We start from the raw sequence: 144179 nt of genomic DNA, 5'->3' as shown, positions 1-144179 counted from the left end.
CCACTGTTTTGTTTTAAAAGACACTTTGCATGATGACACAGAGCAGGATTCCTACTTATTCTCAAAAAAGAAGACAAGAGAAAATAACAGAATTCTGAGAAATATAAGCTAGTGAGGAGAGAAAAAAAATAATTCTCCAAACTGCTGATAGTCTCTAAGGAAAAGAGTACTATGATTATTAAAAATAATTTTAAAACTTTTGAAAAACACCCTCATGCTTCATTTCTCTCATGTGAAAGACTGGATGGGACCAGAAGGTCTGGTGTGGGTGGGGGATTCAAGTCTGTCTCTGCTGCTGTCTAAATATTTCTTCAGCCGAGGAAGAAACATTTCCTGTAAATCTTGTGCATAAGAGCCAGACTCTCTTGCCAACTGGGAAGATGGAAAAAACAAGGAGCAGAGTAAGGATCAGGAAGGGAAGAGGCCACTCTGACACCTGTTTCCTCCTTTAAGAGGTACTCTTCCTTCTGGAAGGAAAACATCCAGGCAAGCTCTTTCGTCTCATACATTTCTTCCAGAGAGGCACAGAAGTATTTTTTAAAATAAAGGAGTTAAAAAATATCATATTGCACAGAAGGTTTGACTAGTGTAACACAATGGCATTCAGCCTGCCCAGGTTTGTAAAGTGACATTCTATATATTTGATTTTGGTTTTAAAAATCTTATTTTTCTCTTGCATAAATACTTCCATGGTTGACATAGTTATTTCATTTGCATTCCAAAGGGGGCAGTGGTCATGCCATTAACTGAGATAGGGCCTTATAGACAGTAGTGGGTTTGCTGCTCTCTGTCTCATGGTTCATATCTGTGAAGAGGGAATTCTAAAGGATAAAATACCCTTAGTCATCACATAGGAACTAAGATGATGAGTTGATGAACAACAAGTCCTCTCATTGTCATCATTACAACTACCAGAAGAGGAAGAATGATTTTGCAACTTAGTAAAAAATATTAAGTATATATGACTTCAATACTTAGTAACTCAAAGAGAAACTAAGTACAATACAGAATTCTCACCTCTATGTGGTCAACAATCATGCTCCAATGAATAAACTAATGTATATGAAGTGATTTATGAAGTAATTTTAGAATACCTTTATACAGTATATAATTAAATATTAAATTACACAGAGTCAGTTATAAGGCCTAAGATAAATCAGTGAAGAGTAAGATCAATATAGCAGAAATGGAAAGACAAGGCAACTATGCACCAAGAACATATTATCAGGAATCAGAATACTTAGCTGTTCCATGGAATGTGTGGGCTCTGGTTTTTTTTTTTTAAATATGTACCTCATGGGTTTAAGAACTGAATAAAATGTGACAATGAAAAAAAACTTACCTTGTAAAACACTACACAATTTATGTTTTAATATTATTGATAATTAGCAACATTTTATGAAATGAGGGAGATTTACATTCTTATTGAAAGAGATATTAAGAAGAGGGAGAATAGTTATCTAGAATAAAGAAATGATATGAAAAAAACAGTGGAGGATGAAATTGAGCATTGGGTGGCAGATAGGAAAAGACCCAGGGAGGAGGGATTACAGGAAGTTGGTACAGGAAAATGAAGTGATGTATTTTATGGAAATGGAAGAATACCCACAGCACTCACAAAAGCAGTGGTGGTCTCCTCCATATTCACAGGCCCCTTCCCTGTTTTCTTGCTTTCATATTATAGGTGCCTCACCTTTAAGCCCCTGATACTTAGTCTCCATAAGTTGACAGAAAGCAACACAAAATGAAGAAATGCAGGAGATGGGGTTGTCTGACTCTTGGTTCTTTGATATAAGAGAAACAGAGGAGGGGCAGTGGGGTGAAGGAGGTTAAATCCTCACCTCATTACAGGTAGGGTGTTTCTGCATATTAGGAAGATCTCTTCTAAGCTAGAGAATATATTTTACCCCATGGTCACAAGGAAGGTGGGCTGGATAATAATGATATTAGGGGATGTAAATGGTTCAAAGCCAAAAAAAGGAATTAGAGAACATATAGGTATGGATAATAAAACAAGAAGCAGCAAGATCCAGAGAAAGATAAAAGAAAGGAGATGAGAAAATGGATCATAGAACTAATGCATGAGGTAAAAATCTAAAACATGGTCCCAGGTTTCAAAGACTCCAAGGGAATTTAAAAGAGGACAAGTTTTCTGGGGATCTGAGTAGATTATATAACATGTAGAGCTGAGTTGTGAAGTAAGAATGATAAGATCTACAATTTGTTTCACTCCTACTATGTGCAAGACTTTCCATGTCACTTTATATTCATTGAAACTGTAGATGTTTATTTATTCCTGTCATCTATACAATGTGGCTTTGCAGAAAGCTTAAAATACTTGAAAGTATTTCTCCATCCTCCATATCAAAACTTACTTCTGTAATTTGAAAGAAAATGAAAGTTGCTTTCTCCTATTACTACCTAAGACTGTAAAGTGTAATGCCACATTATTCAGAAATCATTTATCCTGGAATAGTAACTGGCTAGCTGAGGAGATCAGATGGACTGGGAGGGAAGGACAGTGAAAGGAGATGCCAGGGAATAGGCAGTTTTCCATCTGTTCAGGATCCAGAGTTCTGAAGGAAGAGGTGCAGAACTGCAGGCACTGTTCTTTATTTCCTGTTCCCTATTCTACCACTGCGCCTGGGTCAGATGCCAATGAAAAGGCATGTATGGGGTGACTGAAAAGTTAATAGCAAATATACATCTCTGAGGAAAGGATAGTATCTTACTTTGTGTGATAAATTAGAGTATTTCCCATATTTTGAAAAGTGGGGCAGTCAGATACTTTATAGTAAAAATAATTTAAAGACACACACACATACACACACACACACACACACACACACACACACACAATATCCTTGAAGACCTGGCTTTACAGGTCATTTAGTTCAGCTTCTTCCTATTATTCAGATGAGAAAACCAAGGCCATGAGATACCATGTGACATGTCTTGCATGTCATGCAACCAGTTAGGGCAGGGCTGTCAGAGATGTCTGATGACACCCCAATATTCTCTTCACTTACTGCATGATCTATCTTAGGGAAAGGATCACCACATCAAATAGCTCTACCCAATACTGGAAAAAAGTGTACTGTGGAATTAAATGGATGAGAGCTTAGGAAATACTTTTGGAGCCATGTGACAATGGCTAATGGGATAGGATGAGTCTTCTGATGTAGCAGAAGAACATAGGCAATATATACAAAACCCCAAACAATCCTTAGTTTATGTAACTTTTTTTGTAATTCTTCTATTTACATTTTGTAGTATTCAATTATATACTGTAAAAATTAAATGAAATATCATATACAAGAAACATAGCATAGCGTTGAGATCTTCCATGTTTGTGATCTTGCTCCTATTCTTTGTAATTTATGTACTCTTTACCCTAAACTTGGGAGCAACAATTCTCCTGATTTTACATGCTTTCTTGGGAAAAGAATAGGATAGGAAAGGAAAAATGAAAAAATTTGAAAACCATTGTGCATATTCTCTGTGGCAGAAGCCATTGGAGATATTCATTGTGTTCTTACAACTATCTGGCCCTTTTTAAGGTAAAATTTTTTTTTTATGGCTCCTTATTAACACCAAGAACAATATATGGCACACAGTAGGGGTTTCATAGGTACTTGTCCAATAAACTGTTTTAAGCTGGGTGGCATTATCTTCTTTGTATTGATAACAGTGAGGTTCAGAAATATTAATTATTATTATTTTTTTTGGTCAAAGTGTTAAAGTTAGGCAGAGTCCGAATGTAAATCAGAGCTATCTACCTTCACTACCAGGCTCTGTTCTCTCTACTATGTTGCCTTGGTGAAATGAGCAATGAATTAAACACAGTTCATAAAGTCTCATGGCCTAGAGGTGCAGAAGTGAAGCATCCTATAGAAATGAAAACTATGTCAATTTGATTCTCTCTAGTCCGTGATGTGATTATCCTCCCTGTCCACTGACCAAGACTTAATGAAAAATAATAAAGGTACATCTTTCAGCTTGAGAACATAAAACACTGATGCCAATACCACAACCCAAGATAATTTCTAGGAATCCAGGGAAGCACTCCAGCTTGAAGATCCTGGGTTCCTGTCCTTTCAGTAGTGTGACTGGGGTGGTTCATTTAGCAGTGTCACTCCTTGGTTTCCTTACACTTAAATGATGGGTTGAGGAAGTGAAGTGTCAGTAAGGTCACGCCATCTCTCATAATCAAAGACTATTTCTCCTTCAAACACAATTAGGTAGTTAAAATTTTCAGAATTGAGAAAAATAAGAATTTGCTTTGTTTCCGCTCCCTCATAGATTTTGTGTTTATAATTTGTCATTTATCTCTGGTTACATATCTGATGTAGAGTTTATTCAAGGACATTCTGAATCGCAAACATATCAAATATACTTTGTTCTTTTCTCAGCACATGAACAGTTAAAATTGTTTCCAGTGGTTGTCATCTATCCAATGTATATCTTCCTACAACTTTACCCCTTGTTTATTATTATAGTTATATTTTGATCAGAGAGACCTTCACAGCTTTATACTCTATTCTTCTAATTTATGATCCCAAAATGAAAGTTTGCTAAACATATATACATGACACATTTGAACTGCGGTTATTGCCAATGTGTGTGTGTGTGTGTGTGTGTGTGTGTGTGTGTGTAATTAATGTTCTAATTTCTTACTAAATATATATTTAGTAAGAAATTAGAAATTAGAACATTAATTGGTTTTCCAAGCTCAGAATCTTGGGGTTTGACCAGAGTCTGTAAGAGTAAGGCATATGATGTTAGTAAGTTAAGAGATCAAGAATAAGAAAAATGCTGTCATAATGACTAGGAACTGTCTGACCTTCATTTTGGGAGAACAGCATCTAGTACAGACTGCTGGAATGAAGACCATAAGCCTTACCTCAAGGGGGCAGACCCTACTCAGTTTGATTGAATTCTGCCATGTAGAATTATAGGTTTAGTGTATTAAAATCTTATTATGTTTTTAAGAGAAGCTAGAAATCTAAATTTTTATATGAAATGTACAGTTTTTAATGTTGGCTCAATTTCCAAAAATAAACAAATGTTGTATGGGCCAAGTAACATACATCTGTGGGTTGGATTTGGCTAGGGTATTACTAATTCAAGAGCAAGCAGAATGTATATCTATGTGCATATGTTTCTGTGTATATGATATAGTAATTAACTACAAGATGCTAAAAAAAAGAAGCATATTAACAAATTAACTATGGCCCCATGAGAATAAACACGGGTGTTGTCATGACACCCTAGATTGTTCTCTTAGACAAAGTCCACACTAGGCTGTTCTTTTGGAAACAGATTCCAGATTATTACAGATTAAAAGCTTGTAGAATTATCCTACTAGAGATAGGAAGGTGGTTAGGAAAGCTCCTGTACTTCTAGGATGAAGTGTCTTAAAATGAGGATGCAGATATGTTTGGCAATATTTTGAACAAAAAAGGTGAAGAGATCAGGGAGCCCAGGAATAGTGCTACAGACAAGGCTAAACCCACAGATCATGCCCAAGCACACTCTAACTTCCTGAGCAAGTTTCCTTAAACAGTGAACACTTCAGTGTATAAATTCAATTTTTCTACACATTTCTAATTTTAAAATAGTTTTGCAGGTGCTCTGATATAGATGGTCATATAACTATTTGGAGTCCTATTCCCTCAAGAGCAAATTGAAAGAGAAACTGCACTGCATTCCCCATTCTTTGTCAAGGTCATTTGGAAGTTCTCTGCTTTGGGAAAATGGGTTTGCCACCTTCCCTGACACACCAGCAACAGGTGTGTACAGGTGCAAAGTACATAATGATTGATGAGAGGAAACTTCCGGCAGAAGACATTGTTGAGATGCAGATATGGTAGAGAAGGTGGGGCAAACCCCTCCAGGTACCAAATATTTTAAGAGAAAGTGACTAGAAAAGTGATGTTAGCCATACACCTAGGTTATGACTGTACAATGGAATAACAGGGTCCCAGCTGCAGCTTGAATAACTTTCCATTCCTTAGTTATCTACAAAGTATTTTTAAATTCCAAATATAAAATCTAATTTAGAAAGAAAATTCTAAATGTAAGTACGAGATTTCATGAAATGCAAGTTATTTTATCTTTCTCTATTCTGAAACATATTAGAAAACATATTTGCATTTTTTCTAACCCAACATTATTTTAGGAATGAACCAAGGAGTGAAGAGAAAGGAAAACTAAAGAAATACGAATACCTTCACTACACAGTGAAAACCCAAAAGAAGCTAATGTGCCTTTACCTACAGCACTTCCTTCCCTATAATCTTGAAGTGTTATCCCCTCAGACATTCCTACTACCCGGGGAGGTATAAATGTATGGATATTTCCAAAGGTCACATGGATTGATGAGCTGAACCCCCAAATATTATTACTCTGCACCCAATTATGGAGGTTTCATATTGTGCATATAAATATGGACCTTACTTTCCCATCTTCAAAATGTGCACGTTAGGACAAAGGCATCAAACAAAAAATATGAATTCAAAATTAAGCAGCACTGTGGCTAGGCCTACATCTAAGAATTGCCATCAGTACGTGGGTAGTATATAGGCCAAAACAACTCCAGAAATGTTCTTGGGGTTCTAAGAAGTGAGGTTGTGTGTACTTATTTTTTTCTGGCAGCTTTAATGCTAAAAAATCCACACGCATTGTAGTAACTCTCTTTTCTTCTTCCTCCTTACAACACAAAATAACAGATGGGCTATCTCAACTAAAAATGTCAGCACTTTATTGACTGAGCTTCTGCTGGATTCCATAATAGCAATATGTGAATTATGATTTCTCCTTTCAGGGACCAAGGGGATATGATTATTATTCATAAAAAAACCTGGTTTGTTTATTTTTTCATTTTCCCATTTCAAATGTTATTCCATTTTTAAGATACTCATAGTTTTCTCATTCTACAATGAAGTCCCATATAAGAAATATTTTCTTTCTGACTCATAATTCAATGCTCAGACTATTAGACCATACCACCTGCTAGAGGGTGACATGCATCTCATTAGATAGCTGCCATTATTAATGATCAAGCACAGTTCAATGAGTACTGTAAAACTTTAAACATAAGCATAAAGCAAAACGCTAAAGATAAATTAGGGCTGCAATGAAACTCAGCTTCAATAAAGCATCTGGATGAAATATCTATATTCAGCTTCAGTCTAATACACTAGAAAATACTGGATTCTGAATATTAACTATGGGCAGCCTAGATAACAAGTATTCACACTTTGATGCAAGTAAATCTAAACCTAAATCTTGAAACATAACCTAAATGTCTTTAATGGAAACACTTTATTATAAATTTACAGAATTTATCTTTTTTGTGGAACACTTTATGAATTGTTTTTTATGAGCATTAGCATGGTACAAGGAATATGTTAAATGTTTTAAATTACTTGATCCAAATTGCCTTTTCGCTTTCCTATTGAGTAAAGTAACTAAAAGCATTTTTCGCAATAATTTTGTTCATAGTTTACCATTGTTTCCTCAAATGTGAGAAAGGGTCTGATTTATGCTACTATGCTTTTGCATTTTCTTATCTTATTAAATAATGCCATTTTCTGCCTTTCTCACCCAAATAGCATCTGTTTGCCAGTAACAAAGCTAGAAATACATCTTTTAATTAAATGCTTATTTTATTTTCCCTAGGGACAATGCATCATAGAACTGCTTTCTCAAGATTTACTGCTTCCTTTCCCTTTATCTCATCCCCCCAATATACATTCTGCCTGTCCTCTGAAGTAACAACCATCCCATCTGGCTGAGAAGTGATGGACGCGGCTCCTTAATCACACTGTACACTCCGTTCTTGGCACCTCCGCACCAGAAAGATATCAACAAATTGGATGGAATTCAGAGAACAGCAAGAAAAATGATTAAAGAGATGGAGGCAGTGACTTATGAAGAAAGATGAAAAGGACTAAATCTGTATAGCTTGGCAAAGCAACAACTGAGGTGGCGTATGATAACTGTCTACAAACGCTTGAAGAATGTAAACACCAAGAAAAGAGAGGGAACTTTTTAGAATGGTCTGGGAATAAGCTGAGAAAAAGGATGGAACTGAAGAAAGAGGAGAGAAAGGGAATGTTTGCTCGTTCAGTGTAGATGCTGGCTAATAACAATGAAGTATAAAGAGAATTTGCAGCTCCTGGTTTTAGGTTACCATCAGGGTTGACCTACATCAAGAAAATGGCATGTGAAAAATAAAATCTGGTAGTATGTGCACATATAATATGAATATATTTTATGTCTTTTAGTATTTTTCTGTTTACTAAGTGCTTCCATGTGAATTATATAATCAAATTGTTAAAATAATCTTATGCAGTTATTAAGATAATTGAGGCAAATAGGAAAGACACAAGAAAAACATCTCTGACCCTTTGTTCTTATAAGCATAGATACTCTAGAACTTCAGTACAACTTAGACTATACTTATCATATAGATAAAAATTCAAGGTTACATTTGAAATCTGTTTTCATTTCACCTGTTTTCCTGTTCTTCTTCTCCTGGGGTTGATAAGATATGGAGTGCTTTTAGGGCAAAATTATACCAATGACCCAAACTGAAAATGATTCTTTCTCCAGGTTTCTTGTTTCCACTGTCTCTGGGTGACTGATTCTAGCATTTTTTTACTCACTAACTCTATTAATTCAGTTCACTGATTATCCACAAATACAAGGTATCCCAATAAGATAACCTGCATTTGTAAAGATACTTACTATATATAATATAGATCAAAATCTTAAGAAATGCAGCTCAAATATGCTAGGACATGTCATTTGTGGGTTTTTTTTTCCAAGTTTCTGGCCCCTAAATTCTGTCAAACTCTTACCATACACTGTGTATCAGGATAACTACAAGGAGTTAGTTTAAAACCAGGAGTTAATACTACTGTTTCAAACTAAAACGTTGACCCCAAATTCATAGCTTTCTAACATTAACGTAATATGATGAAGAATATAGCAGGTAGCTTTTCTCAAGCTGGGTTTTTTCACTTAGTAAGACATATTTAAGATTCCTCCATGTGTTTGCATGGTTTAATAACTCAATTCTTTTCAGCATTAACATTCTATTATTTATATGTACCACAATTTATTTATCCATTCTCCAAATAAAGGACATTTTGTGGCTACCAAGGTTTGGCAATGATGAATGTATTTACCATAGACATCTGTGTGTAGGTGTTTGTGTGAATTTAAGTTTTCCATTCCTTTTGGTACCATGGAGCATAACAGAAAGTATAATAAGTATGTCTGGTTTTGTGCAAACAGCCAAATATATTTATTTGCTGCACAAAGTGGCTGTACCATTTTTGTAATACCGCAATTCTGTAATACCATGAGTGAGGATTCCTGTTGTTTCATGTTCTCACCATCATTCGTTATGTCAGTATTCTGGATTTTGGCCATTCTAATAGGTGTCTAGTAGTATCTCATTATTATTTCAGTGTGCATATCCCTGATGACATATTTTGTGAGGTGCTTTTTCATAGGTTTATTTGCCATCTTTTATCTTTTCTGATGAGGTGTCTCTTAAGGTCTTCTGCCCATTTTTAATAAGACTGCTTCTTATTATTGAATTTTAAGTGTTCTTTGTATATTTTGAATTACAATCTTTTATCAGACATATCTTTGTGAATATTTTCTCTTAGTCCATGGCTTGTGTTTTCGTTCCAAATAGCCAGATGGTTTTCAGGAAAAATTTACATTTGATTGAAATTCTTCATTTTATAGGCATTAACGAATGAATGAATTAGTATTGAATAAAGTAGCCCACAAGTATTTATACTTTATTTACATCAAGATTTTTATAGGCTTTTTTTTTCATTTAACTCAAGTTGTTTTAATCAATGTTTCTAAGTTCATGTCCTTATAATAATCCTGTTTTGAAAAAGGGCCCTACAAAAGAAAGTCAAGATGGGTCAATTTGCCATGACCCTAAAATGCCAAAGGTTTTAAATGCAGTCATTGATGATCTTACCAAGTGAAGTTAATAGAGAATTTCTATATTTACTTTTGATCAAAGCATTGATTTCTTAAATATAAACTTAAATTAGCATTTTTAATATAGAAATCACCTTTTAAAAAAAAGAAAGAAAGAGAAATGAAAGTGGCTCTGGCCTGTCCTGGCCATAGAGAGGTACTTCTTACAAAAAAAACAACAACAACAACAAAAAAAAAAATTTTAAGTTTTGTGCCAAAAAGTGATCTTTCATCCTGCTTTGTGGAGACCAAAATGCAAACCAGGATGAAGAAACCATCAGTGACTGTTTGTGGAGGTGGAGGAGGGACCATGCAGACTCACGAATCACCAAGGAAACATGAGGCCTATTTCTCTGTGAAGCTAAACTTCAAAAACCAAGCTAAGAGATACAAAGGGAAAAGTGTGACTGCTCTGACAGCAAAAACAAGCAAATATCTCCAGAGGGGATTAATCCCTCTGCTTCAAAGTAACCAAAACAAAGAAAGCTGAGCCAGCTTTGCTGGGTACCACACCTGTCCTGCAGACAAAGATGAGCTAATCAAAGAGAAAATAGTGTGTATGCGCATCACTGAGCCCGATCCATTTGCACCCTAAAGATTTAACTTCCAGCTCCAGCCCTGTCTCATGGAGGGGCAGGGTGAGAGTGAGCCTTAGAGATCACCATATCCAGGACCAGCCACCCTGCTGCCAGTGGTGCCCTTCACGCCCACCCTACCAGGCTGTTTTTCAGACTGGGTTCTAGCAAGGTGTTCCCTGTGTAACAAAACAGTTTTAACTCTTGAATAGCTTCAATTGTTGGAGAAGATTTATTTAAATTTGAGCCCAATATTTAATCTCATTTATGAAGAAAGATTTGACCTTTGAACAACAAGTTGAATTTCACTTCCACATGGGAAACCTTCAAAAAAAAGAATGGCTATCTCTATCTCTATGAAAATTCTCTTCAGTTTAATCGTCTCTTCTGGTGGGGTACAGATGTTTTTACCATCTAGTCTTTAATGGTTCTTTTAAAATATATTGGCTAATGCTAAGCACAAGATTCCATAGATAATCTAGCCAGTGCAGAGTATGTTTGGATTTTTACCTTCCTTCAACTGCAGGTTAATTTCTGTTAACTCAGTGTAAGATCACTCTGCTTTTTGTCATAAATTGTACCAACAATCAATGTTTGTTTTACTATAAATTGCAGTTAAGTTACATTTCCCCCAACCTGTCTTGTGCAATTGATATTTTAATCTAAGCGTTGGACTTCACATTCATTTCCAACAAATTTTAGCTTGTTAACTTTAGCTCACCATTGAAGCTGGCAGTCTTAGAGTTTTTACTTTGTTATTTAGAATATTAGATATCCCTCACAAAAGAGACTTTTGAAAATTTGATAAGCAGGACCTCAATTTTGTTATCCAAGTCACTGCTAAAAATACCAAACAGAACAGAGCCCAAAGCAAATATAAATGCTGCTTAAAAGAGACTTTCAGTGTATTGCATCAGCTAAATTCAGATTTGCTTAAATGCTCAATCTTCTTCTTCTTTTTTTTCTTTTATTTATGGCCTCAAGCTAGGCTTTTGTATCTGTGAGAAGGCATCAGACCTAAAAGAACATTTAATTTGAGTATCTGCTTCTCACTCTTTCTCTCTGTTTCTTTCATCCTTCTGATAAGATCACACTCAGGACTTAAGGTAATACTCAGGTTAAGACTCCAGCCTAAGTGAGACTTGCTCTGCATCCTGTGGTCTTAAGGACTACAAGATCCTGCTTCCTTGGATATGGAGAATTACATTCCCCAGTCAAAGGTCAGATGAGAGAGTTCAATGACTCACACTCTGGGGATTTAAACAACAGTTTGAGACCAGCTTCCTCAGAGGAAAATACTCTTCATCGATGGAATTGCAGGTGTGATCCATAGCTAAACAAATAATTGAATCAAATCAAATTTACAGAGTTGGTAACTTTAAGAGAAAATATAGTATTGGAATTTGAATCTGGAATGTCCCTTGAAGGCTCATGTACTAATGACTTGGTCTCCAGCTGTACTATTGGAAGATGGTGAATACTTTATGAAGTGCATCCCAATTGGAGGAAGTAAATCACTGGGGTGTGCCCTTGAAGGATTTATTTTGTCCCAAGTTCCTACATCTCTTGCTTCCTCGCCACCATGAGATGACCAGCTTTGTGCTACCACACGCTACCTGCCATGATGTTTTGTCTTGCTTTGAGAATAATGAGGCCAAGAGACCATGGACTGAAACCTCTAAAACTGTGAGCAAAAAATAAATCACTCTTTCCTTAAGTGATCTTTTTTAAGGTATTTGTCACAGCAACAATAATCTGACAAACATATATAAGTCAGAAGTTTACTCTTTCAGTCTAACTACAGAGATAGACTTTGTTGAAGGCAAAATGCTCAGCATGGTAACTAATCAGCACACTCTCCAAACATCTCCTGCCTTTATTTTCAGTTGCTTGTTACTTCAATTTACACCGATTTATCCTCCCTCACAGTTCAACCCACAACTTTCTCATTGCCTGACCTGAGGCATGGATAGCAATTTTCAGTGTAATCAGCTAGAGGATGTAATCAGTGCAATTACCAGATGGATTGGGAATACTGCATGAAGCCTAAATTAAAATCCCACTAAAATTACTGTACTGTATCTGTAAATACTCACACTAAACTAATATTTCAGGATAAGTTTTGAGTGGTAGGGTAATAATTTTAATGTAAAACTTCTGAAATAGTTCAGGTCCCATAACCTTTTCCAATTCATGGATTCAGTGTTTTATTGAGCATCTACAGCATGCCTGTATGTATGATGAAACAAAAGTAAAAGAGGGGGCTGAGATTGTGGCTCAGTGGTAGAGCACTTGCCTAGCATGTGTGAGGCACTGGGTTTGAGTCTCAGCACTGTGTATAAATAAATAAATAAAATGAAGATTCATCAACAATTTTTATATTCACCAATAATTTATATATATATATATATATATTACATTAAAAGTAAGTAAAAGAGGATGTAGCATATTTCCTCAAGGAAGACTACTACATTCAAGAAATAAGTCTTAAAGTCATTAAAAAAAATCCCCAAACAGTAAAAGACAGTGCTGTGCTAAGATTGAAAATAAAAAGAATCTGAGACTGGGAAGAGAGTGAGCTGAGTTTTATGTTTGGCTGTGTTAATAATCTGCCTTGAGTTCCATGGGTCATCAGTATAATCTCCCACAATTCCCGCACCTCTTATTTTCTCCTCATACTTGCTTCATCTCCACCATGTCTTGCGGGTGGATGTCCAAACAGGTAAGTGGTGCTGGCATGGGGGTAGGTGTCACCAGCATGACTGACTTCACTTCAGGTCATGACCTTAAACTCAGGGGACTCTGATCACTGCCAACATTCTGTTCTTTCCCTTCAGTAATTTTGCTTTCTCCCTCTCTGAATATATTTTTTTTTCATATTTTAAAATTTTCCTCTAATCTCCCATTACCATCCCTCTCCTCATTGTAAATTAATAACTGCCTCATACTTCATGAATAATATGAGCTGTTAAAGGGAATTATTTCATATTCTAAGTAATAATTTGGGGAAAAAAAAAACACATTGCCTTTGAGGCTCTCCTCATTCTGTACAAAATCTTTTCTTCCCTCAGAAAAGGAAAAAAAAAATTATCCCTATCAGTGTCGTGAGGTCCAGCCCCTAGTGCTTTCTCAGGACTTTTGGTCCCTCATTTTTCCCGTCTGATAAATTTTCCCTTTATCACTAGATCATTCACAATTTCATAAAAATATTCAAAAATGACTCATGTACAAACATACTCTATATCTCCCATCTTTGACAAAACACTCTTGGTTTTTTAGGCTTTTATATTATTATTAATTTTTTTTTGTTCTCATAACTTAAGAGCTTCACCTTTATATCACTTTTTGTCTACTTTGTCCGGTGTTCAATTGTACATTCTACCTAATTTTCACTAGGGAATTTCATGTTACATCATCTTATGCTACAGCATTCTTTGCAGTAAGTGACACTCTTTTTCTCAAACACCCTCCTCTTTCTACTTCCTTGATACTCTACACCACCTGGTTTCTCCCTCGTCCACTAGTCAATTATTAGACTCCTTTCTCCTCCACCAAATTTGTAGATGTGGAGGTATTTCACTGTTCCTGCCAAGCCTACTTTCTCTAACAATAACTTCTGTCCATTGGTCTCATCCAGGCTCATGTCGTTAAGTGATATCTCAATGCTAAATATTCTTAAATTATGTTTCAAATCTAGATTGATCCTGGAAACTCTCAACTCTCTCTATAGATATATTACTATACATGAATTTCCAGTATGAATTTATCAGTATTGATATGTTGACATTAGAATTTGTGTTTTCTCACTGCCTTCCCCCAAAGTAGAAGAGAGCTATAAAGAGAAAACAGTAAAAGATTAGTAGGTAAAATGAAACAAAGGATAATGTGCTAGGATTAAACTATGAGAAAGTTGAAGCATTTTAACTGTTGTTATGGTTAGAAAATGGGATTTGGAGTTTAACCCAAGAATATGCAAGTGGACATCATGTTATGATTTAGATATGAGGTATCCTCCAAAGCTTATATATGAGGCAAGACAGGAATGTTAAGGGGTGACAATATTAGATTATGAGAGCTAGAACCTCATCAGTGGATTAATCTATTTGATGGATTAATAATTTTAAGGACTCCTATACTAGATGATGACTATTGGCCTGTAGAGTATGATTGGAGGATATAGGCCACTGGAGATGTGCATTTAGGGTATATTTTGTCCTTGTTGGTTGGAGCTCACTCACTCATGTGCAATTGCTCTCACCCCTATCCCCACTACAGCTTTCTGGTTGTCATGAAATGACCAGTGTTTCTGTGCCATGCTCTTCAACCATGATGCTCTGCCTCACTTCATGCCCAAAGCTATGGAGTCAGTTGACCATGGACTGATCTGAAACCATGAACTCTTCCTCCTTTAAGTTATTCTTGTCAGGTCTTTTATTCACAACAATGAAAAGCAGACTAACACACATTGTAAGAGGTGAATAAATTAAATTCATCATCTATATATGAGTAATATTAATTAAAGTTGAATTTAAATTCTATGTGTCAAAAAAAAGTATTATTAAATCAGAATATTATGATAGTCAATCACATAGAACCCAAAGTCACATAGAATGGTGATAGGACTTGGGGTGGAACAGTGGAAAAGAGATTAGCTAAAAGGATGGAAACTAATAATAGTAAGAAATAGAAAAAGGCTTGATAAAATATTTTTGTTTGTATTTATGGTACAATGTTTTTGTTTGTTTTTATGATAACAGAAGAATATTGGTCTTGAATAAACAATTATGATCAGAGACAATCTAGAAACATTTGCCAAATGACAATTATTCACTTCTTTTTGAATTTTTTCTTTCTTTCTTTCTCCCTTTCTTCCTTTCTTTTTTCTTTTTGTAAATATTGTCCTTAGAATTGAATCAGACTTATTTAAGTTAATTAATGGAGGAAAGAAATTGAGGGTATATGAAAGTTAAATTGTCAAACATTGTAGAATACCCAGATAAAAATTGAGGGTGAGGATAAAATAGATTAGATGAGAGGAATTAGATCATCAGATCATCAGTTCAGAAATGAAAGCAGTGGAGAGAGCAGATGACATGAGAACTTGACCATTAGTGATGAAAGATGACAAGGATATGAGACAAAGTGTATTAAATTCACATAAAGTTTATAGATGGAACTTTAAAATCATTGTCTCTTATGATGTAAGTACAGACCTTTCCAATGGTTGTATGAGTAAAGTGTTCAGAATTTAACAATAAAAATCATGTTGTTAATCTCTTGTTTTAACTTAGTAAAAGAGTTTGAAAAATATGCACATAATCAGGTAGGTTCCATTCTCATCCTATCCTTTTTAAATATTTTTTGGGGGTGATAAGAAGATTAAGAAGTCTCTTGTATTATTGTATTTTATAAACTCATGGTAACTGTTGATAGAAAAGACACACATCGCATGTGTAACACTTGATCCACTACCTGGAATCTGGAGTATCATTTGAATTTATTTGCTAAACATGTCAATATTCTAAGACACACTTCTTCCTATCCCCCAATTTTTAAAACAGTCATGATAAAAACAATTGAGGCTTTCTGAGTGTAGCTGATTTGGAACATATAAAATACCCTTTTAACTAAAAAATTAAACATTTTAGGATTTCTTCTAGAATGTATTTTGCACTAAAAAAATGACTTCAGTTTTCCAAGTTCATAAGTGAAGTTAATTCTCTCTAGAATTGGGTGAGAGAGATGAAACATTCTTATACAAAATAAGAGATAGTTTCTGAAATTTCATGTCATTCCAGCAAGCATGACTGATTGAAATTTCTTCAAGAACTCAAAGCTATAAATTGTGAATTAAATGAGGACTATATTGAGATCAACAACATCCTCTCTTCTTTCTTCCTGATTTGTCAGTCTTTTTACCAATATCAAGTGATTCCCTACCTCCAAGATCATCAGAATATTGAGATATTTTTGGACTGGTGATTTTTTCTTTTATGATCTCTAAAGCATATATTGTATTGTCTTTTTTATCATTGTATAAATGAAATATATGATTCTAAAACATATATGAGGTCTTAGACATAGTATTGGGTAATTAGTTATAGTTGTGTTGACAAATAACAAATGTAAAATCATTCTAGCCAAATTTCAATAAGGAAAATGCAAAACAAAACAGAACAAAATGCACATTTTGGTTTTGCTTTGGAGGATGGAATTTGTTTTTCAACGAAAAACTGATATTAGTATTTTAGGAGAAAAGGCATACTACTCAGGATACAGGTTATGCTGTATGAAGAAATAAAAGCAGGTCCTTTAAAAAACAGAGAAGTGAGTTTCTCTCTTATGTGAAAGTCCAGGTTGATGATTTAGGTATGGTGATTTAATGGCATTGGGCCTGTTGCCATTTTCAACATGTAACTTCTGGGTCATGATCCATGATGTTTTTATTTTCTGCCATTATTAACACACTGTAGCCAGAAGGAAAGAAGGGGAAGAGGACACATCTTTTCCTCTTCAGAAAATAGCCCCAAACTTGAACACAACTTTCCAGTTCATATTAGTCAGAACTTACTGGAAAATATATTTTTTATCTGGGCACCCATGTGTCCAGTGCGGGGGGGATATATATATATATATATATATATATATATATATATATATATATATATATATATATATTTGCTCTAAAAAAGAACTGTGAGAAAATTACTGGGGCACCTTAAAATTATATTATTTTGTAACTGATTCAAATATAAACTTTTTATAGTTAATATGATTGATATTTGTGTTAATTTTATGTGTTGAGTTGTTTAATGTCTGTCTGTTTCACTAAACTCTGACACCCAAGAGAATGGAGCTTATATCTATTTTCTTAATAATTTTATAATTCTGTGTTAATCAGCTATTTGTAACTATGAACAAAATACCTGACAAGAACACCTTAGAGGAGGAAAAGATTATTTGTGCTCATGGTTTCAGAGGTTCAGTCCATTGTTCTGGGTCTAAGGTGAAGCAGAACCATATGGCAGAAGAGAATGCTAAATGAGTGTTACTCTGCTCATGCTGTCCAGTAAGGACAGAGAAGGAAAGGGGAAGGGGCTTCAGAGAAGATGAACCCTTCCAAGGCATTCTCACCCCAAAGTGACCTGTTACTGATAGCCATACCTCACCTGCCTACAGTTACTACACAGTTAGTGTATTAAAACTAGGATAGATTAATCAGGTTGCAGTTCTCATTATCCAATCATTTCATCTCTGAATATTCCTACATTAACACAGAAGCTTTGGGAACATGCCTCATATCCAAACCATAAAATTTCACCCTTGGCCTCTAAAATCTCATGTCCATGTCACAACGCAAAATGCATTTAGTCCATCTCTAAGAGTTCCCATTGTCTAACAGTTAAAGAATTACCCAAGTCCAAAGTAACATCTGAGACTCAAGGCATGCTAGTGGTTGTGAGCCCCTGTAGTGATCAAATTTACATATATCCAATAGAAAATGTCCAGATAAACATTCTCATTCCAAAAGTGAGGCATGTGAGCATAGAAAAAAGGGATGAGTCAAAAACAAGACTGAAACCCAGTTGGACATACCTATACCTCCACAATTCAGCATTTGGTAAACATGAGAGTAAAATGTGATCTCCAAAGGGGCAGACCTGCCTAAGCTCTTTGGAGACAAGTTATTTGCCAGAATATAAAAAAATACTGCCTCTAATTCAATTCCCAATAGGATCCTCACATCCCTTTGAAATCTCATAAGCATAGTCTTTACTATCTACATTCCTATCAGCATGCTGCTGTTCTGAGGTCCCACCAGAATTTCCCACTAAACTTCCTTACAACATTCTAAGGCTTCTCCAGGCTGTGACTCCAAATATTTCTAAATTCCTCCCACAAACTAGTTCCAAAGGCTTCAGAACCTCATGGTCAGATTAGTCACAGCAAAGATACCATTTCTTGGTACCCATTTCTGTTTTATTCAGCATTTGCATTGTTGTGAAAAAATATCTGATAATAACAACTTAGATGAGGGACATAAATTGTTTCGGTTCAGGTTTTAGAGGTCTCAGTTCATGACTGGTTGACTCCATTGCTTTGGCTCCAGGATTGGGCAGAACAATATGGCAGAAGGGTGTGGTAGAGGAATTCTGTTCTGTTTATGGTGGCCAGGAAGAAAAGAGGCAAAGGGTGGGAGTGGAATGCAAGGAAGATGAACCCTTCTAGGCCATTTTTCCATTGAGGGATGTGGAAGTTGCAATGTTTTATGAGTTCTTAAAAGCAGAAAATAAGCCAACAATTTTATGCACATAAAGCTGTTTAACAGTCAAGCCCCTTTGCTTAGAGTGAGTTATGTATGTGGGGTCATCTTATGTAATAATTTTGTCATAAGTTTTCAATAAATAAATCAAGTGTCCACTGAAAGGGTGAGGAAAACCATAGGTGAGGAAATAATAGTGTGTTTGCTTTCTTCACTTTCAGTCATAGGATAATCTGCTCTAATTTAGAAATGATTCTGAAATTCCTCTTTGGCAGAGGCTAAATATTTCCAAGTGGAATAGAGAATGAATGGAGAACTGGCTTGTCATATGCAATGGGTCATGATTAGACCAACTCCCTCCCCCCCTTTTATTAATAGGGCCACTACCTTGTTCATCAGCCATTTCAGTGCTATGGGACATAGAAAATGAAGCATTTGACCCCCCCTCCCATTACCACCTCAACACAGGGGCAGTATTTCAGCCACTATTTCTTTGACCTTGATATTTTTCTATTCTGCTTCCATGGCCATAAAGCTGAATATGCTTCTCAGTCCCTAGCATTCATTTGGTCCCTTCTCTGAGGACTCAGGTATGATGGCAGAAGCACTGAGTATTCATAGCCACAGCTGGCAGCTTGGTTTCTGGACCCATAATCACACCAATCAGCGCTTCCTACATAAAACCCTTTCAACAACCCTAGAGCCAAAGGCCCCTTATGATGCCACCAGATTTCTCTTTCAATTCAAGTCTTACAATTAGGCAGCTTTGTGTTTTTTTTTTTTTTTTCACACTTATGCATTATGATGGTTATTTAGGCTGTGCACAATAGTCTCCAAGAATATGCTTCCTTTAATCCATGCCTTCCTCCTACTCAGCAATGTTGCTAAAAAATGCAAAGGCATTCAGTGAAGGTCACAAGCAATGCTGGTCGTTAAGGCAACAGGCAACAGTTTCTTTCCCTTCAGCTCTCCACTCAAGAAGCACAATGCAGAAACCTCCATGGAGTCTCTTGGCCTACTCTGCCTTTACAGTCTGACACTCTCATCCCAATATACACACAAAATATCTTAGCAGGTCGTTCATCTAGCTGTGCCTTCATAGAAAGTGTGTGATCAAACCCACCATAACAAGACACATACTCCACCCACCTCATATGGCTGAAAAAAAGTTTCAATAAAAGGAAGTGGTCATTTCTGTTGCAACTGTGAAAATAGAAGTTTTATTATAGCATCTGACAGCTATACAATAAATGGGTAAGAACATTTTTGAAATAACTAAAAGCTGTGATCATCTTTTTTTTCCCATACAAAGCAGTTCTCAAAAGCACCAAATACCCAGTAGCCCCAATGAAAATAAAAACTCAAAATTGAGCATGAAATTATAAATCACTCACCCTTGATGGATGAACAACACCTAAAAATTTAACACAGAAAGTATGTTTCTACTCTTTGAGAGTAGGTCAGAGGTGTCAATTGAAGGAACTATATTTGTTTTACTCTCCAATTAAGAAATGAAAGGTGATTTTGTTTGTTTGTTTGCAGCAAGATAGAAATACAGGTAAGAAGTCAGTACAAAGGCTGCCAGGAATCTTTAAGGAAAAACAAAAATAAGGCATTCTTACATCAAGTAATGCAAATAATCAACATTTTGCAGAATATGAAACCACACAAATGTCCATAAAATTAACAGTAAACAATCCTACTTAAAGTGAACATTGAGTATTTGAAGATACAGTGGTTAAGAATTTTCTTTATGTCACTAAAAAAAAGTCTCATAAATGAAATTAGTACATCCAATACACAAAGACAGTTCAAGGACACATGGGACACATGGGAAGGTATTAGAATCATCTACATTGGACCAGATTAGATTGGTTTCTTGAACATAATAATGAACTGTCCTCCCACTTGCTTTTGTAATCCAGTGCCTAATTTTCATGGTTTATTGTTTCTATAATCCAGTACTGAATTTATAATCTAAATAAGATTGGTTCAGAACCCATCCTATCATTTGTGGAAAGTTTTATTGATATTATTCAAGATTCCTCTTAATCCATGGGCCTTGTATTCTGATGATCAGATCTTGCTCATTCTATGTCCTGCACTCTTGGTCTCATGCTCATCTTGCTGCCTTAACTCATCATTTATCTCAGTTCCACACTGATTTAAACATGGAACATGAACCCTTTTCCATGATACCTGAGATACCACTTTAATGAGATAGCCTAAGGTGATCGATCTAGGGAAAACAAGATGGGAGAAGATGTCAATTTCTGCATATTACAGCATATAACTTTACTCTTGCGGAAATGCTTCTTGGTGATAGTAACCACATTTAGTTTTTCATGGGGTAGTTTTGGTCCTGAGGCCACTTGTTCCTTCTGTGAGGCTGTATTCCCCAGTCCACATTAAAGAGTATGGCTTGTATCTCTCTGGGTGGCTGCTTGATTCCAGAACAGACCCCTGGTTTTCACTTGCAGTTACACCTACTGAAGATAGGAAGACTGGATAGATGTGAAAGTGGAAATCTTTCCAGTCAAGCTGCATATAAACAGTAGCAAGACAAGTTAAGTTGTCTTTCTGTATCTTTGCTCTGTCCTGTCAGAAATGTATGGCATGGAGAATTAAGAATGTCTATGAACATTTAAAGTAACTCTTGCCCTTTCTTCTGTAGTATAGATAAAAAAGGAGCAATTCTGACTATACTGGGTGCACAGTTATGAACTCAGAAATTAAATAAATTATCTTTAAAAACCCTTCTGACAGAGTTTTGATCTTCTCAAGAGTAAGTAGAGTTAATGTAAAATGTTTCTAAGAATATGGAAATCGGTTTACCCACTGAGAGTGAAATTAGCAAGAAGCAGCACAGACTAGAAGAGATTAGTCATCTGTAGAAGTTCCCAAGAGATTTTATAAAACCTGAAGCTAAGCAGATTTGGAAATACCCAAGTTTAAGTAAAATGACTTGGGCAAAACCTTTCAGAAGCAGGACTAGAAAATGAAAGCTGAAACCTCTCACTTTAAACAATCTGAAGAAGAAGGAAAATAGTTTGCATAGGTTCACAAAGTAAACTCAAGGGCAAGGAAATGTCATCAGTGTATCTTCAGCAAACCCCAGCCTAGAGGGTTTCTTGATGAGCAAACATGCACCTCTAGTTCACACATTTCTATCTATTGGTGGAATGAAGAACAGATCATACCATTCTATATTGATAGTCTTTATCACCAAGAAATCGTACCTGTATTGCATTGCTTTTGCTTCATGCTCACCAGGAAAACTTCTAATTATAATAACTGAATCCCCTTGTAGATTTGCTACAAGAGGAAAAAAAATTCAATAGCAAAGTGACATACATTTTTTGACTTAGCATAGGAATTCCTTTAATTTCACTGTGCCTTACTTTACACATCTGTAAAGTGGAACTAATAACAGTTGTGTGAAAATTGAGTAAATTAATGTAAGTTCAATATTTAGAGCAGTGCTACAAATACTCTCCAATTTTAATTACATGATAAATTTTATCACGTTGTTGTAAATTGTTATGCTGGCAAAAATTTAAGTTAGAGAGATGTGTGTTAATCCTGTGACTTCATCATTTTTTAGTATAGAGACAAAGTCAAGGATGTAGGAAGTTGGGGACTTGAGGTAATAACTTTTGCAAGATATTTCTACCTTGTAAAGCCCTAGCCAAGTGGTCTGCCATCTCCATCTTTCACCTGCTTGTCACCCACATCTCACCAAAAGAGTTTGAATTTTGGAATTTATAGGATGTCATGGTTAAAAAAAAGAGGAATCGGAGGGGTGCAATACTTTTATAGTCACACTTGTGCTCTAAACCCATGGGACATATTCTGAATTATTTTGGTTTTCAAATGAGATGGAAATTAGTGTGGGGGAGTGCATGCAGGTAGAACTTAAAGATCAGGAATCAGAAAACTTTCTCTGTACAGAAAAAGATAGTAAATATTTTCATCATTTTCTGAAACAATCTTCATCATAACTAAGCATTGCTACTGCTATAGCATAAAAGCAGCCATTGGTGAAATGTAAACAAATGAGCATGGGTATGCTTCAGTGAAATTTTGACATAAGCAGGATGTGATATGTTTGTTTTGTTGTTGTTGTTGTTGTTCATGGACTATAGTTTACTGATCTCTGTTATTGATTTAAAGATATTATGAACCAATTGCAATTAAAATTTGAATCAGAAAACCTTATATCTATATGTATACCTATCTAGCAATCTGTCAGTGAGGGAAATATGAGTAATGACTGAATATTTGTTATTAATGAATTATTGCTAATTTTCAGTGCCAATGATATTATAGATAGGTTTTTAAATATCCCAACTTTTAGAGATATGGACTGAAATAATTTCAGATGACGTGACTCAGTGACATTCAATGCCATTCAATGCCAAGCTGATTAGAGGAGAGATGGGATGGGAATACCAATGAACAAAATTAGTCATGAATTGATAATTGCTGAGTTTTTTGATGAATATATAATGTTTAGTATACTTTTCAACTTTTGCATATATTTGAAATTGTCTAAAATAAAATGCTATTTAGTGTGAAAATATATGTTGCCAAATATCTTTACATTTTCTTCTTTCCCACTCCCAACACAGACAGGCAGGTTGACAGCTCTAAGAAAAGAAGCAGAAACAAAGTTCAAATGAATGGGACATATGATATAGGATGCCCTATGTTAATCTCACAACTTTTGTCTTAAAAGACATAAAACCATGGTTTAATGAGAGATGCAATGCAATACAATTATGCTAAGTAAAAAATTCTGATCACAGACATATTAGATGGGGTATCACATCATAATTTGGAGTAAAAATATTCTATACAATACAGGAGCAATGGAATAATTTCCTCTCAGAGACTTCAAGGTAGGGGTTCAACCCATGAAATGAAAACCAACAATTGGAAACAACTCTAGCTCTTTCCTCATGCTATTCACTCATTGGGAAATGTTTTCCTTCACCTGCCAAACTTCCTCTCAACAACTTAAGTCTTGTCTAAATGTCACCTCTAGATAGACTGTATTTGCACAATGTTCTAACCACTCTTATTGTGCACACCTGTATGTATCATAATTTGTCTGTTTACTATGGCCCTACCCCCACTGTGCTTGGAACACTTTAAAGCCGTTTAAAACATTTAACATCTTTTTTTTAGTGGGTTGGGGGGCGCGTCCTGAGGGGCCTATACACGGCTTGCTATCTATCATAAAAAAAAAAATCTCGAGTGACTGCATGCTCATGAAAAGAATCATAGAGACTGCCCTCGGATCCACAGGAGCACATCTGGTCTTCAACAGGTTGCATGAGACTTTTCCCTTCTCCCTGTAGAATTATCTCCATTTAGGCCCAGCCTAAAGTTATCTCTGTTGTTATGCTTTTCCCAACCAACCTTTCTCCCTCTCTGCATTATCTTCCTGGGATCGATCTCTCTCTCTCTCTCTCTCTCTCTCTCTCTCTCTTGAATTCTAACAGCAGTTTTATGCTGCTAGATAGGAACATGTCTCTTGTCCTCACAGCTCTGATCTTTGGAGGGTGAGGACAAAGCCTACCATCTTATGTAGAATGAATTCCAAATACATTTGTTCAAGTGAATGAGTAAATGAGTTGAGCTGCTTTATCTGTGTACCTCAAACATTAAAATGATGTCAAGCATGTTTCAGAAAGTGTTTTAATCAACTTACCAAATCTATTTTTTAAGCCCTGCCTGGTCTGCAACAAGTTCCTTGAGAATCTGCCCTTTAAAATGTTTACCATCTACCTAATTGGGCAGTTAATTTCTTACTTTGTTACTATCTCAACTATAATAAAATATTATTTTATTTTTCAAAATTTCCAGGCTTCCTAATTCTCTTTTTGTGATAACTACATTCTTTTTAAAAAATTGCTTCTCTCTCTGCTTTTTCCCCTAGAGCATATCTCTGTACTTACCACCCCCTGCCTTGGATAAAGCCAGTCCACTGTGACCCAGTAAACATATTTATGTTCCAAAAATCCGATGTGCTTTTTTAATGTACTTGCCAAAAGCAGACTCACAAGGGCAAATTTATTTGGAAGAACACTTTAATTTTCCTAGTGTCAATGAAAGCTTTTTTTTTTTTTTTTTAACTTTTCTTTCCAGTGTCTCCATTCCCACGGTTTACCTTCATTTTCTCCATTAGCGCGCGCTCTCTCTCTCTCTCTCTCTCTCTCTCTCTCTCTATATATATATATATATATATATATATATATATATTATGTTTTAGGATTTATGTAACACTTATGTATCAAATTTACTTTCTTTTTCACTTTTTGTTTATCTGAAATTCAACTCTTTAGTTCCTAATATACCTTCCAGTCAATGCTTTTTACATTATTTTCTTTAAGATTAAAAAAATAAATAAATGAAGGTTAAGAAGACAAAAGGAGACGTAGAAAGTTGACAGAAGTAAATGTAGAAATCCATATTGCCAGTAAGCAACCTGATAGCCTAGATATTGAATTGCCAGTTATTATTCCTATGATCTGCTCTGTTATAGCACATGACAGTGTCAGTCGGGTTTGAGTCACATGGAACAAATGTGGGAGCTTCGAGACATTCTTGCTCATTGCACAAATGAGAGTCCTACAAAAACTTTGGCAGAAAGAAACTGGCTTCTGTGATAAATGCAGTTGAGATGCAAAATATGATTAAAACCAACAGTATAAATTCAACTAGGCATAATTTTCAACTCTAAGGAGAGGCTTCTATAATATAGAGTTTAGAATTATAAACACAGAAGTTATGCATCCGTGGTGGAGAAACAGCCCTGCCACGTAGTGACCATGAGCCAGTTATTTAAATGACTATGCTCAGTGTCTTCATCTATGGAATGGAGTAGTGACAGGTGCCACATAGGGTTACTGTGAAAATCTAGGGTTCCTATCAGTAAAACCAGAATTATACCTGCCTGAGGGCAAATGTTTTTATACAATATGTACATCTGCAGATCCACATATGTGGATCATGTGCCAACAGAGGGGATCAGGTAGCTTATTGCTGTGGTAGTTTCCCTATGAGCTGCTGAGGGGTGCTGGCTGCAATCAGTAATAATTGTTACTTGCAGGTCTTTTGATCAAATTATTTCTTCAAGGCAAGACTGTATAATTTACTGTAATTCAGTTGCATGACTTTCTTTCCCTAGCCAGCTATTGTTCTCAAATTATTCTCAGATTGGTTTAGAATAATCCGATTTGACCCTTATTTACTGTTGCCAGGAAGATTAAACTAAAGTCTTTGGCAGCCAAAAATGCAGGGCTCAGACCAGTAGTCCTGGACTAATCTTTGTCATTCACAGCCTTAGGGCAGAACTGTACCCTGCTCAAGGATCACCTTGGTAGGCACTTGGCCCAATTCCTTGAATGCTCTGTGACTAAGCTGTTAAAGGTCTTGCTCAGGAAGACAGAAGTTGACTGTGCCACTAAAGCTTCACTCCAAACAAATCCTTGGCAAGATGAGTTTATTTCTGTTTTAACCCCCTGAAGTGTACAAATGTCAAGGCTCTGAAAATCACAGCTATTAAAACATGGATTTTTAACCCTTAAAACCAGGATGGAGTCTCCAAAGAAAGCATAAAGCCATGGTACTTAAGGAAAAATGAGGGATTACAGAAGTTTTTTGTTTTTTTTTTTTTTTTTTTGTACAATATGGGGAATATAAAATGCTACAACTTTGCAGTTTGATATTTTGGGGCAAGCATTTGAAAAACATGCACACCTGTGAACTCTGAAGCATTCCATACCACACATGATGTTTGATTAATCATCAAAGTGATTACACTAAGTGGCATCCACAGTAATTTAAACAGATATATAAATGGTTTGTAATTACAGGATATTGGTCTCTATAATTCATTGCTTAGCAAAGAGGTATTTGTTGTGTAATTACTGTATCTTTGTGAGATATTTGCTCTGCACTTATGGTATAGTTTATCCTAAGCTTGCAGGGTACTGGCTATCATTGGTTCCCTCATGTCTAAACTCAAGGAGTCTTTAATAAAGGGGAAAGCCACAATTACGTTGGCAGATGATACACTCTATAACACTTAGAAAGCTGAGAATGTGGAGAGATTTATGGTAACAATATTCAAAAGCAAATACAGTTAACACTCGATTTTTCCACACCATTGAAGGGGAGCATTGTTGTGCCTAATAATGTAGCTCAAAAACTATATGCAGTATAACTCACATCATGACCCACAACAGACTCATTCTGTGGACTCCAGGAGTGAACATCTAATACAGTATGGTAGCAAGATACCATGCCCAATGTTCACTGGAAAATATATATATGCCCCCCATGTAGATAATAATGCAGAGTGCAGGGGAAAGTTAAAAGCAAAAAATAAAAGGTTTTTTAAAAAAATCTTTTTCCTATATCCTACAAATACAATGAATAGATTTAGTCATGCCTATGAAGCTGACTGCTATGTAATTGTGTCCAATTGTCCATTTCAACTAAGTGGGAAGCAAAACAGAGGTGCAGTGTGTGTGTGTATGTGTGTGTGTGTGTGTGTGTGTGTGTGTTTGAGAAAAAAAGCAGGACACAACAAAAAGAAATTCATATTAAATGCAAGGAAACTTTCAGATAAGTATTTGAGAGTTTGCGTTGCTTTAAAATGATGAAGAAAAACAATTGCTATTAAACACAAATAATTCAGTTAACAGAAAGATATATAAAGTAAATGATTCACATCTGAGGCTAAACAGAAATTTTGAGATCTCTACAGTTCCATAATAATGGCAGTTCTATAAAGAACAGAAATGGGTAGAAGAGTGTTGGACTTCAGGTAGCACAGTGAATATGGAGCAATTTGGGATTTCCTGGAACTCTCCTTGTAGGTTAGAAGGAAAAACAAGCAACTAATCCCTTCAACATGTGGAAATAAATGAGACATTCAAAACCCACACATACTCATAGTCCATGCATTGATTACATCAAGTACTTTGAGATTATTATGGCCTCAAATGAAATAATAAAAATATCTAGGTATTAGTAATAGAAGAATGCAATTAAGGGGAATAAATAATGAATAATGAATGCCCTACTTAGAATATGTTATACTACATGTATATATGCCCTAATTAGAATATGTTATACTACATGTATATATATATAATATGTCAAAATACACTCTACCATCATATTTATCTAAAGAGAACAAATAAAAAAAGACAAAAGAGAACATGACTTCATATTCCAAAAAATATATGAATAATGAATGAATGAATGCTTTACAGCAAGAAAGAGGATAAATTTCTCCTACATCGAGAAAATCAGCTTGTCAGGTTATGACCGGACATATCTGGACATATTAAAATAATGCTCTTCTGGGACTTTAGTCATATTGTTTTAGTTAGGCATATACACCAAGAATATTTTGCTCACTTCTAAATAGTTAGTATCTAGAGACTGTACGATGTACAGTTAGCTTCCATTAACTATGCATTGAATAAATAGATTGATTCATCCCCATAATTTCAATTGCCATTTTATATGATTTTCAAATTCATCTCAGTGGACTAGAACCCTTTTTTAGGATTAAAATTCATATAGTCAACTGAGCTTGAATGACTCCCAAGACATCTCTGACTCACAGATGAAGTAGATCCTTAACTCATCACCTTGTTCTACCTCATATACTCTCCCAATCTCTGTGGAAATAGTCAGGGATACATCCAGACATCAACTGAAAAATCTTGGAGTTAAGTCACAAATTCTTCCTGCTTGACCTTTATCTTCTCTAGCATCAGTGTTTTCCTTTCTGTAACTTATCTCATTACTTTATTGATTCATACTTATTCAGATGAATGTAATAGCCTTTGAATTGTTCTTCTTGTCTATATGACACACTGTCCCAAATTGAAATTTGGCCATGTCACTCTCTCCTGGAGCCACTAAGTAGAGGTCAAGACTATCAACTAATAAGGATAATAAATAGACCCTATCATAATATAGCCTTTGTACAACTCCACAGCCTAATTTTTCCATTTATTTTGAGCTCAATCTCAATGTCAACTTCTTTTCCAATTCATGGGTCACTTTATTTATTAATCTTCTTACTTACAGTCATCCTTTAACAACAACAACAACAATTACAAAAAGCTGGACATGGTGGCCCATGTCTATAATAAGCTTGGGAGGCTGAGACAGGAGGATTGTGAATTCAAAGCCAGCCTCGGCAATGGTAAGGCACTAAGCAACTCAGTAAAGCCTTTTCTCTAAATAAAATTCAAAATAGGACTGGGGATGTGGCTCAGTGTTTGAGTATCCCTGAGTTCAGTTCCTGGTACCACCCTCCTCCCCGCAAAAGAAAAGAAAAACTGTTCTTCAACTTGCAAGCTGTAACCTAGTTTTAAAACAACCCAAGTCCAACGTCTACTAGTAATTATCCTCTCCATTGACAGGGTAGACTTCACAGCCTTTTAACTTTTGCTGTTTCCTGCACAAATGCCATCAGAGCACTATGAATCCATTGTACTCATTGTTATATATTCCTACCCTGAACTATCAGACCGAGAACTCCTCGAGGACAGGGAGCATATCCAACTCATCTCTGCCACTTGAAGAGTCCTCAGAGGGGGGAATACAAACAATTAAATGAATAAGGAACTAAGAGTTTGGGCAGAAATATGGACTAGTGAGAATGTGGAAGGACCACATTTAGAATGTGTAGAAAAGAGCATATAGAGTCATTATAAATTGATGCACAAAAAAGTGACAGATTTAAATTATGTTTTTAGAACGTTTGAATCTAATGACAACATTATGATATTTTAGAGGGAGAGAAGGCAGGTCTAACAATTAAGAAGCCCATGGAAAAATCTATAAATATGATAGCCAAAAAAAAGTCTAATTATCTCAATCTACCAGTCTGAATTAGTTGTTCCCATTGTATCTCCCCCTCTCATTGCACTTTTAGTGCTTGAAAACCTGGACACTGCTCCAACTCCCCTGCCAGACTGTAATATTTTAAGCACAGGGTTATAAATTATTTGTCACCAGGATGTAATTATTTGCCACAGTGTCTGACAAATAGCAGATAGACGAAGATTTTGCATGAATGAGTTAAGCAGATAAATAACAGCTCAGATTAGGGTTATGGCATCAGGAAAGAAGAGGACAGTATAAAATTTCAATGGAAGACTTTCTGCCAAGGTGCCTCAGTTTTGCCTCTTGGTGTTCCAGGCGTGGGCTCAATGCTCATTTATTACACACTATCTCTTCATTTCATCAGGATGTCATCTTTGCTCTCCCTTTTGATTGCTAAATCTCTTCTTCAGGGCTTGGCTGGCTTTTTGGTAAATAAGCATTCAATAAATTCTGACTGAACTATATTCTAAGGTTAGGCTTTTGACAGCCACTCTTCCTGCTAATCAATCCAAAAACATGTCCTTAAAATCTATACTTTGCTCCCACTATAACCCTGTTCCTCTAAAATGCTCTCTGCTGCTCATCTCTACCCATTCACTTGTATTTTCTTTGATATCAGCACCCATCACCCAGTGTTTCTTTCATTCAAGCTGTGATACATACCCAGACTCTTCAAGTTTTTATCTGCTCAGCCTCTAAAAGTATAACTTAGTTTGAAAATTTGGGCCTTAAATATCTCATCCAAGGATTCCTACCTAAATCACTTTAGGTAGGGTTATCTTTTGTACTTGCGGCCATCTGTTATGATTTGGACACAAAGTTTCAAGTGTGGAATTATATGAGTTTTGACCATGTCAGAGTCTATGATTACTATGAATAGGCTCTAGTAAAATGAATGGCACCAAATGAAGCCTTTATGACTATGCATATATAAACATATTTGTTTTAAAGTGATGAAATATTTTAATGATACTGGAAGTTATAATTATTAGCTGGGAACTGTGGCACACACCTAATCCCAGTGACTCAGGAAGCTTAGACAGGAAATATGGAGTTCAAAGACAGCCTCAACAATTTAGTAAGTCCCTAAGCAACTTAGCAAGATCCTTGTCTCAAAACGAAATATTTTTAAAAAGAGCTGGAGGTATGACTTAGTTGTTAAGCACCCTGGGTTCAATCCTCAATACTAAAAAAGAAAAAAAAATACTATAATTAGAAAAAAAAACTGCAAGTAAAGCACAATAAAAAAATTATCTAAATAGAAAAAGAGGGAATACTTCCAAACTCATTCTATGAGGCCAATATCACCTTAATTCCAAAACCAGACAAAGACACATCAAAGAAAGAAAACTTCATACCAACATCTCTAATAAATATAGATGCAAAAATTTTCAATAAAATTCTGGCAAATTGAATACAAATCATATCAAAAAGATAGTGCACCATGATCAAGTGGGGTTTATCCCAGGGATGCAAGGTTGGTTCAACACATGGAAATCAATAAATATAATTAATCACATCAATAAACTCAAAGATAAAATCATATGACCATCTCAATAGGTCAAGAGAAAGAATTTGATAAAATACAGCATTGCTTCATGTTCAAAACACTAGAAAAACTAGGGATATCAGAAATGTACCTCAACATTGGAAAGGCTATCTATGCTAAGCCCCAGGCCAACATCATTGTAAATGGAGAAAAATTGAAAGTATTCTCTCTAAAAACTGGAACAAGACTGGGATGCCCTCTTTCACCACAGTCACAGATGAAAGAAATTAAAGGGATACAAATAGGAAAAGAAGAACTCAAATTATCACTATTTGCAGACAATATGATTCTATACATAGAAGACCCAAAACATTCCACCAGAAATCTCCTATAACTAATAAATGAATTCAGCAAAGTAGATGGATATAAAATCAACACCCATAAATCAAAGGTATTTCTGTACATCAGTGACAAATCCACTGAAAGAGAAACTAGAAAACCACCCCATATACCATAGCCTCAAAAAAAAAAAGTAAAATACTTGGGGAATAAATGTAACAAAGGAGGTGAAATATCTCTACAATGAAAACTACAGCATGCTAAAGAAAGAAATTAAAGACCTTAGAAGATGGAAAAATCTACCTTGTTCTTGGATAGACAGAATTAATATTGTCAAATGATCATACTACCAAAAGTACTATACAGATTCATGCAATCCCAACCAAAATCCCAATGACATTCCTCATAGAAATGGAAAAATGCAGTCATGAAATTCATCTGAAAAAATAAGAGACCCAAAATAGCCAAAGCAATCCTTAGCAAGAAGAGTGAAGCTGGCAATACTATTTCAGATCTTAATCTATATCATAGAGCAATAGTAATAAAAACAGCATGGCATTGGTACCAAAATAGACCTATAGACCAATGGTACAGAATAGAGGACACAGAGACTAACCCACATAACTACAGTTATCTTATATTAGACAAAGGTACCAAAAACGTACATTGGAGAAAAGATAGCCTCTACAACAAGTGGTGCTGGGAAAACTGGAAATCCACTAAATCTCTATCTCTCACCATGCACAAAACTCCACTCAAAGTAGATCAAGGACCTAGGCATTAGTCCAGAGACCTTGTGCCTAATGGAAGAAAAGTAGGCCCAAATCTCTGACATGTTGGATTAGGCCCCAACTTCCTTAATAAGACTCCTATAGCGTAAGAATTAATATCAAGAATCAATAAATGTGAAGGATTAAATTAAAAAGCTTCTTCTCACCAAAAGAAACAAACAGTGAGGTAAATAGAGAGCCTACAGAATGGGAGCAAATCTTTACCGCAAGCACATTAGATAGAGCACTAATCTCTAGGATATATAAAGCATTCAAAAACCTTAACATCAAAAAATCAAATAACCCAATCAATAAATGGGCAAAGGAATTGAACAGACACTTTTCAGAAGAGGATATATAATCAATCAACAAACATACAAAAAAAATTCAACATCTCTAACAATTAGAGAAATGCAAATCATAACTACTCTAAGATTTCATTTCACATTTCACTCCAGTCAGAATGGCAGCTATCAAGAATACAAGCAACAATTAGTGTTCCTTAGAATGTGGGGAAAAAGGCACACTCATACATTGCTGGTGGGACTGCAAATTGGTGGGACAGTAAATTTGGAAAGCAGTATAGAAATTCCTTGGAAAACTTTGAATTGAACCACCATTTGACCAGCTATCCAACTCCTTGGTTTATAGCCAAAGCACTTAAAAACAGCATACTACAGGGACACAGCCATATCAATGTTTATTATATCAGCACAATTCACAATAGCTAAATTGTGAAATCAACCCAGATGCTCTTCAGTAGATGAATGGATAGGGAAACTTTTGTATGTATACACAATGGGACATTACTCAGCATTAAAAGAGAATAAAATCATGGCATTTGCAGGTAAACGGATGGAGTTGGAGAATATAATGCTAGTGAAGTAAGCCAATCCAAAAACCCCAAAGACCTAATAATGTTTTTTTGATATGAGGATGCTGACTCATAATGATGATTGTGGTGGGGGTGCATGGGAGGAATGGAGGAACTTTAGATAGGGCAAAGGGGAGGGAGGGGAATGGAGGGAGGCAAGGGGTAGTAATGATGGTGGAATGAGTTAGACATCACTCCCTAAGTACATGTATGAAGACAGGAATGGTGTGAAAATATTCTGTGTACAATCAGTGAGTTGAAAAATTGTGCTCTATAGGTGTAATATAAATTGAACTGCATTCTGGAAAAAAAAATCTAATAACGTCAGCAAAATAAAAACGTTGGGCCAGATAATTTCTAAATTCTCTTTCCAACCTAAATGCTGAGGTTCACATTTTTATAGACAAGAAAATTGCGGCTAATTTTCCAACATAAAGAGAAAAGATGAAGTTGCTTATTGATAAATGTGTTCATACATGTGCATACCAACATAGGTTGTGCTAATAAATGTTTAAAACTAAAAATAAAATATAACAACATGCATGTCACACCACAATTGTCTTAAATTATAATTGTATTAAAATATATAAAATATTTAATTAAATGTTTTAAATCTTATATATGTGTGTATGTGTGTGTATGTATATGTGTGTGTATATATATATATATATATATATATATATATATATATATATATATATATATAATCTGAAATTCCATCATCAAGAGAGAATTATTGTTAACATTTCACAAATATCTTTCCAGATTTTTTTCACGTTCTATACAAATGAAAGCCTTACATATAATTATAAACATATATGTATACCTATTCCCAAATTATGTTATGTACTCAGGCTTTGAAATTTGTGTTTTTATTTAACAATGCATTTTGAAACTCTTTACACACACACGTGTGTGTGTGCGTGTTTGTGTGTGTATATGTGTGTAAAATAATTACTTAATGCTGCCTAGCATGGTGTTTTGTCAATATTTGTCTACCAGTGCTTAATAACAATATTTTGTTTCTGTTTCTCTCTTTCCTCCACATTTTTATCTCTCTTACATTATAGTCTATGCTATGATTCTTGTTTCTGCATATATATCTTGGTGCCCTTGTCTGATTATATGCTTTGGACAAATTTCATGAAGCATAACTTCTAATCCAATGATCCATAAGATTTTTTGATTCTAAATGCCTGACTATTTTTGTAAATTTCTTTCCCTCTGGGTTCCTCCATGACTGCAGACCAAGGCCAAGCATCTCTGTATATTTCTGTTTAGTCCCAAAGAACTGATCTGGAATAATATCTTTTAAAACTGGTATTTATAATGACTAATACTACCTATTTATTAAAGCATCTTTTAATTTTATGGACTAGTTAGAATGATTGAAAAGTATTTTCTTCAGTAATTTAGTAACAAAGGGCTAGTTTCATACGCGTAGTTTAATTAAATACATGCATTAAGATGGGGCATAGGCTGTGAATATTCATAATAACAAATTTCAGGGTGAATCTTCAAACAAACACCACTTTCAGACAATAACTTGTACTCAGTCTTGCTTGATGGTTTCTAGGGTCAAGTAGGAAGCTACAAACCAAAGGACCTGGGCATTGAGCATGAATCTTGAAGAGCACAGAATTGGGTCTTGCACATACATGCTCCCAAGGTATGTACAGTTGGAATTCACTACTGTAGCTCTCAGAGATACCTACTAGTATGGCATACAGGAGCTTGAGGCAAAGGTAGGGACAACATTTTTAATGTTTCCAAAGATTATTCTGAGTAACTAATATAAAATAAGAAGAAAAGTAAAGCACTGCTGAAATTTAAATTCTCAAGTGCACAAATGTAAGGAATTTCACATTTCTGGTGCCTACAGTGACTATAATTCAGCCCCATTGTGAATATATAATAATCTAAAGTTAAGTGCATATTTGGTAATATGAAATGTTACACATGCTCAAGGGGAGAAGAGTTATGGTTGCTGTGGGAAACAGAACTCTGAATTTTCTGAATTTTGTTTTGTGAAATCTCAGCCATCAGGTTGCATTAGCATCATTTTCTACATTTAATAATAGATTGCTCCATTGTTGCTTTCAAGGGAGAAAGGCTCCCTCCTTCTCCTAATATATTTAAAGTGATGGGATTTATTTTAAATTGAATTAACCAGAAAACACAGGTTCTTTATCAGTTATAAGTGACAAGCAATAGGCCCACATTCTGCCTCCAATTAAACAATTTAATCAAAATTGTAGTTAAAGGGTTCTTAATTTTTTAAATGTGAAATATATATTAAGTGGGCTGACAGAAGTAGCACCTATAAATTATCTCATTCAAAAGATACTTTAAGCATATTATGTTTAAAATCATTCACACAAAACCCTTTCCCCGCCGGCCATCTATAGTACCAGATTTGGCAGCAATAAGCAGCCATCGTCTGATTCTTTGTATTAGGGAAGCAGCTATGATTACAACTGCATTTCTAATCATCACCACCTTATTATTTATCCTCAACATAATTTTTCTAAGTGAAGGAAACTGACACACAAAGGTAAAGTAAACTGCTCACAGAGAGCAAAACCGATATCGAAGCCAGCCAGGTCTGCTGGACCCTAAAACCCATGTACTTTCTATTACATCCTATAGCTCCTTGCCTGCCTTGCTATATATATGGCCTCACTCAAGTATGTATATCCACTAAGGAGAAATGATAGTAATTATGATCTTCCACCACTAAGAATGGCAAATTAGCATCAGCCATTCTATGTAAGAAAGTAGAAAATTAAGGGGTCATAATAATTGGACAGTACTTAAGTTGGACCAGGGAAGAACTAGTCTTCTTTGTATCATGACAATGGATTGAAATAGCGTGGACACAGCTTGACTCACCAAGGACTTGCTGTGTCCCAGGTGCCAGTTCACATGTCAGTATTGATGCATCTGATTCTCATGGCAACACTACAATCCATTAAATATATTTACACTGACTTTGGAGATTAAAACTCTGAAGCACAGAGAGGTTATGTAAAAGCCTAAGTGTACACAGCTATGAAATGGTAGAATCGGGATGTGATCCTAGGCTGCTCAGCTTCCAAGTTGATGCTCTTTACCACTGCGGAAGGAGCTAAGGGTAATATGAAGTACAGGGAGAGGGCTGTGCATGAGCAAACATATGCCTTTTCTGTGTTTGCTCAAGCACATGTACTCCCTGCCCTCAAACACAAAAAAAATTGAACTTCCTTAAGATAACACAAGATCCTGAAAACAAACAACAACAACAACAACAACAAAATACAAGCTAATTGTGACAACCCTTTCCAACTAAAAAGGTCAGTTTTTAAAATGCTGCTTGTTAAGTCCTTCTGTTGATGGTCATTCCACAAGCTGCTCCTAAACCATTTTATACACCACTGGATTTCAGTCTGTCTGAGCACTTACCTGCTTCTCTCACGATGAACTTAACTATATGTTCTTCTACCTTGCCCTCTTAAAGACTGTGACCATTTCATCCCATCAGCTTACAACAATCTACACCATGCCTTAATTGAAAATAATTAATTGCACCTCTGCCTTCTCTTCTGCAAATTTATATGCCAATGGATTTTTGGTTTCCTCAAAGAGGTTGTGCCAATATTCTTGGATATCAGAAAAGGATAATAGTATATCAAGCAAGATAGTCTAATTCATATTATCACATTTGCATCAAGGAAGAAACTATTTTCCCCCTTTCATATACAAATTTATCAGGTCCTGCAAAGAGTAAAAAGAACAATAAGAGCTCATTTAAAAAAATCTCACTGATTCTAAAAATCCTAGGAAATGACCCCTACCCACTTCCTTCTACCTTTCCAAATTTTCCAATTCATCACTTGAATTAACCTCCTAAGCACTGAAGCCATCAGATAGCTGAGGCGCTATCTGGTCCATCAGTGGAGCCTGGCTGCTGTGAAGAGGCAATGCTGAGCAGTGAACGCAGGGCCTCAGCTGTGTGCTCTTTGATAAGCCCAGCAAGAGCCTCACGCAGGAACTGCAAAGCAATTAAAACCGCAAAAGGGTTTCTCTCTATATATTCCTCTTTCTTCTTCCTCCAAAGTTGAATAAAAATGATTTGATAAATTATTCTTTTCAAAGCTAACACTCAGAGAGGAAGAGAGAGGGGGGTTGGGGGAGAGGGAGAGGGTGGGGAAGAGAGAGAAAAGGAAAAAAGAAAAATAGAAAAATTGCTCTTGAGAATTCCTTATTAGCATGAACTCCCAGCACTCCAGCAATCACTGCACATCCACACAAAAGGAAAGGCAACAGAATAAAGAACAGAGGGAATTTTATCCCAAGATATGCAGGAAAGAGGCTTAGAGCCTGGTAGGTATACTGGAGGCCCCATTAGGACTTCTGTCTTTGAAAGGCAAACCCTCATCCCTAAGAGTTAACTAATACCTCAATGGAACAGCAGGCCTCTGCCTTCTCACTAGGGCAGGAGTGTGCTCTGAAGCCTGGCTAGGGCAATATCTTCCAGGAAATTAGAGCTGCAGGCAGCAACTCACAAACCAAACCCTGAGGAAAGGAAAGAGGGGTCTAGAGATTTAGCAGGGATTCTGAGGAGGGCTGCAGATTCCCAGACAAGATTGTAAAAAAGACCTAAATGCTGAAGAGAAGACCTGGGAGCTGTGGTGCATGCCTGAAATCCTAGCAGCTCAGGAGGCTGAGGCAGTGTGATTGAGAGTTCAAAGCCAGCCTCACAAAATTGAGGTGCTAAGCAACTCAGTGAGACCCTGTCTCTAAATAAAATACAAAATCAGGCTGGGGATATGGCTCAGTAATGGAGTGCCCCTGAGTTTAATCCCCAGTATACCCTCCCCCACACAAAAAAGAAGAAATAAATAATAACCGAAGTCATAAATCACGGCACAAATGTAGAGATTGCTCCATAAACAGGTATTGCATCAATGAATAGTGTTCTTGCTGACATTTGCATATAGGAAGTTAGATGTATGCATTCTCAGTCTGTACTGTGTGAGGATAAAATTGATATGCTTCCCATCTCCAAACTGCTGAAGATATCATAACAATCACCAGATCACCAGCCATATTTGAAGAGATGAAAATCTAAGAATTAGTTGTCTCTGGTAGAGAACACAAAGAAAAATCTTTGGATGTGACTGTTAATTCAGTGAGCAGGAAGACCATGGAATAAATAATAATCTGAATCACTTAGTCATCCAGTTCATTACCTTTCTGATATAAAAGCAAATGACAGTCATCATTTAACAATTATGACAGATGATGTTTGATATTGTACCATAAAAGAAATATTTTCCCCCAAACGTTTCTTCTTCCAAGTCCCCAACCACACTACACCTAACCAATCCCATCACTCCTCTGTACTTGAGGCAAATAAAAAAATTGAATTAATTTTGTTTTCTCTGGCCCAATTCGAACATTTGGTGAAATGGTGATAAGAAGGCATGTCTTGTGCTTCCAAGTTTGTAAATGGGGTAAAGCATGCTCTGAGAAAGGGAGAATGCAGTAAGAGAATATAAACCAAGAGCAAAAGAGAAACAAGAAATATTCATGACAAAGTGAAGCTGGGAGGGCAGATGCAGAGAGAAATGGAAATACATAATCAAAGGTTCTTTCCACTTACATTGCAATATGATTATTCTAGATTGCCAAGTTAAGGGTATAACTAATGCCTCTTGGTGTCACTTCCTCCCAGCTTCTTGCCATGTGCATTTAACCAACCATGATGCTTTAGTCCCTCCTACCACCTAAACTCTTGCACCTCCAGGGTCAATAGTACAAGGAGTCCAGTTGGTCATGGAGTAAGTGCCAAACAACTGGCTAGGCCTTAAAGTTATACATAAGGATACAATGCAGTCATTTTCTTTGGGAAACATTTAGCTTAATTGAAATGTTAGAGATATATGTAAGATTTTTTTACACACCTGGTATGGTGGAAGTGCATGGGGTGATATCTAATCCATATAAGAACAAAAGCAATAAATGAAGACAAAGAAGGATTCTTAAAGGAAATGAAGCTCTAAAAGTTGAAGAGGCAGTGGATGGAGATGTAGTTCAGTGGTACAGTGTTTGCCCAGCATGAGGCAGGTGCTGTATTCTGCCCCCAGTACTGCAAATATAAGTAAATAATGAATAAATTTGAAGATGAAAAAAGGCACCAAAGGTCTTTCACACTAGGTGAGTAGGACTAAAAGTTGACATGTAAAAATAATACAACACAGTACAAGCTACTCGCTATTGCTGGAGTATGTAGTTTCTGAAACTCCAAGATACAAGAACAGAGAGGTAAGCCAAGCCAGATCAGAAAGCACTGTCTCTGTACTTGGAGATCATCTTGACTTGCACACATGATTTCCACTTATCATCTTGCTACCTTGAGCTTAGAGAGAGGCTACATCTAGCTTTAAGAGAGGCTGGGAAATAGTTTGTAGTTAAGTCCAGGAATAACAGAAAGACAGATATGGAGAGAAAAATTGGAAGGCACCAATTTATTTTATCGTATTGACCACAGATAGCTATTGAAGGACCTGAAACAGGGGGATGTTATAGCCACATTAGAAACTCAGAAAGGGTACGCCAGTAGAAATACAGAGCATGTGTTATGTCATATAGTGGCAGTAGACACATGAGTTAGCTGAATGAGATGCCGATGGAACTCTGGTGGGCCCATCTTGCAGGATGGGGGCCTGCAGTGAAGATTTAAGTCCATTAACCAAAAATAGCAGTCATCTTTTATATGCTTTGTTGGCTAAAGTTAACCCTTGCCATCCTTGTTTCCATCATTTCTCCTTTTCCCAAACCAACTTCCCTTGGCATTACCAGTGTGGGTTCTGGGCAAAGGAACAGCTAGCACAGATCCTTAGACAAAAACAGAGAGAATGGTTGCTATCAAAAACTAAAGGTCTTACAGCCAGTTGTACTGACAAAGAGGTCAAGGATAGTGGACAGGTCATAGATGACACAGCCTCTTTCATGGCTCTGCTAAGAACTTGGGACTCCTTAGGTGATATGCAACAACTGCAGCAGGATAAAGAGGAAAGTTGCATCGTAAGCATTTTTGTTGTTGAAAGATCATGTGGATGCAGACAGGAATTGGACTGGCGGTCAGATAAGCAAAACTAGAAGCAGGGTCACAAGTTAGAAGGCTATTGCAGTAATCCAGAGATGGGCCAACGATGGCCAGTATTAAACTGCCCATGATAAAATTACTTGATAGAAGTGCACAGACTAAAAATCAGGCAGAATTACAGGTCCTGCTGGTACAATTTATATTCAAAGTGGGAAGGCAGGCAAAAGTTTAAGGAAAGAGCAGAAAGATCAGTAGAGTAGAGGGGGAGGGAGGAGAGGAAGGAAAGGGCAAGTACTGGGGAATGGATTAAAGCAAATTATAGTCTATGCTTTTATAATTATATCAAAATGAATCCTAATGTTATATATAACTAAAAAGAACTACTAGTAAAATTAAAAAAAAAAAAAACATGAAAACAAAGTTTACTGAAGATAGCAGATGTCCTACACTGACTCAGGAACCAGCAGAAAGAACATGATCAGAATACTGCACAAAGAGAATTGTCAAGGAAGGGTGAGCCAAGGGTACTATTTTAAAGACAGACTCTGAAGGGCCATCCATCAAAAGTAGCTCAGACTCTCAGTCCCACTGCTAACAGGTGATGAAACCTGATCCATAAAACATTCCAGGGTGTCATTGAATTGAGGCATTGGAGGAGTTTACTCTCTCTGAATAAGAAATCACTTCCAGGGCTTGGATTTTGACAGATAATCTCCTCCCATTTGTCTTTAAAACACACACACACACACACACACACACACACACACACACAACCTTTTAAAGTATATAGCTGCATTAATTATAGACCAAATGGAAAAGCCAAGAGACCATTAATAGCATATTTGCTGCTGTTCTGACTGATTTACTTATTTATTTCTACATTCATTTTCTGTATTCATAAAACTAATTTAGGAAGCTCTATATTGCAATTGAAAATAAAGCAAATGGAAATACAGAATTTCTTTTCCGTGATCATTGAGCTTAAAATCATAGAACTCCAAATTCAAGAATGGACCTTATATTTAACACACTGAACTCTTTAAATCATGGATGAGATTTTACACAACATGCTCTCATGGTGGATCAGTCTCTGAACAATTCCTGTCAGGATGGATTTTTTTACCACCACGTACCTTAGTGAGTTATTCATTTCATGGCCCAAATCTAGCATCTAAATTTCATCAAGTAAATAGGCTTTTTTTTTTGGTCACTTAAAATCAAAAAGAATAAGTTTAATATCTCATTATGTAGCACTTTAAGAATTTAAAGACTTTTTACCCCACCCAATTCTAATTTCTATATTAAGTAGTCAATCATTAAGAAAAAGATTAAGAAACATGATAGAATAAATTGATGAAATAGAAAATAATGATAAGGAAATAACAATAAAGGGAATATATTACTGTGAAAAGTCTAAAAAAACCAACAAAACTAGGTCAAAACTGACAGATAATAATAGAGTCAACATACATATAGGAATTCAAATTATAATAATAAAAGTATATAACCAAAGTTTATGACAATAAATTTGAAAATTAAAAAAAAAATTGATTCAAGGAGAAGTAGAAAACTTTAGTAACCCTGTAATCCATCATTAAAAACAGAATGAATGGTTAAAAATCTTCCTGTAAAGAAAAGATTTAGCTTAGGTAGTTTAACAGAAGGTTCTATCAAGCTTTCAAGAAAGAAGTCATTATAACTTTTTTAAAAGATTTTTTCTAGTGAAGAAACAGGAAACTTGCCTGATGTTGTGAGGCTAGGACACCAATAAATTAAAAGCCAAGCAAGGATTGTATTAGAAAGGAAACTATAAATTAGGCTTGACCATGACACAAAAATCCAAAAAAAGTAAAATTAAAAACTAATACAAAAATTCAGAAGTATGTGAAAAAAGATACTACATCAGAATGTAGCTGATTTTACTGGGTCTCAAAAGGTAATTATTATTAGACAACCCTGTACATTTACTTTGCTCCATTCACAGGTAAAAGTACAACGAATATGTTACTAGCTCAATGAACATAGCAACAGCATCATGGTGACACTAAACTTTCCATTACAAAAAATAATAATAATAAGTTAGAAAGGAGTAAAAAGAACGTTTTAAACTTGGCTAAAGATGTCTACCAAGGAGGAGGAGAAGGGAAAGTTGTTCTCTAGGGGCAGCTGGATATACAGAGCTGTAGCTTGTAGGAGTGCAAACCTGGAGATGAGTATTGAGTTTGGAAAATAGTGATTTTGATCACAAGAGAGTGTACTTACTTCATTATACACCTAAATAAACAGGTATTTTAACATCAATTAGAATTACTACATGTTATTCACACATTTTTATTTTTTGATGTTTCTCTTAACTGTCTGACTTTGAGAAAACAAAAGGGAAAGTCATAATTTAGGGTGACTTCTGATTGCCTCCCTACCATAGACTTCCCCTGAGAGCAGGAGTTACAAAGCCAGGATACTTGTCTTAAAGAAGAAATGGAATGTTAAGAAAGCACTGGGGGGGTAAAAATGACATCTCAGAAAACTAGTCACATTAAGGATTGGAGTTATGTACTTTAAGCAATGAGGAGTAACTAAAGCTGTTTGCATGACATTTTAATGAAAGTCCTATTATCAAAGTGGAATTTTAGGAAAATTAATTTAATGGAATAGAAGAGACCGAAACTAGGGATTAGGAATCTAGTGTGCTGCAATAGATAGATAGAAATACAAATAAATATTTTCTAACTCTTAAGTCTACCTTGCTGGAATTTTTTTCTCCAACCATTTGTACTTTTGCGACTGTGCCAGGTGACTAAAAATAAACAAAATCAATTTTTCACAATTCACTGACCCATCCTATGGAAATACAGCAAAGGTGATATATATATATATATATATATATATATATATATATATATATATTTTTTTTTTTTTTTTTTTTTTTTTTTAAGAAAGAGAGAGAGACAGAGAGAATTTTTAATTTTTTTAGTTCTCGGGGGACACAACATCTTTGTTTTTATGTGGTGCTGAGGATCAAACCCGGGCCACACGCATGCCAGGGGAGCGCACTACCATTTGAGCCACATCCCCAGCCCAGTAAAGGTGATATTAATGAGGAAGTCACAGGCATTGCTTGGAACAGGAATGGCAGAGCTGCACAGCATTAATTAGAAAGAAATTTAACAGGAATTTCTCCAAATAAAATTTAGTAATAAATGCAAGATGGCTTATCTTATTTCTGCCTTTAAAAAATTGTATTTAATTTTTTTTAATATTATATATCTAATAAGCAACTTATCTACCTCAAAGCCCAAATATTCATTTTAATCCTTTAGTTTTGAACAGTTGATCTTCTTAAAAGATATACTTAACACACTGAAATTTGAAAGAGTGTATTAGAGTATTCAGTGACTCATGAATTGAGTAACAACTACCAGACCGGAGCTACTGTGGGAGAAGGTGGAAGGGAGAGGGGCTTATATTTCATAAGGTGTTTGTGAAGCAAGCCAAAGAAAATATATCTGAATGGTTAAAGCAAAAAGACCCTAGTGGAGGTTAGTAGGTGCTTTCTGACTGATACAGTGTCTAGTTAGCCAAGGTCATTGGGAAGTTTCTGATAGGTTAAGTTTTGAGTGTTTTTTTTTTTTTTTTTTGGCGGGGGGGTGGGTCAGGGAGTGGGGTGGGATATGTACCAGGGATTGAACTCAGAGGCATTTGACCACTGCGCCACATCCCTAGTCCTATTTTTTATTTTATTTACAGACAGAATCTCAATGAGTTGCTTAGCACCTTGCTAAATTGCTGAGGCTGGCTTTAAACTTACAATCCTCCTGCCTCTGCCTCCTGAGCCACTGGGATTACAGGCATACACCACGGGGCCGACTTAAGTGTTTTATAGTTCATGTTGGCCTTCAGTTTGCTTACTGAAGAATCCAAGGTGCTAGAGCCATCTCAGCCTGATAGTGTCCAAATTAAAAAAAAAAAATTAGTAATGGTCTTAATGTGGGAAATTAAAAGGACAAAAAAGAAGACAAGGTAACTATGCAAAGGCTTACACTTGTTAATGTCTTTGAAGTTTGCATATGGCAGCCTTGAATGAATTCCCATATATACAAGAGGAAAACAGCCATCTTTCAAACTCTCCCATCTCGGATGCTGGCTGTATCACATCATCCTCCAGATCCTCTAGATCAAAAGAGCTGAAGTTCCTTAAATAGGCTTTTATGTGCACTTCCTTCAATCACTTAGCAAATCCTTAGCAAATCCTTTCAGGTCTTCTCAGGTTTCCCTTATTTGCTCATTCCCTGCCCCCCCCCCCCCCAATTACCAGAGCTTTCCCACATTTCACAATTCATATCTAGATTTCTACAACCCCTTTCTGGTTTGTTCTCTCTGGGGTCTCTCTCCATCCTACATCAGATAACAGACAGATGACCAGAATATACTGTACAAATCTGTTCAACCTACTTTTCCAAAAAACAATCTATGTTCCTTCTTGTGGACTCGGATTTAAAACCTTCCAGCAAATGATTCCTTCTTAGCTATCCTACCTCCCTTCTGCCTACTCCTCAACAGAGTCTTTTCATTTCAGAAAATGAACTCCCACTTGCTTGATGTTCTTGACTTACCAACTCAAACATATGTACCTTCCCTCTTCATAACAACTCCTTCTTTATTTTCTGCCAATAATTTTCATCTTACTTCTGAAAGACCTAAGCAATCTCATTCTGCTTGGGACCTCATTTTGCTCTGAAACTTAACCTTTGACCTACTGTAGTCCTAAAGTCAGGAAAATACTACAGAAAAGCTCTGTGGAAACCGCAGATGGTGGTCACCTAAGATAGGCCAAGATAACCACATATCTGAAATTCCAGGTGGCCCCCACCTAGGTGTGGTGACCAGTATCTAAACTAGAAGCCCTGCAGTTTGGCATGTACTCCCCTTGTGACATGACCACGATTTAAACCAATCAGTTCAAATGAATCCCCCTCTTGTAGTAACCAATCACCCCTACCCAACTTGTTCCCGCCAGTGAATATGCTAATCATGTTTTAGAGTTGTTATTTGATTTTCCCGCGGTGTGTGATGATTTGCTAGGAAATGCTATGATGTATGTGGGGGTCCCTGCCTTCTCCAAAGAATGTATAAAACTGCTGCAAATCCTGGGCTCGGGGCCTCTTAGCATCACCTGTTGCTGTGTGTGTGTGCAGAGGACCGAGCTAGGTTGCAATAAACACCTCTTTGCTGCTTACATGGATCTTGGTCTCTGGTGGTCTTCAGGGGGTCCCGAATTCGAGCATAACACTTCAAAACTTCTGTCCAAGGAAACTTAGAGTCTAACTCATTCTTCAACAAATAAACCCTCTTGCTTTACATCTCCTGTGTGACTCTGTCTCTGTGTGTAACTATATATACATACATTTGGTCTCATGTTGGATTATAATTTCTTTAGTGGCTTAATTTGGATCTCCATTTTTTTGAAATATTTTAAACAATTAACTACTGAGCTACATCCCTACACCATGTCATTATTCATTTTGAGACAGCTTTTTACTAAATTGTGTAGAGCCTTACTAAGTTGCTGAGGCTGGCTTCGAACTTGTGATCCTCCTACCTCCACCTCCTAAGCAACTGGGATTAAAGGCATGTGCCTCCATGCCTGGCAACACCAATTTTTTTTTTTTTTAATCTTGTGTTAACATTTTTATTAGGCGTTAAAAAAATAACCTAAAAGCTGAGATAGATAGTTGGTAAAATTAATGTAAGACTCATGATTGAATATAATTTCAACAAGATGAAAAATGGCAGGGATTTTAAGAGATGAAATTAATGGGAATGCATAGAAGTACTGCACTTGGGAATGAGTAGAAAAGGACCGGTGGTGTTAATGGACAGTAAGCAACCTTAGCAAGCCTAACTGGACCATAATTTTCCTTGCCTTGGAAACAAAGAGATTGGACAGGGTGGTTCCTAATACTCTTTTCAGCTCTAATCTTGTATGTGGAGATGAGAATGGGTCTGCTGTGATGTTTTGGTAGGAAAACATGGCCCTCATTAAGATTCCATACTCTAATCTCCAGGATAGTGTCTGTATTACTTTACATGGCAAAAGGGACTTTGAAAATGTAATTAACATTACTAATAAATTGACCTTAAAATAGGGAGATTATCTAGGATTATCTGGGTGGGCCAATGTAATCAAAGGCATGTTTAAAGGCAAATGAGAAATCAGGGAGATTGGATGCAAGAGGGCTTCCCTCAGCATTGCTGACTTGAAGGTGGAGAGGGAAACATGAAAAGTGTGAAATGAAAATGAACTTTTTCAGAAACAGTGATGTTGAGGCCCTGAATGAGAATCATTGTTCCTCAGATACATTGATTACACTCTTGTAAGACTTTCAACCTGAGTCTTAATTGAGAGTCAATTATGCTGTGCAGAATTTCTTACTTATGGAATTGTGAGATAATATGTTTGTATTGTCTTAAGCTACTAAGTTTGTTACAGCAGCACTGGAAAAATAATAAATTCTCTAAGAATGAGAAAATACTTTTCTTGCTTTCTATATACTATATTCTAACGAATATATAACAATCCAGAAAAATTCAGAGAGAAGTTGGACATTAAAAAAAAAAAAAGTGCAACTCATGAGATAGAACAAAGCTGTATTAATGACTTTAAGTCCACTAGGCAAAGTGATTATTAACTCTCTAAGAATGGAAGCATTTGCTAAAAACTTGTAGTGCAGCTAGGAAACTAAGGACTCTTAAGACTAAACTTTAGGAATGTCCATGGGACAAAGATGACAGAGAGAAATGTCAGGTTGTAGGAGGAAAACAGAAGAATTACTTTTTTTGGCAATTAAAGAGGAGATTTTAAAAAGAAGAGGTAGTCACACCAGATGGCTTCTATTGTTCCAATGAAGTGGGAAGCCATGCCAGTAAAAAGTGGTGCTTATTCAGACACTGAGATGAAAATTCTGCAGTGGTCTTCATTGTAAAGGTTCTGGAGCATTTATTAGAGATAAAATAGGGGTATGACTTGGGAAGAAGCCAGAATGAGTTTGAGGTGAGCCAGGAATACTGGTGGCTTTTGCATCCTTCTCCAGGATATACAGTGATTCAGAACTGGGTTAGCTGCATCTGACAGGAGATTGTGTTCCGAGCTTGTACATAGGGACAGTGCGTACAGCAAATCCATGGAGAATGTTAAACTTATAGTGACTGGGACAAAGACTAAATTTTAGAGATCTCCTATGATAATAGGTTGCATAATGAAGGCTTGGTTGAATTTAAAAGTTTTAAATCAAAGGAGGTCCTAGCAGGCAGGTCAAAAGGCTGCTGTGGCACTAAGAGAATGGAAGAGGTGACAAGCAGCCTTCCAGTCTGACTGCAGCACATTTCCACATAGATCATCACATTTGTTCTTGTCAACTTAAAAACCAAAACAATCCATGCTCACATTTCAAAAACAGAAACGGAAATTCCAAAGTTTACATGGCTTATTCAAGATCAGCAAGCAGGTCAGAAGCTTTTCTTGGGTTTGACAGCTTTGCATCTTCTTCTACATCCTGCCAGAGGTGAGTTTTCTGGAACATGCTGCAGCAGAAACCAGAACTGCTGATGACAAATCCTTTGCCCTGTCTACTTCATCATATGTTTTTAACCATCCTCTACTTCATACTCAATTTTTTTCATAATCATCTTGATAGATGCTGCTCACTTTATTTTCATGGCAAAGCTGTGGGATGATGGTTTTTGTTTGCATCCTACAAATAAGGAAACTGAGGTATAGATAATAAATTTGAGATCTAACCCAGATAACCCAGCTAGTCACAAAGAAAGTTAGCACTCCTACTAGGTTTAATTCTACCAACAGCACTTTTTCCCCAGTAAATTCCAGCGTTATGTTCTTACTCTCTTTCTCCTTGATGTTTCAGCCTTACTTCCTGTCCTGGTTCATGTGGGTGAAATCCCCACATCGATGTGTCTTGTTTCCCTGTTACACCACCAGAAACAAGATGAACAAAATGTCATCATGTGGTCTCCCACCTGAGCTACACCTTTGGGCTCTTCCTGCTTCAGAATGAGGAGTTGAGTGGCAGTGGGCACATCCTGTATTGCAAGGCTTCAAATCCTACAGGGTGGATGCAGTCCAGTGAAGGTACTTTCAAAACACTGACAGCTCATGTGAAAAAGCTGACTAGGTTAATTTGTGTGTGAGAAGGTAGAAAGCCTTGGAGAAGGCATGAAATAAAAAGAGAAGGAGATGAAATACTAGATTGCTGAAAGGAGAAGAGAGAACAAAATGGAAGAGAAGAAAATGTGGAATAAGGAATGCAGAGTAAACAAAGAAAATTCCAAGATTTTAAAAAGGAAATAGATCCTGTAAGAATAACCAATAATAATAAATACCATTCAAGCAGGCTAAAAACAACATTACCCATACCCACCCCCATTTCCCTACTTTTCTCTATTGGAGAATTTTTAGAGAAAATGCATCTTTAAAAAACAATAAGCTAAGGTTTGATTTCTCCACTTGAACTTGAGATATTTCTTTATTACCATTTTTTTTTTCACAGAATGGAATGCAACTACATAGATATCCGCCTATATAGTACCTACTTATTATTTCTCTCTTTCTTGTTTCCTGATCCAGTCTACCCTTTCCTTCAGCAATCTGATGAATTGAGAAAAGGGCAGGAGACCCAATGAAGGCTGGTATGGACCATTCATCACTGTATTAATGAGGCCAGGAGATGCCACAGCACTATCTAGGGGAATAAAGTACACAGTAATAGTCAGGACAATACTGGTCTTTTCTGGCCTTTGGGGAAAAAAAAAAAAAAAGACAAATCAGAGGTAACATCTAACATTCCACAGGATTTCAATAACTTTAATTTAGGTAGCAAGAAACTAATTTTGTACATTCCTCTTTGTATCTAGGCAGTAAAATGCTTTCGTATATGAGGAATTCTTCTGCCAAATGCTATACTTGAAAATAATTTGTGATCCTGAACCTCTCAGGGCTCCCTTCAAAAACAGGATTTCACCAGGTCTTGTGGAAGGGCACTCAATTGTGAGATGGACGCGCCCTCTACTGGATATGTGGTTTGTTGCAGCAGGCATGAGTTCTAAATGGTTTTGAGTTGCTAATTCCTTGTGACTAATATATGATTATAGCTAATGAAGTGAGTACCAAGAATAATACCTAATTAACACACACACACACACACACACACACGCACACACCACATACATGCACACACACACACACACTGCTCTTCTCCCAAATTCTATAATGCAGTAGTCTATTATTTATGTTAGCATTTATCTTATTTTCTTTGTGCTTGCTCACTGTAAATGTATGGGATTTTATTTTTGGAATTAGATCAAACTTAAATAGTTGGCTTTTCATGTCATATTGACCCAAGTTCAAATTATAGTTCGGCACTTTGTGGATTGAAAGTATAATTTTTCTTTTAGTATTTGTATCACTTTGGGTAAGTTAATTAATTTCACAGTATTTCGAATTCATGATCTTGGAAAATAAAGAAAATAAAAAGGTTTTCATAGATTTGTTGTGAGCATTAGAGTAGAAAATACTTGTAAATCCCATGTGAATCTTTCTGGTACAGAATCTAATCCAGTAATTTCTGTCTCATCTCCTGACCTCTCTTTATACTCAGGTCAATTCACTTAACTACACACATGAGACTCACATTACCTAAAAGAGAAAGAGTTTAAATTATTTTATTTTAAAAAACACTCCAAAATGAATAAATATTTTTTTTCAGTGTGTTCTCCAACCAGGCAATAGGTTAGGAGAGTAGGCTGTAAAAAATGACTAACAACACTGCCGGTTGCTTCTTTCATCCCCTCCAGGAATACATGGAGAAGAGAGTCTGCTTCCTGCCTCTGCCTTGGTTCCTGCTCTTTGGCATCCCTGATCCTCTTCGTAATTGCTCAATACATGTTTGCTGAAATAGTCTCTTGTCATTTATCTTGTTCTCTACCTCCCCATTTGTGAAGTAAAAAAATGCATGCACTTCCAATCCAAAGCAAACTACTATTAAATACATACTTATTTTTCTACTCCACACCTTTCCCCATTTTCTCTTTTCAACCATTGAACACACTTTTATGGCATTGCTTTCCTACATTTTGCTTTTCATGTTAAGAGCTCCATGTCAAAGATGCAGCAAATGTAATCCATATATTCTACTGTCAATGTTCCTACTTTTTCATTATCTTATTCCATTATCTTATGAAATACCATTTTATACCAAAGAGAGAAATAAAAATGTGAGCCTGATTCACTCAAACCTAGCAAACACTGTTCATTTTCTTAAACTGACTTGAGTAAGGAGAAGAAAACCAGAAGTTTGTAGTTTCTGAAGTATTAAAAGCATGGTATGAGAGTCTGATGGGGATTTAATTCTAGTCACTCCTTAAAGTAATAGCACAGACTGCACCTTAGAAGTATGATGTGTATTGGCATGCTGTAAAACCAAAACAGCAATGAAAACTAAACACAATAAACACAGTGAATACTCTGTTGCACACAGGAAAAACTTTTTTTTTTTTATCCTCAAAAGTCTTTACCAGATAAGATGGTTCTCCAATCTCCTTTTTCTTCTTAAAGCTTCAAACATGATGATCTAACCCAAGATTTTCCTGACCAAGGCAAAGTATGTAATAGTCATTAATTTAATAAATTTCCAAACCTTTTTATTTTTAACTTTATAGTTCATCTCACTTGAATTGCTAACTTAAATATCTTTAAAAATCTTTAGAAATCCCATCTTACATGCTGTCTTGCATATTGGACTGAAAGCTTTATGAGGACATGAACAGTATTGGCCTTGAACTTGCCTTGACTTCTGAGGCATCCCAGCACTTATTACAATGCTTAACAGAGCAGGCACACAATCCGTCTTCATTGAATTCAATTAAACTAAACTGATCTTTCCTGAAACTATTTTAAAATAGATATAACATGTTAACGATGTTAATTGCTAGATTCTGAAATAAGCCAGTAAAAGTCCACAAGGCTTCAAGGTAATTTGAATCCATAAAATATTACTAAGATTTGGTTTTAAAATGGCCATGGCAAGGGTGTTATTTTGTGGAATTCACAATGGCAATGATTTTCTGTCATTCTCTTCCTAATGTCTTTTTCTCTCCTTGCAGGTCTTTTGAGTTTTTACACTTGTTTCTTTTCCTCACACGCAATAACAAAAGAGAACAATTGAGTCAGACATTCTCTGCCACAGTTAGAGTTTCAGTGCAGACCAGCTTTATATAAGGGTCCTGATGAAGAGGAAAACGATTCAAGCCACAGTCACACTTAATTTCCATCCAAGTCTTCAGCTGGCTGTACTTCTATAGATTGACTATGTGTCTGTTCTGATGTATCTACCTAGTAACCTTGCTTGGCTGGAAACTATTACATTTTTCTAGCATCTCAGAACTGCAAAGAAGTCACAGAGTATCTTTCCTACTTCCCTTTCACTCTAACAAGGATAAGATTTATGACCAGGAGAATCAAGGAAGGGGCCAGGTGCACCAGAACTTAGTGCTCACCAGTCAGAACATGGTGGAACCCACACAGCTGTGGATCTGAAGAAACCTATTCTGAGACCAAGGAGCAAATGCCGCAGCACAGAGAACAGAAAATAAAGGCTAGCATCTCAAATTCACATTTTTTTTATTCCCATTGGTATTTTGTATTTATATTGACATGCTACTTTTCCTGTGGGTTTCTGCATCCAAACACACCTCATTCAATCTCCTTATTTCATTTCACAATATATTCTTTCCCTCTCCCCACCCCTTGAGTTGGAATAGTATCTGGGTGTGGCTGCTTGCTAGAGGAAGTATTTGTTGTAAAGTTTTCTAATATATTCTCCATCATGCAGAAGATATGCACACACATAAGAGGCACCATTGTTGGTTGGTCCATTAACTATAAAAATCTTATTAGAATCATAACCTAATATTATGGAAATGAAAAAGGAGAATGATTGAGTGGCACTGAGGAGAAAACTTTTCTCCTTTCAGAGCTATTGTTTGGCTCAGAATTGCACAATCCTTTTTAGCCCTCTGCCTATTGTGGAAATAAATGATGGCCCAGTCTGAGCACTGGAACTCACATCACTCCTGGGTTTGGTGATTTTTACCAGTCAACCACTGCATTCAAGCTTGACATGTCACAAAAACAATTAGAAATGCAAATCTGGAGCTCAGAAGAGAACTGAAATGGAAAATTGCCATGTTTTGGCTTTTGATAGTCTATAAAACCAGGGACATTGTTGAGATGACCTAATAAAACAATATATTTTGAAAAGGAAAGAGGATCCTAAGGTGATACCTGAAGAATTTCAACACTGAGAAGTTAGGAGGAGATGAGTCAGGCAAGGAAACTGAGGAACAGGAAGGAAGATGGAAATAAAATCATAGAAGATAGTGATAAAGATATTGTAAGAATAGAGTGCTGAAATATGCTTGGAGCTGAAATAAAATGAGGAATGAAAAATGTTTGCTGGATTTAGTAACATTTTGGTCATGGGCGAATTTAGCAAAAATCATGCTAATAGAATGGTGGTGGATAAAAGCTACACTAGAGAGGTACAAATAATGGAATGGAGGAAATCTTTTATAATTCATACATAAAATAATGAACAAGAACATTCATAATATTGAGTGGGAAGTGAGAGAGTTTAGGACAGCATTGGCTTTATGTGAAGGGTACACAGGAGTTAGGACAATAGTGTAAGGGCATTGCACAATCAGGGGCATGTGTTTGCTTGCATTATTTGTAGTTTGTTTGTACACTGATAGGAAGAGTATAATAAAGAGAATAAACGAAGATGTAGGAGACTATGTATATGTCTCTGTGTGTGATAATCTATGAGACTGTGTCTCCTATGAAGAGAAGGAAGTTAGGTTGAAAGAATTTTGGAGAGATGCACCAGTGGAGTAAGAGGGAAGGGGTGCTTCCTCTATAATAACTAGAAAGGAACAAAGTAAAGTAATTGTAGATGAAGACAGATTCATAAATTAGATAATAGTAAGGCAGACAGAGCTGTTCCATTTTCCAGCTTATATTTTCCTTATGGAGAAAACTGCTTGTAAATGCACTGTATTTTCTCATGAAAGCTAATGCCCAAAAGATGCTACAATGCCTGATGAATATAAATAAATAAACCTATTAGAAATGTTAATTGACTGAGATGTATATAGTTTGATTTTTTTTTTTGGTTTGGTTTTAACATTCTAAAAAGATAATAGTACTAGAAAGGAAAGTGTATTAAATGTTAAGAAGTAATTATTAGGTATAATGAAGGACAATTTTCTGAAATTCAGAATATTTATTTTTTGAGCTGAATCTTTTCCCTGAACAGTTTCACAGCTCTACATCTGGACCTCTGTTAGTGGTGTTGCCAAATGCTGTCTTACTAGGTTCTGATTACACACAGTGACCCTTGGTTTAAGAAAGATGAAAGCTACTGTGTGACCTTGTGCATGTATGTGTTCAAATGTGTGCTAATATTTCAGCAAAAACAATTTAGCGTTTGGAAAATGTAATAATAATGTAGTAATGTCTGCTCATAAGTATTTACATAGATGGACAAATATCTTGTTTTGTTAAATTTTTTAAAACTTGTGACTATTATAAATTTACAAAAAAAAAGAAAACATCATGCTATTGTTTGTAGCATAAGAAAAGTGGATGTAAAGTCAATGTTTGTTCTTATGTCTCAATATTTGAAGATATCTCCTTAAAATTTTCTGAGGACCAAGGTAATACTCAAAATATCCAATATTTTTATAAACACTACTTCATAAAGCAAGATTTGTGGTATTATTGAAAATTCAACTGTAAATATTGCCTAAGATATGACACTCTATTTAAAGCTGAACAAACAAGAACACAAAACTACCTAGATTTCATGTTTATAGGTAATTCCAATAAGGGTGGTAATAGCAATGATGCTGGAGATGCTACTGCTGGTGATAATTATAAATATATGCCCATATATACATGTATTTATAGGTATGTATTTACATAAATGTATGTTATAAACTTAGAACAAATATATTTGCATGTAGTTGATACAAATAATACAGAGATTTCACATGCACTTTACCCATCTTTCCTGCTTCATCTCAACCCAAATGCTGAATTAGCTACATGGAAGACACAGAACATTATCATCTATTTTACTTTGGATTTGAAATATCCCCCAAAGGGAGACTCATAAATGGGTTAATCCATTCATGGGTTCATAATTGAATGGACTTGTTTTAGTTACCTTTTCTTTGCTGTGAACATATTACTTGAAAGGAACAACTTGGAGGAGAAAAGTTTATATTGGGATTAGTTTCAGAGGTCTCTTCCACAGTCTACAGACTTTGTTATTCTGGGTCTTGGGTGAAGTAGAACATCATGGTAGAAGGGGGTGGCAGAGGAGCAACTTCTGTACTCACAGTGGACAGAAAGTGGGGATGGATCGGGGCTGCAGGGATGGTGGACCCTTCCAGGGCATGCCTTCTGGTGACCTCCCCTCCTCCAGCCATACCCCAGCTGTTTAGTTACCACTCAGTCCATTCAAACTAAGATGGACTGGTTAGGTTAAAGTTCTCAGGATCTGATCATTTTGCCTTGGAATATTCTTGCATTAACAAAGGAGCTTTTAGGGAGCACATCATACCCAAACCATAGAAGGACAATTGAAGGTGGTAAAACCTGTGGAAGGTGGGGCCTGATTGGAGGAGGTTGGTCACTGGGGGTATGCCCCAGAAGTATATATATTTTCCTCACCCTGTCCCCATTTTCAGGCTTCCATAAGGTGAACAGCTTTGTTCCACCACACTCTTCCACTGCAATGTTCTGCCTTACCTTGGGCCCAGAGCAACAAAGACAGCTGACAAGCACTGGAAACTCTGAAACCTTGGGCCAAAATAAATCTTTCCTCTTTTAAGTGTTTTTTCTCGGGTATTTTTGTCACAACAATGAAAATCTGACTGATACATTATCATCGCAAGAATCCCTCATGTTGTCTTTTCATAGCCACATCCACTAACCTCCAACTTTCACCACATCCTTAGCCTCTGACAACCATTAATGTATTCTTCATTTCTATAACTTTATTTCAAGATTGTTTTATAAATGAGATCACACAATATGTAAACTTTGGGAATCAGGGTTTTTTTTCATTCAACATAATTTTCCTAGATTTATGCAGGTTAATATAAGTATGTGTATATATGTATGCATAGATAGATAGATAGATAGATAGATGTATATATCTCTCCATATATATTTATCCAGGTTAATATATGTATATATTTCATTTTTATTGCTAAATTAAGTCCATGATATGTATCTATCACTCATTGAGGGACATCTTAATTGTTTCCAATTTAGAGCTATGATGAGTAAAGATGTCATAAATATTTGTATGTACATTTCTTTGTGACCATAAATTTTTATTTCTCATGATTAAGTGTCCAATATAACTGCTGATTTATATGTAGTATTTATATGTTTAGTTTTATATATTATAAAATAACTGCCATTTTTTTTTCTAAAACATTCTGATAAAAATTGCCAATGTACTAAAAGGCACTCCCTGCATCACATCCAATCCACATTATCCAAACAAATGAGACAGCAGAGAGCCGAAGTCCCTCCCTGTGCACTGGAGATTTACAGATGATCCAAACATTTTCATGATGTTGACAAAGGTCTGTTGCTGGTGCAACCAATGAAGAAAAAGGATGTTTTTCTAGTTTACAAAAACTACTCTTGAGAGAGGAAGTTTTGGCCTATGATTTAAAACACTGTTATCTGGAAAGTCTCTCCTATATACTTCCCCTGATGCACTGCAGGTCATCTTAATTGAGAAAACAGGGGAAATAAGTGAATGGTCAAAAATTTAGCTGACAAGAATGACTTTCATCAAGAATCAAACAATAATACATGCTGGGGAGGATGTGGAGATAAAGGAAGACTTTCCTACTGTTGGTGGGATTGCAAGTTAGTAAAACCAATATGGAAATCAGTATGGAGGTTTCTCAAAAGACTAGGAATGGAACCATATGACCTGGCACTCCTTATTGTATGCCCTAAATAATTTAATTCAGCATACATAGTGATACATAAGTACCTGTGTTTACAGCAGCACAATTCACAATAGCCAAACTTTGGAACCATGCTAGCTGTTCATCAATGGATGAATGGAAAAAGAAAATGTGATATATACACACAATAAAGTTTTATTTAGCCATAAAGAAAAATGAACTTATGTCATTTGCAGGGAAAAGGATAGAACTTGAGAACATTATGTTATGTGAGCTAAGCTAAACGCAGAAGGTCAAGGACTGTATATTTTCTCTCGTATGTGGAAACTACAGAGAAAAAAAATAAAAGAAAGATGTGTGGAGAAAAATCTCACAAAAATCAAAGGGAGATCAGTAGAACAGAGGAATGGAACTGGGGGAGGGAGGAGAAGATGGAAAGAGGAAATACTGGGGAATGATTCTGGACAAATTATATTGTTATATTGTGTACATATATAAATATGAACAACAAATCTCACCATTATAAACAACTATAGGGTACCAGTAAAATATATGAGGAAAAATGCTAAATGACAGATAAAATATTTCCAGGGAAGAGTTTTGGAACAGGGCTGAGACAAACTGTTAGTATTTGTATCTATAGAGAAGTAGGTTTAGAGCCTAGAAATTGTCATTTTTAGATGATGAAAATGAGATTAAATTGGGTTGTTACTCAGTGTTAGAGTGCTTGTCACTTATGCATAAGGCCTTGAGTTCAGTGCCTACCACCTCTAAATAAATAATACGCAAAAACCCATTGAAAAGTTTTTTATAACACTTCTGCCAGAAACAGTACAATTTGAATATCCACTGACAAAAGAAGGAATAAATAAGTTGTGCAGGTTCAACCAATAGAATATTATACACTGCTGGAAATAAACATACTATTGTATGAAAAGATAAAGTTCCAGAAATATAAATATAATTAATTATATTTTATAAAACTTTAAACAAATGAAACAAGGTAATTTATTGCTTCAATACTTATGATAAAATTATTTTTAAGAGCAAGTGAATAGTAATAAAAAATGTATAGTAACATTTCCCTCTACAAAGGGAAAACAGGAAAAGATAGAAAAGGAGCATATAGGTAGATGCAAACTTGAGCAATACCCAAGTCCTTGGGTTGGAAATTCACTAAGAAATTTTGCTTTGTAGCTCACACAATACATTGTGTGTGTAAACATACTTATGTATATATGTAAATGATTATTTAAACAACAATAAATTTAACTAAAAGTAAAGTCTCAGTATTCTATGTGTTATTTACCCAAAATATAAGAACAAGTTGTGTTTATAATGCTACCAGTCAAAATTCTCAATAACTGAGGATTTACTATATAGGAAGCAAGTGATAGGCATACAAGCCCTGAAAGGTAGCATCTATGCTCCACGCTGCATTTGGTACCACTAAGTTGGCATATTTCCCTTAATGTCTGTAGGATGTTATACACAACACTTAGTACTAGGAACTAACACCAAATAAATCAACATTACATTGGTTTTCTAATTAAAGGTTGGGCAATCTAGATATTCCTATAAATTCATATATTTAGTTATTATATGCAGAAACACTACATTCTATAGATTTAGGTATTGCAATGTTTGGAGACTCTACACATCTTTTACTATTTTCTAAAATATGTAAAATATGTGATACTCTAGGCCCTCAGAATTTAAAAAAGTTACAGAAATGTAGAGTATATCCCCATCATCTCAACTAAAAGTCAAGATAAACTGGAATCTGTTTTGTATTTTGCCCCATAAATTCCAGAAACTACTGATTTTACTAAGGGACACCACTGAAATGTTCATTTTTTTAGTTTCTCACCTCCACCACCTAAAGTCTATTTCTCTAAAATTTTATGAATTGCTGCTCAAATTCTTCAGGGAGACTCATGATAATTACCACTGCTTCTGCAGAGTTACAAATCTGCTACATCAATTTCAGCCAAAAGATACATGTCTCAAAAAGTCATTTCTCTTCAATGTAAAGCCCTGATGTAATTACCCAGGAAGCCCAGGTTTTCTAGGTGGGGAGTCACACACGACCGATGGTATTGCCTCAACTCCTGCAAGCTATTAGTGTCGTGGTTGTTAAAAATTTGGGGGTGTCATGCCCCTGAGGAGCTGATATATCTATCTCATCAGGAGTACTCCCACAGCCACATGTGCCAAATCCATTTCACTTTCAGGTGCTTATGCATCCTGACGCTCATTCATACTCAAAGGATCTGTGTGCCGACAGTGCTGTGGCTTGTATGACTGGTGCTCTCATTTTCTTGGATTAACATGAGTCATGAGGGTGAGGTTTAGACTGTTTCCTATCACGTGTGTGAATTAGGCATCTAATTCCATCTTCCCTCTGGTTTCTCAGTTTTATCAAGCTCTGACTTCTGCACAGTTACAGGAATGATGTTTCTAAAACAAAGACTTAAATCATTAACACACATCTACCCACTACTCCCTAACAAAAAGTTTTCAAAAGGTCTTTATCGCTATTCAGAAAAAAAACACAATTCTCTACAAAGCATCCGAGATCCCAGATGATCTAGACTCTCCTACATTTTCAGCCTCATCATTTACCATGGCATTCAGACCCTAGGCCCAGGAAATTTACCACATAGATTCCTGCATTTGCACCATCTGTAGTAACATTCTACTGATATATTCTCATGCAAAGAATTATTATTTGCTGTTTTTACCACTTGGAGTGGGATTCGTCTCCTTCAGGAAGATTTATGATCACCCCCCCACACACACACACACACACTGTAGAAAGAGTATTTGTGTGATATGAATGAATGAAAAATTTAGCTGTCAGAAACAATGTAGCTTAGAGAAAAAAAACTGCACTGCTTGCTTGTCTGGAGGTCTTTCTCATCTAGATTCTGCTACTAATTCAGTGTGAACTCTCAAGCAAGTTATTTTCTAAGTTTTCTTTTCCTGTCTGGAAACATAAAGTGGTTGTACTAGATCCTCTGAAAGGTCCCTTCAACTCTAAATTTCAACTTTTATAAAACTCTCTGCTTACTCTCTCTGCCTACCAGAATGTACATTGTTGGTGTGTTATTTGATAGGAAGAGGAAGAGAGGACAAAGCAAGGTTGAATGTACATGTAGTCAATCAGAAGGGACCCAGGAATGTCTGTTAGTCACACTGATGATGAGTTTTCTTTGTAGTTCCTTTTCCTGCTGTCAACAAAAAGAATAAAAATAAATTATCATTGGATTATTTTCTGTCATCGGTTAGAAGGAAGTAAGCAAGGGAGGGAAATGTTGCTTAGCAGCTTATGGTCCTCAATTCTTTTATAAAAATGCAATTATTCAGGTTCCTACAATGTCATTTCTGACAGCAAATGGACTAGGAAAAACATATTTCTACCATAAAGCTTGAAAATGAGAACAAGGACCTTGTCTGTCTTGCCAGCCTCAATTCCCCCATGCTAGACACGTATCTGCTCCTCAGTGAACATTTATTGAATGAAGTGCATCACCATCATTCTATTCAAATGTACAAAGCAGACAACAGTTCATGTAGGATAAGTAATGTAGAAGAATTTCATTAATTTGCTGTTCAATTTTGCAAAATAACTGTTTGCATATGGGCTGGACAGAGAGTTTGTAAAGAAGGATTTATTGAACATGCTCTGTTGCTTTTGGTAAATTTCAGAACACAAGGAAAAATTTCTGTCATTACTTTTAAAAGTATTTATGTATAAGTGATCAATATGTTAATTACATTTGATTTAAACCTGTTCACCAAAGCAATTACCCCAGATAATTGCTTTATAATGCCCTTTAAAACCTGATTCTATATAAGATTCTAGTATTTTTTAAGCCAACTATTTAGTTAAAAGTCTTGATTTGCATAAAGGACAAAATATGGTTATTTGCTTTTAAAATGCATTTTCCTAAAATACAATTTCAAACTTTTGACTAAATAATGTTTTCAGGTGAGTGGAGAGCTAATAGTGTAGGTACTTGATCTAATATAGGGACAAATGAGGTATTGTCTCTGATCTCAAGCATCATATACTCTGATTAAAAAAATGACACGCTCAAGGATAGAATGCGCCTTTTGCACAGAATGGCAAATATTACTCTTTTGTGTACAGAAGGTTAAATGAATGGAGAATGAGATTTTTGTTCTTGTCATGGAAATCAGAGAAGTTAACAAATAAGAAGTCAAATGTAAGCTTGTCTTTGAAAGATGGAGGTAGTTTCCATAATAAAAGGGAAGAAGGAGGTGTTTCTTTAAAAAAAAAGGGTGGCATGAAAAATGCAGAGAATTTGGCAGGCACAGAGTAGGGATGGAAACAAACTTGTGTTCAGTGGGGTCATAGAGTAGAAGTTTCAGAAACAGGGAACAGTGCCAGACCTTGGATTACATTGAAAGCCAGATGAAGGACACTACCTTCATTCAATTCACAGTGAATGATAGCAAGGAGAGCCCAGCAGTAGGAAACTAGGTTATCCTATCATTGCTTTACTCAACTATGACTCAGGACAGAACCCTGGCAGTGTGTTGAGTGAGTGGAAGAATGACAAAGGAAGCAAGTTAGGGAAGAGTCAGGGTAGTTTAGACATCTGTTTGGAATAGTATGCAAGAATTAAAGAGTAGTGAAAATGAACCCAAAAGTGAGAAGATGAGGCTGTCTAGAGAGAAAGATAAGTCAGAGGGAGAAATGCATTCACTGTAGAGATGATAAAACTGGCTTATTATTTTGGACACTTTCTTAGTGTTTATCTTCAAAATGCTAAATTTCAGGTAATGTGAGGCTAATAAAAATATTTAAAAAAATTCAAGGCAGAGTTTGAATCTAGACCTCAGGAATGAAGTAAGAACTGGTTACACTAAATGTCCAAAGGCTTCTGACAATATGCTTATTATCAAAACCTCAGGTCCAATCACATCATGCAAACTAAGTATTTGTCTTGCCAGAAAGGTCTCTAAGTTGAGATCTCCCCAACCTATCTTATCCACCAACACATCTGTCCTCTTGGTCACCAGAATTTTTTTTTTTTTTTTTTTTTTTTTTGGTACTAAGGATTGAGCCTAAGGGTACTTTATCACTGATATCCCCAGCTTTCCCACCCTCCCCACTACCAGATTTATTTATTTATTTTTTAACTTGAGACAAGGTGTCACTAAGTTGCTGAGGCTGGCCTCAAACTTGCAATCCTCCTGCCTCAATTTCCTGAGTCACTTGGGTTTCAGGTATGTGTTCCCACACCCAGCTTTTATTTTTTAAACCTAAATTAGCTAAAAATACATAAGCCCAAATTAATGCATCATAATTCCATAGTCTGTTAAGAGGTAAGTGCAACATTTGAAAAGTAAAATTGTGAGTGGCTTTATTATTAGCTATTGATAGATTGCTTGAAGTGAATAAGTAGGACTCAAGGTCAGGCTGCTTATATTGAAGACCAGTTATACCCAGTAAGCCCATAAAGAATATACCCATGGCTCCCTTTCAAAGCAGCCTGAGACCACAGGTACAGCTATGGCTTCTGCTGCTGTCACTGCAGTTTCTAAGTTCTCTTGGGGCAGGGCAGTGTGTGGGGGAGTGCTCTCTTCAATGGAAGGGGTTGACGGGATTGCTTGGGCCTCTTAGGCTGCAGAGAGGATCCTCACCCTCCTTATCCACTTTCAATGTAGTCACTATCCTCCATAGACTGTGAGAAATTATTCCCTTTCTTCTTGTTGGATTCATCTTTGGATTTAAGAAGTGCTAAATCAGTTTAATGCTGATTTCCTCCTAAAAAGCAGACAGGTAAATTAGAGAGACAAATGAAAAATAGTTATGAGTCATTCACTTATCCTTTCTAGAGATTTTCCTCATAGGCCTGCAATGTGCCTGTTAAGAACTTAAACCTTTGTTGACTCCATTTAGCTAGCAGTCTGGAAAATGCCAGTGATAAGTACTATTCCTCAAGGACTTTAGCATGTATTCTTCTTCTCTCACTTGATAATTCCAGAAATACCACAGAGGAGGTAATAATACCTTCAGTAATGAGTGTGCCTTGGGAAATTGCTAAACTTTAGAACTCACAAGAAAGCACATCTTTATGTCTCAAAGATTTTGTAGTCTTTTTGCTGTGCTCAAGCTCAGGGAATCTCAAACTGCAACCATTTCTCTGGCCAGATGAGGGCGAAATTGCTCTGTTTTTGCACATAAGTCCTGCCTAATGCCTTTGGAAAACAAGCACCAAGCCATCTGCAGAGAGGGGGCACACGCTGAGGGAGGAAGGGGAGAGGGGGCAGGCCACTCTAAAGCTGCAACATAGGGCAGCTCAACCAGTTCTGGGATGTATAAAAAGAAAATGACATTCCCTGCACAACAGTCCAGGGCTGTGGTGTGAAGAGTTATATTAATTTTACAGAATACAGGAGTGAATTTTTCAATGTGTCCAATGTGTATGGGTGGGTTTAATAATATTCATTTCCGTAATTTGCATTACATAACGTCCCCAAATCCCTAACAATTAAAACAAATAGAATGCTGACTTAAGCTTATCAGCCTAGTAGTACATTAATAAAATCTGAAGGGGTCAGTAGTGTAGGGATGAAATAAAGTCTAAGAAAAATGATGGTGTTTTCTGGGAGTACATATTTTTCTCACTTAGAATATATACCCTGCCCAAACATAATTCAAACCAGCAACTTTCTAGATCTCCCCAATAACTCTGTAATATGATACCTAAAATATGTACCTGCTGCGCTCTTGTGCTATAGGAGAAGCTTCGGTTACATGCAGGATGTCATTCTCATGGCTTCTCCCATGATCACCTTCAACTCCAGCCTGCACTCTGGAGCAACTTGGGCTTGATACTAATCACCACTGTTACTAAAATCTATGTATTGCTGCAGAGTAAGTCCTTCTCTTACTTTTTTTTTTTTTTTTTTCATTACTTTTTGAAATTTGATGGTCTAACTGGTCATAAAGTGGACATATACTACAAAAAAAGGAAGAAAAAAAAAAGAATCCAGCTGAACTAGGAGGATAGCTGGAGTAGTAGAGTAGTATCAAACATGCTTGAGGGCCTAGGTTTGGTCCTTGGCACTACAAAATAAAATCAAATAAAGTATACATATAAGTGAATCAGACTCTGTCTTCCAGAAATTTACATTTTTAATTTACTTTGCAGCCCTCTAGACAATTCACTTTACTAAGGTGGCAATAATTCCTAGGGCCCTCTCATACTGAGGAAAGCAACATTCTCTAGGAAGTTCCTGCAACTCTCCAAGTCCAAGAGGGAAAACGGTCCAGAACGAGACCAATTCATCAACACCAGAGATGAGACCCGAAGAAGGTTTAGAGAAAATTCAATCTATACTCTATTGTTAGACTAATCTTATTAAAGCACAGATCAATTCATTTCACAGCCTTCCCCGTGAATGTCAGAGTGAACCCTACTTTCCTTGGCTTGACATTGATGGCAGCCAGTTCTTCCTGCCTTCTTCTAGTCACCCTGTGAGCTCCAGTCAAAAGGAACCACAGAAAATCCACATTCACATTTCTCTGCTCTGATCCCAGGACAGCTTGCTTTCTCTAGAATTAACTGGTCTGAAGAGAGACCAGTTTTAAAAAGAACAGTTCACCTCCCCCACTCCACATGGCTGCTTGCATCCTTGGTGACCCAACCTAAATAAAGCTTCCGCCAGAAAGTCTTTCCCAGTGCCCAATGGGAAGTCCTATGCTTTCCCAACATGCATCCCATCTAATCTGTCTTAAGATACATAACTTTTTCTGCCTCAACATGGAGTTCTTTATGGATATATATATATATTTTCTAGTAGCCACAAACTAATTGGAAGTAGAACCTATAACTAATACTTTTTTTTTTTTTCTTTCAGTTTTAACTTTTGCAGTACTAGAGATAGAACCCAGGGCCTTGGAATTGCTGGGAAAGTGCTCTACCACTGTACTATATTCCCACCCCTTAATATATCCTTTTATCCTCTAAAATATTTTGTGTAATGTTCAGCACCCATAGGAATGTAGTAAATGTTTACTAAATGAATTAACAAATAAATGAATTAATTCATAGTTTCAGTTAGACCAAAGTTATTTCCTAGAGAAATATTTGAAAGACCTAATGATATTGCAGTTACTTCCTTTTGTACAAAATTAACTATAATCCAACCATCTAACTCAATAGAGTATTCATCTGACTGAAGAAAAATTGCTTGGTCCAATATGTAACTGCTTGTGATTCTGTGTGTGTGTGTGTGTGTGTGTGTGTGTGTGTGTGTGTGTGTATAGAGAAAGAAACTGAAATTTTCTCTTCAACTTTCAAAATAAATGTACCTTCAAGGAGATCCTCATCATTATACAAAATACATGTATGAAGATGTGAATTTGGTGTCAACATATCTTATATATAATCAGAGATATGATAAATTTTTGTATAATGGTGTTTTAAGACTTGTAATGCAAAATAAATTTAAAAAATAAAAATTAAAAAATTAAAAAAATATCTGAGTATGTATATTATTCCAATATGTAACTAAAGTTAAATAAATGACATGGCATTGATTAAAATATATTCAGGTAAGAAAGAGCCATTAAAGAAAAAAAAAAAAAGAAGTTGGGATTCTACCTGAGTTAACAAAGGTCAGAGTAGGCAAAGCATGGGTAAAATAGAATATTTATAGCACAAAAACAGATGAACAAAAGGTGGGGTGAAAATGACAAATTATTGAATGGTAGGGAAGGTGATATGTGGCAAGAATTTACTGAGGACTTACAATGTGCCGATTACGGCACTAAATATCTTTGTAAACTAGTTGTATTAGGGACAGTAGTTCTTAAAGGGTTGTCTACAGGCCAGCTTAGAAACATGTAAACCTTCAAGTCCCTCAGGATTTAATTGAATCATAGGCAGAGGAAGTCACAGACAGATGTTATGAACACTGGTGTTATCAAAAAAGTGATATTTATTTACTTCTAGCTGTTCAGAAGAAAAACTAACAGAGGTTAAATGTCTGAAAAGAATTGTCACAGGGATGTCCAAACTATGTAAAATCTTCATTAAGCCATACAGCTTCAGAGGGGGGGTAGGAATTATAATGAAACAATTCTATCTTTTGATAAACATATCTTTTTAAAATTAATTAATTAACAATTATACTGGGGATTGAAACAAGGGGTACTTAACTTCTGAACCACATCACCAGCTCATTTTTATTTTTGATTTTAAGACAGGGTCTCACCAATTTGCTGAGGTTGACCTGAAACTTGTGATCCTCCTGCCTCAGACTCCTGAGTCACTGCTATCACAGGGCATGTACCCTTGTACCCAGCAAAGCCACACTTTGTAAAAAAAAAAAAAATTTCAATAGATACCTAACTAATTTTTCCTCCCTGATTGTTCTTTCTGCTTTAGGATCTCATTTAGAAAAGAACCCTGAATTTTTCTAGAATTACTAGGTAAAATTTCTAGCCTATCATCTTTTTTTATTGTACTAATTTCTTTTTTGAGTCTTTAATACAAATTTTACTTTATAAGGCCTTGAGGAAGAATGAAACTTGACACTTAGCTCAGATGCCAGGCATCCTGGGCTGGGAAAGTTACTCCTCTAGAGAGCCACAAGAACAAGGTGTTTACTGAGTATTTTAAGTAGGAAGGAAAAGCAAGGTTTAAGATAGCAATGAGCCAAGTAAAAGTACAATAACAAGCAAGATTTTAGGCAATTAAGCAGGACACAAGAAATTTTAAAATCTAAAAGCCCAGTGTTGTAAGAACCTATTTAAATCAAAAGCAACTGCAGAAGGATGTATGGTCCCAGGCACACTGTTATGTGCCCTACCAGATAAATTAATTAGCCCTAAGCTATTTGAAGATGTCTCTTGCCCAGAGGTTTTTCTGGAAGATAAAAGAGATTTACCAGATCATGGAGGTCTGGAATTGGGGTGGAATTGTTTTTTTTTTTCTCTCAGAGCCTGCCTTTTTGGTCCTTCAGTCCAAATAACAAATTACAGTTTATCATTCATCTTTTCTATCATCTGCAAATACTCCTACTTATTAAAATTTACTAGGAATTCCCAAGCCCATTCTCGCTGTTCTTTCATGAACATTTCATGTGCCTGTCTATGTTCAGCTGAGCTGCCTTTTTATTGTTTATTATTTTTTTTGATAGTGGGGATTGAACTCAGGGACACTCGACCACTGAGCCATACCCCCAGCAGCCCTATTCTGTATTTTATTTAGACACAGGGTCTCATTATGTTGCTTAGCACCTCACTTTTGCCGAGGTTGGCTTAGAACTTGTGATCCTTCTGCCTCAGCCTCTCAAGCCACTTGGATTACAGGCATGTACCACAGTGCCAGGCTGAGCTGCTTCCTTTGACCAACTCTCACCCTGAACATAAGTGAACTTTTTGTGATCTAATTAGTGCCATGTTTTCAGAGCTGTGGTTTCTATTGGTTATTTCCCTGTCCCACAGCACAGGGAAATAGTACTGTCTAGTGTTTCTACGCACAAGAAAACTGTCCTGTGCCTTGCAGAGATCATATCTGCATAACATAAGCTTCACTGAGGCTTGACTTATAGTGCTGGTGGTGGGAGTTAAGAGTTAATGAATCAGCAATCTATATTCAATAACGTGTCTTTAAAGAGAAACACACAGAAAACAAAGGTAGGTATCATCAGTTAATAAAAATGTTGTGACCTGAGGCTTCTAGGAACCTAACTTTCTATTTGCCCTTAGAGCAATGGCTCAGTATTTATTATGGCAATGTATGTGTTGACTTTATGGAACATCAGCATTAAGGGGTGGTGTTCTGCAGTTATGACTGGGATGGTTATGAAACCTCAAATTATCAGATTATGACTTCAAATATACATCTTTGTATCTAGCTAACATGCTAAAGGCACAATCAAATATTAGTAAAGAGGAAACTTTGGGGCTAACTCACTTGTCCTGAAAGTACAATTGACCTGAAGAATCTACCACTTCAAGGCCAGTCAGAACCATTGGTATCACAGTGATTAAAAGAGCCACACCTTTAAATGTGTGGCATGCACCAAAGAGTATGTAATGGGATGACTTTTGTTCAAGAAATAGAGGGAAAGTAAGCACTGTCCCAACAGGAGTAACTACAATAGCCAGAGACAAACTCAGTCTGGTTTTGCATCAGACATTCAGAAAGTCCCTCTGTGTTTTGTTCTGATCAGCATTTGAGTGAACTTCAGCATTGCAAGCAAGAAGCAGAAGGAAGCAGTCCCAAACCCTGGAGCTGATGCTCTACCTCCATAAGTCCAGATCTCTCAGGCAGACCAAAGGGAGTAGCCTGAAAAGCTCCAGGGCCACAAAGCAAAGAAAGACAAACAAGATATAATAAAACTAACTCGTGTCTGTGATGCATGTCAATCATCCATCCACCTGTCTTACTTTCTTGCTTCTATGCACAGATATTTCAAATAAGTTGCAATGTAAAAATCCAAATTATTTACCAGCATTACTTCTGTCTTCATACTTTCTAGACTTTCTAAAAATCTGAAAAACTGGAAATTGCTGATATGGGTCTCTGTATGTAGATAATGTATGTGTATGCATATATCAGTCTCTCTCTCTCTCTCTCTCTCTCTCTCTCTCATATACACATATCACATCATCTTTGCAATCAGAACTACAGACCATCATGATGACATTAAGAATCTGGCTGTGTTAATGCTGTGATTTAGAGTGTGTTTGTGAAATACCGTTGCCTTTTATGCTTTACTCATGCAAAGAAACTTGTAGAATAAGTCAAACCATAAAATCAGAGGGATCCCTCACCTTAGGATATTAAGGATGGTGGTGAGAGGGGGAGATAGAGTTACTGAGGTTCTGCCTCCTATTTCTCCATTCTTCATTAAGGTTGCTGAGACAAAACAGTTTTATAGCTCATTCCATATTTTGACAATCCAGTGTCAGGGGGTTAGAGGAGTGACAGGGTAAGTATACAGGGCTTTGGGAATTTATTTAGTTGGATAGGTCATTTTGTGTCGGGCTGAAACCCTCAGAATGAAAATAGACTTTTGAAAATGATTCAAGAGTGTGATTTGCACTGAAAATGTGTCTTACTGAATTGCTGAACTCCACTGTCTACACCACTCACAACTGAGGTACCACTGGAATTTTACAGGCAGGAACTTCACCTACCAGGAGGTGGTAAAATGAGAGGAGGGATTCCTTTTAAGAAGCTGTGAGGGTGCTGGGGATGTGGCTCAAGCGGTAGCGCCCTCGCCTGGCATGCGTGCGGCCCGGGTTCAATCCTCAGCACCACATACAAACAAAACTAAAAAACAAATATTAAAAAAAAATTCTCTCTCTCTCTCTCCACTCTCTCTTTAAAAAAAAAAAAAATAGAAGAAGAAGAAGCTGTGGGTCACTGTGCACATCCATGGCTAAGGACGCAGCTGTTGCTCTCTAAGATGCAGAAAGTGAGCCAGATAAAATGACAGGATACTGAAGCTTAGAGACTAATTTGACCCACAGGAGGTAGAAGTACCACCCTCAAGGGGGAAAAAAAATGGGTAGCCAGAAAACCACGCCCCACAATGGCCCAGGGAGTGAGGCCTTTGAGGTGTCCCAGATAAAGAGAAGAATCAGCTCATTAAAGGGAGGTTGGAGAGAGACAGAGCCCTGCTAGGACTGCTGAGGAAGCCCTTAGGCCCCTGGAGAGGAAGCCCCTGCTGCCTCTTGGGACCACCCTGACTCATTAAGAGGGAAGTGTTGCAGCAGAGGACTTGGTCACTGAGGTCTGCTTCAGAACTTAGGCCAGTGTTGTCAAAGCAATAGCAAAAGATCAGGAATTGGGAGAGGAGTGGGGAAAAGTGGCCTGTGACAGATTTTTTTTTTTTTTTTTTTAAATCTTGGAAGCTTCTGACAATGATAAAAGAACAAAGAAAGTGACAGAAGTGGTGGTATTTCCTTCACTCCACCAAATGCCTCCCATTTTTTTAGGATATTATCCCTACACAGAGGGGATTTCATTTGAGGCCACATGCTGATATTCACAAAATCACAAGGGTTCTCAATTTATAGGAAAGGTGGTGCAACAGAAAAGGTCTAAGAAGTTAATATCTGAGAATAATTTTTAAATTACATTTCACTTTCAAAGCATTTCTGATGCTATACCAGGAATTTCCAAGCCCATATGATTTAAGTCTGAGTCGACATAGAAAGCTTGTTATTGCACATATGGACATAGGTGGTTTGCTGTAAGCTTTATGTGGCACTTAAAATAAATGTTATTCCTTAAAGGAGTTTAGTGTCTAATTAATGATACCTACATGATAGATTTATCTATAAAGAATAAATGCCAAATCTTTATAAATACATATGTGTGTGTGTATATATATAAATGTAATATATGCATACATATTAGATTGATGAAGTTTATCATGATATGTGTTTTGACTCATGAACAATATATAATGAAATAATAAATATTGTCTCTTATTTCTTGGGATGGAATTGATTTCATGGACCCTGTATAATTTACAGAGTATTTTAAAATAAAAGCAGATAAAGTAAAAAGCAAAGATCTTGTAGGTCTAAGATAGTCAGAAAGAGAGAAAGGAAGTGTGAGGGATTGTGAATGTCCAAGGGCATGCCACAAAAGACAAGTGGACCTATGAGATGAAAATTGAATGGCAAAGGAATCTCAGTTGAGGTTTTGAAATTGAGGACAAGAAAATTGTTCTTAATATATTAGAGGCTAGGAACTAAGGGCTACTTTTAGAGTATAGGACTCTATTATCAAAGTGGTGAATAAAAAGGAAATTTAGACTATAATGTTCTAAATAAGACAAGCTTCTGATTTTTAGATGCAATACAGGGTATAAACAAGGTATTGACATAGTGCTATAGAACTTTGGTCTCAACTGCGTAGGAGATTCATTTTAAAGAGTAAGAAGACATTGGGCCCCAGATGAGTTAGTGGCTAGCATAGGTCACAGAGTTAGCCAAAGGCAGAGGCAAGACTAGAACCCAAATCTGTTCATTAATAGAACTGGCTTTCTTCTTCACAAAAGTCTAGAGTACTTCAAAGTCACAAACTCTTTCTATTGAACAAGCTCACACAGGATACCAAGACACAGAACAGGGAACAACTTGCCTTGGTTGAGGGGGTGAGGTGAATTGAGGGCTGAGGGGTATCTGGTGCCATGAAGCCTCCCAACGCTACAGCTGGTCTCAGGGACCCACAGGGGGTTCCATGGGTCTATAACTCAATTGAAGATTCCTTAAATATCAGACTTTACCAGACTTTTTCTTTGTATCCTATCCAAACAAAGAATAAGTCAGTGTTCCTTAAGTAACAACAGCTTTTAAAAAGCATTTATTCAATTTTCAATGACTTACCTCTAGTCAGTCATTTGTATGAGACCTTGGGCCAGGTGAGCTAATAGGTAGTCTTGCCATCAGGAATGTCACAGTGACATGTGGCCAGAGGTCAGCAGCTAGAGACCCAAGAAAGGCATTTTTGTGACATAAGGGAAGGAGAGGCTTTCTGAAGAAGGTGATGCTTAGACAAGGATTTGAAGCACAAAAGGACAAATTAACTGATCAAAGAGAGATGGGCCTATTCCAGAGAGTCAGGACAACAAGTGCAAAGATACAGGGGTAAGAACAACCCAGTGCACATGAGAGCACAGGAGTGCCTGTAATGACCTGGAACACAATGGGTGAGCTTGGAAACTTTCCAGAGAAATTTGATTAATGACATGCAGTTGAATAATTAAGCTTGTGAGTGTCTTGACCCAGTTTCCTCCCCACAAAGGGAGGCATAACAACACCCATCTCCCAACTGTTCTGGGAAACCACTGTCAGATTCCCCTTTTTTATAACCTCCCTTTGGTAATGGGATGTGCTAATTAAAACTATAAGGTAATGTTTAAAATTCATCAGATTGGCTTAAATCAGGAGAATATTGCTGCTGTTTATATGAATTGTACAATCTCTGTGGAACCCAGCAATATTTTTCTGATTTGTAAATCCATTAAAACACGCTGAGGAATTTCTCTTAGGAATTTATCCCGTAGGTACTTTCAGATATGGGATCAGTGACAGGGTCTCAGCCTATTGCATTGGAAATATTTTTATACTGCTGAATGGTATTTTAGATTGAAGCCAAAAAGGTCCTAGAACACCATTTGATTGATTTTTGTTTCTTGGAGTTCTCAATCTCACAAATCACTCTGATGCTGTAGAATGCAAATCATTCCTAGCACCTAAAACAAGGAAATAGCAAGGATTCATGGGACAATCCAGATGAAAAATGACTAGCATGGGCGTGTACCACCTAAAAGACATTGTTAGTTATTAGATATCAGACAAAGCTATGAGGAGCCTCTTAGTGGTTTTAAGCTGAAAGTGATTTGAGAAGATTTTAGAAAGTGTTTTAAAATAATCACCTGGGCAACAGTAGGACAAGTTGGAGAGAAGCTTTGCAGGTGGTAACAAAATTAGTTAGAAAGCCCTTAAAATTGTCTATATAAGAAACTAAAGGCCTGAACTAAAACACTGGGGACTCAAACTGTAATAGATCGGAAGATGCTAAAGAAAGAAATTCTTCAACATGTTGATCATAATGAATGGAAGAGATGATATATATGAAATGGATTTATGCATTTATAGAATATATGTATAAAATATATTTTATATATTATATATCTATGAAATATATATAGCCTATAAAATCTGTTGACTATTCTACCATTAGGGAAAAATATGGGTAATACTGAATACAATTGAATCAAGTCAATGTGTAGACATCTTAGAACACTTTTGCCTGGATAGAATTTTTAGTTAGACCTCTCTGTAGACTTTCCCGTGGCTGTGAAATACACATGTGCTTACACACAAACACCCCACATACATGCATAACACTCACATACTCACTCAGAACACATTGCTTCCTTAGAGCTAACAAGGCCCCAGTGTCGAAGCACCCGCCAGTGTCAGCACCCTGTCCAGAAAGCACCATCTCTCCTCTCTCCTTAGCAGTGTCAGGGAGTGCTCTCCTTCCAAGCAGCAATGTATTTGTGAAGTTGATGCAGTGGTTTGGGAGGGTGTATCCTGTTAATATCAGCCTGAATTCATGTTCAATGCTTTTTGAGTCTACTCTACTCCCTGTATATCTTCAGTGACAGGTATCGGCTATATCCATTCATAGTGAGAATAATTCTATAACATTTAAAATGACATGAAACATGACTTTCAACACAGTGATCCAAAGTACTCATCCCCCAAATCATTCCAGATAATCAGGAAATTGTATTGATGATTTTGTCAAGAAAAGAGACTGATTTATATTTATTTCCATTCCCAATCAGTATCTTAACACTAGTTTCAGAAAATGTAGCTTGATTGCTTTCTATCTCTGAAATTTCCATATGCCTCTTCAAGCAATTTTTCCGGTCCTTAACTGGCTCCAAATACAGTGTGTATGACAAGAAGGCGAGGCTGGTCTCCCACCCAGCCTGCCCTAGGGACATTTAAATAAGCTTTTAACCCATAAACATTTGCATGCAAAATGAAAAACCTCTGTGAGCTAAGTCATGTCAGGAAAAGTATGGCTCATAGAAAAGTAGAAGCTGCTACCAGACAAGACCCCAAGAAGGCAATCACCCTGGGGTGTTTCAGGAATACTTGCTGGTTGACTGACTGCTGGCCAGTTTCCAGTGCTGAGGGCTGCTGTCATTTCTGTGCTCATAAATAAGAGGAGAAAACAAACTATCCAAAGCCCTGAGCAACATAGCTGGCCTCCTGGGCATATGGAACAGCCATACAGCTCTGCAATCTGATTAGAGGAAGGCTACTCAAAAGACCACTGCACCCTCACAACATGCCCAGCAGCATGTCCTGGAGACAGCTCACTAGTAGAAACTTATATTCGTTAGTCCAAGGATCTGTGCTCAAAGAGTCTTCTGTCATAATGCAGAAGTCTTGCCTAGTCACATTGTAGGCTACAAAAATACTCCTTCATTCATGTATATATATATATATATATATATATATATATATATATATATTGCTTTCTAACATGATCACTACTTAGCTAGAATAAGACACTGAAAGCACAAACCTCATATTGGAGCTGGGTAAAAGATGAAGTTTGGATTTTAGGCTGTGGCCCAGAAAAAGCAAACTGGTTTGCAATCTCAGAAGTAGCCAGGAGCACAATGCCCTAAGAGTTGCCAGGTGCTTCATGATTTTGCTTGGGTACTACAGTTCTGTAAAGTACACATATAACAAACATACTCATGTTAGGTAGCATACTAATGTTTATATTACATAGAAGACTTTATCCCTTTGGTTATTTTTCCTAGCGCAATAGGGTAGCATTTTTATTTTCTAGATTAAGGTGCTATGGTACAAGAAATTAAGTACTTTGTTTTTATTTTTTTTATGTTTCAGTTATCTGTCATATAATTAAGAAATGATTTATAAAGAAAAAGTCACAGGGCTAATCAACATCTGTAGTCCTCTCTTCCAAATCTATTCTTATTACTTAATATGCAAGTGTTTTGTATGTGTGTGTATATGTGTGTGTGTGTTTCTGAAAAAAAAAAAAAAAAAAAAAAAACCTCAAGGGAAAGTGCTCTAGTTTGAATCTGGATTGTCCTTCAAATGCTGAAGAGTGGAGGGCTTGGTCCACAGCTGATACTATAGGGTGGGGGGTGGAAGCTTTAGGATGTGGGGCCCATTGGGAGGAAGTAGGTCACTCGGGGAGTGCCTTGGATTGATGTATTTTGCCCCTACCCTCTCCCAACCTTCCTTTTTTCTGGTTGCCATGAGGCTAGCAGTTTTTCTCTACCACATCCTTCCTGCCATGATGTTCTGCCTCACCACAGGCCCAGACCCAATGGGGCCAAGAAAAACCTATGAAACCATGAGCCCAAACAAATCTTTCCTTAAGTTGACTTTCTCAGGTATTTTGTTACAGTGACAAAAAGGAAGTCACAGAGTCCATGAAGCTAGAGAGAATGAGGTGACCAGCAACCACACACAATTTCATCATGGCAAAGGTAGAGCCTGCTCAATGACAGGCTGGCCATGGTGTGTACAGCAGCCTCAGATATTTTCTCCATCACCAGGTATAGCCATCAGGAAACTCATCCTCATGGCCCTCATTGAAGATCAGGGGTTGAGTGATCAACCCCTTTTTCCTTGGGTACCACAGTTCTCCAGTCAAACATTTTGCATCTGAATAATGTAATAGAATCTTTATTGATAACCCAGGTAACAAAGTGATCTTCTAAATCTATAAACCAGACCCTGCCATTCCCTGGCTTAAAACCCTTAAAGGTTTCCTACAGCTCTAGAACAGGACTCCATCCCTTTATATGACGATCAAGCCTGCCGCCTGACTGGCCCTTCTAGAATCTCTGTACTCTAGGAAGGAATCTCTGGCCACTCTCCCCTTGCCACATCACTCCCAACACCTTTTTCCCCTTAAATACATTACTTCTCCTCTAGAGCTCACTTATTGCTTCAGGCTGAAGAGCCCATCATTCTGTTCTCAAAGCCCTGTTCTCATCCCAATTAGGTCTCATCTCCAGAGAACTAATGTTGACTCTTGTACCATTGCCACCTTTATTCTCTATCAAGGGACCCTGGCTCTGTAATTCTGATGTTCACTAAAACTGTAAGAAGATACTCACCTACCTGTTTCTTGTTTAATCTGTGTCTCTTTGACTGCAACTATAGCTCTTTGAGGGCAGGGATTCTTGTCTAGTTAATAAACTTTGCCAAAGCCATTATCTGACAAAAACCTGGTCCATCTTACTTATTATTTGTCACATAAGTAAATTAACTCTGACTTTCTAAATAGCTATTATTTCATATTGTTTGCTTGGGATACAAATAGTTAAGGGAAAAGTGTGCTGCTCTCTCTAGACTAAGCCATGAAGAGAAAGACTCAGGATTATTTTTTCTTAAATTTTGCATGTTATAGTCAATTTAAGATAGATTCTTATTAGCTTAGATCCCACACCCAAGCACAGTAATTTATATTCCACTCCTTTGTTCTGAGTTTTGATCTGTGACAGTTTTAGACATAGGAAAATGAAATTAATAGAACAGAAGAGGCTTGGTGAGAAAATACAAAATCATCTTTCCTTTCCAGTCAGCAATTTATAGATACTTTAAAAATGCATTGTTTTCTAAACTTCTTCATTTAAAAAGTACAAAAAACAAAATTTAATTTTAAATTTTCTAAATAAGTCTACTGTAATTGTTAAATACGCACCCCACCCTAATGTCTTGTGATTTGGTGGTTACGTTTTTTGGTGTATACAGAAAATGTACCTTTATGTATATTTGTGTCAGATGGAGAATAAATGGAACAAAAAGTAAAGTAACACCTGGAGTGAAACTGAAGCATGCTTGGCCTTCGCTCTTTACTCTGCCACTTGACAGTTGTGTGCTCTTCAGCAAGTTTTGAATATCTGCGTTGACCTTCAGTTTCCTGGGCTGTAAAAGGCAAAGGTTTCCATCTGCCTCACAGTGATTGGGAAACTTAGATATATGGCAATGTAAGAACATCCAGGCCAATGTCTAGTGAATAGTGTGTGCTTCATAAAGGCTAATTCAATTTAAATCTAAATCTCTTCCCACTTTCCAGGAGTTTTTAATTGGTCCCTCTGTTAAAAACAGCCTCCATTTCTCAGTAAGTCCAGTCATGTGTTTGGATTCCTTTGAGCCCCTAGATTCTTAATTGGATAGATCAGCCCATGGTTTATTATAAAAGCCTGGATTCGACAATCAAATTATAGATAAATCAACAATTACAAGAAAAACAATTAATGGCCAGCCACAGTTAGTTTAGGGAATGGCAGCCTTGCTTGCTCTGCTCCCCTCACTTCAGGTTCCCCATCTGAAGAGTCTATAGAATGCTCCCCCAATAGTACCCCTTCTTTACTAAATCTACACAATAATCCACCATGGATCTGCATCACTGAGGTTCTGTCATAGTATATTTCAGCTACCTGATGAGGAGAAGGGAAAGAAGAAATCTGTTATCCCTCTTGGGTGCCACTGAATAAAAGGAGGGCTTCAAGGTGTACTGCCACTTGAGAGCATGTATCCCCATCAGGGTCAATATCACCACCAGGGGATGCAAAACACTTAGATGTTACAAAAGTCTGCAGTCCTCAAAAGGGCCACAGTACAAAAGATATATAATAGATATATACTGTATTATTGTATTATAATATTGTGGGGCTTCGAGGGGCAATTAGAAAAGACATTGTTTAAGAAGGCTTTAGGGGTATAAGAAAACCCAAGGTATATTTTAAGGAGTTGAGAAACCCTATTCTCTTGGGATTTTCTTTTCCTTAAAGAGTATACATGTGGAGCACAGATACTTACAGAGACAGGCAAGTCACCAAAGGCCTATCGGTTGACTTCACAAGCCAAGTCATTAGAATGAGGCTTACCTATATTTGAATCCTGAGTCAGTGACCCTCTTTGGACAAGCTAATTTAATATATCTGTAAAATGGGAATATTGGTACTGACTTTGTAGGACTAAAGGAAGGATCAGAGATAACAGTGCCACATGCCTGGCACATTATAGGCATTCAGTAAATGGTTGCCATTATTAGTTTCACGGTTGTTGTGATGGTGGTAATGAGATGGCTAGGAGCCAACAGCTCAGAGTCCTGCAGGGAGCCCACTCTTGCACAATGCAGCATGGGAAAAAAGAGCTGGGAACCTGAGTCCACCTTACCTCCTTGATCTTTTCCCTGGTGATTTAGTCTTGGCATAATTCTACAGCCTTAGGCCATGGAATTACTTCATTACTCACAAATAATTACGTTTCACCATTTTTTCCCCCTCTGGGTCTATAACCTTGCTGCAGTGCAGTTTTATAATTGTGATGTTGCTGTATATTGCATGAAGAAATTATTTGAAGAGCTTATTCCTACCGTAGGCTGTAGCAAAACAGTATTTCAGCCAGAGAAAAGTCATCATAGTAAATGAGGGGGGCTGCTGCTAGCGCTCCCCAGGAATCACCTGGGAATTGGAGCTGTGTGGATCTCCCAGACTTCTCCCATAGAATGATTTATAGAGGACATGCGTAGCATAGCATAGAGATATATTTCATGCTTAAAAGGTTAATTCTTGATTTGATTTGTTTTAGTTCTGGAGATTTGGTGGAGGACAAGAAAGACAAAGAGAGGAATTACAGGGCCTGTGCTCTTCAAAGAGAATAATGGAGGGAGATAAAGAAATGCATGGAAAGAATTATTTGGTGTTTCTGTGAATTTATCTGTTTAATTTTCTCACAATCCTCCTCCAATACTGCTTCCCTTTTGCATGTTGTTGCTGTTTAGACATGGGCATCTTCTCTCCCCGTTATCCTTGAAAAAAAATGATACCCCACAACAGTAGACAGATACAAATCAAGTCTTTTCCTTTAAGACTCAATTAAGGTTCATGAGTATACATTTCCTGTAGAAAAGGGGGTTCAAAAATGCCTTTGGTGAATTTCAGGATGCATTGTTCAAGCTATTTTAAAAGTGATAAAAGACTTTTAAAAAACAGAACATGCTCCTAAAAATCACCACTAATATTTTATTTATGTGATTACTTCCCTGTGTTGGGAATAATGGAGCCACTGGATACTTTGACTGTAGAAAGAGCAGTTTTTCCCTCTCAGAGGCCAGAGGTTGGACTATGGATTTTCACAGAAATATGGCAGTAACCTCACATTTCTACAGAATTCTTCAATGTGTGGCTGTCATATATATTTCTCAACAAGTGCATTTATGCCTCCATGAATCCAAATGAAGATGGCAAGGCCTGTAGTCACACTTTCTTAAAGTGGGGGAGTAAGATTTTTTTTTTTTTAACTTAATTGAAACTGTTGGAGAAATCTATTTTGGAAGCCTAATAGAATTTCCTGGTTTGGATTTAAGCCAAGACATTGGAGCACCTTTATTCCCTCATCATAAATCTTACTAAAAGGACCACTGGGACAAGGAAGACAGGATGGAGTTGGATATCATACTTGAAAGCTCATTATCAAGTGTACTTTAAGAGAAAGGTTCAGTTTAGAATTTACTTTCTGCTATTAGGGCAACCCGAATTCTAAAAAATTGTTTCTTCCATGGCCCTTAATGTCCTTTATAAATTAGCAAGAACCATCCCACAGGTATCCTTAGCATCCTAAAGCATGCTTTTGGTTTGGGCACCTGGATGTCAGTGGTGAGACCTGTGGGAAGAGCATGGAAGCCACTATCAGGTACATCTGCAGTGAGCACAGACAGGTCAGGAGCCCCACGGGATCTGAGATACTTCCTTCAGGATTGCTTTACGGGTAACTCTGTTCTCCCAACTACTAGTATAAGCTCCCTGATAACCTGCAATGGATACATGGCAGTCGCTTCATTTTTCCCTCTCTCTCTTGAATTTCCGATGTAAATACTTCCACTGGCCTAATAAATTTAGACCCTTAAACAATTACCTTTTCATTCAGAGCTTCATGATGACAGAGTGACAGAGGCTTTATAGATTATATATGTGCGAGTCATCCTCAAACACACCTACACCTGACTTTTTCACCATGCCTGGGTCTAAGTCCTACTAAGACTACTTGCCTTAAACAACCATTCTACTTTATTACCTCTTATTTGTTTCTTGCAAAAACAACCTTCCTCCCAAGGTTGTAAGTATTAAATGAGATAGCAGGAGTATGTTTAATACAAGCCTAGAGCATATTACTTTTCACTATCATTATTATTTATATTTTATTAATATTTATAAATTAATTTATTAGTAATGCAAACTTAAAGATTTCCTTGTTCTTGTTCCCACAATGATATCTGTGTACAATTCTAAGTAATTTTTTGTAGCTCTAGGAGTTACCTAGGATTCACTTATGTATGCTACTAAAGTAACAGTCATATAAAATGAACCATGAAAAGTACTCTTGAAATATCTGGGATAATCGGAATCTTTGAATTACATGTGATCCACCAAATTAAGTTGAATATGGGATTCTAACTTGTTTCTCCTCTACCACAGATCATGCTCATGCCTAGTCCTTTGCCAGATTGAAAATGTTATTAACTAATCCCAGTTAGTTCTCATTCACCCTTGAGTCTGAATGGTTCCCTGGGTCATGGTCAAGATCATGCCCTATCGCTCCCCACAATTTTTCCTTCCTTCCTCTTCCTTCTCTACCTCTACTGTGATGACCTTAGTCTAGTTCATAAAAGGAAGTCTTTTAAGATTATGGAGTGTTTCTGTATACCTGATCTGCACAGAAATGGAGAGGAACTGTATCCATCCTGACAAGGTACTATAAATGGACTGTCTTGACATTTGTATAAGTAGGAAGAAAATAGAAGAAAGGCATTTACCAGTTACCACTCCCATCCATCAGATGCTAGAACAGTATGGCTTTTTATAATGCTTCAGTCTAAAAACTTATTCAACTCAAATCCAGGTTCCTTCAAAACATTTCTGAGAACTTTAAAAACTACCTCTCTATAGCTCTCTAAACAAAAATTTTGCCACTACCTTAAGCATACACATGATTTTAATCACATCAGAGTATTTGCCTTGCATACAACGTGTGGCTACATGCTGCCATTTATTTAAATACCTCACTCTTTAGAAGGATCTTTCCTTAAATCAACTTCATAAATTCACCCTTTGACACTCTACTCAGATTCAGGTGTATAGTCTGGGGAAATGAATCCCAGACACAGACAAGATCCCTTTGGCATTGGATGCATTGAATCTTTCACCTATTGTTTTAACAGAGTTCATTGTCTTATGTGCATGCCTCTCGGGAAAGGCTGAAAATTACTAGAAGGACTCAAAGTTTAATAATTTTTTTATGCTCATAATATGGTGTGCAATATTTGTTGAATGAAACAAATGAAAGTTGGAATGGCAAAAGTAATGATCCGATCCTTTCAATATTCCCCGCTGATTCTATTTCCTTGATGTTGCCTTCTCTACAAATCATCCTGACTTGGAATAAATTTATGACTTGACCAAACAATATAAACCAAGGCTATGTGTTTCTACAACCACAAGTCTGCCTGCCTTACTGTTTCACAGCAGGGAAAGGCAACTGGAGAAGAACACAAGGCTGAGAAGGACATTCAGATGGATTACATGTACCCTTCTACTTCCAGTCAAGATGGTCAATCAGAAAGACACTTAGCAAATTAAAATGGGTTTAGTAATAGCAATTCATTCACATTTAATTACTCACCATATTTGTTGACTTCATTTAGGGAATTTATAAGCTGCAGTCAAAAGTAGAAATAGTATATTTTATACTTTGAAATCAAATTAAAAATTAACAGGTATACCAGTTATGATTATTTAAAATAAACCATATGTAGCAGCAATGAGGACTACTTAATTAGAATCTAAATAAAAAAGATTACCTCAGATAATAAACACTGCAAAATGTTGCTAACATTGTGTCATTTATCACTGACTTCATACAAGATAATGGAACATAAGTTTCCATTATTAATTTCTACATTTTATTATTAAACTTTGACTTCTACCAAATTACATACAAAAATCAATTTTGAGCAAATGAAATTAAAATAAAGCATACCTCAGCCTTTAAGTAGCACTCATGCCTACAGAAAGTCTTTGTATTTACTATCCTGAGAAGATGTAAAGAAAGAAAAGTCCAATGCTTCTACTAACTGAGGAAAAGAAGAACTCAAATTAGCATTATTTGCTGATGATATGATTCTATACCTAGAAGACCCAAAAAGTTCCACCAGAAAACTTCTAGAACTAATAAATGAATTCAACAATGTAGGAGGATATAAAACCAACACCCATAAATCAAAGGCATTTCTAAATATCAGTGACAAACCCTCAGAAAGGGAAACAAGGAAAACTACCCTACTTACAATAGCCTCAAAAAAAGAAAATACTTGGAAATCAACTTAACGAAAGAGGTGAAAGATCTATATAATGAAAATTACAGAACCCTAAAGAAAGAAATCAAAGAAGACCTTAGAAGACGGGAAAGATCTATCTTGCTCTTGGATAGGCAGAATTAATCTTATCAAAATGAGCATACTACCAAAAGCACTATACAGATTTAGCCCATTTTTAAGAAAACAACTTATTTTTTTAGAATGGAAAAATTGTTTGAATTAATCGTGAAATATTAAAAAATAAAGCAACTGAACCTATCTACACAGGATGGCAACTCATATTTTTCCTTATGGTGTGCTTCAGATGGTTGGAGGGAAACACAAAGGTCTGCTAACACTCTGGTTATGAAACATTAGTGATATTTTTCTCTTTCCTCTCATTATGGCAGTAAATTATAGCAAGGTAGGAGCCCATTCTCAGCCTCATAGAATTGGCTTCCTGCTACCATCTCAGGCACAGCCATCCCAATTAGTCACCAGCTGAATGACTACGTAACCACAGATTTAGATTAAAAAGCAGTGTTCATCTCAAGAGAAATTCACAGCAAGAAATGTTCCTCCTCTCACCCCATGACCTTTCAGAATTCCATCACTGCAGAGAGAATAACAAAGGATGGTACCCGCTTTGGTATTCTTCTTATTCTGAATTCCAGGGCAAAGTTTGAAGAGGAATGATTCAGGTCAGGGAGTAGGGCAGCAATTTTTTTTTTTTTTCAAATTCTGAATCACACTCTAGGTCTTTAACCAGTGCATGTGGACTTTGCAATTTGTGTTTTGTGGATGGAGCAAGAATTGGACTTTGCAATTTGTGTTTTGTGGATGGAGCAAGAATTGAGTAGATGTAGAGAGCACAGAAAAGAGAGAAATTCTGAGAAGAAGAGTGAATCTTTCAGAGAGAGTTCTTCAAATGCAACCCATCACAAAACTAGAAACATGAATGTGTATATATGATGCAAACTGCAAGAATACAGCAGCAGAAATACAGAATGTGAGTTCTAGCTTTTTAATTTTCCTGGTACATAACTTTGAGAAAGTCACTTAATTTCTCTGATGCTCAGCATTTCCCCATGCATCAAATGAAGACAATTACGCTACATCTATTTTCCTCATAGAGCTAGTGTAACTAAGAATGATAATAGTACATGTAAGCTTTAAAGAGCTTTTCAAATATTGAGAGGTTTTGTCTTCAGTATGGCCATGACATACACTCAATGCATGAACCCTCCTGAAACATAGATATGCATTGGATATTAGCATCTGTGCAGGCTCACTACCTTGGAAAATAGCACATCCATTATTAGACACCTGTGACTATTGCAAGGTGACTCAGTGCTGCTTATTTAATATTAAGAAATGCTTCCATTTTCTTATACTTACTGTTTCAGGAAAGAATTCTACTGAACAGTTTACAAATAGAGTCTAACTCTTCTAAATAAAACTAATAGAACATAATTTATACTCTTTCACATGGTTTGGACACTAGAAATCATTCATTCAAGACTGTACATTTGTCAGTTAATGGATGATCTGGGTGAGTTTTGTAGATTATGACAGACTCATAAAGAAAGAAAGAAAGGTTCTGTTCTAAGGAGGTATTAGGAAGAGTTTGTGATGGTTCCTTTCTTCTGTCTGTCTTCTTTTCAGTGTGAATTTGACTAAATGGGACAGTATTTATTTTCCTCCCCTGAGAAAAATAGTACTTTCCAGGAGCCATAGAGGGAAAACTGAGCAAATTAAAAGAGTATTGTATATCTTTGAAAAATGCATATCCTAAATAAAAATCAAGTATTCTACTACCTAAATGGGTAAGCACAATACAGCCAGGTTTTAATAATAGCATTGAATTAGGTAAGCAGAGAACATGGCACCCATAGGAACAAAATCAAAGCCATTACTTAGCACAGATCTTTGGAAATTTGAAATAATAGAACCACAGGATTCTCTCTGTGATTTGTGTTGTTTCTAGGTTCTGTTGGCACTTCAACCATAGATGGCTTTTCAGACCTGTCAATACCTCTAGTTGTGTACTAACTGGGGAGTTGGTAGCAGAACGCACGTAAATGCATGTGCTACCTGACCTTTCACTAACTAGACCAGTGCTTCTGGCCTGCTCTGGCTCCCTAGCTTCCTGCTGGCCTTTGAAGATGTCATGAGACCAGCCCATTACAGCCATATAGCACTAGGTTAAAAAAATATATGGATAACTGGGACACGATCCATATTCAAGAATTGGGTGCACATTTCATGTCAAACTGAGATGAGACCATCTTCTGGCTTTTAATATCCTCCAGGTGGAAAGAATTCACTGGATCATTTCCTTTCTACCTGCTATACCCTTAAAAATCAGGACTTTTGTCTATTTCTACAGTGATAAAAAATATGTTAAGGGGGATTATTCCATACATAGCTCACCATGATTCTTGCTATTTTTCTGTTCAATTACCCCTAAAATTGAGTATAGAAAATTCATTCTAAGACTATGTCTTCCCTGCCTCAGAAAAGCTTTGAATTAAGGAGTTATCTAATTGAATAAGACACCACTCAGAAAATTCAGGCTTCATTTCCACATCTGGCTCTTCTCTTCTGATTCCTCCTCAAATTCCTTGAAATATTCAGGGCGTGACAACCATAGAAATAAAAATTAAAAGATTCGACTAATGGTTGTATAAAAATAATTACAATAATAAGGTTTGAGAAAAAAAGAAAAAAGGGAGATATTTAAGTAAGAACATGTCAAATGTAGAAAACACCTTATCCTCCATGACTTTTTAATTTTGTAGCCCTTCCTCAATATTAATTAGAATTCTAGATAGCGAAAATTTGATGAAAAATAGAATAAAATAAAAACTGACACTTAAGAAAGAACTAGAAATTCATAGATTTCTTTCATAATAGAATCTAGATGCTTGCTAAGTATCTATTGTGTGTTCAGCAAATAGCAGAAAACATAAACATCTAGATTTACAGAAATAAGCATTAGACTATAAATAAATTGTTAAAAAAGGTACTGGGAAAGAAGAGTGTTACTCAATTTGTAATGCTTTATTTATAAAAGCAATTAAAAGTAAATATGACAATGTTAACTCATTAATTCTGCATGTGGTGGGAATTTGTGATATAAATTTGGTGATAGCTCATACAGAACTGGAGATAGAGAACTGGAGTTCAGTTAGAAATCAGGATGAGATACTAACTTTGGAGATGCCATTCTAGCCCCTATTATCCTTATTTCTCTACCAAAGTGGTACTTGTCAGTATATAATTCTTAGGACTTTCAAGCCAATAAAATGACTGTTTATAATAAGTCTCACATTTTGCCTACCTTTGACTTTCCTCAAATCCACATACACTTGTCATCTAATTCTGATACTTTATTTACATTGGTCTTTCTGAGAACTTAACACTTCTCAATCTTGCATCTCTGACCTATTTTTTTTCTAATAGGCAATTCTGAGATGGGCAAATCCTTGTTGGTAAGCCCTGCAACAAAAGACCACTGGGCTTATGGTCTTCTCTTTTGCATCCATGTATTTTTTCTTTTGTTACATTAGATATAAAGTTTCCAAGAATATAGGAAGCTATGGCTCAAGAAAGTCTGGAACAAATAAAAATAAAATAAGTAATTCTATGAAAGTATTTCTGCATGTAAAATAAAAGGAACAGAGCTGTATTCCTGACACATTCACTGTTTTGCTGGATGAATTCAGACAAGTTTTGTCTACTTAGCCTGTAACTTTATCACCTGTTAAATTGAGGACTCTGGAATAAAGTCTTGCTAGAATTTTTGCAACTCTGATATTTGATTTCCATAACACTAAATTATACTCACTTGAACAGATGAAAAATAAGCCCAGTTTTCAAGATAAGTGGTAATCTCAGAAAATATTGTTTCCAAGGGTTTCTTCTGATTTTTTAAACCAAACAACATAAATTGACTTGCTTAACTTAACTATATTACCAATAGAGTTAAGTTCAGAGGTCAAAGTCTATTAATTTTCTACCTGCCCTGCCAGAGAGAGGGAGCCCAGGATTTACATCTAGAAACTAGTTATTTAAAGTCAAAAAGATAAACCCTAATGTTAATATATTCCACTAGTGGAGAAAGCATTTTCACCTACAGCGTTAACCCTCATTTAATTCTCTTGTTGCCATACTGAACCCCCAAATTAATGATAGTCTTTTGTCTTATCAGTTGCGTTGCTTACAGATATTGCTTGCTTGCAAAATTTTAAGCTGGATGCCCATAACCTCATGTTTTCAACTGCCAAGACCATCAAATTATTGAATGCTTCCCATCACAAAAAAGAACTCCAAACTGGCTACATATGCTTTGGGAACCATTTTGACACCCCATACAACCTTGGACTCATTATATTCTCATAATAATGACAAAAAAATTCACACCCACTGGCACCATGAGAGATCCTACTATAAGCGAGTTATAGAAGAAAGAAGGTGGGACCCTAATTCCTGAAAATCTCCCATCTCCATGCAAGCTTTGATGAGAGCCTACCTAACTAGCATGCCTGCTCACAGCACAGTTGAAACAGAAACCTAGTGCCCAGACCTGCTCAGGGAGAATGCACCTTTAAAGCATGAATCTCCCTTTCTCCATTCTTTGGCCACTGAATAAAATTTCCTGTCAGTGCTCAGAAGCTTTTCGTCATTTGTCAATGGTATTAAGTAGAAAAAGAGCTTTCAAATTTTGTGATACTGAAGTATCTCTCTCTCTCTCTCTCTCTCTCTCTCTCTCTCTCACACACACACACACACACCCACCCCCCCCACACACACAAATACAACCCTATAAATTAGAAAACACATATTTCACTTTCAAGGAAACAGCTTCCCAAAATCATGACTTGTTGGAAATCTCACGGTTGTTAAATTATGTTACTAGCATTTGAGTCTGGATTTTTATTGGATGGATGAAAGAAGACACTATTAAGACTAAAGTTTTTCTTCTACTATTAAAAGGTAATTTTCTACTATATGACGGAAGAGACATAGAATGTTCAGATAAACCCTAACATGTATCACTATAAGAAACACTAGTTTTGAATTGCCAAGATCATTTTAATGTCATGTGTAGCTAATAAAAAACAAAAAGAAAGAAACACTAGTTTTTAATTAATTAGCCTGAAGACTGAGTAAGCTTAGGATGTCAAAGAAACTAATGGAGATCACCAGATTAATAAATATAATCTTTATATTATTTTTTTTGCATTCAGCTTAACAAATTTTATTAAGAACATTTGCATCAGAAATTTGATATGAGTCTTAGAAGAAATGAACCCTCCAATTTGCCTCTAAAACACATCATGTATTTCCAAAAGTAATGGATTTATTAATCTCAACATTACCTATTATCCTTGCTAAACATCAGTATGCACTAATTCGATTTGAAAAGAAAACATGTTGAGTCTATTACAGCTTAATTTAACTTTAAATTTAACTTGTGTTATTTTCCCCAGATATTCAGAAGTGTCAGGTACACTCAAGTCTTTCCAATCTTGAGTAAATGCTTTCAGGATACATTCATTAACTTTGTATTTGATAATCAGAGACTCCAGCAAGACATAGCATTTTTAGTCATTTTTTTAAAGATAAGATCAGATTGCATATGCTTGCTATTTAGTAAGAACAATAATTCCTAATATCAGTTGTACAATATCTAAATTGATAATTTGGCATGGGTACATGATGTCTGTCACCCAAAATGAACTATAAGTATTGAATATGTTATGTCAAAAATCTGAAAATATGACTTTGGTTCATCTTTCAATCAGTTAACATGTACTTTCTGAAATCTATTGCAAAGCATTCATTTTCCAAAAACTGTTAGTTCTTGTGGTGCATATAAAAGATACTGTATCAAGAAGTGGGGTTGTTGCTGTCACTAATCAGACCATGTGGTTCAGAAGACTTTGAAAACAGTATTTGGCAGAAGTTTGGAGAAGTCATGGTGCAAGGTGGCAAAGCTTTAGAGCACTGTAAGCGGAGCTAAATGGGTGATTTTGATGGCAGCTCAGAATATAAAAGCACTGACAGGAATGCTAACTGTGCTTTTGAGGGTTCAGAGGGAAAGGAGAACACTATTGAAAATTAGACAAGAGGCACTCATATTATATTCTGGCAAAGAACTTATCTACATTTCCCCAGCCCCTAAGACTGTGTGAGCCTGATTTTTTTTTTTGTTGTTGTTGTTTTTTTTTTTTTTTTGGACTGGGGATTGAATCCAAGGGCACTCAACCACTGACCACATCTCCTGTCCTTTTTATATTTTATTTAGAGACAGGGTCTTGTTAAGTTGCTTATGGCCTTGCTAAATTGCCTAGACTGGCTTTGAATCCTCACGCTCCTTCTGCCTCAGACTTCCTAGCCACTGGTATTATAGGCCTCTACCACTGTGCCTAGCATGAGGCTGAATTTAAAAGTGATGGACTAATTAATCTGATGGAAAAAATTTCAAGGTAACACATAATGTCATTGGCATGGATATTTCTGGAAGCTTTAGCCCGCTTACTATAAGAATTGGGAGCAGAAAACAAAGATGAAGGATTTTAAAATCTTGCTGTTTGACCATAAAAATGCTTATAAAAGTGGGGCCATGACAGTTGTGGTTGTTAAAGAGATTACAGCAACAAAAGACATGCTAAGCACTTTGCACACACACAATAGAAAAGATGGCTTGAGGGCATCTCACAAAATTGCAAGATCACATTCTTTGTAGGTTCAAGGATTTAGAAGGAAAAGTTCATTTGGGAAGAGATCATCATGGGGGCACCTTCTTACACAAGGTGGTCTAGAAAGTTGTTTCATCATATTCAGCAGTGTAGGCACTCAAAAGCTAAAGTTGCTTTCAGCCACAATTCCAAGGGGTCCAAATACTTTCTGCTAGTGGTAAATTTGGTGTCATTCATATGTGCTGCTTCTGTGTGAGTGCACAATGGAAGGCCAGGCAGTCTGCTCCTAAAAAGGTGATGTATGAAATTGTGATATGGATGGTAAAGCTGGAACAGAGATGCTAGGAATTAAGAAATGTTAGTTTCATGAATATCTACCAATAAAAGCTGCTTGCTGTGGAGAGGACCAGGGTAAAGAGCTTATGTATACTGCAAATGGCAAGGTTATAGGGGTAGGGCTCCCCAAGTCCTATGTGTAGCACTTCTCACCACCATGTGTTCCAGGAGGTAAACAGGAAATAGAGGACCTATTTGCTTGGATGGTGTTCAGTCTTGTTTTGGACCCATTTCTTCTTTCTATGGTCCTATTTTAGAATGGGAATGTTTACTCTGTGCAAGATACATGAAACTTGTGTTTGATTTTTACAGGGTTTGTAGCTAAGAGTTATTATCTTAAGTTTCATATGAAACTTTGGACTGGGCTATTTGGGAAATTCTGAAACTGTTAAGACTATGGGACTCTTGAACATGGACTGAATTCATTTTGCACTGTGGGATGCAAAGGGGCTTTTAGGGGTCCAGAGACAGAATATTATGGTTTGGAGTTCCTAAAATTTTCTGAGTTAATGCAGGAATGTACAAGGGTAAAGTTATTGAATTGTGGAAGCTGAAACAAAAATCAGTGTGTACTACTGTGAATAGACTAACTTGACGATAAACTATAAGTAGGTGAAATGTGGCTGGAGGATGTAGGTCCCTGAGGTATACCCTGAAACGATTGTTCTTCACTGTGGCCTTTCCCCCTCTCTTTCTCTACTTTCTGACTACCATAAGGTAAGAAATATTCCTTTACCTTGTTCTTTGAGTATGAAATTCTGCCTTATCTTAAGCTAAGAGGAATGGAGTCATCCATCTATTGACTGAGACCTCTGAAACTGTAAACCTTCTGAAACTTTCATTAAGTTGTTCTTGTCAGGTATTTTGGTCACAGCAATGAAAATCTGTGTAACATAGTTGCATACACTAGGACCAGTCTGAGGGTTTAAATTCTGATTTGTGGAGTGAATGTCTATGGATTAAAATTTAAGTTTACACAATCAGTCTAGGTATAGTCACAAAAAAACAAAATTCATGGCATTCAGTTCCTTAGAGGGAATTTGCAAAAGAAAGAAGTTTTAATGATATTGGAGGATCTGAAAATGAAATAGGAGATAATGAAGTAAACCATGGAATAGAAAGAGCAGAAAGATACTACTATATTTAAAATCTAAGAGGGAAGATGTCACCCTGTCCTAGAAGACATATCACCACAGAGGAACTGAGATCATAGCAGAGGCCACCCTTTGGATACTAGGACCATGGAAAAAGATAAAGAAGTAGAAAGAAAAATAACCTGACTCATTTGTTACTGCCAGTCTCCCAATAGTAAAACACACTGACTGAACAGGACAGGAAACCAATTGGCAATGGATTAGAAAACATATATTGGAGTGGGGGACAGCAAATGTGATACAGAGCAGAGCAAGGAAAGTACATGGAGTGAATCTGAAGCCAAAAAGCAATAAATTACTATATCTGTATCAGTTTGACATATATATATATACACACACACACACACACGCACACACATATATACACACACATACACATATCACACACATATACACATATATGCATTAACACACATTATACAATGGGAAATACAGTTAGCTAATAATCTTCAAAGGGCCATAAAACTCAAATAATAAACTCTACGAATTATATTTATAGGCATATGCATAATCATTTATAACCTAGAAAGGTTTTTATAGCTATTTTCCTTGAGCAAATAAATCTCAAGTTGAAAGTATCTTGATCAGACTTTACCTCTACACAATACTCGAATAGAAAATCTGAAATCGAGTTCCATGTGTATTACTTACCACATTGCCTCTTACCAACTGTAGCCATTTCATCCCTACTGACACCATGCTAACTCCTATTCTTGTTTATAAATTATATTCTGCGCTTTCACTTCAAGTAAACTTTGCTTCATGAGAATTCTTTGCTTGCTCTAAAAAGTATAGGTAAAAGCCACTAAACATCTTTATTAAATGCAAACATTCTGTGTATTTTGCCTTTAGTTCACTATTTGCACACTCTGAACTATAAATGAAAGTGATTATATCATTTCTTACATATTTGATCTTTTTAGCACAATATAAAGACTAATCGTGCTGGACACAGTGGCAAACACCTGTAATTTCAGCCATTCAGCAGGTTGAGGAACGAGTCACAAGTTTGAGGACAGCCTCAGCAACTTAGGGAGGCCCTAAGAAATTCAGTGTGACCCAGTCCCCGCTCCACCCCCCCCCAAAAAAAGTAAAAAGAGCTGGAGATGTAGTTCAGTAGTATAGCACCCCTCAGTTCAATCCCCAATATAAAAAAAGATTAATCATAATGCTGTTTAGAAAAATAATAGCTCTTCTGAAATAATTGTTCCTAAACTGAATTGTATTATTCAATATGTTCCTGCTATTATGTAAAAATGGAAAAATATGGAAAATGTTCCCATTGGACTGTTTCTTCTAGAGAAGATTGTTCTAAGGGAAAATCCCATACCTCCATGTTTGAGTCATTGGCTAGTCAGCCTTTTTTTTCATTCAAATATTACCTACATCTCAGCTCATCCAAGAGTACTGTCAAGGGTTGGGTCATTAAACTGACATAGATGACAATAAATGTACCACTTGAGACAAATAAAAACAGCAATACCTATTATTACCAAATAGGCTTTTTTGTTATCATTTCAGAAAGAATACTAAAAAAGCTGAGTAACAGAGGCCTGTTTGTTAGCAATAGCGATACAAGTATAAATTAGAGGAATCAAGAGAGGATCAAAGATGATAAATCTGGCCTCTGCAGTAAAATTTCTGGTCAAAAGGAAAAGTATATAGCATATTAGCTAGGAATAAAACACTGATCTTATCAGCAAAGGCATTTTGTATGAAGTACAACACCTAATATTTTTTTAGCTTCAGCTTTATTCTTTGAAAACAACTTCATACACAATTCTATATTAAAAGAAATTCTCACATATTAAATGTCTCTTAAAACAGGATGCTCCATTTGTATACAATGTGTCAAAATGCATTCTGTCATGTATAATTAATTACAAAAATATTTAAATAAATAAATTTTAAAAAAGGATTATGGTATACAGTATGCATGTCATTTATTAACTAGTTCTAATAAATTATAATAGCTATTTTATTATATTTATTGTTTAATATAATTAAAACTATTTATAACAAAACCATGCTCCACTCTATCTTAACCAAATTTAGTTTCCAAATATTTCAGCACTAAATAAAGATGAAAATAGCCAGCACATATGTATCCATCCTGAACCAGGTATGATTCTGTTTAGTATATAATCTGTGTCTTCCAAATACCTGTGAACTTTTTATCCTCATTTTATGAATGAGGAAATTAAAGACACACTGCTGTGTCTTGGTGAAACAGATTCAATCATAGACAAATTTCAGAGTTTCTCCTAAACTCCTTTGGGTTAAGTATTTGTAAGATCCAAGTACTTTTTTATAGGGAACATGGTCAAATAATTTGGGGAGAAGAGGGGACTGAATCAGGTTGATTTGGTAGAATAAGTCAAGAGGCTAAAAATTGTTTTATTTATACAAAGTTTAAATAAAATCATTTAAAGGAAATTGTATACTAAGAACTTATAGAAAAATTGGATATACTGAAATGAATGAATTTTTTATTGAATGTTCAATCCCTTTGTCATTGAATTTGTCAAACCACAGTCTAGTAGGTACTCACAGTCTAGTAGGTACAATAAACTCACTATTGATATGTATTACTAAACTCCTGTTAAATGTATACTATTAGATTAAAAATAAATGAAATCAAGGGTTTTGCAATCTTCTTCAGACGATATACAGAGACACCTGATTGACCCTGAAGAATCAGGAACAATTTAATCTAATGTCAAGGTTTTATGGATAATTGTATTTGTTTTCTTTCTTTCCTTCCTCCCTCCCTCCCTCCCTCCCTCCCTCTCTCTCTTTCTTTCTTTCATACCAGGGATTGAACTCAGGGGCACTTGACCACTAAGCCACATCCCCAGCCCTATTTTGTATTTTAATTAGAGACAGGGTCTCATTGAGTTGTTTAGAGCCTTGCTTTTGCTGAAGTTGTCTTTGAACTCACAACCCCCCTGCCTCAAACTCCAAACTGCCGGAATTACAGGCCTGTGCCACCATGCCATGTGGATAATTGCATTTCTTAACAAACTCTTTGAATACAACTTTGGGTTCACTCTCAAATCTCCTTTTCTCTCTGAGTGTTGCTTATAGGGTTTTCTATCAATGTCTGTGAAATTTCTATCCATCTTTCAATCCTGGGTCAGAAATAATCATATCATAAAGTTTCTCTCATTTCCCAATTTACAATATTATTTTCCCCATTTACGCACAAAACTCTTCATGTGCTTTGTTTATAGGTATTATACATAACATTATGTTGATGTATATCCCTTACTTATATCTACCATAATATTAAAGGCTCCTTGGGAGCAACATCTCTATTTTGCTCATCTATCTATTCTCAACAAGACTTAATATAGTTCCCAATAATAAATAGATGTTTAGTAAGTGATTAAGGAATTTGATATTCTTGATAAAAAGCTTGCCTAAGCAAATTTATTTTTAATGTGTAATTTCATTAATACTAATTAAAATAATGGTTAATGTGAAATAATAGTAACCATTGACTATTTTAATTATTCTAATGAGTAGTTTGTGTACATGTAATTTACTCCTTTTTTATCTAAAGGTATCTTATGTTGAGGAATTACCTAACTTCTATGGTTTTAAATTTGCCACTCAAGACTATATTATTAAACAGTTTCACATTTGTTTATGAAACTATATGCAAAAATATGCTAATATATCATTAAGCCTGAAATTTAATTACACGGGAGTCAGAAAACTCTGTTAAAGTTCCCACAGCAACCATAATTCTTTTTTTAAAAAAATATCAATGAAGAAACATATATTTTCAATTTGTTCTCCTGTAGTCCTAAAAGCCTGAACACAAAATAATCTTGAGGTAGTATTTGAGAACCAGGAAGTAAAAAATCTAAACATGGAGAAATTTCACTCTCTTAAATAATTAAAACCTTTAAGAGGTAAAACAAATTACGTAGTTGATGAAAAGTCCATTGCAGTACATTGCAATATAAAATATCTTTAAGTTTCAATAATGTAAGGTGTTAATAACTGAGGGAAAAGAATTTCTAAGATATATAATTTGGGTCTTGCCTGGGACCCTCTAGCTATAGAGTTGCTATAGCAATGCTACTAAAGAAAATTAATGTTTGTAATTAGACCAAGCTTTAATACCATAAATCCCACTACAGCTATTTATTTTCAAACTCTTAAACATCTGTGGCTATTTTCAGGACTCAGTGATTTACTTTTGTATTTCCTTTGTTCCAGGGCCACTATTTTGGCATTCTAGAAAATGTCCAGTTAACTCCATTGAAAATTCTGATTCAATTAGATGCAGTTTCAATAAATGTGCAGAAGTGTGAGCTGTCTCTTTCTCTCTCTCTCTCTCTCTCTCTCTCTCTCTCTCTCTCACACACACACACACACACACACACATACACAACTCCTTACAACAAAATATATTTGAGGGCTCTGTTCTTAGAAAAAATGTTAGCAATTTTTTTTAGGGTATGCCATTAAAAATCTCCATAAGAAAAACAAACACTGACAATTATATAGTTTATAATTTTAAATCTGCAACTTATTCTTTATGATTTTCCATGATATTTTCATAATAGCCACAATTTTATTCCTTGTGAAGACATTTTCTATCTACCTTTGAATCCTTATTCTACCTTATTAGAAGAGAGGAACTAAGCAGGAGTCAACCTGAAAGGAAACATTATCTAGAGAACTGCAAAGAAAAACCAAAGAAATTTCTAGAGTTTATCACTCACATCTCTGTCAGACCATGATAATCTGAAGAATTGCTGATTCCCAACATCCCTCCAAGTTACTCTTCTGATGAGTAAAAATCACAATGACAAAATAACTGTGTAACATTTGTATGAGAAATGAACTATATTGTTCCACTATAAAATTTGAAATCCACCATTTTGCATTACTCAGTAATAGCAGGAGTGTCATTTAGTTTTTGAAGCCTCATCAAGATCTATCAGTCAATCCCCAGCAAGAAATTTATAAGAAATTTGATAATAAACATAAATACGCAAACAAATATTGTAGTCGTTGTGTAACAATCTGCAAGTGACCATATCCTCAGATCCCTTAAATAATTGAAAACTCTATAACTAGATCCTCAGTTAAGATAAAACAAAGAGATGCCGTTACCCAAACATGAACAGGCTGCTTCCTTGCTTCATATACATGAGTTTTCCCAGGACAATAAATTTTTAAAGGCAGGTACAGCAACTTACCTAAAGAGAAAATAAGAAAAAATATAGTTTATTAGAATAAAAATTTAGAAACATCTTAAAGGAAGTATAATATATGCTGACACATATAGTATATGTTTGCTATACTCAAAAATCACTTAAGTCCACCAAGTGCTTCCATTATAAGGGTTATGCCCCATGTTCCTTTAAGTGTTTATTTTTATCTTATCTCTGTCTTGTTTTCTCTTAGCAACTCTCACTTCACCCTAATCTTTGCAGGCATTTCCTCCTCATATTGATTTTGTTCCACTAACACTCAACTATTTCTTGAAACAAACAAACAAACAAAAAAATAAGTCATTTCATCCAAAAATAAAGAATCAGAAAATTCAGATGAGATTTCAGACTTTACTTTTTACTAGAACACTACCTTGATCAAAATCATTCATGAACTGAAAATGATTTATAATTTGGTAAAAGGAAACAATTAAGGCCCAAAGAAATAAGACCTAAATAAAACGTTGGATTTAGTGTCTCAGTTGGGATATAATTTGGAGACATAGACCCTGTCACTCATGTTATTTTGTTCCCTCAGATTGGCTACCTGGTTCATGACTAAGACTAATTTGCCAGACAAAGCTCTGGGCTGATTACAGTGTCATAGGAATTGGGAATTTATATCACACCAACATTATCCATGAAAGACAAAAGAATTGATTTGGTAGTAAAAGATGGGATTGGGAGAATGAAGTGAAATGACTTGGTAAATGGATACAGTTGCCCTGAGATCACTTCAAAGCTCCTATATTTAAAGGCCAACATTGCTCAGTGCACTGGTTGTATAGAATGCCTCAGATAGGAAATTTGTGCGCCCACAAGGATACATGAGCAAATGATGCAAAATTAAGATACAAACTCTTGTAGGGAGCAGGGAAAGGACTGAATCTTCTAGGCAGGTGCTGAAGTATTTGCCAGGCAACTAGAGCAACCTAACTCTATTTCCTTGGGAACCAGTTTGGAAAATACTCTAGGTGCATAACCTTAATGTTTGTCTTGCTGGAAGCTGAAGTGTTCATTTTATGCATTGACTAATTTATGAATTTAGTGCGAAATTCTTTGTAAAATAAATTCTGGAAGAGAGAGAGAACCTGAAAACGCATTCCCTCTGCACCACATGTGTGTATGGTCCCATTAGCAGTCGCACAGTGGGCAATCGATTAGGGAGGGAAAAATGGCTTTTTTTATGGTAATGGATTTTGAGCCTCCTGGTGATAATTTATTTACTAGAAATTTTGCAGAGCTGGCTAGCACGCTGATGAAAAACCTCCGAACATGCTCATTTAAAAAAAAAAAAAAAAGGAAAAAGTGGCTTGGCTTATTTTTGAGAAATATTGTTATTAAATCATTGGAAACATATTGATAAAATATGCCTGAAAGCTACAGTCCTGTAATTTATAACACAAATTACATTGCTATTGACAAATGGCAATTTAATCCTGCAATTAACTTTAACAATTTGAAATTCTCTGTTGCTTTTTTTTTTTTAGAAAATCCTTGACACACATTCAGTAATATTATACTAGGTTAGTCAGAGTACTTGTTTTTCTTTTCTTTTCTTTTTTTTTTTTTTCCTTTCCTAATATTCCCTTCTCTTTGTATTTCTTTGTACAGAGTTCTGCTATCCATCCATGGAACAAAATATAAAACCAGGATATTCTCTCCTAGACTTCTAACCCCAACAGAATCTTGGAATAAAAGGAATTCTGTCTCAAATTCCTTGACACAGAGAGAAAGGCAGTGTGGGTTGGTTCAAAGAAAATGAACTTTGGAATCCGAATAATTCATGTTTCTATTTGACTTCCATTGTGAATTGATTCCATGGAACTGATAAACCATAATTTCATCACTGAATTTCATTTCCTTTATTAGTAAAATGAAGAAAAGTCTATCTCAGGAAGGGTATGGAATACACATGTTTTTCATGTCCTCTCATATCCGTATAGCCATGTTCATGCAGTGGGACTTTCCAGACGCTGGAATGTGTTTTCTTTTAGAGGAAGCCTCTTTTCTACTCTACTGACAATTTGAGAGTGAGATACTCATTAGCAGTGAAAAGCCAATATTCATTTTGTAATACCTAAATGCACAATATTCCCTCTGATTTGGGAAGCCCATAAACACTAAGAAGTTAGAAGAAAAAAATTAGACAGTATTTATAAAGGATCTTTTCTGGTTGACCTCATTAATATCTGGCTATGAAACTACTATTATAGCAAAAGAGCTGGGGAGAGGAAAATAATATTAAAGTCTCCTAACTTTGGAGATTGAAGAATTTCATGCAAATGAATACATGTCTGAATCAAGAAGTCATTAGTGGCCAAAAAGAAAATATTATTTATGTTAAAGAGATTAAAAAAAAGTCTGAGCATATTTGCACTTGATCACATAGCCCCAAAATATTTGAAACAGTTACTGGCTAAACTAACAAAACGAATACATGAATCAACTATTATTTAAAATTTTAAACCCAGACATTGAAATAATAAGATAAGCAAAGAATGGAAAATTTATAGAATGTTTAAAGAACATGATTTGACAAATATTCCTTATAATGAATGAATACATATTCTTTTGTTTGTTTTTATTTGTTTATTTATTTTAATTAGGTATATATGACAGAACAGTTCATTTTTTTGTTATTTTTATGTTATTTTGTTAATTAGGTATATATGACAGCAGAATGAATTTTGACTTATTGTACACAACTGAAGCAACACTTTTCATTTCTCTGGTTGTACAAGATGTAGCATTGCACCATATGTGCAGTCACACATATACCTGGGGTAATGCTGTCCATCTCATTCCACCATCTTTCCTGCTCCCGTGCTCCTTCTCCACCGTCCCTTCTCTTTGCCCAGTCAAAGTTCCTCCATTTTTCCCATGTCTTCATACATGCACCTAGGGTAATGATGTCCATCTCATTTAAACATCTTTTCTGCCTCTATACCCCCTTGAATACATATTCTTTACAAGTGAGTATAAATGCAAAATTCCTAAAAATTCTTGTAGACTTGTAAGATGTGGAGGTTCATGACTGTAATCCTAGCAACTTGGGAGTCTGAGGCAGAAGGACTGCAAGTTCAAGGACTGTCTGAATAATTTAGTAACATGCTGTCTCTAAATAAAATTTTTTTTAAAAGGTTAGGGTAACAACTCTGTGGCAGAGTGCCCTTAAGTTCAATGACCAGTACCACCCCACTACACACAAATCTTATAAACTAATCCAAAAAAATATATATTTATTTGAAGATTCATTTTCATTTAGGTTATGTTATTTGAAAAAAATAAAATAAAATCAGGTATTACTCATAAAAAGAGCCAAAATTCTACAATTTGTGTGGAAATGTTAAAAAATTTTCTAAACAGTTATTTGGCTAAAGAGAAAGTCTTCAAAAAAATATAAGTGGCATTTGAAATAGTATGTGGGGCACAGATACATTTTCAATTTGAACATGTATAAGAAAGTCATAAACTATTAACTAAATTCATGAGTAATTATATATATATATATATATATATATATACACACACACACATATACATACACACACATATAGACACATACTTAATCAGAAATAATTCTATCCCACAAGTTATGATTTAACATCAGAAAAGGTAGCAAAGTAATACACTAATAAACAAAGGGAAGAAAAAAATCACATAATTTTCTCAATAGATTTATAAATGTTAAACATCTACTTGCAGTCAAAACTTGGAAAATTGGAACTAGAGTACTCTTCGAGGAAATACTAGAGTATATTGGCCAAATTATATTGTGCTTTCTGTATTTTGGCCATGACCAAATACGTAACAATGAATCCCACCATTATGTATAATTATAACACACAAATAAAAATATGGGAAAGAAAGAGCTTTAGTGTGAATAAAATTGTATTCCAAAACTTATGCTTTATACTGAATATAGATAGAAAACTTAGAGGTATAATAAGCTCAGAAAGTCTATGTAGAGTTGTATAAAAACTCTCTTAAAAACACAGAACAATAATTAAATAAAGGAAGACATATTAAGATCAAAATAGCAAAATTCATATTATTAAGACATTGTTTTTTCCCAATTTTGGTCTATGATTATATGAAATGCCATTAAATTTTCAATACAATATTTTGTATAACCTACCAAATATTTACACACACACACACACACACACACACTCAGTGTAAAAATTAAAACAAAGCCAATTTTTCTTTTTCTTTATTTTATTTTCATTATTTATTTATTTATTTATTTATTTATTTATTTTTGCAGTATAGGTATGGATCAATCCCAGGATTACATACATACCAGGCAAGCACTCTGCTACTAAGCTACCCAGGTCAATAAGGCCAATTTTTAACACAGAATATCAAAGAGAAGGGACAAGTAACCATTCCAGCCCATAAAATGATAGTGTTGCAGTCATGTGATACACCTTGAATACAAAAATGAGAGTTCCTGAGTATGAAAATATTGATATATTACAAAGATGGAGTATATATCAATGGAAAAAATAAGATTTTTTTAGAAGTTATTAAGAAAACTGGTTTATAATTATAGAGAAAAATAAATCAAGATTTCTTCCCTATAACATACTGAAAATGCACTTAAAGCATGTTAGTCCTAAATATAAAAAAAACAAAAATATAAAGCTAACAAAAATAGAAGATTCTATTTATGTTTTATGGGTAGGGAAAGTCTTACTAATAAGATCCAACATGTAAAACAATGAGATTAAAAATTGGAGATCAAATAAATTAAACATCACAAAACACCTTTCATGTAATAGTACCAGGTAAGATTGGGAGAAGACCATTTTCTATATAAAACCAATGCAAGATTGGTGTTTTAGTTATTCAAGGAACTCTTTAAAATTTACAACTGTGGGAGTTCATAAGAAAACTGGATGTGACATATAGTCAACAAAGACAAACTCTAAATCCTTAAGGATATGAAGATATATTCAAAACCTTTCATAATAAGAAAAGTGAAAACCAAAAATTTGAGTCATAATGACTAAGATCTTGGCAAAAATTAAATCTGATTAACACCTAATGTTGTGTATGAAGTGGGCAATAGAAAAACTCAAGTATTGCTGATGGAGGTTTAAGCTAGTACAAGGTAGTAAAGAGCAACATGGCTGTACTCAGTGCTATTAATTAAACATATAGCTTCTGACACAGCAATTGCAGGACATATATAGAGAGAAATTTTTTCAGGGGAGTGGAACTGAATAAAAATGTTCTTTCAGCCAGGCATGGTTGCCCATCCCTGCAATCTCAGCAACTCAGGAGGCTAAGCCAGGATCACAAGTTCAAGGTCAGTCCGGTAACTTAGTGATACCCTGTCTCAATAAATAAATAAATAAAAAGGACTGGTGATATAACTCAGGGGTAGAACACCCCAAAAAAGTTCTTTCAGTGCTATTTATGCTAATGCAAAGTTGAAGGTGATCTATATCTATATATAGTATGGGAACAGATAAAACGTATTGGCATCATCTTGCACAATCTTGTGGAGTTACTAGAAAAGAAAACATTACATGACACACACTACAATAAATAGATCTTAAAAGTCAACTCAGGATAAATATAGGAAAATGAGACTTTGTGGCATAATCTCATTTATGTAATATGATATAAAAAAAGCATTATGTATTATTCAAAGATAGACATATTTATGAATACATATCTAACATATTAGCATGTGTGGTTATATCTGGGTTGGAATAAAAGAAGTGACTGAGGGTAAAACATAAATTTTAGTAATTTTTAAATTTAAAAAAAAAAATAGGAGAAAGTCCATGCCGAAACAAGGCTGAAGGTGGACCCTGGTAGGAGACACATGATTAATTCAACATTCTCCTTTCATGGCCAGGGAGAAAGGAAGTCATAACAGGGAGGGGAAAAAAGAAAAGGAGAAGATAAAAGGAAGAAAAGAAATTGAAGAAATATTTGGCATTGTTTTAGTTAGCTTTTCATTACTGTGACCAAAAGACCTGAAGAGAACAATAAAAGGAATAAAAGTTTATTTGAGGTTCATAGTTTCAAAGATCTCACTCCACAGCCAGCCAGCTCCATAGCTCTGGGCCTGAGATGATGAAGAACATCATAGTGAAGGGGTATCACAACAATGAAACAGAGAGAGAGAGAGAGAGAGAGAGAGAGAGAGAGAGAGAGAGAGAGAAGAGAGTCACTCTCTGCTTACCAGGGACATAACCTACACTTGAAAGGCACCCAGTGATTTACCCTCTCAAGCCATACCCTATATGCTTATCTTTACCACCCAGTTAACCAATGTCAGTGGATTAATTTACTGATTAGGTCACAACATACATAATCTAATAATTTTACCTCTGAATGTTCCTGCACTCACACATGAGTTTTTGGGGATACCTCATGTCCAAACAACAACAGGGAATTAGGTAAAGAGAGCTCAAATAGGATCACACAAGTATTGTATATATGCTATTCTGATTAACAATAAGGCCCAACTAGGCTCAAAGAACCCAAGATTTATGAGTATTACCACATGCAAGTAAGAAATCAGGTATGATTGATTTCTGACTCCGGTGGGGCCCCGGTGTGATCGAGATTATACTTCCATGTATTTAGCCTCGGAATCATCCTCAGACTTGGTGAATCCACTGAGTCAGAGACACAGCCAAATCACTTCTTCACTGAAAGCAGGTGTCAAGAAGAATTCCAGAACTAGTAAGTCTACAGAGTCTTCTAAATTCACTTATTTGAGGATACCCAATCCTGTCTCTGCCTCAGAATTTTCTGAGGAAAGTTTGGAAACTAAGCATGTCAATACCTCACAATAGCTCTACTGATAAAGCATCAATAGCTCCATTGATAGGGACTGTGAATTAATTGGTCTTAAGCTCTTCAGGTGATTTTATGTGGCCAGACTGGCACCAGGAGCACTGGCTTTGGGGAACAACTCACCTATATTACTTCCCACTCAGTACATAGTATCCTTCCAATAGCTGTTTAGTACCTTCTAGAACAATTCAAGGAATAGTGGAAGAACACGATGTTCATAATTTGAAAGAAGAGAGTACTATCTTATTTTTTCTTTTAACCCTTCCATGATTAGGTTGCCAATAGCAGAACTTTGTTAACTGATGTTTTGCTACATAAAAACTGAAAAAAAATATAGATTTTTGTTATTATTGCTAAGCTCCAACCAACGATGTATTAACTACAAGTATATCAAACAACCATTTGAAAGAGTAACATGTATTCTGTTGGGGGGATTTGGCTATAAATAAATAGCATCTCTTTCCTGTCCTTTGCCTGCTACTGACATTTTGTCTAGAATAGGTATTGGCTCCTTTAAAAGACATCAATAATAGATTTTGAATATTTAAAGCCCACATAAAAAATGGAACTATTTTGACAGATTTACTCAAATTGTATGCAAATGTAATGCATATTTAATGCAAATATACATGTGGTTCTCTTAACTATTTCCTATGCTTCACTGTGCCCCTCAGTAAAATGCTAATGGTTCATCTGTGCCTTTTTATTCTGCTTAGTAATTAATTGTTAATATAACTTCCGAGCATTGCAAATGGCTAAAATAAAGAAATATGAAAGAAAAGATCTTTGACCTTGCACATACTACAGTTTAGCTGCAGAGAGAATGGATGTTCCAGTTGCCCCAACATGCCTGTGTTCCTGAGACCTGTCTTGCTTAAAGGCACCACTTACAGACCTCTGAGAACCAAGAGGGAACTCTGAGTTTTATTCCTGACTCCATTATCACCCATGACCATATTCAATGAATCAGAAAGCACCTATTACCTTTCAAGGGAACACCCTTCTCCCTATTCCATAATTTCTACCTTAACTCAGCCCAGTAGGATATAATAGGCAAACTTTAAGAGCATCTCATTGATCGCTGTTCTCAACCTTAATCCATGCTTTATTCTGCTGCCTAAATGATTTTTCCAAAACTCAGAGCTGACCCATTCTTAATTCTTCCAACAACTTTCCAAATACCTCAAATCCTTTGCATAACATCTAAGCCTCTTATAATTTGTTCCCTGACTAATTGGATCTTCTTTCACTTTGTAACTCGCTTCATGTTCTTAGGCCATAAACAAGGATTTGCAATCTTTTTATGCACGAACAAGCCTCTATTACAGCTGAATCTTCTGCTTGTAACAGCTGATTCTGAATATCCCCACTTCCTCTTATCTAGGTGGTAGGCTTCTATTCATTCTTCATTTTAAATGATCACTTTCCCCCAATATCTTGCTATACCACTCTTCCACACTGAATTGGGTGCCATTCTGAGTTGTGTCCAAGAGTTTTATGAATATCTCACACTTTACTTTTGTCACAATGGGAATAAAAATTAATTCATCTGTAACTCTGAGAATATGTACCTTTCTGTCTATGACCTTTGTTTTAGTAACAAGCTCCAGCCAATATCTGTAGGTATTCAAAATAACATGAGGAGCTAGTTTAAGCCACAAAACTTTCGTGTAACAAGTTCTTGCTAATCCCCTATTATTCTACAACTTCGGTTCAGGACTATGGCAAAAAAGAGTCTAGTTTCCAATTCTCTCCTAAGCCCCAATCCATGGAATATAATTCAAACTTATACTGATGCCATCACCACCATATCACTATTACTGCTGCTGCCACCTTCACCATTATCATAATTCCTGAAGACCTTTATCACAGAACTCCAATGTTTCTGATGAGATTATGTTCAATCCCTTGGGGGTTGCTGGAAGGCAGGGTATGTGAAGATTTTATTCCTGAGCCATCCATTAGATTATGTATTTCTGTAGAGCATAGTCAAAGCTTTTTTTCCCCTGGCTTTGTCAAAACCTAGCAAAAAATCCGGCACATGCTAGGCACTCAGTGGATGTTTCACAGGTGAATAGATGAATGAGAATGCACGAAATACAAAGTAACCGAAAGAATACTTCCTAAACTTTATTTCCTATGCTGATAGGGTCAAGATACTGGGAGAATTTATTATGGGAAGAGCATCACTGTGGAAAAAGGTAATTAAAGAGAGATTTCTTAGTATGGATGAGTTTTGAGCTGGGTCTGATAAAAAAAAAATATAAAAAATAAAGAAAGCATTCCAGGCTGAATACATAGGTAGGTACAAGCTGTGTCATACAAAAGTCAAGACTGACTGTCACAGGGAATGCACCGAACCAAGAAACTAAAAGCATCTTGACTGCTCAGTTGAGGAATCACATTGAATAAGAAAAGGGAAATTCCTTCTTCTATTCAAACACTGATAATTTTTAATATCATGATAATTGAAATAAAGACAAACTACATTTGGGATTGTTCTCCTTTATTCATCACAGAATGACCTGCTCATTGTTCATGATAAACATCCATTGCATATTTCTTTCCAACTAGCAATGTAGGCCAAGTCTTTTTAGAAAATGAAAGCAACATAAAATATGCAGAGAGCATCCAGATCCCTTCAGGCTCAGGATAAGCTGAGCATCTCTGAAAATATTATGCAAATACAAGAATATTTTCTGTGCTATAGGCCATTTTGCTGGGGCTACTAACACCTTGAGATCTCAGAGAAAGTCCATGGAAGAGATTCAAATCCAATGTATTTTCACTGTGAGTGAGGGCATAGGTAATTCTAACAAAATCATCTTCTCCCAGCCCTCTCCTGACTGGCTGCTCAGATGTCCAATTTTATTACAAGATAACATTACTAGGGATGTTCACATTGTTCTGGACATTAGGTTAGACCCTCCACTGAAGAGCACATTGGGCTAGGATACAGATAATCCACTAACTTCAGTTGTTTTCACAATAAATCCTAGTCACTACAGGCCAATCTATCATTTTATGAAATGTATTGATCGGTTAAGATTACCTAGACATAGGTCACTTTTGTAAAAATAGGCAGAGCCACAGGTTCCCTGTTAGTCTATGCAACCATGAATACAACAATCTCCTCAGAAGAAGTGTTTTCAGATTTATTTTAGGAAAGGTCTAATAGCTAGGCCCACTGGGGTGTACAGATATTTTATTTTGCCAGATAACCATGATCTTTTAGAAGTTAAATATATTAAAGGCTGATTAAAATCTATCTTAACAATATCATAGGCTATTTGGTTCGAGAAAACAAGGACAATATTCCTTTCTACCACTGGGGAGAGGAAGCTAGTGATTTATTTTCTCCACATCCCTTATTAACAAGGAGCTGGGGAAAAATCTCAAAACGAAGTACCCTGAACTTTGCAGAATTGACTGCATCTTCTCTGTCTACTGTGTACTGATGGCTATAGTCCAGTTTGGATGCTTGTAATAACTAATTAATATATTTCTTAGTTGGGGCATCATTGTACAAATTTAGAATCCAAAATTTCAAGAGTTCCAGATTGGTTTTTGTCAAGCCAGGAAGAACTGTTTTATGATAGCAGTGGCATATGACTTTATTTGTCCCTTAGGTGAAACTGTTCTCAAATCAGATTTAATACCAGTCCCCAAATTGCCTCTATCAGGAGTATCTTTGTTTATAAGATCTACCAGACTATCACTTCACTGTGAGAAACTTCACCTTGATTCCATTAGCAGGTAACAGCTTTCCTTGCACACTTTCCTTCTACAGCTAATATACACTAATGCCTTTCTAAAAAGGAAAATAATAATCAAGTATTTTTCTTTGCCCTGGATAAAATTTCTTCTAGGGAGACAAATTTATTACAAATTATAATTGCTTTATCATGGTGTTTTAGATTTTTTTTTAAAAAAATGACTTACTCTAAATTGCATCTTGTAAAGACTACTTAATACAATTAATCATTTGTCTCCAAGAATTATTTACTTAAAACTAGAATTTGCTGAAAAGCATCACATCATTTTTTACTTGTGCCACAGAAGGTAATTGTGTAATTAGTAACTGGTTTACTGAGGCATGTTTTTCACATAATGCTGATAACCCAGGTCTAAATTGCCCTTTCCATCCAGGATCCCAAGGCACTTTATAAATCATCCTATTTAAGTCGCTACTCACACCTGCTCACGCCCACACATGAGCTTCAAATGGGGTATATTTAAGAGGCCATTTAATACTAGGATAACTACTGTGAAGAATTCTCCACTGGAGTGAAATGCAGCAGTTTTAACAGATGCTCAAGAACAATAGATACTAGTTGAGGTAAAGAAATGAAGAATGTCATCTCCGATTAAAACTACAGGAAAAGATTTTGCAGGAAAGAATGTAATTACGCATTTGGACTTTGGCCAGGATACCAATTCTAATACCCTTCACACTGGAGAAACTTTTCTAAAGCTTTAACAACCCATCCATATTATAATTGCACTTGAATATCTCAGGTAAAGCAGATTCTTCAGACTAAAAGACAAATAGAAAAATGGTTCCCATCACCAAATCAATTTTAATTATGGTGTAAACTATGTCCCAATCTCTCTCTCTCTCACACACACACACATGCTTCCAGAGATTAGGAACAAGAGGGGTCAGAAAGACTACACTATTAGCAGTGCATTCACAGATGGAATAAGGTGCTGAAGGCTTAGTGGATTGATGCACAAAATAGATATTGCAGGGAAATTATAGAACTAAAACTCAACTAACCAAAAATCCTTTTCTAGTCCTGCCTCATATCTCCATTTCAAGGATTAATGTAAAGATAGTCTGCTGTCACTATCACTAGTAAAATAATAATGGCATAGCTGAAAAAAATCTTAGGAATTACTACTGCTGTGACGAAAAAACTGAAACCTAGAGAATGCAGGCAAATACCCAAGGTCACACAGCTGTACATAATTCTATGATATACTCAAGACATTGCAATTTGGGAAATTACAAGATGACCAAGGTCCTTGAATGCTTCAGATAATTCTAACCTTTGACAAATGTCCACAATCGTTTAGCTAGGCAGGGCAGAAGCCAAGGGAGATTCATGTGCATGTGTTTATGTCGTTTAAAATTTGTCACCTTTCTGCCTTATTATTTCTAGGATCAAAAACCACTCTTGTACCCTCAACTAGCAGATTGTGGGGAGAATGTGAAAGCACAAAGTGACACAAGGAATGAATTGAAGAGAAACATTCATAATAACTATGATTAGAAGAATTGAGCACAGTTTGTAGAAAAATGCATGCCTGCCAAATTCAATTCTACTTTTACTTCCACCTCCCCTTCTACCTCCCTAACTATAACACCCAAGGTCCTTAAACACTGACTTGGAATTAAAATGGATTGTTTGCAGCTGCTCACATGCAGGCTTGTTCTGCTGGCCCTGCCCAGTGTTTACATGTGGCTTCCCTTCCCAGTCTCATTTCTTGCCAGGGAAGGCCATTTGAGAAACAACAGGATTGCAAACTGAACAGAATGCATTTTATGAGTCAGCTTGATCCTCAACCATGGGCTGAGAATTCTTAGCGTTAAAGTCATTAGCCCTGGTGCCTGGTTTTTTTTTTAAAAAAAAAAACTCTCTGTCTTTGGTTATTCTTCTAACAGTGGTAGCTACAGGATTCAGGCCTTTTTGCTTCTTCAATTTAGTTTGTGTAGTTCCCCTTTAGCTTCTACCCATCTTCTGTTAGGGCTGAGTAGAATTTTAGAACTGAATATGGATAAAAGACTGCATTATATCTTATTGTAGCACGCTACTCGTACTTTTAAAAAACCTGTTTTAAAGAAGTGGGAATGAAGTTGTTCTTGCATCTGGTCAAGTGCAGCAAATAGGAAAGTCCTTGAGATTAGGTTGGAATATGGCGTCATTTAGGCACAGAGGTGCCTCAGCAGATGCTGGTGTAAACAGGGGAGATGGTGCATGTCTGAATGTGAAGGAATCTCCATTACTCTTAAGATTACAACAGCCCAGCTGGTTCTTTGCTTAGCACAATTCCACCCGCAGGTGAGAGCTTAATTAATATATCTCTGGTTGAAAGTTAAAAATCATTTTGCCTCCAACTGGATGGAAAAAAGGCATTAATTAAATAAAATTTAGGCCTGATTTTACAAGTGCTTTCTGTGGAATGAGATATGGACAAGAATATTGATATAGCTACAAATACAGGGAGCATAACAAATGTTCTACTTTAAAAAATTTTATTCTATGATTGTCTTGACATTTCCCTAAACTTACACCATTAAATAGAAAAATATGCCAGATTTCACTCTAGTTCCAAATTACAGACCTAAAAGTAATGTACTTGTATGCTAATAAAGTGCTTTTTATTTGATAATTGTTACTTTGCCTCATCCTTTTAAGAATGGCCATTCTTATACCTGGTAAAGCTAAACAAACAGCAGTGGCTTATTTCTCCTCTTGTGAATTTGCACTTTGTAGGACTTAAACGGAAGGTGTTATTCAGCTTTTCATTGCTATGACCAAAATACCTGACAGGAACTTGGAGAAAAAGTTTATTTTGCTCACAGTTTCAGAGGTTTAGTCCATAGCTAGTTGTTCCGTTTCTGTGGACCCCAGATGAGGTAGAATATCATGGCGGAAATGGGTGGTGGAGGAAACCTGGTCCATTCATGGAGGCCAGAAGCAAAGAGGGAAAGGGGATGGCTACAAGGAAGATGAACCCTTCCAGGGAACACCCCTAATGACCTAGCTCCTCCAGCCATTCCTCACCTACCTGTAATTACCATCCAGTTAGTCCATTGAAACTAGGATGTACTTATTATGTTACAGTTCAAAATCCAATCACTTCCCCTCTCAATATTCTGACAATAACAGATTTAGGGGGACACCTCATATTCTAACCATAACAAAGGGGATACCAGAAATTAAAAGATATAATTCAATGTCATCCTGCCAAGGATGGTGGGATACTCCACCTCTGTTTCCAAGGCCCCATGTGCATGCTTCTCTCACGGGTGTCACCTTTAATCACAATGTACTGTCATTGTCTGTCTTTCCAGCTGGAATATAATTCCTTGATGAGATCTTGATATCCTTCATATCTGTATCTATAGAATTTGTTGTTGTAATTACCACACATTGAGGAAGTACCTAAATTAAAATGTGATTGCAAAAATGTGGGTAGAATTATGTAGCCATTATCTTCAGGGATTCCTTTAGTATAAGACATTAAGTGAAACAAAGGATTATGCAGTTAGATCTCTTCTCTGAAGAGCTCATAAGGAGAATAATTCTCTGTATAGAGGATGCAACGCAGACAAAATTCATTCAAACTATTTACTAAGCCTTATTAACCCCCAGGTGCTGAGCCAGGTAACTGGAAAGCAAATCGGTGCAAGGTAGACTGGAACATGGCATGGGCATTGCACAGTCCAATGGAGAAGACACACGGCATCTGCTGAATCTGTCCCCGTCAAGGAAACACAGGAGTGTTGTGCTAAGGTTTCCTGCTACCTGAAATGGCTCCTGAAAGCCATTTGCTATACTTTGCTATTTGGTTGTTAACCATCAGTTACTTGTAATTAGGGGTATCGGCAAATACTACAAACCCAGGACTTCTTTTTGTTAGTCAGGGAGAGCCAGATTACTAGGCCCTTATTGGCTGTATGAGAACCTAGTAAAATGTACCCAACTTTTATATATTCACCTCCCTTTCTCATTTTTGTCTATCATTTTTCTTTAGGAGGTAAAAACATAAAACTCATAGATATTTATAAGATAGTCTATTCAGATATGTTTTATAGTCTAAATGTGAAAAATACATAATTAGAACTTTTAATATTTTCAATAAATTAAAGCAAACAAAAAGAAATGCTTAATTTTTTGCTTTTTAATTTTTTGCTTTTACATGTGATTTACTCTAACACAGATAAAAATTAAATCTAATAATGTTTAAACCATGCAAAATGCCTTACACATAATAGTACTCCATAAATACATATTGACTTGAATTGACTCAAATAGAATTGAAACAAAGGCAATTGGATGGAATTATAGTGAATGGAAATGAAGACTCAACTAATTTAGAATCTGCAATAATGGAAGATACCTTTATTCTTTGAATTGAATTAAAATTACCTTTAGAACTAAAAATAAAATCAGTTCTTTTATGAAAAATCATTTTTATTTATTTTTGTTTATAAAGATAGGTAGGTCTATTGTCAGTATCGAATTGGCAATATTTTGATAATCTGTGCTAATTTACATCTTAGATTACAGCATTTATCATGCTAGAAGGAATATAACTGGAATTAAGAATGATTTTCAATATAGACTTGATACTTAAATGGAGCCTCACTTTGCTTTAATGGGATGAATTATTTCTGCAATCCTTGATTCATATCCATTGCCCAGGTCTTGCGTTCTACTTTTTGAAGTTTTAATTTTGTGTTATTATCCTCAGTATATGGGAATCCTGTGAAATTGCCTGCCACGGTGTGGTTGGGAAAAACAAAGACCAGCAGGTCTAAAAGTCCTGCTCTTGAATTCTAACTGATGGGGTTTGGTTAAATTATATATCCTTTTCAAGTCACAAATTTTTTATCAGTTAAGTATGTATAAGGCAGTTTCTATATCACAGAGATGTGTGCTAATGACATGAGATGATGAATGTACAAACTAACACAGGATGCAGATGTACATGCCACTGTACCAATGTTAGTTCTTTAAAAGTGTTGACATTAGCTCTATAAATTAAAACATATGCACAAGGAGTAAAAGAGAAGAAAACCTGAAATCCATGTATGTTACAAATTTACAAAATATCTAATGAAAGAACACAAGAACTAGATGGAATTGATGAGGGCATTCTGAAAATTTAGAGCTGAGAGAAATAACCTGGTACATTATTTTTAAGTATACTGCAGGGAGAGAATAACAATAATAACGGATATTTATTGGACATCTAACATGTGCCACACAGTTTTCTAAAGTTTCAATTGCATTACTCATTAAATCTTCAAAACAACCCAGTGGCATAAATATCCAAGCTCATGTTCTCATATGGAAATGTGAAAACTGGTCTGAAGAGATCTCCAAAGTGATGAGCAAACAATTTGAACATTGAGTCCAGACAATAATTTTAGAACATACATGTACACACACAAATAGTAAAGTTATGTGTGTGTATATATATCATATATAATATCTATATTATACTATATATATAAATAGATACCTATTTTTGTGCTGAATTAAAATTACCTTTAGTATTAAAAGTAAAGTTAGTTTTTTTATGAAAAAATCACTTATTGTTTATAATGACAAGTAGTTCTGTGTGAAATACACATCATATATTACAGAGTGCTTATATATAGGCTTAATTCTAGCTTTTCTCAAATATTAATTTCACTTAATATTCATAATTGTACTATGATGTAGGCAGTATTACTATTCTCAATTTATAAATGAGATATCTATGAGTGAGTCACAGATGGATTGAATAATTTGTCTGAGGTCACATAGCTAGTAAAATGGCAGAGTTGAACTTAAACCTGGATGATCTGACTCTGAAATCAGCTACTCATAGAACTGCTGTAAAACCCAGTGACAAGGAATTTTAATAGTCCTGTTCCATTTGCCAGCCTATATCTATTGGAGAAATTCACTCAACAAATTTTCAAGAGTTGCTTCCATGGTACAAAATCATTTTGCTGTGTAGCAAAGCCCTTGAATTTTTTTTATAACCTGATTATAATTTGTTTCCCACACTGGTCTCCATACAGAGATATATTTGAGTATCTGAGTATTTCTATTCTTATGACACAGCTGCATTTATCAAAGAAAATTAGTAAACTGGCACTTGGATTTATAGATCATTCTCTTGGGAATCTGATTAGTATGAGTCATCTCCTGGAGGACCAAGTTCCTGAATGTGGTGGACTTTGGCCATACTATACATAGTGTTAAACTCCCGAATGTAATACCAATCTATGAGGCCTTTATGAAGTATCCAATACCTTTTCCCTTTACTTCTCCATTAGTTATAAAAATACACATCCATTTTCTTATTCGTATTGTTACTGCTTAGAGGAGATTTAAAGGGAAACTTACAAAGATTTTTTTTTTTTTTTAAGCTAACTTTTAGTTTGTCAGGTCTCATTAATTCTTGGTGGATAAACTGAAACCATTGGTCAGACCATGTTTGTTGAATAGTCTGGTGCTCTTAATTACGTATATTGTCTCTGTATCTGGGTATAGGGATTTAATCTCTCTAGTTCTAAGGATATGTTTTGAATTGACACAACCTTTTGCTAAACTCTAGAATAATCTCTCTGAAGTCTGTTCTCCATCTGTGTCCCCAAGTTGAAAACTCTCCCCCTCCATCTGCTAAATTCAATAATGATTGTAGCACCAAGCAGCAGGTAGAACCAATATGCTGGCTCAGAATGGAATCCTGAAAATGAATCTGGCATCCCTGCTGCAGAATCATCTGTGTTTGCTGATCTGCACCCATTAATCTCCAGGGAATAGGAGTGAGAAACATTGCAAGGGACAAAGGGGGGGATTTTTCTAATTAATTGAAAGCAATAATAGCATAAAAGCCATCAGCCTTTTGCCTGCATAAGGACAGGTTTGCAAAATGAGAAAATGAAAATGTCACAGTTACAGCTCTCTTCCAAACCCGAGTTGGATCAGGGTGTTCAAATGCACGCGCACACACACGTGTACAAACACACACACACACACACACACACACACAAACACACACCCCACAGCCCTCCATCCCAAAGCAGAAACAACACAAAGGACAAAAGTCCCATCTGCCGGATTATTGATTTAGTGTATGGAAATAAAGGGTGAAGCCATAAGTACTCAGAAATAAAATGTCAAGAGATCATTTATATATTGTACTGCTGAAATTTCATGTTTCTATTAAAAATAATTTCCCTTAAAACAACAATTTGAAACGCCATCTTTTATTCCTGAAATACCTGAATCACTCATTAATTAGGAACTCAGGATGTGTCAGCACATTCATGCTGTCTCTTCCAGCTGTTTGACTTTTTAAAGTCATAAATTGTTCTTGTGGTCTTATCGTTGAATAAAGAAATTGCTTTTGAACACCTCAGGGGCACAAATAAAGCATGCATGTTCCCTTCCCTCCTTTTCAACCACTGCATATTTTCACATACTGTGTGTTTTCAAAAAAGACCATTTGCTACAAGTTCTTCAAGTGAAAGATCAGTAGATTGAAAACAAAGCAGGAAATAACCTGAAGAGGAAGGAAAATTCTTCTACTTTCCTATGCATTTTCCCTCGAATTTAGCTATTATTCAGAAAATCATAGGCTTAAGTAGTATTTATTGGTCATTCAGAATTTAGAAAGAATTTTTTTTTTCCCATTCCCCCTCTTTTGTTGCCTCAGAACTTGAGCTCCCTCCTGCCCATCTTCCAGAGAACTCTCACTCACCATCTCATCCATTTATTTTTTTCCTTTCCAGATCACCTCCCTCCCGCAGGGAGGCAATGACTTGCATTACCTTGGACAAAATAGACTTCTTATTTTAAGCTAACTTGTTTCTTTTGTTTTCCTGAAAATGTACTCAGCCTCAATGCTTTTCTCACCTCCAAACTTCATCTCAGTGATACTAATATGCCTTTCCACCTTCTTTCTTTTGTTCCTCTTATCATTTTTTTTCTTTTTTCTTTTTCCCTAACACCACTAACAGCACTTCAGATATCACTAGGTAATGATATACCTTGGACTTACCTATGAATTACATTTAAACTGTTATCTATATAAAATGTAGGAATACTTAGAACAGGCCATCAGCCTTGTAAACTCCAAGAAGGGAAGAGGTAAAACCATTAGAACTGATTCATAGAACAGAGAGGACAGTTTTGTATTTGTAAGAGTATCTTTTGATAACACAGAGAGAGCAAAGAAAAAGAGGATGTGGAGGATTAAGGGAAGATATTGGCTCAATGAAGTCCAGAACTTTCTCTTTTATTTTGTCTCCTTTCTTAACATTCATTTTCTTTTCTGTTACACTGATTATTCCTCCTTTCTTTCACTTTAACCTTGCATTTGTTACTTGCTTCTACACTTCACCTCTTTTCCAGCTGCTTTTCTTTCTCTGTTTTAGGAAAGGGCAGGCTGTAGTAGTCATGCCTCTCTGAAAACCAACAGCATTGAAAGTATGGCTTTCCTTTATAACCCTGTGCTTGAGGATATGTCCTGTTTAAAACTGAATAACTAAATTGAGATCATTTGGGGTAAATAGTGTAGGATACAATATTGAAAAATATAATTTAGAAGTTGCATGTACACATCTTTCTTAGTAAATAAATTATAACCACCTTTTATATTATTGACATTCACACATCACCCTAAATGTTAAATTGATGATACAAGACCATCTGACAAGTTTATCTTCACCCTTAATTTTGTATTTTATAACTTTTATGATTAGAAGAGCAAAGAAACAAAAGAGAGAAAAAGTAAAATAGGTCAGGTCAGTAGATTTTTGAAAGATTTTTTTTTTTTTGGTTGTTACATGAATTATTTTCCAGGTAAATTGTATCATGGATTTTCCTTTCTCCTTCTCAATCTAGACACAGTATAATCCAAAGACTAAAAGTTTTGGAAACAGAGAAGCCCAAGTTAAAATCCCATGTCTGCTACTTAATAGTACTACTTTGTATAAGAAAGACAGCCTCTATATTTTACTTTCCTTATCTATAGATAGGAATACTCTCAACTATTTCAATAGTCATTAGAATTTCTAAAATAGCATATACCACAAATAAAATCCCTGCCATTTGTAATTGCTCACTTAATATTAGCTTTTGTTCCTATTTAGAAGTGGTTAGTCAACCTCTATATTGAAATGATAGTTTTATGTGAGTCACTATAAGCATATAAACACATTTCAACAATGAGATACAAAACAATGTATTTGTATTCTACATATAGAGAATATTATCTCTTAACTATAAAGTAGAAATCAACAAGATGACTGGAAAATCTCAATATATTAGGATGTTCATCAATGTATTTTTAAATAACCCACGAATCAAAGAAACATTACAAAGCAATTTAAGAACAATTTGAACTAAATAATAAAAAGTATGACATATCATAGTTTGTGAAATGCAGCTCATGTTCTGCTTAGAGAGTCACAAACAAATCTAAGTCCACTCATTAAAATAGAAAAACTAATTATTAGTAATCTACCCATCTCAAAAAATATGTAAAATTAATAGTAAATTAAATTTAAAGAAATGGGAAAAATAATTAAATAAAAATTTAAAAAAACCCAAAAGAGTATTTTAAAATTTTCTAAAATAAAGATATATAATAGGGTTCAGCAGACAAGGTTATTTCTTTGAAAATAATAATAACATTTATGTACCCTTAGCAAAGATGCTTAAGGAAAAAGGAAATGTATAAACAACCAATATCAAATGTTAAAAGTGACATCACTACAGATCACAGAGATGTGGAGGTGATGATCTGAATATATTACAAAGAAATCTGTTCTGATAATTTGGTTTTATATGAACAAATGAAAATTCCTAGGACCCAACATGGCTGCCGGCAAGGAGGCAGCACTTTCAATGCCTCCGCAGGAACGGGAGCAGAGAGGACCATTAATTCACCTGCATACGGCCTGCTGAGGGACTTCTAGCAAAATTCCGCAGAAAGGAGACCTGCCGGGAACTAGTAAGTCTATTAGAGGGGTCACTTTGTCCCAGACGAGTGAATCTCAGCGAGTGAAACTCAGCAGGAACTCACGGCCAACGCCGAACTCCCGCTGTTGCCCACACTTTGCAGCGTACTTACAAACGGCCACAGCCTGCTTGGGCCCCAGCCGGCCTAGCGCAGAGGCGGCTCGGCGCTGCAAACGACCACCCCCTCCGATCACCCCCTCCCCCCCGCCGGCTCGGCGCTGTGAACAACGGCCCCCACCCCCCACCCCTGCCCCGCCGCGCTCGTGTAAACAGCTCCTACTGGGGCGCAGTCCCGCCGCCCCAGCCGAAAAACCGCTGCTCACACATTGCAGCGAGCATACGGAAGGCTGGGTCCTGCCTTCCCAGCTCTGTGAGCCGCCTTTGGCGGTTCGGCACTGGAAACAACCACCCCAACCCCCAACCCCGCGCTCGTGTGGACAGTCCCCGCCTGCGGGGCGCTGCTAAAAGCCCCGCCCGCCCGGCTCTTGCACGGGGAATCAGGAGTGGCGCGGGACCCGCGGCGCGGAATTCCGGCTACCGCTATCACCAGTGCTGACAACTGAGGTCTCTTGCACCAGCTTCCAGGGGCGTGGCTACCAGAGGGCAAGCAAATTCGCTGGGGGTTCTCAGCCCCAAGCTCTACAAACTTAGGGTCCAAGGGAATGGCAAACAGGGAGAATGTGCCCAGGCGTTCTTGAAAACAGGGCTCACAGGAACAGCAGACTTGGTGTGTAGCCAATATTGTGATGAGCATCACCGGTGCACTCAGGATTAGAGACCCGCCCAGTCCAGGAGGAAGAGCTGCTGCACAGCAATTGGCTCCCGCCTACTGAGAGGAGAAGCGTGGCCTGGTGGGCACAGCTCCACCTACTGGAAGAATAGGGAATCGAACTCTAAGACTGCATGTATTTTTTTTTTTTTTTTTGTTTCTTTTCTCTGGTCTCCTGTTTTATTCACACTATGGATGATCTCTCTCATACCAGAATTGTAGTTAACAATCTGAATTGATGAGTCTAAAAGACCGCATGTATTAAAATTTTTTTTTTTTATTGGTTTTGTTTTGTTTTTGTTGTTGTTTTCCCCAATTTTTTTTAAATTCATTTTATCTTATTTTTTAATACTAATTTTCATTTTTATTATTGCAATTATGATTTCTTTTTAATTCTTTTTAATTTTCTGTTTCCTTTCTCTCTCTCTTCTTTTCTTCTGTCTTTGCATTTATTTTCAATTCTCATATTCCCCCTTCCTTGAATTCTGCCTGCTTACTCTCATTCTCTTTGGTGACTTATTCCCTCCCCCTATAATACCTTTCCTCCCAAGCAGCAAATAAATTTATAGGAGTAATCAACAACTCAGTAGTCAAACAGAACAAGAAGCAATATGAAAAAGCAAGGAAGGAAAGGAGTACAAACAATGCAGGAAGGCCTAAATATCCAGGAGAATATAGATTCATCAGAAAAATGGTCATATAAAGACCTCAAGGAATACCTTAGACAGATGGAATGGAACCTTAAAGAGGATACGAGACAGCAAATTCAAGCAGCAAAAGAACACATTGAGAACGAATTACAAAAACAGATAAAAGAAGAAGTTAAGCATCTTTATCAGGAGATAGAGATTATAAAAAAGAATCAGACAATAATCTTAGAAATGAAGGAACTTATAAACCAAATTAAAAACTCAAATGAGAGTATCACTAACAGAGTGGAGCAAGTAGAAGCCAGAACGTCAGATAATGAAGACAAAATATATCATCTTGAAAAGAGACTAGCCAACTTTGATAGGCTGGTTAAAAATCACGAGAGAAGCATCCAAGAGATAGGTGATAACATTAAAAAACCAAATTTAAGAGTGATCGGGATAGAGGAAGGCACAGAGATTCAAACCAAGGGAATGTGTAATCTACTATTTGAAATAATTACAGAAAACTTTCCAGAAATAAAAAAGGAAACAGATATACAAATTGTAGATGCATACAGAACACCGAGCATACAAAATCAAAGTAGACCAACGCCAAGACACATTGTTATGAAGATATCCAATATACAGAACAAAGAGAAAATATTAAAAGCTACAAGAGAAAGGAGGCAGATTACATTCAGGGGTAAACCAATAAGGTTAACAGCGGATTTTTCATCTCAGACACTGAAAGCGAGAAGATGCTGGAAAAACGTATTTCAAACACTGAAAGACAATGGATGCCAACCAAGAATTCTGTATCCAGCAAAATTAAGCTTCAGGTACAACAATGAAATAAAAATCTTTCATGATAAACAAAAGCTAAAAGAATTTGCAGCCAGAAAACCAGCATTGCAGAATATCTTGAGCAAAACACTACACGAGGAAGAAATGAGAAACAATAACCAAAGCCAACAGTGGGAAGTGCCCCAGTAAAGACTGACGGAGGGGGGAAAGCTAATCATGGAGAAATAAACTAAATTAAAAAAAAAAAAAAGAGAGAGAGACAAATAATCAAACATGGATGGAAGTACAAACCATATAGCAATAGTAACTCTAAACATTAATGGTTTAAACTCTCCAATAAAGCGACATAGACTGGTAACATGGATTAAAAAAACAAATCCAACAATATGCTGCCTCCAGGAGACACATCTGACAGGAAAAGACATACACAGGCTGAAGGTAAAAGGTTGGGAAAAAATATACCATGCACACGGTCCTCGCAAACAAGCAGGTGTGGCCATCCTCATATCGAACAAAATCGACTTCAAGACTAAGTTAATCCAAAGGGATAAGGAAGGCCATTATATACTGTTAAAAGGAACCATTCACCAACAAGACATAACAATTATCAATATTTATGCACCAAATAATGGTGCTGCGACGTACATAAAACAAATTCTCCTCAAGTTCAAGAATCAAATAGACCACAATACAATAATTATGGGTGACTTCAACACACCTCTCTCACCATTGGAAAGATCCTCCAAACAAAAGTTGAATAAAGAAACTATAGATCTAAATAACACAATCAATAACCTAGACTTAACTGACGTATATAGAATATATCAACCATCATCAAGTGGATATACTTTTTTCTCAGCAGCACATGGATCCTTCTCAAAAATAGACCATATATTATGCCATAGGGCAAACCTCAGTAAATATAAAGGGGTGGAGATAATACCATGCATTTTATCTGATCATAATGGAATGAAACTGGAAATCAATGATAAAAGAAGGATGGGAAAATCCTATATCACATGGAAAATGAACAATATGTTACTGAATGATCAATGGGTTACAGAAGACATAAAGGAGGAAATCAAAAAATTCTTAGAGATAAATGAAAATACAGACACAACTTATCGAAATCTATGGGACACAATGAAAGCAGTTTTAAGAGGGAAATTCATTGCCTGGAGGTCATTCCTCAAAAAAAAGAAAAACCAACAAATAAATGAGCTCACACTTCATCTCAAAGCCCTGGAAAAGGAAGAACAAAACAACAGCAAATGCAACAGAAGGCAAGAAATAATTAAAATCAGAGCGGAAATCAACGAAATTGAAACAAAAGAAACTATTGAAAAAATCAACAAAACTAAAAGTTGGTTCTTCGAAAAAATAAACAAGATTGACAGACCCTTAGCCATGCTAACGAAGAGAAGAAGAGAGAGAACTCAAATTACTAACATACGGGATGAAAAAGGCAATATCACAACAGATGCTACAGAAATACAGAAGACAATTAGAAATTATTTTGAAAACCTATATTCCAATAAAATAGAAGATAGTGAAGACATCGATAAATTTCTTAAGACATATGATTTGCCCAGACTGAGTCAGGAGGATACACACAATTTGAACAGACCAATATCAATGGAGGAAATTGAAGAAGCAATCAAGAGACTACCCACCAAGAAAAGCCCAGGACCGGATGGGTATACAGCGGAGTTTTACAAAACTTTTAAAGAAGAATTAATACCAATACTTTTCAAGTTATTTCAGGAAATAGAAAAAGAGGGAGCTCTTCCAAATTCATTCTATGAGGCCAACATCACATTGATTCCGAAACCAGACAAAGACACCTCAAAGAAAGAAAACTACAGACCAATATCCCTGATGAACCTAGATGCAAAAATCCTCAATAAAATTCTGGCGAATCGGATACAAAGGCACATCAAAAAAATTGTGCACCATGATCAAGTAGGATTCATCCCTGGGATGCAAGGATGGTTCAATATACGGAAATCAATAAATGTTATTCACCACATCAATAGACTTAAAGATAAGAACCATAAGATCATCTCGATAGACACAGAAAAAGCATTCGACAAAATACAGCATCCCTTTATGTTCAAAACATTAGAAAAACTAGGGATAACAGGAAATTACCTTGACATTGTAAAAGCTATCTATGCTAAGCCTCAGGCTAGCATCATTCTGAATGGAGAAAAATTGAAGGCATTCCCTCTAAAATCTGGAACAAGACAGGGATGCCCTCTATCACCACTTCTATTCAATATAGTTCTCGAAACACTGGCCAGAGCAATTAGACAGACAAAAGAAATTAAAGGCATAAAAATTGGAAAAGAAGAACTGAAATTATCATTATTTGCGGATGACATGATTTTATACCTAGAAGACCCAAAAGGGTCTACAAAAAAACTACTAGAACTAATAAATGAATTCAGCAAAGTAGCAGGATATAAAATCAACACGCATAAATCAAAGGCATTCCTGTATATCAGCAACAAAACTTCTGAAATGGAAATGAGGAAAACCACTCCATTCACAATATCCTCAAAAAAAATAAAATACTTGGGAATCAACCTAACAAAAGAGGTGAAAGATTTATACAATGAAAACTACAGAACCCTAAAGAGAGAAGTAGAAGAAGATCTTAGAAGATGGAAAAATGTACCCTGTTCATGGATAGGCAGAACTAACATCATCAAAATGGCGATATTACCAAAAGTTCTATATAGGTTTAATGCAATGCCAATCAAAATCCCAAAGGCATTGCTTGTAGAAATAGATAAAGCAATCATGAAATTCATATGGAAAAATAAAAGACCCAGAATAGCAAAAGCAATTCTAAGCAGGAAGTGCGAATCAGGCGGTATAGCGATACCAGATTTCAAACTATATTACAGAGCAATAGTAACAAAGACAGCATGGTACTGGTACCAAAACAGGCGGGTGGACCAATGGTACAGAATAGAGGACACAGAGACCAATCCACAAAGTTACAACTATCTTATATTTGATAAAGGGGCTAAAAACATGCAATGGAGGAAGGATAGCATCTTCAACAAATGGTGTTGGGAAAACTGGAAATCCATATGCAACAAAATGAAACTGAACCCCCTCCTCTCACCATGCACAAAAGTTAACTCAAAATGGATCAAAGACCTTGATATCAAATCAGAGGCTCTGTGTCTGATAGAAGAAAGAGTTGGCTACGATCTACATATAGTGGGGTCGGGCTCCAAATTCCTTAATAGGACACCCATAGCACAAGAGTTAATAGCAAGAATCAACAAATGGGACTTACTCAAACTAAAAAGTTTTTTCACAGCAAGAGAAACAATAAGAGAAGTAAATAGGGAGCCTACATCATGGGAACAAATATTTACTCCTCACACATCAGATAGAGCCCTAATATCCAGAATATACAAAGAACTCAAAAAATTAGACAATAAGATAACAAATAACCCAATCAACAAATGGGCCAAGGACCTGAACAGAAACTTCTCAGAGGAGGACATACAATCAATCAACAAGTACATGAAAAAATGCTCATCATCTCTAGCAGTCAGAGAAATGCAAATCAAAACCACCCTAAGATACCATCTCACTCCAGTAAGATTGGCAGCCATTATGAAATCAAACAACAACAAGTGCTGGCGAGGATGTGGGGAAAAGGGTTCTCTTGTACATTGCTGGTGGGGCTGCAAATTGGTGCGGCCAATTTGGAAAGCAGTATGGAGATTCCTGGGAAAGCTGGGAATGGAACCACCATTTGACCCAGCTATTGCCCTTCTCGGACTATTCCCTGAAGACCTTAAAAGAGCGTATTACAGGGATACTGCCACATCGATGTTCATAGCAGCACAATTTACAATAGCTAGATTGTGGAACCAACCCAGATGCCCTTCAATGGATGAATGGATTAAAAAAATGTGGCATCTATACACCATGGAGTATTACGCAGCACTAAAAAATGACAAAATCTTGGAATTTGCAGGGAAATGGATGGCACTAGAGCAGATTATGCTTAGTGAAGCTAGCCAATCCCTAAAAAACAAATACCAAATGTCATCTTTGATATAATGAGAGCAACTAAGAATAAAGCAGGGAGGAAGAGCAGGAAGAAAAGATTAACTTTAAACAGAGACATGAGGTGGGAGGGAAAGGGAGAGAAAAGGGGAATTGCATGGAAACGGAGGGAGACCCTCATTGTTATACTAAATTACATATAAGAGGTTGTAAGTGGAATGGGAAAATAAACAAGGTGAGAAATGAATTACAGTAGAGGGGGTAGAGAGAGAAGATGGGAGGGGAGGGGAGGGGGGATAGTAGAGGACAGGAAAGGTAGCAGAATACAACAGTTACTAGTATGGTATTATGTAAAAATGTGGATGTGTAACCCATGTGATTCTGCAATCTGTACTTGGGGTAAAAAAGGGAGTTCATAACTCACTTGAAGCTAATGTATGCTAATGCATGAAATATGATATGTCAAGAGCTTTGTAGGGTTTTGAACAACCAATAAAAAAAAAAAAAAGAAAATTCCTAAGAACACATAATTTATCAAAATTATATAATAGGGCATACTTACTGCCTGAATTTTGTTTTTCTAATACCAATTCTTCAACAAAAGAAATGAAGAGTCCTTGAGAAATAGCTGATTTTAGGACTGGGGCAGAAAATATTTGAGATTAACCTGGAACATATGGCAGTGCCAGAAATTAAGAAAGTGCTCAGAATATAAAGTAACTATAAAAACTGCACAGCAAGAAAAACTATGAGGAGGCTATGCAGCTGCCACCAGCACAGCCCTGCTGGACCAGGAGCAGCCAACCCACCCTGCAAGTCTGCTGGCATCACTCTGTGTCCTAGGACTTGTTCCGAAAATCTGTTAAAGCATGGCTCATTACTATGATGTTCTAGGTGTGCAGAGACATGCCTCACCCAGGACATCAAAAAGTCATTTTGAGCCAGGGGTTGTGGCACATGCCTGTAAGCCAGAGGCTCCAGAGGCTGAGAGTTCAAGGTGCTAAGCAATTCAATGAGACCCTGTCTCTAAATAAAATACAAAATAGAGCTGGGGATGTGGCTCAGTGGTCTAATGCTCCTTAGTCCAATTCCCAGCCCACTCTCCCACCCCCAAAAAAGTCATATTGAACATTGGCACTATCCAGATGAAAATCCTGAGAATATTTTGTTATTGGTGCCACAAATTACATCTTTATATATTAAGTATTCATTAACATATTTATAATAATTATGCATTTGTTATTCAAATGCCATAGGAAATAAAAGGAACATGACAATAGCTTTTTTAAAAAACTGAGAATAAAGAAGAAGGAGAGAAGAAATTCAAACAAGTAGCTGAGCCATATGAGGGGTTATCAGATGCTAAATCTGTGACAAGTATGGCAAGGAAGGATTGATTAAATGTTGGAGGAGGACATGGAAGTCATTTTGATTTTCCTGTTAAGTTTGGCTTCACATCCTGGAACCCAGATGGCCTTCAGGGAATTCTTTTGGTGAAAGGGACCCATTTTGTTTGACTTCTTTGAAGACCCATTTGGAGACATTTTTGGGAACTGAAAGGATCCCCTAGGAAGCAGAAACCAAGGTGTGGACTTGCTTTTCTCTGCTTTTAATGGATTTCTGTCAAGGAGAGACGAATTTTTCTGCCTTTGATACAGAATTTACTTCATTTGGGTCAATGTGTTACAGGGGCCTCACTTTACTCTCGACCCTGTCATTTGGTGGTAGTGAGATGGACAAGTTCAAATCTATATTTACTTCTACTAAGGTAGTAAATGGCAGAAAAATCACTACGAAGAGAATTGTCAAGAATGGTCAAGAAAAAGTAGAATTTGAAGAAGATGGCCTGTTAACATCCTTAAGGATGAATGGTAAGGAACCGCTTCTCTACTTGGAAAGCAAGTAATTCAATGCACACATTTAACAGAAATGTTAAACTGTAACAAGCACCATTTGAGGATTAACAGGAACATTCTTTTGAAGATTTCAACTGAACCCACTTTCAGTATAAATGTACCTAAGCTAAACTAATTATAAACAGCTCATCAGAGCCCCTATTTGCCATAGACCTTTGAATTCATTGTTGGCACCACACAGTAGGATCATTTTTATCTTTAAAATTGGGGTAATCTCTGTATGTGCTTTGGTTTTTTCTAAAACATAATCCAAGGTGAACTTTGACTTTTGGGTAGTGTTAAGACAAGATTAGATTCTAACACCAGCATGGATCTGCTTTCCATGGTGTTTGACATGAGAATTGAGTAGTGTCAGCCTGCTGTGAAGCTAACATTTCCAGGAAGAATTATCTATAGAAGTAATTTCAGTTCTTTTTTTTAGTATTTAGTAATGAAAAATATAAATGCATTAATGGTAATACATTTCTGGCTTAATATAAATTTAAGGAAGTTTTCTAGTCATGCATTAATGCAAGCAACTTAGTAAAGTTTTACCAATTGTTTAAATATGTAATGTTAAGCTTAGGTTTAAAAAAGCTGGTAAACTGGGTCTTTGTCATTTGCTTAAACAAAAAATAAAAATAAAGAAAGAAAAGAAATGTGAATGTGTTTGGTGCAAAAAAGTTTTTAAAACATGTGCAATGTTGCTGATATGTCAAAGAGTTCCCAGTAAACAAATTTGATGCTATTTGAACAACACCTAAGTAAGAATGTTATTATATTTTAACCCAAAGTATAAAATAAACATCTATGGTTACACTGATACAAATAAGTGGTTGAATAAATAAATAAATAAATAAGACAGAATAAACACATCTTTTCTGTAGAAGAGTTCCAATTTATATAATTTTTCCCCTAAATATGTATAGCATCATTTCCTTACATATGAACTATGAGTAATGACTTTCTTCTAAAAGTACTTAATGGAAGGGGACCGAGGATGACTGTACCATGCAGACATCTTAGAAACAAACACTGCCTTATGAAGGAGATCAGGATAAACATGAACAGTGATAAGTGATATTTGCCATGTATCCCTTTCATATGATGTAATGAAGAGTGACATTTTGTGTGGTCTTTCTCCTAGGAAATACTATGCTACCCTGATTATGGAGAAAAGATCAGAAAAATCTCACTTGAGGGGTATACTGAAAAATATCTAAGTTGTAATTTTCAAAACAGAAAAAGTTATCAAAAAAAAAAAAACAAGTTCAAGAACCATCCAAGAAGAGGCTAAGATGACATAATCAATAAGTTTCATGTTATGTACTGGATGGAATTCTGAAACAGAAAGAGGACAATAGGAAAATATTAAAATTAAGGAAATTTGAATGAAATTTGAGACTTTGGTTAATAATAAAACAACAACAATGACAACAGCAGCAACAATGAACCTTTCCTGGAGAAAGAAAAGGGACAAAGGTAACTATAGAAGATAATTTAGAATAACTAAGTAAATCACTAAATAAAAAATCAAATACATATGTCTGTGGAAGAACACAAAGTGTGGTTCTCAGCTGAGAATAGCCTTACAAAGGAAATGCAGGCTAGGGAATCTTAGAAAAGTTGAATGTGTCTTGTTGCTCTGGGTAACTATTTCTTTAGAAAAGAAAAACTAATTTGTAAAACAGGAAGTAGACTTTTACCCTTTTATATTCTGTCTGTATTATGAGCATTCCTTTCTTTTTTTTTTGTACTGTTGTAGAGCTTAAGGAAATAAATTTCTAAAACACAAAATTTAGAAAACTCCAACACATTTGATTTAGTGATACTAAAGAATTCACATACACTTATATTTTGTTCTATACAGAAACAAAATCTTTCCTTCAAAGAATCTCTAGGCCCAAATGTGTTTATTGATAATAAATAAGAAAGTTTCCAAAGTATTTAGTAAAGCTGGAATAACTCTGATATCATATTCCCTATACATACACATAGTTATATATGTATGTTTGCATGTATTTATATATACACTTTTATACATAAGTATGTAAACATACATATTTTATATGGCTTTCTATATATAAAGTTATACATAAAAAGCTTATTATAGTTTTTATATATAAAAGTTTCATATATATGTATGCATATCAAGCTTATTATAGTTTTTATATATAAAAGTTTCATATATATATATATATATATATATATATATATATATATATATATGCATATGTATGCTACCAGAGCTGATATGTGACAAGGCTATTTCAAGAAAGAAAAATTATAGGCCAATTTGTTTCATAAACATAGACACAAATTAAAAAAAAAAACATTGCAGACAGAATCCAGAAAGATAAAAATTAAAAAAAAAAAAAAGTCACAACAAAATTGCCTTTATTTGGGGAATATGGCATTGGTTTAACCTTTGAAAACTGATTTTATAATTTATGACATTAATAAAAGAAGGCAAAATTGCTCATAATCATGCCAAAATAGAGAGGAAAACCCATGATACATTTCAAAAACAACATTTCCCAAACTGGGAAGTCAAGGGAAGTTACTTAGTACAATGGTGTACCTAAAAAAAATTTTGATTTTTAATGAAATTCTTCCCTCTATCTCACTTTTTGGAATGAGAATGAACTTAGCATTTTCAGTTTCTCTCAAACATTTATCATACTCACAGCCAAAAAAAATAATAATAGATTTCAAAAAAATTTGTAAGAAGAGAAAAAAATAAAGACATCATGATTTTCAGACAAAGTAATTGTAAGGAAGAAACTCAAAAGTATATTAAGATAACTATTATTTTAAAGATGTGACTTTAGCACATCTTACAAGGCACAAGATCAACACATAATCAAATATACAGAAAACAAAAATACAGCACATAATTAATAAAATACAAAATGAAACATCTCCTAAAAAGTGAGAAATATTGAACATGTAGGAATACCTCTCCAAAGGTATTGAGTATTTCTATGCAGAAAAGTCAACAACATTATTGAGAGAAATAAAAACTACCAAAATTAAGAAAAAAATGTGGTTTGGATTGAAAACCTAATATTTTAAATATATAAATATTCTGAAAGTTGCCCCATATATTCAATGCAACTGCAATTAAAATCACAGCATGTGTGTATGTCTATCTATGTGTGTGTGTGTGTGTGTGTGTGTGTGTGTCTGTGTGTTTAAATTGAAAATTTGCTTTACAATTTCATATGGGAATACAAAGGCCTCAAAAGAATTAAGAACTATAGGTTTTTGAAGAAAAACAAAGTACAAAAAACTATGTGAATATATAGAGAGTTATAAAGATATTAGCTAAGATATGGTATTATGCAAAGAAAGATAAGTGACTTGTAGTAGTGGAGAGATAATCCAGATACAAAACCTAAACACAAAAGGAGAAGATATCATCCCTTCGATAGAGGGCATTTTGTCAATAGCATACCTATAGGTAAAAAGAAATAAATATTGACCTTTAAACCATACATAAAACGTTAATTTCAATTGCCTTGTGGATTAAAAATAAAATAAAATGAAAAGTTAACATAGGAAAATATCTTCTTGACCTTGGGGTTGGAAAGCACTTATCAAACACAACTACTGAAAGCATGAATCAATCGTGAAGATAAAGATTGAAAACTGGACTTCATTGTATGAAAAGCCATTATTAAGAAAATAAAAAGGAAAACTACAAAATGAGAAAATTCATACAACTGACCAAAGACCCTGTTGCAATTGTAATTGCTGTGTAACAAATTACCCCATTATATAATGGCAAAAAGAAAGAAAGAAAGAAAGAAAGAAAGAAAGAAAGAAAGAAAGAAAGAAAGAAAGAAAGAAAACAAAACAAAACAAGACAATTTTATTGTATGGTATTCAAGTATTTGGCTGGCCAGATATTTAGAATTGATATATTGGGGATGTCTTAAAATTATAAGAGAGTGTCTGGTTTCTCTACTGAGAAGCCTTCAGGGCAGAGAGTAGCTAGATGGGTAGAAGCTGCAATCATCTAAAGATTTCTGCCCTCACAGGTCTGGTTCCTGGGCTAGGATGATATAATGCATAACTGTAGCTCTTCCATGCTTACAGATGCCCTCAATAGCATGCTCTGATGTTAGAATGTTCTTACATGGTAGCCGGATGCCTCATCACAAATATTCCACCAAAGTGGAAGATATGTCTTCATTCAAACATGAGCCTCAGAGATCACATATTACTTTAACACACTATATTTCTCCCAGAAATCATAAATTATCCCCGATTCAGAGGCAGAGACAAAGAGCTGACCTAAAGAGAAGTAGAATACCAATAAATTTTGTGGTCATTTCTTTAAATCATCACACTCATATGTAGAAAATATGAAACATTTCTTATATACCATTTTGAAAAAGACAGACAATCCAATAAAAATAGTCCAAAGTCTTAAAATTATGAGAGTAAATTAGTGTAGTACTTTGTATGAACTCTATTAATCTACTTCTATAATCAGAGATTATTGAAAAGATATTGTATGATAAATAATTTTAAAAATTGTAAATGGAGGAGATTATAAGTGAGCTGGATCTTAAAAATGTATAGAATTTAGAGAGGTGGGAAATAAATATGTGATCTTCCTTCTTGGGTAATTATAGGCTTTTGTAGCTGTCATGGTCAGGTTTCTGTCACCATGACAAAAATACCTGAGAAGAATAACTTAGTGTGGAAAAAGCACATTTTGAACTAACAGTTTCAGAGGTTCAATCCATAGTCTGCTAACACCATTGCTCTGGGCCTGACACAAGGTAAAACATCATGATGGAAGGGCATGGTGGAATAAAGCTTCCCAGTTCATGGCAATTAGAAAGCGGAGAAAAAGAGGGGAGAAACCAGGAACAAATACAGCCCAAGGCTACACCCCTGATGACATACTTCTTCCAGCCATTCCCAATCTGTTACCACAAATAGTCTATTTAAATTATTAATCCATTAAATGGATTGATTCCCTTATGAGGATACAGCACACATAATCTAATCATTCTCCCTCTGAAAATTTCTATATTCTATTTCTATAACAGCAGATATGATTTTGGCTTCAGAATTAAGACTGGACAAGTGTTGATGACAACAGAGGACAACAGAGGACAAGTACTGGATCACTGACTGACTTAATGACTCCCTTTTCTAGACTTGCCTCATATATACTGTTATAGCAGAAGCAGCTTTGTCCAAATAATATGATTCTCCTCTGCTATAAATAATAGATTAAAAGTAGGCACAAAATTTAACTTGAGACAATCAAATCTTTCTCTAGTTGATCCAGCTGGTTATTTTGAATTTGACTTACATGACATCTTTCTTTGTCAGGGTTGACCAGGCAACCAAGTTCCAGAAAGATCATAAGATATTATCAGAAATATTTTTCAATGTGAATCTCAAAATAGGGAAAGTTAGCTTGTAGAGATTAACAGTGCATGAGATACCCACAACAGAGCAAAAGTGAAAGATATGAAAAGAAAATTGAAAACCATCAAATCACTGGGTCCACTTTTCCTTGAACACAGGATATTTTCCTGCTTTGTGAAGCACTGCTGTGTACTTATAATTCATTCTCAAATTTGTTATACTGGATTTCTGAACACATAAACCAAATAAGTCTAACTAATTCAAGAACAAAGGATAATGGAACATTTAGTACCAGGCAATGACATGCTCAATAGGAAAGTGATGGCCTGAAGCATGTCAGTTCCTAAGGTTTAGTGAAGACATTCTTCTTCCATGTGTAATCCCATGTATTCTCCAAATGATCATACATGTAATAACCCATCCTAGACAACAGGAATACAAAGCTTAGAAAACTTAAATAATGTGTTCAATTTCACACTAGAAAATGGAACATCTAAACATCTAAGCTTTGCACTTAGGTTGTGGTAGCTTAGGTTAAAGCCTTTGCTTTTGGCTAGGATGCCCTATTACCTTCATTAAATTTAAGAATTTTAGCAAAAATTAGATTTGAAATGACAGGTAGAGCAAGAAAGAGCCTGGAGAATTTTTTGGATCCAAACATTCACTTCATAACAGAGCTGTGAACAAGCCTTAGGGCAAAAGAAGCTATTAAACAAACCAAACTTAATTAGCTATTTTATATCAATGCTTTAAAATTATTTTTAGGTAGGGCAAAGGACTTTCCTCACCTATTATGACTTTCATAGGGGAGAATCAAAATGTATCAATGGGTAAATTTTAAAATTTTTTGTGCATTTGGGTAAGCATAGGGGTGTTGGGGATGCATTATTTTAACTGCAGCCCATATATATCTAAAAGCCTAGTAATTATGTAATTACAAGCCGGCATTTTAATGATACTAATATGAATCACTATATACTGTAGGATTAATGAATCCACTCACAACAAGCTAAATTAAACACGATAGAGCTAAATTAACACTTATTTAGAAATAAAAGCAAAAATTTATGCAACTGTAAATGAAGAACATGAGAAATAAGCTTGATGTTATACCTACAGCCATCACTACCAAATCTTTCTTTACTATTACTAGCATTCTAACCCTCTATTTCATGATAAAAAGGATCTTTGCAAGGTAACACATTCCATAGGAGGTAGCATTCTTAATAAAATAATGCATAAGTGTCCTCAACACTATGGTAATGTTCTCATGTTTTTAGGCATACAAATTATAGCAATTCTGAATAACTCAATGATTTTGTAGTGCTTTTTAGGAAATTGAAAAATTAAAGAATGAAATGTCTATGGAACTTGGCATCATTCACCTAAAAAAACCAACAAAAAGAGTTAGACTATGGGTATAATTCACAGGCTGCCAGACAGTTAAAAGTAAACTTTGGTCTATAATTGAAGGATTGATGTTTTAAATATAAAGATAACCAGGAATAAGGCAAAAAGTGGAAATCTAGGTGAAGATGGCCCAACCAAAGTAGGCTGTGTGTTGAAAGGGAGCAAAAACTAAATTGTGGAGGTCAAATGGGATGGACTGTGAAGGACACAGCTATAGGCAAAGAGCCTGTCATATGACACCTTGGGCCTTGGGAGGGATGGAAAGTTCTTGATCAGGAAAATGATGTGTTAAGAACATTATCAGTGCAACAGAGTGCAGGTCAGGTGGGGGCTAGGCCCACTGAAGGCAGGGAGGCCACAATGAAAGCCTTCATGTTTAACTGGACATTGTGTACAAACTGTTTGGAGCACAGGGATCACACTGGGCCTGAAGGAAAATGGTATAAGCTGGAGGAATTAGATAGAAATGATAGATAGAAATAAATGAGATGGGAGAAGGAAAATGGAAGTGTCAAAAATCTAGCAGAGGAGTATGATGTTTCTATTCATGCAAATAATTACAAATGGAATACTCCTTTCAGCAAACGTAAAATTTGCAGTTACTATAGAAATGCAAATAAATATACATTTTAAGACTGTGGACTAAGTAACTGAGAGAAGACCAAGATAAGAGGTCAAAGCTGCAGATGTAGATAGGAGAATTAGATAATGATAGAGATTCTAATTGGATCTGTGAGGAGTGGTTAATATATCCATAGATTGAGCATATAGAGAAAAGAGAATTGACCGTACTGATTTAATAAACCTCATTGTTAGTATGTGGAAGAACAGAAGAGGCCCTTGAAAAAGAGAGCAGGAAGGAAGGGTGAGAGCTAGGAAAAATGAAAGGCCAGGATCCAGGTGCAGAAGCCCAAAGAAAAAAGTTTTCACACTAGAAGCAGATGGTCTCTGATGCCAAATGCTAAAGTTCAAAGGAAAATAAAGCCTGGGGGAAAGCCAGTGCATTGGCAGAAGAGATGTTTTCAACATCTTGCAAGTGAAAACATTTCAGCAAAATGTGAAAACAAGAGGTTGATTTTGGGGAATTCAGAAAATAAGTAGGTATAGGAAATGGACGCAGAAGTACAGATGGGAGGTTCAAGAGGTTGCAGCAAAAAGAGAAACCATCTAAAGAAAAATTAGACGCATTAGTAATACCAAGCAAATATTGTATTAAGAAAGGTTATCCTCTAAACACAAAGAGTGCTTAAGTAGGAGTAAGTTCTTTATTCATTATGCTATACCATGTCCTATTTTATCAAGAAGAGATTTTAAGAAACGACTGATGAGCAGCCTCTTGACATTTTAGAGTTTTGTCAACTAATGTTTTCTTTTTTAGCCTAAATTTAAAAAATTAACTGCTACAGGAGATATTCCTCCATGACATATTCAGTAAAATGTTATCTTATTAACAGCTTCATTAATCCATGCATCCAACCATCCTACAGAGTCTGTCTCCATTTTTGTCATTCTGAATGAGGGCATCTGTTAATTTCTGCCATCACTGAGCCATTTTACATTTGTACTAAATAGATTTCATCTTATTGGCTTACAACAGTTTCTCAGATTTAATCAGGATATAATGTAAGCTGGTCCAAACCCACATCACTTTATGGTTGCCCTTATGGTTGTTAACACTTCTAAATTATACTTTTCATATTCCTTTACTTGATTCTATAAGTTGTAAATGCCACTATTCATTAGTATCCTAGTTAGAGGTGTCTTGTTCGACTCAGTAGGACATATCCCTTTAGATCAACTGGGTCCTGTCGATGTCTCCTAAAAGAAATATGCTTAATTATTTGTTGGTGGTATAATTTAAATGGTTTCCACTTCTCTCCAATCAGCATTGTTGTTTTCCTTCTGTTAACTGCTAGACCTGCACCTCATTTATTTATTAGGTTCCCATTACAGTGAAGGAGAAAATGGACTTATTTGGCTTAATTTGTTTGCCTCAAATATATTTGGCTTCACTGTGATTGCAGATGGGTATAAAAATATATGAAGGTATACACTTTTCCCTCTCTTCTTGGCAAGTGAATTAATCTACAACATTTTCTGTAGCCCATCTCACATTTAATGTCACAGAAGGGATTCATCTTTTGGCAATGAACATTAGTAGCCTGAAGAAAGGGGGTCATAAATCCCATTTTCATTTTTTATTAAAATCATACTATGTCAGGGTGTAATTTTCTTTTCTGATACAGTGTAATTTATTCAGTGACCTTGGACTATGTTCTTTTGCTAATCTGAAAGGTTGAATCGGTGTACTAATGATTTCTGAAACTTCACACAGTTTTCTCTAATATAAGGCCTTAAAAAAGCTCAGCTTTTTGCTGAATACTCATTGATAGAAGGAATGATGTTGGTGAATTTTAATGGAAAAAGCAGAGGCCAGTGTATGAGATTTTGAAAATGAACCAAAATCAGCAAGTCACACAGAATAAATAAATGTATTTATTTTTATATCTTAGGAACCTACAATCTTCAAACTGAATATCATACTGGTATAAACTCATTTAAGACTGTTAGCCTCTAGAATTTCAATTATCTATTATCTTACTATACCTCATTTTTAAAAAAATATGAAAACTAGATTAAGGGCAATGTATGAATAAATGAAATGGTTAAACCAAACAGTTTTAGAAAATAATTTCAGTCTTCTTTCTAAATTGAAGTTTAATAATTACTAATACATATATTTTTCTTTTTTTCCAAACCCATCCATTTGTTGACAGACTCTGATACAAAATAATTTCAAATGGCAAAGAGGAAAGGCAATCACTGGGTGACTAAAAATTGTTATATAATGCTTTCAAAATGTGGCCAATGTGATTCTTTTTTCAGTAATCTTTCTGCAATAACAATTTCTAACATATGTAGCCCTAATTCAATTTAGGGTTGAACCACCTGTTGTCAATCTCCTGCTTTGTTTTATGTCAGTATCATCTATTTGGCAAACACCAAACCCTGATTAATATTTCAGCCTGCTTTCCCAGCTAATCCTGGGAAACTATCCCTTGGTACATAAAATCATACATTTTTTTTTAAGATAGATGGATAGATAGATAGAGAGAGAGAGAGAAATAGAGAGAGAGAGAGAATTTTTTTTTAATATTTATTTTTTAGTTCTCGGCGGACACAACATCTCTGTTGTATGTGGTGCTGAGGATCGAACCTGGGCCGCACGCATGTGAGGCGAGCGCGCTACCGCTTGAGCCACATCCCCAGCCCAAAATCATACATTTAATATATAAATGTTTATACATATATACATATATGTATGTATTCATATATATGTATTCATACGTGTATTCATATATGTGTTTATATATACATACACACAAATATATATATATTTGTATTCATAAAAATAAGCCAATGACCCAGAATTAGATACTTGTGTGGCTCTGTATGTCAAAGTCATGACCTATATTTGTAAAACTATTAATCCATCCATCAGTAAGTTGTCAAATTAGTGGTTGTTAAGACACACATTTTAATTTTTGGCAAAATATCAGGGAACAGACAATAAAAATTAGACTGCCTTGCTTGTAGTAAACCAAAAGTATTCCCTAAACATGTTTTAATTATAAATTTACATAATGGGTATACTGTAAAATAAAATTCATGCTGTTTTTTATGGTCAAAATGGATCACTAGTGTAGAACTGTTAAGGACATTGGTGAGGATATGGAGTAACTGAAATATAGTTACTACTAGTGGAAATGTAAAATATTATTCAGTTTCTTATAAATACACATGTATCATATGAGCCAGCAATTCCACTCTTAGGTTTTATATAAGATAAATAAAAAGTATGGACACAAAAAATATTTGTACGCAGGTGCTTTATTCATAGAAGCTAACTACAACCCAAATACCTATTAAATGATAAGTGGATAAGTGATTGGTAGCACTTCCATACAATGGAATATTTTAACAATTAAATATTCTAGTACTTATGCATACAACACCAATCTGTAAAGCATTAATCTGTAGCCTCCAAAATACAGTATTACATTTATATGAAATTTTAGAAAAGTTAAAAACCATAGTGACAGAAAGAAGATCAGTGTTTGCCAGGAACTGGGGCTGAGAGAAGGATATTGATTATAAAGTGTCACAAGGTGACTCTTAAGTTAATGGAAATGCTCTATATCTAATTGCTGCTGAGAATACACAATTGCATATATTTCTCAGTAATCTTTAAAATATATAATTAAGATTACTGAATATAAGTGTGTGTAAATATCTCTCAGTGAAGCTGAGTTTATAAACACAAAGAAAAAATGTTTTCAAAGATCTTTTCAGAAACTTGAATTAGTCACAAATATATTCCCTGGTAATCATAATACTGCTAGATTTTTAAAATTCTTAATATTAAGTATAAGGAATATATAGCAACTTTTTACGCTTTACAATTTTCTCCTAGTTCTGCTTAATTATTCTCTCATTTTGTAAATATAAGTATTTGTTATTAGGTTAAAAATTTAAAATATCTGACCATAGAAGATGGCGATGGTCTTAGCTTTTCCTATTAGATGTATTTTTTTTTTCCTGAAAACAAGAAAAATATTGTTCTTCCTTCCTTTTGGAGTGATATTTTGTGGGCTTCTTTTGCTTGTGTGAAAAAGATGTACTAGACAATATGAGCCAATTTAAAAGTTATTCCTCTAGAGAGAAAATATTATAAAATAGATTTTCTATGACGATGAGTTCAAAGGTTAATTTTCTCATTATTGATCTTCTTTAGAAAGAATTTCTTTGTAATTATTTCCCTTTTTTCCTAGTTAAAATTGCTTCAACCTCATCTTTAAAGAGTTCCTTTGAGTCTATTCATCTTCTACCCACTCCTCTTCCCATAACCACCTATTCCATTAGAATCTGAATAGCTGACTAGGCAATAATCCTCCTTTAACAGGACAGACTCTCCAGAGGAAGATCAGATTGGACTCTGAGCTGCACACTCCAATAAGTAGGTAAAATGAAGCAGTAGTGTCCTCTTGAAAATGAAAATTTCTGTGAAAACTGATCAATTAAGACTCATAAGTGTCATGCCAAAAATCTGGGTATAGTAAAATTACATAACTTAACTGTGTAATCCTTTTGATATGTTCAAATTAAATGTAAAAATATATGTGTACCTTTCAGCTTTTCTTTCTTTGATCTATAGTGTGCAAACACATAGGCATAGACTGTGATATTGACTGAAGTTGTATAAAAGCCCATTCACTAAGGTTTCATCTGTCAGTCATAATAAAGATTCAATCTAGCACTAATGGTAGAAAGTTATGATTATTTTAATAAGCAGTTTATTTTCTCAGTCAATATTATCATACAAAAATGTTCTTATAGAGTCTGTGAGAATATAGATGTCTACAAAATGCTGACTAGAAATTTTGTGTTTCTTCTATTGCTTATGTTAATCTTTTTTCCATATTTTTATTGGAATATTAAAATAGTATATAATGATGGGATTTGTCGTTACACATTCATACATTCTCATGCTGTAACAATATAATTTGACCAATATCATTCACCAGTATTTCTTCTTTTCCTCCTTATCTCCTCAAGTTCCTTTCATCTACTCTCTTTATGTTTCTTTTTTTAAAATTTTTTTTATTGTTGGTTGTTCAAAACATTACATAGTTCTTGATATATCATATTTCACACTTTGATTCAAGTGGGTTATGAACTCCCATTTTTACCCCATATACAGATTGCAGAATCACATCATTTACACTTCCATTGATTTATATATTGCCATACTAGTGTCTGTTGTATTCTGCTGCCTTTCCTATCCTTTACTATCCCCCCTCCCCTCCCCTCCCCTCCCCTCTTCTCTCTCTACCCCCTCTACTGCAGTTCATATCTCCCCCTTGTATTATTTTTCCCTTTCCCCTCGCTTCCTCTTGTATGCAATTTTGTATAACCCTGAGGGTCTCCTTCCATTTCCATGCAATTTCCCTTCTCCCTCCCTTTCCCTCCCACCACTCATTTCTGTTTAATGTTAATCTGCTTCTCATGCTCTTCGTCCCTACTCTGTTCTTAGTTACTCTCCTTATATCAAAGAAGACATTTGGCATTTGTTTTTTAGGGTTGATCCATTTTGAGTTAACTTTTGTGCATGGCAAGAGAAAGGGATTCAGTTTCATTTTGTTGCATATGGATTTCCAGTTTTCACAACACCATTTGTTGAAGATGCTATCCTTCCTCCATTGCATGCTTTTAGCCCCTTTATCAAATATAAGATAGTTGTAGTTTTGTGGATTGGTTTCTGTGTCCTCTATTCTGTACCATTGGTCCACCCGCCTGTTTTGGTACCAGTACCATGCTGTTTTTGTTACTATTGCTCTGTAGTATAGTTTGAAGTCTGGTATCGCTATACCGCCTGATTCACACTTCCTGCTTAGCATTGTTTTTGCTATTCTGGGTCTTTTATTTTTCCATATGAATTTCATGATTGCTTTCTCTATTTCTATAAGAAATGCCATTGGGATTTTGATTGGCATTGCATTAAACCTATAGAGAACTTTTGGTAATATCACCATTTTGATGATGTTAGTTCTGCCTATCCATGAACAGGGTATATTTTCCATCTTCTAAGATCTTCTTCTATTTATCTCTTTAGGGTTCTGTAGTTTTCATTGTATAAGTCTTTCACCTCTTTTGTTAGGTTGAATCCCAAGTATTTTATTTTTTTTGAGGATATTGTGAATGGAGTGGTTGTCCTCATTTCCATTTCAGAAGATTTGTTGCTGATATACAGGAATGCCTTTGATTTATGCGTGTTGATTTTATATCCTGCCACTTTGCTGAATTCATTTATTAGCTCTAATAGTTTCTTTGTAGACCCTTTTGGGTCTTCTAGGTATAGAATCATGTCATCTGCAAATAGTGATAATTTGAGTTCTTCTTTTCCTATTTTTATGCCTTTAATTTCTTTCTTCTGTCTAATTGCTCTGGCCAGTGTTTTGAGAACTATGTTGAACAGAAGTGGTGAGAGGGGGCATCCCTGTCTTGTTCCAGATTTTAGAGGGAATGCCTTCAGTTTTTCTCCATTCAGAATGATGCCAGCCTGAGGCTTAGCATAGATTGCTTTTACAATGTTGAAGTATGTTCCTGTTATCCCTAGTTTTTCTAGCCTTTTGAACATAAAGGGATGCTGTACTTTGTCGGATGCTTTTTCTGCATCTATCGAGATGATCATATGGTTCTTATTTTTAAGTCTATTGATGTGGTGAATAACATTTATTGATTTCCATATATTGAACCAGCCTTGCATCCCAGGGATGAATCCTACTTGATCATGGTGCACAATTTTTTTGATATGTTTTTGAATCCGATTCGCCAGAATTTTATTGAGGATTTTTGCATCTAGGTTCATTAGAGATATTGGTCTGTAGTTTTCTTTCTTTGAAGTGTCTTTGTCTGGTTTAGGAATCAGGGTGATGTTGGCCTTGTAGAATGAATTTGGAAGTTCTCCCTCTTTTTCTATTTCCTGAAATAGCTTGAAAAGTATTGGTATTAGTTCCTCTTTAAAGGTTTTGTAAAACTCTGCTGTATACCCATCTGGTCTTTTCTTAGTTGGTAGTCTTTTGATGGTTTCTTCTATTTCCTCAATTGATATTGGTCAGTTTAGCTTATCTATATCCTCCTGCCTCAATCTGGGCAGGTCATATGACTTAAGAAATTTATCGATGCCTTCACTATCTTCTATTTTATTGGAGTATAAGGATTCAAAATAGTTTCTGATTATCTTCTGTATTTCTGAAGTGTCTGTTGTGATATTGCCTTTTTCATCCCGTATGCTAGTAATTTGATTTCTCTCTCTTCTCTTCATTAGCATGGCTAAGGGTCTGTCGATTTTATTTATTTTTTCAAAGAACCAACTTTTAGTTTTGTCAATCTTTTCAATTGTTTCTTTTGTTTCGATTTCATTAATTTCAGCTCTGATTTTAATTATTTCTTGCCTTCTACTTCTTTTGCTGTTGTTTTGCTCTTCTTTTTCTAGGATTTTGAGATGAAGTATGAGATCATTTATTTGTTGGTTTTTTCTTTTTTTAAGGAATGAACTCCAAGCAATGAATTTTCCTCTTAGAACTGCTTTCAATGTGTCCCATTCATTCTGATATGTTGTGTCTGTGTTTTCATTTATCTCTAAGAATTTTTTAATTTCCTCCTTGATGTCTTCTATAACCCATTGATCATTCAGTAACCTATTGTTCATTCTCCAAGTGATGCATGATTTTTCCTTCCTTCTTTTATTGTTAATTTTCAGTTTCATTCCATTATGATCAGATAAGATGCATGTTATTATCTCTACTCCTTTATGTTGTCTAAGAGTTGCCCTGTGACTTAATATATGATCTATTTTTGAGAAGGATCCATGTGCTGCTGAGAAAAAAGTGTAACTGCTTGATGTTGGGTGGTATATTCTATATATATAAATTAAGTCTAGGTTATTAATTATGTTATTGAGTTCTATAGTTTCCTTATTCAACTTTTGTTTGGAAGATCTGTCCAGTGGTGAGAGAGGTGTGTTGAAGTCTCCCATGATTATTGTATGGTGGTCTATTAGACTCTTAAACTTGAGAAGAGTTTGCTTGATGAACATAGCTGCACCATTGTTTGGGGCATATATATTTATGATTGTTATGTCTTGTTGGTGTATGGTTCCCTTGAGCAGTATGTAGTGTCCCTCTTTATCCCTTTTGATTAACTTTGGCTTGAAATCTATTTTATTTGATATGAGTATGGACACTCCTGCTTGTTTCCGAAGTCCATATGAGTGATATGATTTTTCCCAACCTTTCACCTTCATCTGTGTATGTCTTTTCCTATCAAATGCGTCTCCTGTAGGCAGCATATTGTTGGGTCTTGTTTTGTGATCCATTCTACTAGCCTGTGTCTCTTAATTGGTGAGTTTAAGCCATTAACATTTAGGGTTATTTTTGAGATATGGGTTGTTCTTCCAGTCATATTTGATTGTTTATGTTACTAAACATGGTTTGTTTTCCTTTTTGATTATTTTTCCCCCTTTACTGTCCTACCTCCCACTGTTGGTTTTCATTGTTATTTTCCATTTCCTCTTCCTGTAATGTTTTGCCGAGGATGTTTTGAAGACATGGTTTTCTAGCTGCGAATTCTTTTAACTTTTGTTTATCGTGGGAGGTTTTAATTTCATCTTCCATCCTGAAGCTTAATTTCGCTGGATACACGATTCTTGGTTGGAACCCATTTTTTTTCAGTGTTTGAAATATGTTATTCCAGGATCTTCTAGCTTTCAGAGTCTGTGTTGAAAGATCAGCTGTTATCCTGATTGGTTTACCCCTAAGTGTAATCTGTTTCCTTTCTCTTGTAGCTTTTAAAATTCTCTCCTTATTCTGTATGTTGGGCATATTCATTATAATGTGTCTAGGTGTGCATCTCTTATGATTTTGCACATTTGGCGTCCTGTAGGCTTCTAGGATTTGGGATTCTGCCTCATTCTTCAAGTCTGGGAAGTTTTCTCGTATTATTTCATTGAATAGATTGCTCATTCCTTTGGTTTGGACCTCTATACCTTCCTGTATCCCAATGACTCTTAAGTTTGGTCTCTTTATATTATCCCATATTTCTTGGATGTTCTGCTCATGGTTTCTTAACAGTCTTGCTGAGCTGTCTATATTCTTTTCAAGTTGAAATACTTTGTCTTCATTGTCTGATGTTCTTTCTATCTTCTAAGTGTTTTACTCTGCTGGTAGTATTCTCAATTGAGTTTTTAAGTTGGTTTATTGCTTCCTGCATTTCTAGGATTTCTGTTTGTTTGTTTTTTATTACCTCTATCTCCCTGTATAGTTGGTCTTTTGCTTCTTGGATTTGTTTATGTAATACATTGTCGTAGTGGTCGAAGTGATCTTTCATTGTCTGATTTTGCTGTCCTATGTCTTCCTTGAGACTCCAGATCATCTGCAGCATGTATATCCTGAATTCTTTATCTGACATTCCATCTGCTGCAGCTCTTCTAAATTTGAGTTGACCTGCATTGCTTGTGGTCCTTTCTTTCCTTGTCTTTTCATATTGCTCGTGTTTCTTTCTGCTTGGTGAAACTGTTGTGTTTTTGAAATTTTCCCCCTATATATTTATATTGCTCTTGTATAGTTGAAAAGTCTCCCTTCCAGGGGCGGGCGATGGCTCTGCTCCTCCTCCAATTGGGGTGATCTGTCTACCAGGCTGGCGGGGCGCTGGGACTGTTCTGCCGGTCGGTCGCAGGTCTGCCTACCTTGGAGTTGCGGGCAGCGGCTCTGCTCTGCCCCTCCTCCAATTGGTGTGACGTGTCTACCACGTCCGCGAACCCCTGGGCCTGTTCTGCCGGTCGGACGCAGGTCTGCCTACCTTGCAGGCACGGCGGCGGCTCTGCTCTGCCCCTTCTCCAATTGGGGTGACATGACTACCATGCCTGCGGGTCGCTGGGCCTCTTCCGGGCACGGGAGGCGGCTCTGCTCTGCCTCTTCTCCAATTGGGGTGATGTGATACCACGCCGGCGGGTCGCTGGGCCTGTTCCGGGCATGGGCGGCGGCTCTGCTCTACCCCTACTCCAATTGGGGTGACGTAACTCCCACGCCGGCGGGCCTCTGGGCCTGTTCCGGACGGGGGAGGCGGCTCTGCTCTGCCCCTCCTCCAATTGGTGTGACATGTCTACCACACTAGTAGACTGCTGGGCCTGTTCTGCTGGTCGGTCGCAGGTCTGTCTACCTTGCAAGCTCGGGCGGCGGCTCTGCTCTGCCCCTACTCCAAATGGGGTGACGTGACTGCCACGCCGGCGGGCCGCTGGGCCTGTTCTGGGCTCGGGAGGCGGCTCTGCTCTGCCCCTCCTCCAATTGGTGTGACGTGTCTACCACACCTGCAGGCCACTGGGCCTGTCCCGCCGATCGGTCGCAGGTCTGTCTACCTTGCAGGCTCGGGCTGCGGCTCTGTTCTGCCCCTACTCCAAATGGGGTGAGGTGACTGCCATGCCGCGGGTCGCTGGGCCTGTTTCAGGGGCGCTGGCGGCGGCTCTGTTTGGCCCCCACTCCAGTTGGGGTGACGTGATACCACGCCGGCGGGTCACTGGGCCTGTTCTGGGCACGGGCGGCGGCTCTGCTCCGCCCCACTGGCCTTCACAGTATTCAGCAGGACCCGGACCGAGAAGCAGTTACTGCGGGTTCTTTATCCCTGGGCCAGAACAGTTTCGGGAGCCAGAATTCGGCCTCTCCGGGCTTGGTGCATGCTCTGACAGGAGCAGGCTCCAAGAAACAGTTTCTGCGGGTTCTGTAGCCCTGGGCCAGAGCAGCTCCGGGAGCCGGAACTCGGCCGCTCCTGGCTCGGTGCGTGTTCCGATAGGAGCAGGCTCCAAGAAGCAGTTTCCGTGGGTTATTTAGCACTAAGTCTGAGCAATTTGTCTGCGAGACGCAGACAAATGTCAGCCTGAAATTACCTGTTCTATAGCTGAAAGAGCTGCAATCAGTCGAAAACCTCTTTATGTTTCTTAAAATATAAGATGACCTAAAATTTTTGAATTATGATATTTGTAACAAATGACTGTGTTGGGACATGAATGTCCTCTGATGATAGTACGACATCGCTGCTTAGAGCCTCTGATAAACATGTCCAATTCTTTGTAGGTGTCACTGTATATATCTATTTCTCTATATATAATTACTTATGTTGTAGGAGTTAGTTCCAAAGTCAAATTCCTACACATTAATTCAAAATTAATCTATACATAAAGTATATGAATGGTTGAGGGAACACCATTCAGTATTATTTCTCCTGTGAAAGATAAGAACAAGAGTCTGGATAAATATCTAGTAATGTATGCTGTTTGTGCCTGAAAGATAATATCACACCCTTAGCAGTACACAATAGAGAGGCTATTGAAGGGTTTATTGCACTTTCTTTACTAACTTTAGTACATTTTAATAAATAAATTTTTACATCAAGGATTAAATGAAACATGAAGTTGTTTTTTAAAAGAAATTAGATTCCATAGTCTGGTCAACCTGAGAAAAATTGAATATGTGGTTTTACTCCATTGTATGTATCTTTTTCTGTTTTATTAAGTTATAACTGTCAAATAAACTTTATACATATTTATAGTATAAAACTGATGTTTTGATTAATGTATACACTATGAAATTATTAAATCAAGCTAATTAACATATCTATCTCATCTTTTTTGTTGTTGTTGAGAACATTTAAAGCTGACTTAGCAATTTTCAAGTATACAATGCATTTTTCTTTAATTACATGGAAAGGAAAGTAATTTATATAAGAATAAGAACATCAAAGGATTGATATTTCATACATTTTCAATCACAAATGCAGTCTTGATCAAGCTGATCTGAAGATGAGTAAGTCCCATAGACAGGTATTTTTACAAAATCAAGATTCTAATATAAAATCAAAATATTTCAAAAACTCAGAACTATCCCCTGGAATCAATATTTTATCAATAGTAATGGCCAAAGAAACTGGTTATATATTTAGCAATTCCCATAGTCAAAATGATCACAAATGTAAGTAACATAGAGTAACTTTTCACTTTACTTCATAATTGTTTTGTTGCAATATATTATATTGTAGGATAATAAGTATGAGAAACCTATTTGAATGATTAGAAATTTTCAGCCATCTAGGGTTTCTGATTTAATAAGAACCACATACATGATTGATCCATTCATCATCGTAGCTCTAAACCTTGGCCAAGGCAGTGTACGCATTAAACTGGTCCCATGTCAGATTCACACAGGGTGGTTTAGAGAACTCTTCTCTCTTTCAGAGCACTGAAGCTCCTGGGTTTATCTAAACATAATGGAAGATCAGCACTAATGCAGGTGGACCACAACAGACCATTCTATCCTTCATTTCCCTTCACATTATTCTCCTACTCCTTCCACTTATTTTATTTCTCAAAGTCTTCCTAAAACAATTCAGTTTCAACTATATTAAAAATGAATAAAAATTACACATTGCTGACAAATATCCTCAGATACCAATGATAAACAAATTAAGTAAATTTTATTTTGACTTATTGTTTCAGAAGTTACTGTCCAAGATTGACTGACTCCAAGAAAGAAACCTCATGGCAGAAGGGTATGGCAGAAGAAAGTTGCTTATATTATGACATCCAGAAAGGAGAGAGAGAGAGAGAGAGAGAGAGAGAGAGAGAGAGAGAACACAAGCCAGTGAGAGAGAGAGAGAGAGAGAGAGAGAGAGAAAGGGAGGAAGGGACCAAGAAATAGAAATACCCTTCCAGGTCAATTTTCAGTAATCCATGTCCTCCAACCTTGCCTCACCACCTTCAGTTACTCCCAGTCGTCCATTCAGCTTTCAATGGATTAATCCATTGATAAGGTCAAAGCCCTCATGATCCAATCACTTCTCAAAAGCCCCACCTCTGAGCATTGCTGCTTTGGGGACCAAGTCTTCATTACATAATTGCTGGGGGGACATTCCAGATCCAAACCATGATAGACATGTGCATATACTCAGTATTATTTTTGCAAGAGACTAAAAGTTATTTTCATGTGCAAATACATTAAATAAATTATTTATAAAAAACTGAAACCATATTTTGAACATGAAACACATTCATCTTTTTTACATATTAAACATAATTTTCTATAAGGTTACGTATCTATATCTATCACCCATCTAACCTTTTCTCAGTTTCTATCACATATAAGAATCCACTATTATTAGTATATTGGGTATCTTGTCAGAGCTCACCCAGTGAAATATAAGCACATTTAAATATATTTATATCCAAATCTCACTTAACACAAACATAAAAACAGCATT

The 144179-nt window shown here is 35.9% G+C and overlaps 1 pseudogene; it reads left to right on the top strand.

Moving 5' to 3' along the window:
• The first annotated feature begins 40446 nt into the window (after window positions 1-40446).
• Window positions 40447-123520, top strand: LOC143407838 (dnaJ homolog subfamily B member 6 pseudogene; annotated as a pseudogene).
• The last annotated feature ends 20659 nt before the right edge of the window (window positions 123521-144179 follow it).

The sequence above is a fragment of the Callospermophilus lateralis genome, chromosome 10 (assembly GCF_048772815.1).
Source record: "Callospermophilus lateralis isolate mCalLat2 chromosome 10, mCalLat2.hap1, whole genome shotgun sequence".
NCBI lineage: Eukaryota > Metazoa > Chordata > Mammalia > Rodentia > Sciuridae > Callospermophilus > Callospermophilus lateralis.
The sequence above is the reverse complement of the archived record's forward strand: the minus strand, read 5'-3'. Positions and strand labels throughout refer to the sequence as shown.